Source organism: Cryptomeria japonica, chromosome 7 (assembly GCF_030272615.1).
Source record: "Cryptomeria japonica chromosome 7, Sugi_1.0, whole genome shotgun sequence".
Classification (NCBI taxonomy): domain Eukaryota; kingdom Viridiplantae; phylum Streptophyta; class Pinopsida; order Cupressales; family Cupressaceae; genus Cryptomeria; species Cryptomeria japonica.
In genome coordinates, this window is record NC_081411.1 from 812,528,449 (window position 1) to 812,672,627 (window position 144,179).

A 144,179-nucleotide genomic window follows, 5' to 3' on the forward strand; every position below is an offset into this window, starting at 1 on the left:
AGTCACGGCTGTCCTGTACCACTACCACCTGACTCTATCCTTCTTTGTGGTTGTGGGTGAGAAGATCCTCTAGATGCCTGTCTCCCATGCTCGCCACTCCTTTAAGGAGGTCCCATGACCCCACCACTGCTAGTATCCATCAGCACGATGGTATGATAAATACCTACTCTCTGGCTCTCTGCAACTACCTCCTCATATCATCATCGCCAGTGGGAAGTCTCCTTCCTATCCCAAACTAATGCTCTAATAGTATCTATTGAGAGAGTACTTGATCCAACCTACTGAATATGATCAAGAAGGCCCTAAGTATCCTGTTATCTCCTAATAGCTCTATCTCACTCAGTAATAAGAGTCTGCACCTGTGCTTGAAGCTGATCAATCTATGCTCTCAGAATATCAATGATATCATGCTCTAGTACATCATGCTTTGGTGCAACTTGCTCTGGCATGACATGCTCTGGTGCAACCTACTCTGGCGAAGCCTGTTGTGGTGCATGAACCCCAATCCCCTCACCACCAACCTATCAAACTACTGGAATCTCAGTCCAAGTACTCTCTAAATTTTCCATCTAATCAGAGAAACATGATCCTCTGGATCCTCATCATATCCACCATGAGCTGCAATAACCTTGGGATTTGGCTGAATCTGTCCAAAATCAATGCCTTTCTCACAACCCCCATCCAGTCTAGTCACCCTACCTCCTGTCAATGGTAATCCTCTTGGTGATCTCATGCCTGGCCTGCGATGATCTGTCCCACTCCATCTAACATCCCTCTCACCCATAGGACCTGCTCTCTTAATCCTGCTAGCTAGTCCAAATGGTCCTCCACAAACTCTCAATCGACCTCCTCTCCGTCCAGGTCTCCTACCACCATCCCCACCATCATCCCCACCTCCCCTAGTCTCATGAGCAACTCTAAGCTCTCATCTCCATCTGCGTCTCCTAGAAACTGGATCATCTGAATCATCATCCTCATCTCCTGAGCTAGGAGGAGGATCTGTTGGATCAGTAATGCGAGGAAATGGATGAGCTAATATATACTGGGCATAATCTATAGTAACCGCAAGATCAAGAATGTGTAATCTCATATCATAAGCCACTCTCAGAGTAGCAACAAACTCTGCATGAGCAATCTCAAATGACAATGAAGGTCCTCAATCTTGTCTATCTCTACAACACCAAGCATATATCATCACACTAGTAGGCATAGGCTGGATGATACCAAACTATTTTAAAATCTGACCAATCAACTGTCACTCAACAATGAAAGGTGTCCGACCAATGAGATATCTACTCTGCATGATAAATGGTAAAGTCTGTGCATCATCCATCCATGCCTCACAATCAAGATATGGTCTCCAAGTAATGCTATCCAAATAATCTAACACCCAACACCAATACTCCATCTTACCCAACTTATGCTGAGTAAGAATACCTACATAAAAATACACATATGGCTTCCTCTCTCCACGCACTTTGTGATGGATAGGCCAAGTAATAGCAATGTGCTCCCAACACCAGATCTACAATAAAGTGCATCTAGTAGGCAAACTCACACTCTCATCATACACTACCTAGTGAAGATCATGATATAAATGTGCTAGCATGCAAGCACCACAAGCATATCGAGTATGATGATGCATCATACTCAGGAGAATGTCACCCCATCCAACTGAAAAACCTTGTGATCTCCTATCAAGACATATAAATCCTCCAATCAAACTAGCGAGAATAACAGGCAGAGCCTCATAATACATCACTAAATAAACCCATCTGATCTCTCCTCTACCAATGTTATCATCAGCAAACACAAATCTGCAAGCCTCTATCCCAACCTGATCCTAATAATCATACTACATAAGCTCGCCAGTCACTGGGATATGCAGAATCCTATAGACATCCTCAAGAGTCACACTAATCTCACCCATCAACAGGTGGAAAGTGTTATGCTTGTTGTTCTATCTCTCAGCCAACACCATCAATAATCCTTTGTTATGCGTAATCTCAGGCATATACAATAAATGACATAAACCACAGGCATCTATATGTCTAATCTTAGACTGGGTCAACTCCGGAACTAGATGACACACTGCAGGTAATTTCTCCCGACACTAGAGAACATCAAGTTTCTCCTATTTTGTCAAGAGAAATCAATCAAAACAAATCAATCTATCTATCAAATCAAAACTAAATCATCAAATCTATCTATCTATCAAATCAAACTGAAGCAAACTATGCTATCTATCTATCAAATCAAAACTGAATCATCAAATCTATCTATCTATCAAATCAAATTGAAGCAACTTACACTATCAAAACATTTTAAAACCTATCAATCATGGTTTTTTATCAATCATCAAGTTTACTCAGAAACTTTGCTAAGCTCTTACATTAGAAACTAAATCGATTTCTTAGAGCTACTCTATCAATCAAGCTAATTAGAGCTACTCTATCAATCAAGCTAATCAAAGCTATCTATCAATCAAGCTAATCAAAGCTATCTATCAATCATGCAATCGCTAAAATAAGACCCTATTTCATCATCAATGCATATTAAACATGTTAAATCTAATCATCAAAGTGATTTTTAGCCTTTGCACTTATCAAAAACATCAAATTTGAGAAAAAATGCTATCCTATTGAGCATTTGCGCTAAACTATAGCAACTGCACTAAATCTGAAGGCATTTGTGCTAACCTAGTGCATATGCGCTATCTTTTTGAACAAATGCACTAAAACTACAAGCATACGCGCTAACCCATGCAAAAACACTACCTTTTCTAGCAAAAGCGCTAACAAACGATGCATTTGCGCTATCCCATGCATAAGCGCTAACATTTTTGACATATGCACTAACAAAAAGAGCATATGCGCTAATCTATTCATTTGTGCTAATCCTAATTGCATATGCGTTGAAACAAATTGTATTTGTGCTAACCTAACGCCAAAAAAATTCAAAAAATTTGGAAAATTAAAAAACGAGCATAAAACATGAAAATTTGAATGAAAACTTGAAAACAAAGCTCGAGATAAGATACATATCGGATATCCATACTCGACAAGTTGTTGATATCGCTGAACTCACTCAAATCAATGATTCTCCACCTCAGCAAGAATATTTTTTTCACAAGTTGACAAGGATAACAATGAAATTAAAATTAGCCTTGGTTAATTTTATATTTACTATTTGAAGAGTAATTAATTTCAATGGGGCAATTTAATTTGTTTTTTTTTCCAATGAATTTAATTGACTAAATTTTTATCAATTATCATGAGATCAATCGTTCAAACTAGAATTTTCGATAATTTCACGATCAATCTCCTGAGGGGGCACACAAACATGATTTTTAATCTCTATCAGGCGCACTATTGAGACTTGATTTAATCTTTGAAACAATGTTGTATTCACATCATTTCAAAGAGGGTCAAAATGTATACACAAAATTTTTGACAATTTTTTTCCATTTCACCACCTCAGCAAGAATATTTTTTTCACAAGCTGACAAGGATAACAATGAAATTAAAATTAGCCTTGGTTAATTTTATATTTACTATTTGAAGAGTAATTAATTTCAATGGGGCAATTTAATTTGTTTTTTTTTTCCAATGAATTTAATTGACTAAATTTTTATCAATTATCATGAGATCAATCGTTCAAACCAGAATTTTCGACAATTTCACGATCAATCTCCTGAGGGGGCACACAAACATGATTTTTAATCTCTATCAGGCGCACTATCAAGACTTGATTTAATCTTTGAAACAATGTTGTATTCACATCATTTCAAAGAGGATCAAAATGTATACACATAAAAATTGGCTATGAGAAATTAAATAAATATTTTATATTTATTTAATAATTATTTTTCTATTAAATAGTTAATTTGAAAAGATTAATTTATTTAATTCATTTTCATGTCTTTCTATTAATTAACATTTTATTAATTAATTAATTTATCCTATTCTTCTAATTAATTAAATATTAAATATTTAATTATTCCTCTAACCAAGTTAATTAAATATTTAATATTTAATTATCTCCTCCAAACAATTAAATATCCAATATTTAATAGTTATTCTCCTATCCTATAGTCTCAAAAATTAAATAATTCCTAAATTAATTTAATCTTTCTTATCCAACTCACCCTCCATCTACACTTCATCTTCCCTTTGCCAACTCATCAAACATGTGGCTAAGGAAATTGATATTTCTTAAATATTAATTTATCATTTATCTTCAACTACCAAAATTTAATGAAAATTGTGTACGTACACATATTTCATAACCATTTCCTATATTTTCTCCAACACCCCCTACATCTTAGGAAGGACTTGACTCCACTTGTCCTATCATGCCTAAATCTTCTCCAACCATCCCTAGATTCTCTCAGTCAGCAACCCAGTCAAGGTGAGATGAGTGACACTTGTCTTCTCCTTCCCCTTTTCTCTCAACCTTCACCTTTTCTCACAGCCATTCAAATCTATAGATCTAATCATGACCATTGATCTAAGCCACATCATCTCATCCTCTCAAAGTCTATAAAATCAAGAGCTTCAGTTGAGAGAGAGTTAGACTTCAAGAGACTTCAAGTGAATTTTGTAAGCTAATCATATGTATCCATGACTTTTAGTTTTGAAGCAAATAGCAATTATCATATAATATCATTTAGTATAATCAATTAGTATAGTCACGTAGTATTGCATATCATAGTATCAGTTAACTACAAGTTATCAGCCCATTCTTCATATGTCATCTTGGAAGCCAATAGTGCATTGTCTGAGAGCACACCATCTGCAACCAGGAACAGTGGAGTTAGGACACAATGAGACATAAATCATGAAGGTAAAATAACATTTTATTTTAGTATGTATTTTATGTAGTTTCATTGGTTGAATTTGGATTTCCTGTATGCATTTCCATTTGTATTTTGTGAAACTAACTTATTATAGGTAGCATTCTGAGGATGAAATTCAAGCTCACACAGATACAATGGGGAATGCACATGCATTCATGAATAACACCTAGAGGTCACTAATAAAATACAATGAACCGGAAGGCTACAACCCTCAGGGAAGTCTCACTAACTTACAACAAGATTTAGACTACAATTTAGAAGAAATGAACTAAAAGAATAGCATCTCCAAATGCCTGATTGCAGTTCTCGTTAAGCACAAATGTCTTCCCTGCAACACTAATATCTTCTCAATTACAATACTAGATGATGAATCACTATTCACACATACACCACTCTCTAATAATGCAGACACCTCCACTATAACCAAATTACATGACAATATCACCTATATGTACAAGTAATCAACCTTGATAACAAGGTCGACTCAACCCTTAACTCATAATTATAAAATTACATCACATGATACAAAGATCGACCACTAGACCAATATAATGATTTACATGACATAACATGGACCTAATTGTTGGCATATGATGAAGCGGTGATAATGTATGTTATCATTGATGTCAAGAAGTTCTCAAGTAGGTGAATCGGTATGAAGATCAGAAGTGGTTATGGTCAACCAGGATGCAGCGCACCAGTGTCAGGGTTCACTAAGTGTGACTACCGGTTGGTAGTCTCAACTCAGCTCTACGGTTACCAGTTTGGCTTGTGTGGTGCAACCGATGATGTTGTGTGACCAATTAGTTAAGGAATAAGGATAAGGATCAAGATTCCACATCAGCTGTGTGCATGTGAAGGATTTCTTTGTGGTTCTTGGACGTGAAGATTTAATGCATTGTGTATATGGTGAAAATGGATAACAATAATAATGATATTGAAAGGCTAAATGAATTAAACCACAAAACCCTAGCCTAACAACAACAAAGATCCACCATAGCATACAAAGATTACCTAAGACAATGCAAATCAAATGAAATCACAAAGATTATACCAATCACATGTCCAATAGGGTTTGGATCCCCATTCTTCCTATCTCCATTGATCTTGCTTGATATATTTGCTCTCAGATTTTATGTGCACAAGAGCTCAACAAAGAACAAAATGTGGTTGCAAGTAGGATCACATATGTTCAAAAGTGTAGTGTAGTCAAGTGCATGAATTGATTAGCTAGGGTTTGATAATGAAGGAAGCATCTCCTTATATAGAAGACACTATATGAAATGGAGGGATAAGACTGAGAGGTGTAAAAGGAGGTTGGCTATGATTAGAGGGTAGGTAAAGAAAATAATAAAATAATGAAAGGGGTAGGTAGTGTATGAATTAAAAGATGAATGACATGTGTTATGGGTAGAAAAGGTTAATGAATTAATTAAATAAATAAAGATTTATTTAATTAATAGAAGAAGTGGGATCAATTAAATAAATAAGATATTTATTTAATTTAGGAAAAGGGTAATTTAAATAAATAAATGTATTTATTTAAATGAGAAATAAGGTTAGAAGAGGATAAATAAATTAATTAAATAAATAAAGATTTATTTAATTAATAGAAGATTTAAGCTTAGATAATTAAATAAATAAAATATTTATTTAATTGGACATGACAATTTTAGGTGTCTACATTTTGCCCCTCTTTGAGACAATGTGGCCTATCATGTTGTTTCAAAGAAGATAATATGAACTGATACAAAGTTGCCCCAAGATGGGAATGATATACCCCCTCAAGAGATTGGATGAAAAAATGTCTGAAAAGATCGCACACAATCTCTCGATAAGAAAGACTGGATAGAATGGACTGACCAAATAAAGTGACAAAGTCACGGGATAATGAAGACTGACTTGGGAAATGAGGGCTAGGATAGTCTATAAGATAGACCGCAAGGGAAATACATCCTCATTGTCATCTACACCTCCAAGAGATTAGAGTGCAGAGAGAGAAAAGAGCAGCAGCAGTCAGCAGTGATGGCTTTGGTTCACAGATTCAATAGTGTTCGCCGATTCCAGAGGCCAGCAGATGCAGGAAAGCCAGTGAGTACTACAAAACCTCCTTGTACTTTGTTGCAATAATTGTTGTCATAAATGCATGTTAGGTAGGATAGTATGTCTTCTAGGTCGAATTGACAGTTCTGTGATGAACATACACTGTCGATTGGATAAGCTGCTGAGAGGATACACTCAAGCAGGTCCTCTAGGGAAGACAAGGATAGCAGATAGGGCTAAGACTGGCAATTCTGTGACAGAACATACGTTGCCAATGAAGAAACTACTCAAGAGGATACACTCAAGCAGAGGCCCTAGGATAGGATAGATCAAGGCACTTTGTGATGAACAAGGAATGCCAAAACATAGTGCTTTGTGATGAACAGGGAGTACCAATAGGTGCAACACTTTGTGATGAATAGGGAGTGCAAATATGAACAACACTTTGTGATGAACAAGGAGTACCACTAGGATAGAAGCAACACTTTGTGTTGAATAGTGAGTGTCACTAGGATAGATAGCAACACTTTGTGATGAATAGTGAGTGTCACTAGGATAGAAGCAACACTTTGTGATGAACAGTGAGTGTCACTAAGATAGATAGCAACACTTTGTGATGAATAAGGAGTGTCACTTTGACTAACATGATTGCTTTGCTTGACTGTAGGACTACTTGCCTATGCTAGAGTCACGAGAGAGATTACTGTCAACACAGAGATTATGACCAGAGCTGATATTCGAGGACCAAGCTGCTATTGAGGCTATGGGTCTGAGATACATCCTGTATGTGCCTGAGTTTCAGGCGAACATGGGATTGCTAACTGTGCTTGCTGAGAGATGGCACTCTGAGATGTAGTTTTAATTTGTCGATGGGTGAGATGACAGTCACCCTGAAGGATGTATATAGGATTCTGCGGATACCAATCGATGGGGAGCTGATTTCGTATGATCGAGACAGAGACAGGGATGCCCTTAGATGAGTGTTCTAGGATCTGGGACTAGAGATGAGGGTGGGACATGTGGCATGGGATACCATGACATGGATAGGATTAGCACTACTAGCGGTGTTGGGAGGAGTGATCAGTGGGTTCCTCTATATCAGTTTTGTACCATTTTGTATGATGATGTAGACACCTGCGAGTGATTTTGTAGCCATATGTATTTTGACATCATTGTATCATGACACTTATGATTATATATATATGAGATGATTCATCTTTGTGGCAACTATATGCATGTATACCTATGTGATGAGATGTTTAATGACGTATGTTTTATGTGATGCTTATGATATGGATGCAAATATGTACATGATGAAATGCAATACATATATTTTTTTTGTTCTTTTATGTTTTTATATGTTATGCATATGCAAATGTGGATGTATGAAATGCAGATGTAAATTGTGCTAACAAGTGTTGCATGCAAGATGTGATGCAGTTGTGATATATATATATGTATGTATGAAATGCTTATATGTGGTAATGTAGGTGCAACTACATGAAATGCAAATGTTTTTGGTGTGTCATTATACTCAGTCATGTGATAGCAAGCTATGCGGACTTGAGAAGGATGATGGAAGTCAATCAAGAAAGGGGGATTGAAGACAGAAGATATAAAAGTGAAAGAGCTTCTTGTGAATTATCATCATTGAGCTTTATTATGGCAAAATAGGTTATGACAATCGAGGCATATGTTCGACCCAGAAAGTCATTGTACCCGTTTGCATGGAGATAAGACAATCACAAACAAGGAATGCCCCAGTTCACACTAGACTCATAGTGTCCTCATATCCTTGGACAAGTCATAGCATTACTAAGAGACAATCCACAGACAGCAAATACAAATAGGTGACGATACCCCATCCTCGCCTTTCTAGTCAAAGACATCCTAGAGATAGAATCTCTAGTCAGAGACATCCTAGAAAAGCTAAAAGACATGTCACCAAAAAGATAAAAATCAAAAGAAAACCAAGACTCGACACCAACATCCACTGTAGTCCTCAAGTTTAGTGTCTCTTGTCACTTGTATAAGTCTTATTTGATTGTGGTCACAATGTTTACTTTCACAAAAAGGATAGATAGCACTGAACCATAATGTTGTCTGAGTCTGTTGAAAGATTTGATTTGTTGAAGCCCATTGTTGTTGTTGCGTCTCATCTGAAACTGACTGAATCCATGAAACTGATACTTTATTGCGGAGAAAATGAAACTTTATTGTGGGTCTGTGATGCAAATGCTGCTTTATTGCTGATTGTGCGTGGATAGACTGAAGGAAGCTGGAAGAAACTGTTCTCCTTGAAACATGTGATGTTCTCAGTTCCACACCCATCACTAGACATAGGATTTGCCTTAGCCACAGATAGGATCTAATTTATTATGGATGGAAAGGGAGGTGAAAAGGGAGGTTTATTATGAATGGCTAACCAATCTTGGGTAGATCAATAACAAGCCATGATGGGAATGGGTAAGTTTATTATGAACGAATAGGTTGTGAGTGTGTGCAAAGTGAAGTGATGAAAGAGAATCCTGAAGGAGGGAGGAGCAATGTCTCTACACATGGCATTGGTGACCTAGTTTTCACCATGGTACTTGCCTAGGGCACCACCGAAGTGGTTTTCAATGTTGGACGAAATTATTTCTCTTTACTTTTTTCAATTTTTCAATGTTTTTTTTTTTTTTTGTGTCACAAGGCGCCTATTTGCCAGGTTTTCACCAAGTAACGATTTTTTTGTTTTATAATTTTTTTTTTATTTTTGAAATTTTTTGTATTTTTTGAATTAGGATACTCTGAAGAGCTATGTGTAAAACCTACAAAGGTGCATGATGTTGATAGGATCCTCCAAAGGTTCACCTTCTGTAGTTGAGAGTTGATATGCCCCAGATCCATATGCTGCTGTAATGATGTAAGGACCAAGCCAATTTGGTTCGAACTTTCCCTTCTTCTCTCTATCTTGCTGATTTTTGGGGTTTTCTCTGAGAACCAAATCACCTACCTCAAATGTGTGAGGCTTGACTTTGTGATTGTAGCTGTGACTCATCTATTTTTGGTAAGCCTTGAGATGATTAAAAGCAATTTGTCTTTGTTCATCCAGTAGTTCAAGTTCTTGTAAGCGAGAGACCCTATAGTCTTCATCACTGATAATGTTTTACAAAGAGACTCGTAAAGAGGGTAGCTTGACCTCAATAGGAAAGATGGCTTCAGTGCCATAGACAAGTGAATAGGGTGTAGCTCCTGTAGGTGTGTGGACACTTGTGCGGTATGCCCAAAGTGCAGGATTATGTTGGATATGCCAATTATGGCCAGCATCGTCGACTGTCTTTTTTAAGATTTTAAGGATTGTTTTATTAGATGCCTCAGCTTGACCATTACCTTGGGGGTAATATGGTGTGGAGAAACGATGGGAAATATGGAAGTGGTCACAGAGTTCATGAACATCCTGATTTTTGAAGGGATGCCCGTTATCAGTGATAATGGAAATAGGAATACCGTATCGACAAATGATATAGTTCAGGATGAACGTAGCAATCTATTTTCCAGTAACTTGTGTAAGAGGCACGACTTCAATCCATTTTGTAAAATACTCTATGATAGTGATAATGAATTTATGACCATTGGAAGAAGGAGGGTGAATCTTGCCTATCAGATCAAGTTCCCACTGACAAAAGGGCCAAGGAGATGCAATTGGTTGAAGTTCTTGTGCTGGCGCATGGATGAGGTCTCCATGAATTTGACATTGCTTACATTTCTTGACAAACTGATATGAGTCTTTTTCCATATTGGGCCAGTAATATCCAATCCTGATGAGTTTCTTGGCTAAGGTAGGACCACTAGCATGTGGACCACATATCCCTTCATGTACTTCACGTAACGTAATCTGAGCTTCATCACTTTCTAAACATCTAAGAAGAGTGTCATCTAGACCTCGCTGGTATAGGATATCAGCTAAAATGACATATCGAGAAGATTGGCAAATGAAAGTGCGACGTTGTTTATTGGATAGGTCAGGAGGTAGAGTATTGTCACGAAGGTATGTGAAAATGGGGCCATATAACTAGGACTCAGGACCAACAACACATATTATCTCAGTAGGAGTGATTTCATATGAAGGAACCAAAAGGTTATCCACCAAGAACTCATAGCAGGTCTCATTCAGAGGTAGATCGATCAGTGAAGCAATTGTAGCCATGGCATCTGTGGCTCGATTCTTCTCTCTTGGTATCTGCTCAAAGTCTATCTTTGTGAAACGTTGTTTCAAGTCATCCACCATTTTTTTGTAAGGCATTAATTTTTCATCCTTTGTTTGGTAATCATTAGTGGCTTGACGGATTACAAGTTGGGAGTCCCCAAAAACACGGAGTTCCTGGATCTTCCACTGAACTACAATCTGTAATCCAACTGTTAATGCCTCATATTTTGCTATATTATTAGTGCAAGGAAATGATAAGCGATATGATTTTGGTATAGAATCCCCTTGAGGATTTATAAAGAGGTTGCCAGCTCCTGCCCCATGTTGTGTGTATGAGCCGTCAAAGTACAGTTGCCATGGCTTTGCATGTGACACTGTTAAAATGGATTCATTTGGAAATTCTGAACTTAGAGGAACATCATCAATCATGGGAGCATCTACCAACTAATCTGCGATAGCTTGTCCTTTTATTGCTTTTCTATCCACATACTCGATGTCGAATTCACTTAGGATCATTACCCATTTGGCTAGTCACCCAGTAAGTGTTGCTTTATTGAGAAGGTATTTCAATGGATCGATCCTGGCAGCCAACTTAGTCTTATGAGTTAGCATGTAATGTCATAATTTCTGCGAAGCAAAGACCACAGTGAGACATGCATGCTCAATTTGTGTGTAGTTTAGCTCATATCCCACTAATGTGCGACTGACATAGTATACTGCTTTTTCTTTGCCCTCAACAATTTGTTGTGCTAAGAGTGCCCCTAGTGCTATTGGAGTAGCTGGTATGTATAGTAACAGAGGCTGATCTAGAATTGGTGGCATCAAAACTGGTGGATTCAGAAGATAATCTTTGAGTGTCTGGAAATCCTATTGATAGTTAACATCCCATTTGAATTTGATGTTTTTATGTAGCAAGTGTTGAAAAGGATTACACTTATCTGCAAGTTGCACTATGAATCTTTGTATGGACTGGAGTCTCCCTTGTAAGGACCGAAGTTGACTGATATTTCTTGGTGGTTGCATCTCTAGGATGGCCTTGACTTTTGTTGGATCAGCTTCAATTCCTCTTTTTGATACAATGAATCCTAGGAGCTTCCCGGAGGTTACTCCAAAGACACATTTCTTGGGGTTTAATCCTTCTTTATTATTTTTCCAACCGATCAAAGATGACTGAAAGTATGTCCAAATGTGTATTTCTATCTATTGATTTTCCCAAGAGGTCGTCAACATAATCTTCCATAGTTACATGCATGAGATCGTGAAAGATAGTAGTCATGGCTCTTTGATATGTAGCGCCTGCATTTTTTAGCCCAAAGGGCATGACATTCCAACAGAAAGTTCCCTAAGGATAAGTGAATGATGTTTTGTGTTGATCCTCACACATGATCTTTATTTGATTATAACCAAAGAATCCATCCATCAACGATAACATTTCATGACCTGCTGTGAGATCTACAATCAAATCTATGTTTGGTAATGGGAAGTCACCCTTAGGAAAAGATTTGTTGATGTCTCTAAAATCTATACATATTCTGATGTTGCGATCTATTTTACTGATAGGCACTAAGTTGGAGATCCATTCAGGATAATCAATTGGGTGTATGAATCCGACATCCAATAATTTCTCAAGTTCTACTTTGACTAGTAATGCCATTTGTGGATGCATCTTTCTTAATTTTTGTTTCACTAGTTTTGCCCCCGGTTTAACTGTCAAATGATGCATTACCAAATCTCGATCTAATCCAGGCATATCAGCATATGACCATGCAAAGTTGATTTGTCGTTCTTTGGAATATGTTGTGTGGAACCTCTTCTGTACCAATGTTTGTTTTAATAGTCTCCTCTACCAACATGGATGACTTTTCCTCATATGATGTTGGGAGAATGTCGAGCCTTCCATCTTCAAGTGCCTCAGAGAGGTTTTTGCCCTCAGATACATCCTTTCTTTTTACTTTTTTGGGGTTAGACAGCACCACAGTGTGGTTTTTTCCATAAGACCCTTGGTTTGTTCTTATTTTCACATTTTTGTGACTAGAAGGTCCGACACCCTCACCAAAATATGCCACACTATTGAGTTCTATAGTGTATCTCACTTTATGATCCCCAGGGGGAAGATCATCTCATATGCCAAGATAGTCAATAAAAGCTTCATCATTTTGGAATGTGTCAAACTGTGCAGGTCCTTCATGATCCCAGTCAATGAGTTGGTGGTGAACAAGGGTAAGGCCTTTAATGTCTTCGAAGTTAGCGGGGCTAAGAGTGAAGATGCAATTATATTTGGGTATGTCCAGGTAATTATCGAGGTCATCGATGGCACTCTCCTCATTAGTCTTGATCATGAACGAATCCAAATTATCATCACTAGTAGCGCATTCTGGGATAGGTGTTCTCATCCTATGTGATTTCAACCTAGGACCTTGAGACAAGGACTGTGTGGAATCCTCATGGATTGTTTCTTGACCAACTTTGAATCTTTTATAAAATTCCTCTTCTTCTGTGGGTTCATCTAGCTCTCTGAATGTCTCGATGAGCTCGTAGTCACTGGAGGATTTATCTAAACCCCATTCCCACTCGTTGGAGTCTGTGGAATAGCGATCCTCTTGTTGAATTTTGGCAGCTTTGATTTGTAAGGCTTCTTCTGTCCTTTGAGTGTGGACCTTGGAAGTTAGGAAACCAAGTCCCTTCGAGCATTCCTTTTCGAATGTCAATTTAGGTTGTAAAGGTTCAATGATGCCTTCCTTTCGTAACCCAAGAGGGCTTTTTCCATCATACCCAAATTTTTGTAGGATCTTGAAACCTTTGCCATATTTCTCACATGGTAGACTGATGTGATCTTGTGTATCATCTTCATGGTCTTTGTAAAGCATTTTGTATAAGTCTTCCTCTTCCAATTCGCCCCATCTTTGAAAGGTAGTAGGGTCTCATTTGAGTACAATGATGGATACTTGCTTGTTAGGATGTGGTCTTCCATATTCTTTTGGTGAACTCATGACTTTTTGTAAGTACATGGTTTGATTTAAAGTGTATTCCCCCATGCCCTTGTCCTGAAATTTGCCTTTAAGCTCACCTTGTTTTGATGTTGAAGGTTTTAATGTCTCAGGATCAATGTATGCCAAAGAAGGAATAGCTTCGTGATTACTGGGAATGATGGTCTCAGTTTTTGATCTCAAGTTATTGCAGTATATGAATGGATTAGGATCACCATTAACTATTACCTCCACTCCATTGTGCGGAGACTTAATGCATTGGTGATATGTAGATGGGACTGCCCTCATTTCATGAATCCAAGGACGCCCTAGCAATATGTTGTAAGTGAGATGTAGGTCTAGGACTTGACAAACCACATCCTTCGTAACTGGCCCAACTCTGAGAGGTAAGGTGACTATGCCCTTGGATGAACGCTCTTCATCATCATATGCCTTGATGGTGATTTTGTTTGTAGAATTCACAGCTTTATCAGAATATCCCAATTGTTTAATTTTTCTCAAGGTACAAATGTTTAGACCTGCTCCTCCATCTATCAGGACTCGTTTGATTCTATGTTTGTGTATGAAGGCTTCAATGTGTAATGGTGCATTATGTGGCTGACTTATGGAGGCGTCATTGGCTTCTGTGAATGTAAGGGAATGTGGAATGGAAAGGTACCCCACCATGGCTTGAAACTGGTCCATGTTCAGATCAGTAAGAATGGCAGTGTCTCTCAAGATTTTGTCAAGAATAGCTTTATGTGCGGGGGATATGCGCAAGATTTCAAGTATGGAGATGAGTGCGGGTGTCTTCCCTAACTGTTCTACAAGGTCATACTTAGGTTTTGTTGATGAGGAAGTGGTGTTTTTAGCTAGAGCACCTTGGAAAGTGAATTTATCTTGGTAGGTTGTGACATGACATTTAGAGGTAGGTTTGGAAGAAGATCCAACACCTTTTAGGACAATCTTGGGTCTCTGGGTAGAATTCTCGAGGTTTTTGTCCTTGATGATAATAGTAGAGACATAATTGTCCATCAAAATGTGATTGATAGTTGAATCATAGTTATAGGTTTCTCTGGTATAGTTGGTTTGGTCATCTGTGGCTTTAGCTTTTCCCTTATCATGCTTTGGGAATGGTTCCTTAAACATCTCATGTTCTTAATTGGATGAATGTCCTTCAATTTCAATGTCACCTCTATCAATGAGATCTTGTATGATGTTCTTCAGTTGATGACAATTTCCTATCTTATGACCCTTGCTCTTATGAAATTCACAATATTCATCATCATTCCACCAATTTGGTTTCACCTTTGGCTCATATGGAGGAAAATCTGGAATAGTGATTACCTTGTTTGCCACTAGCTTTTTGAAAACTGAATAAAGTGGTTCTCCCAATGGAGTGTACTTCCTTCATGATCTAGAAGTTGTTTGAGTATTCACTTGATTGTTTGAAGAGCTTGATCCTGAAAAAATGATTTTGGGTCACACTGTATTGGCATCAACAACACCATCATTGACTGTGTTCTTGTTTTTATTCCAAAATCTTGGCTTGTCTTTTCCTTTAAAGTCATCTTTGTTTTCCTTGAATATCTTATTGACTCCTTGTTCAATTAGGACCTTTTCTGTTGCTAAGCCTTTTTCAATAATGTCCTTGAAGGTGGACAAACAAGCTTTCCTTAGATCATAGCCAATGTCTTTGTTAACATTTTGAGTGAACATTTCTACCATTTGTTTTTGTGGAATTTCATAGCAGCATCTGCTAGCTAGATTCCTCCATCTTTCTAAAAATGATGAAAAAGACTCTCCCTCTTTTTCCATGGTGTTGCACAAAGTAGTGACTGATATGTCTATCTCTATATTGTAGGAGAAATGTTGAATAAATGCCTCTGCTAGGTCACCCCATGACTTAATTCCAGGTGGGAGTTGAGAGAACCATTCCATAGCTTGATCACCTTAACTTTGTGGGAATAATCTCATCAAATATGTCTCTTCTACTGCTACCTCAATGCAGGCTATGAAAAACTATCTTATGTGTGCCTTAGGATCCCCTTTTCCTCTATACTTATCAAATTTAGGCATCACAAAGTGTGTAGGAAAAGGAGACATTGGAATGCTCTTGTCAAATGGATAAGGACATATGTCTCTCATTGTGTATGTTGGCTTTGGTGTATTTATGTCATCCATTTTCTTTTGTAAGTCCCTAATTTGTTGCTCCAAATTGTTCTTAGGTGGAGATCGACTTCTTGGACCATACCCCATGCTTGAGGCACCAATTGGAGGAGAAGCATGTTGCATATATGGATGATATTGATCATACACATGTTCATATGGAGGAGGTCTATAGTGATGCTACATATATGGACCACTTGGTATAGATTCATGTTGAGGAATGAAATATCTATTTTGTCCATGTATACCATACTCTACAAGCATGTCATGTTCTAATGTGTTGCCCCCAAATTTGACATGGGGTTTCCTTGTGTCCAAATTTTGAGCATGCCTTTGAATATCCAATTGCTTTGGTGGTTGATCCTTAGCATTGATATGTGATTGAGCATATTTCTCTGCCTAAGACTTCCATAATGGTCTGTGAAGGTGAGTATCATATGCTTGACCATGTGTATGTGGGACCTCTAGTTTTTGAAACAAAGATGATGGTGATTTAGACACCATATGTGGTCCTCTATTGCCTCCACTATTATGCCTCCTTTGATCCATGTTGGAGTGAGGTTGTTGCAAAGGTCGATTTTCCATTATTTGAGACATGTCAAAATCATAAGGTATCTTGGCTCCACTTTGTGCCATCATTTGTAAGAAGTATTGTCTATCCCTCCTCATTATTTCCTCAACCAATCGATTGAAACAAAGGATCCATAATGGATTCTTCCACATCTGCTGAATGTACTGAAAAAGTTGTCCATATCATCATTGTGTGTATCATTGTTGTTTGTAGTGTCCATGTTCTCAATATTTGGAATGTTTCTATAGGCATCCATGTCAGGTAATGTAGTATGATTAGAATTGAAAAAGATATCATTGTCATACTCGTAAGAACTCATGTTTGTGGACTCTTGAGCCTCTTTAGTTTCTCTCCTAGATTTTTGAAGATGGGTTTCAACCATGAACTAGGTATTGACTGAGATGTGTGAGACTAGATGAAAATGGAAAAAGTATGGAAGACCAAGGGTTGGATGGAATGTAAATGAATCTGAGGTGTACTTGCAATGTCCAAAGTGTAAGACCAAGTATGTATGTAGTAGAGTAGGCATGACTTCCAAAGAGAGGATAGTTTCTCTTGATGAGGTAAGTTGACCTTCACTCTAAGTAAGACCAAATAAGACCCAAAGGGGATAGACCTTGATGAGGGATCACTTAGCAAAGTGTTGTTGTATGTAGTGTGTTGACAAAGTATGATGAGGACAAGCAAGTGACCTTTTGACTTAAGTTTAGACAAATGTAAATGTAATGTAAGGTGTAAAGCAATGATGGACTGTGTGAGACCCAAAGACAGATTGAATGCTAGATGAAAACCTAGAGAAATAAACTAGGAAGCTCAAGAATTTTGAAATTGACTGTGTTTGTTTGCTGGACTGTAAAAGTTTTTCAATTCTGAACACAGACATGCCTGTATACTTCACAGACGCAATTTCCTAACATAGATGTGGTTCTGTTTAACACAGACGCATTTCTGAGATTTTTTTTGTAAATTGCAATGTTGATTCTAGAAACACAGACGTGGTTATACAACACAGATGCTATTATGTCAGACACAGATGCATTTCTGCAAAATTTGTGCAATTTTTTCCAATCTGTGAAGTTGTGTTGTTGTGACCAAATCTGAATGTTTGACTATTTTTTCGTGACAAGAGGACATAGTGTTGATGAAGACTCAATGTTTGCAAGTGTCTAGATTCAAAATGACTCCAATAAAAGTGTGTTGTTTGATGTATAAATGTTTTGCATACACTTGAAGACACAAAAGACACAATGTTTTGCTGTTTGGTCTTGAATGTTTTGAATGTTTAAAATAAGTCAAGCACAATTCTTATGGCTAGCCAAGACAATAGTTGTTGATCCCACATGGGGTTTTACCCCCGAGGCTATGCTATTCAGAGTGGATACTTAGATGCTTGACCTCATTGGCTCCACCCTTGGCACTCACTTCTCGGGTCATCCAAGCATCAGTCCCCATGAAAACTCCCCGTGGCAAACTTTGTATCTCTACTAAGAACCGTATGTGTGTGGGCCACTACCAGAGGTCTGACCTCCTACCCCAACAACTAGAAGGATTTGGGCTTCTAAAACAAAAAGGTGCTATTAATGGCATCTGCTCATGTGGCCATACATGCAGCACTTTCAACTCTGTAAATACAGAAGGCTCCTAGCCGGTAGGGGTTACGCCCTACAAATGATCAAATAAATTTGATCAAATGGGTTTATGGGGAGACATAGTGTCATTATGAACTAATCAGCACACGTTATTCATAGTTTTCACCATGAATATAGTTATTTATAGTGGTTTGGAAGAAGATGGCTTTTCTTTTGCTACCACTTGGGTCTTTCTCTTCTCACTAGTAGTCCTAATGACCACATGGGATGACAGACCCTCTAAAGATTAAATAAAAAGAGCCTATTGCTCAAGACACAAAAGACAAAGATTCAATTTTAGTTAACCAATTGAAGTGTTTTTTAGTCTATTGAAAACAAAGTACCCAAAAAAAAATCAAAAACCCTTGCCAAGGACCTGCAACAAAGATTTATTAGTAGTTTGGATTGTTTGAAATAATCACCCCTTCCTGCAAGCACACAAGTTAGGTAGATTTTAAATCCAAAAGAATTTGTGAAAATAGGGGCCTTCAACCAAACGATTTTGCTTTGAAGACAAGCTATACCAATTTCGTTAGATAGATCTGAAGACGTTAGCTCAAAATAAACTGGATCTGAAATATTAAATGACCAAAAACTAAATCAATAAAAATCCAAAAATGAAATCAATGCACATAGATGTGGTTTCCCTAGACACAGACACGGCTCTCTGACGTAGATGCGCTTCTGCAAAACACAGACGCGGTTCCAGAACACAGACATGACTTTTGAACACAGACGTGTCTAAAAACACCTCAGACGCGACTGAGGAACACAGACACAATTTTCAAAATTTGCAAAAAAAATAAAATTAAAATACTATCGAGGATGCAGACGTGGCAGAAAATCAAAAACGTGACCCGAAAGTGCGCAGACGCGAAAATGTCAAAAATGTTGTCAAAAATGCCAGATCTGCAACTTCAAACACAAAATCTGCAACAAAAATGTTAAATGCAAATGAGACAAGAGTCCCACCGGGCGTGCCAAAATGTATATGGTGAAAATGGATAACAATAATAACGATATTGAAAGGCTAAATGAATTCAACCACAAAACCCTAGCCTAACAACAACAAAGATCTACCATAACATATGAATATTACCTAAGACAATGCAAATCAAATGAAATCACAAAGATTATACCAATCACATGTCGAATAGGGTTTGGATCTCCATTCTTCCTATCTCCATTGATCTTGCTTGATATATTTGCTCTCAGAATTTATGTGCACAAGAGCTCAACAAAGAACGGAATGTGGTTGCAAGTAGGATCGCATATGTTCAAAAGTGTAGTGTAGTCAAGTGCATGAATTGATTAGCCAGGGTTTGATAATGAAGGAAGCATCTCCTTATATAGAAGAGACTATATGAAATGGAGGGATAAGATTGAGAGGTGTAAAAGGAGGTCGGCTATGATTAGAGGGTAGGTAAAGAAAATAATAAAATAATGAAAGGGGTAGGTAGTGTATGAATTAAGAGATGAATGACATGTGTCATGGGTAGAAAAGGTTAATGAATTAATTAAATAAATAAAGATTTATTTAATTAATCGAAGAAGTGGGATCAATTAAATAAATAAGATATTTATTTAATTTAGGAAAAGGGTAATTTAAATAAATAAATGTATTTATTGAAATGAGAAATAAGGTTAGAAGAGGATAAATGAATTAATTAAATAAATAAAATATTTATTTAATTGGACATGACAATTTTAGGTGTCTACACATTGAATGCCTACCTCAGCAATGGGCGTTTTTCTTAGTGATGTGTGAAGAGCACATGATGGGTTATTGATTTTGAGATGTGGTGAAGATTGGATGATGCAAAATGTCTTGAGATCTATTTTAGATCATTTCACTCTATGCAATGTGTTTGGATAGTCAGGATTGGACCGCTTGTAATTGTAAACCTAAAATATTTAGGGTTTAGGGTTTATTCTACTAACCTACTTGTTGTTTATAAGGTTGATGAGTTTTGTTATTGTATGAGTTGGCAAAAGTTGTATTTGTGTCTGCATGTTGGAGATTTGATACTTGTCGAACTAGAGTGAGAAATCTGCAAAGTGTGATTATAGAAGAGAGGAACTGAAAAGGATCTGCATTACAAAGAAGTGTTGTTATCAGATCGGTGTTTTTACCTATTTTCTTCTAACCATTTCAACAGAAGGTAAAGCCCTTGACTGGGTAGCTTTAACAAGCTTTGCTGTAAATCCTCTAACCAGGTGGTTTAAGTTCATTGAGTTATTTAAATCGTCTAGCGAGGTAACTCTTAATAGGGTTTCAACCTTTAACAGGGTATATAGCCATCCCTTAACAGGGTGATCCCTAACAGGATCAGTTCCTAATTGAACCTTTATTGTAAAGTCTTTAACCGAACTAGGCTCTTAACAGAGAGGACTTCAAAAGAGTTCACAAACAATCTTGTGGGTATTCATCACCACCATGGTTTTTCCCATTTGGGTTTCCACATGAAAATTTTTTGTGTTATGGGTTGTGAGTTTTTTATGTGATGATTGTGTGATTCTAATTAAGTTAGCTATGCATGCAGTGTTAAATGGTTGTGATATTATTGATACAACTCATGCATGATTATATTGGTGAAGTAGTCATGAAGATTTGAGATCTATTGAATGTTGTCTGAAGTATTTTTGTTTAACCGATATTGCTATGGTTTAGTATAGTGGTGACGACAAGCGGTTAGCTGCATTTTAATATGATAAAGTGTTGAAGCAGTTTTTTGTGTGTACTAATTCACCCCCCGCTCTCAGTACTGATAAGGACCTTAGTAGTTCATCATTATTCATCAATTGGTATCAGAGCACATCCAGGTCCATGGTGATATAAGCTTAACCACTTGAGGCAAAAGATCTTGTTTTAATGATGAAGAAGGAAGGTCCTAAGTTCAACAGGGACAACTTTAAAATATGGAAGGATAGGATGAATATATATATCAAGAGTTTGGGTACACAACACTGGAACTATGTTGAGAATGCCTATGTAATTCCCTCTGGCATTCTAATCGATGATCAGAAAAGAGAGAAACAAGAAAAAGGGAAAGTCATGGAAGCCCTTATTAGCAGCTTGCCCATGTTGGAATTCTACACTCTAGTGAGAAATGATGGTGTTGTCATTGATGGCAACCTACTAGAAACCTTCAGGTAATCTTGTGACATTCATCTGGTAAACCACCGGCAGGCACCGGCACTGACAGACACTTCACCGACACCGGTAACAATGCATACTGACACCCCAGCCGACAGGAATAAACTTTTGTTTATTGTATTTAATTGTAAATATCTTTTTGTAAAGACGACATGGCATATTGTAATAGACTCATATATGTATGAGATCTTGTAAATCATTTTGATATAGAGTAGAGATGGAATAGGAATGAGTGAATAATAAGGAAGATATATGCGAATGCATACGATAGATTTTGTATAAGGTTTATGGTTATAGTATGAGCCTAAACCGGTGCTAAACATAGCATAGTTGATGCTGATTTGAAGTAGTACATTGTATTGGATTTTCATAATCCATTTTCTAAGTCAGTGAGACTTCTATTTTGTAGATTGAGCAATGAGCTCTGGGCAGTTGGCCTCCCTGCATGTGCAGGCCCCTCATTGTAAGTAATATTTATTCATTGGCCAATGAGTGAATATTGTTGGTCACAAATCCCACTGAGGTTTTTCCCACACTGGGTTTCCTTGTTAAACATCTTGTGTTATGGTGTGTTTTCTATGTTGTCTTTATTGTTCCTATTTACTGCATTAATTCTTATTTATCAGTACACTGTTTTGGAATGCAAAATTCTTAATAAGGTTAAATATTCTGTCAACTGATTAGATATTGATTCACCCGCCCCTTACTATCTTTGGGACTATCATTAATCCTAACAATTGCTATCAGAGCCTAGTCCTCTATTTTAAAAAGCCTAATAACTTGAGGAAGATTCTTACACCAGTACAGATGGAGAAATTAAGAAAGCAATTGGAAGGAGCTCTTGTAGACTATGATTCAGAGAAGTTGAAGAATTTCAAACTTGAAGATGATCTGAGGAATGCACGAGAATTTATTCAAGGACTTTAGGAGAATCTTACTATTGCTAGAAATAAGAAAAAGAACTTCATGAGAAGATGCATAATGATAATAATAAAAAGGAAACTCTTGATGAGCTTGTGAGCAAAATGATACAAGAAAACATGACTATGAGGAATAAAATGCAAGATATGACTATGAGATTTTGTAAAGACATTGAAGACAAGAAGAAGAATGAAGATGACTTGACTAGGAGACTCAATGATGCTAGAAATGAAAATCTAAGAATCAGTCATGAAAATGATATGTTAAAGACAGATCTGATTCACATGCAACATGATAAAATTGAACTTATGAGACAAATGGGAATTCTGGAAAATGAGTTGGATACTGCAAATCAACATAAAGAGAAATTCAAGAAAAGTTCAGAAGAACTTGATGATATGCTGAAAAGTTAGAAACCTAATGGAGATACTAATGGACTTGGATTTGAAGTTGGTGAAAGTTTCGGTACTGCAAACAATCATGATCATAGTAAACCGATAAGACAACCTAATGCTTACAAATTTAATGGGAAATACTTTAACTGTAACAAGTTTGGTCATAGAGAAAATCAGTGTAGATCTAGAAACAATTAGATTACTAATGCACCCACCGATCAATGTTCCAAATGCAACAGAGTTGGTCATAATTCAGAAAACTGTAGAAGGAATGTGAGATTTTATGTCTGTGGAAGATTTGGGCACTTATATAATCAATGCAGAACACAAACTAGCATAGGATATGGAAAGGCTATTCAGAAGAATAATGTGACTTGTTATGCTTGTAACAAAATTGGACATATTGTAAAAATTTGTAGAAGCAAGACTTCACCATGTTGGTAAACAAATTTGTCTCCCTTTATTTGTTTAATGTTTAAATATTGTGGACCATGAAAAGAAAGACAAATTTTCTACCAAATAGCTGGAAAATCATTATATTGATTAACCTCTAAATTAAGGTACATCTCCCTCTAATACATATTCAATCAACTCCAAATTACACACAATCAATAGAATGCTTTTCACCAGATAGCACTTAAAGATAATTGCATACACCAGTAAATACAAAATGAATGCAAGCACTAATTCATATGTAACTATTTATATAAAGCCGACAGACTTCATGTGCACTAAAACAAAAAGAAAAGCTTATAAAGATGAAATTTACCAATACTTTTCTGCACATATAGAAAGTATAATAACCTCTTCTCTGAAATAGATTCTCATAGAAATCAAACTTCAAATATCAAACACAGAGACTTGAAACTGAAGATAACTGTCAACAAGATTGTCATTCACTGATCATCATCCACTTTCTACATACACAAAATGTTTTTAGCCAATTTAAAGATAGTCTCTTCAAAAACTTAGTGAACCCTTTCAAAGTCATTACGAAACATATTTATAGGTCACCAGACCAATAGTTCATTTAAACCAAAGTAAAATTAGCTTGCATGAGTTAATAGAAAGCAACCCTAACTGTATAACTGAAACTAAGAAAAATAACTAGACTCGCTCGCGAACAACTGCCAGCAGTGCTAGTCATGTCATCTGCTCAGTTCTGATGTGATCACTCAGGCTAGTGTTTTGGACAGGCACCATCACCACTTTGGTCGCGCTCCACTCTTGATGCACTTTTGAAAACTCCTGGATTACAGTTACGTGTGGCAAACTGACGTGAATTACTCTCTGCTTCCAAAGCTCCTTCTTTCTCTTCACCATTTGCACTTTATCTCTATGGGAATCCAGGTGATCGAGACAAACTATGAGCATTGATTCCACTTTAGAGATCCTCGTAAAGTATTCAACGAACAAGGATTTTTGCACCTTAATCTATTTGATGTGGCTGCTAAACTGGTTAATCATCTCCGTATTATCTTCCAAGGTTTCGCTATCCTCTTTAAGTAGTTGAAGATCCACACAGTGTAAGTCCTTCTGCATGATTGCCCTTAAGGCCATTAATTCACCATGTAGACTGGCCAACTCATTATAACCCTGTTCAATAATCTCGTTGTGCCACTCAATACTCTCCTTGCAAATAAACATCACATCTTCATTTAATCTAGACACTTGATTTTCAGCAAGAAAATTCATCAAACCATAACGCTGAATATCCCGCATCTGTTTCAAAATTACTGCCCATTTGGATTTCTCTTTTTGCCAGGAGACCAAGTCGAAGTCTAATGCTTTGGTGACTTTGTTGGCATCTTTGAAGATCTGGACCAAATCCATTATGTAATTAGTTGCTTGATGCATGATCAAGGTGAGCCATTCTGAGAAAACCTCAGCAATCATCCTGTTTCGTTAAACTTCATCAAAGAATTTTTTATTACCAGTGACTTTTGACTAAAAGGTCCTGAATTTTGTGACAATGGTAACATATTGTTACGCAGAGCATGAATGTACTGGGCCATCTACGTTAAACTTTGTTTTAACTCAACCTTGTCTCTTTCGTCCTTCCAAGTATGAGAGATAATTCTTTTAGTCAAAGTCTCCAGATGTTTCACATCTACCACTTTGGTTCCAACCCCCAAATCAATTCGTTCAACAACATCTTTGTTGGACTTGGGTCTAGCAATGTCTATAGCTCAATGCTTTGTGCTTTCATCAAAATCAATCATGGCCTCCATTTTTAGCTTTTTGGGCTTTGTAGACCTTCCCAGACATTTGCTCATAGCATCCTCCATTGATACCAAAATAGGAACCACATTCCTTTTTCTAGTGATTGAATCACTTAACCATTTTAGTGCTAGAGTAAGTTCCTTAGATGGCATGGGTGGAAATCTTGCTGAGGATGGTGGTGTGGCATGGTCCGTATGAGACTGGATTTCAAGTGTCCCTGGGTCCTGGAGAGTAGTGTCTATGTCAATTAAAACCTTGTCTACTTCAGAAACAAGGGATGTCATCTTGCACAACGTCTCCTTTGCATCCAAATCAAGGATGAGAAGAGGTGTTGGTGGCTGGAAACTCTTCTTGGTCCTTGACCTGGTAATTTGACCAGCAATAGAAAGCTCACCTCTGGTGTCAAGTTTCTCTTCTTTAATCCTTGTCTTCCTTTTTCCTGCATCAAAAATGGGAATGTTAGTTAAAATAAAAGTTTTACTTGCGATACTCTTCTTCCCACTTTTGCTTCTCGAATTGGTTTCTCGTGTCAGATGGAAACGACAACTCCTAAGCCAACTTTTTGTCTTGCAAATTACATTGAAGGTGTGTGTCTGAACACTATCCCCCATCTTTTTTCTCCAATCCACTTCTAGAAGAGGTTCATCATGTACCCGCTTCATGAACTTAGAATCAAATACATCTTTATCATCACAAGTGACATCTGAGTTATCCATTGACAATCTCATGTCATGAATTTGTTTCAAAGTTAATCTGGACCAACTCCATTTCTTTACTTCAAATTCATCCTTGCAACCCTCCCAATAATCCTCTAACTGAGGAACATGCTGGTTAGGCACCATCTTCTTCACATACTAAGCAATGAAACCCTTACTATCAAAATTATCCCTTTTCACAAAGCTCTTCAAATGCAACTTTTTAAATTCTAGCTCAAGATTCCATGCATCAGAGACAGACCTATAGCTGTAATGGCCTAAATCAATGGGAAAAATCCCACTTGTGTCAGAGTCCTCACCATAATCCTTTGTGACATAGGCAAGTTGTCTACAAATTTTGATCAAAATGTAGGAGTCTGAAACATATCTGGGTAGCCTAAAGGGTTCACCTTTAAATCCTCCAACCATTAGGTAAGTGAAGTGACTGAACTATATAAAGAAACTACCATAGATGTTAACAAGTTCAACTGCTTCTGCAGACATTCTTCTATGCAAATTACCTTGTAATTCAAAGGTCAACCTTCCAGTGAAAATATCATTCCAATGGAGATAGTCATCAACATGCCCTTTCAAAGTCAGATTAGGATGATACTCAAATTCTCATGCCTTGAACCCATTTTACATGAGACAATCCAGACCATTCTCTGATACAGGCAAGCATATATAACAGATAGGAAAACATATAAAAGTTATGCATCCCAAGATAATTGCTCAAACCTTCGTGTAATCTTTCCACAATAACAGTTCCCCAGTCGATGAACCAAATTTTATCCTGAGTGACTTAGATGAAGAAATACATCCAGTCCTCCTAGTAAAAAGAGTGGGAATTACCCTTTACCCTACTCAACAATATCACCAAGTCTCGGATTGTAGGAATTAAATGTTCACGGGTTAGAGGTCTTGACAGCCTTGAGCCTCCTTTTTGGAATCTTAGGAGCCAATTCCGTGCAATAATAGTTCTATAATACTGCTTTGTCTTAGAGAAAATCCCATAAGATTTATCAATAGTCTAGTTTTCAAAGGGTTCCCGATGTGGAATACCCATGGCTGCCATTACTGTCTGTCTATCAATGGACAATAAGACTTCACCATCATTTTTCCTTATACATCTATTACCCTTGTCATAATGACTCATACATTCTAAGACTAACTCAGGGCAAGGGGCAGCTATGGGAAAGGTGACCGCTTCTAATAATCCACTCTATGCTACATCTCTCATCATAGGGTCTGTGGTTGAATTCCTTACTCTTTCTAGAAAAACATTTAAATCCAACTAAACTAGCATTGTATTGCTTAATTCCGGTAAAGATCTTACCAGGGAAGACGAGCTCATCAATTTGGGAAAAACAAGCCTCATTTTTAATTTGTGATTTTCCCCAATTAACCCAGGCAAAGAAGGAAAGTGGAAATAGAAGCAAGCAGCTTAACAGAATACCCAGATCTTTAAAACAAACTGCAACAATCTAGAAAGTTGTTAAACATACCTTCTGCTATTCTCTGTAAACCTCTATCGCAGCCTATTTTTCCCGCTTCGAACCTCCTTCTCAAAATTTTTTCAAGAAAATAATAATCCCAATGTGACAACTACTCAGTTTTAAAGTCGAGAAAATCTTACCTATCATTACCAAAAGTTGCCTTCATTACTCTTCGTTCGTGTGACCTTACTTTGAAATGATTGTGCTAAAGCATGCTTTAAATGCTAAGTCACTTCACTTCTGACACAACAAATCCTTACACATACTTGCTATAAATGGTAGATTTCAAATCATTGAAGAAAGAATATTCCTTCCCTTGGTGGTCGTTTATCATGTCCTAAAAATCTGCACCATCATCTCATGGCAAGTCACATGTCCTCCAAGAAGCCTATACATTCAACTCTAAACTCTACAAAACAATCACCACACAACATTAACATGACAATTCTTGAACCTTGAACCCTGAACCAAAAAGGTTCAAGTTCAAAGTTCAAAGAATGCAAAATGTTGACAAGGACTAGCAAAACTTAGAAATTGCGCAGGAGGAAAAAAACATTCAAAGCAACAACCATTGAACTTTGAACCTTGAATGAAAAAGGTTCAAGTTCAACACAGTGAAACTAAACAATGACCAGATTACATGAGGAAAACTTAAGCAAATGACTTGACCGACAAATTAGATAAGCACTACTTCCAACAAGGACACATATGGAATGGAAATTTTATATGGGCCAAACAGTGGCTTTGCATGGGGACTGGAACTTGTAAAGTACCAAGCAATGAATCTCAAAATCTTTGGTTTTGCAAAATAACCAACTAAGGTTCAACTCACAACAAAAACAACACACCTAGGCTAACACAACAAAAAGAAAGTATGTACAAACTAACAGGGGATGCCTGTCTATAATTGATACAATTTTAATTCCTGGCCATTACAAGATAGGGGTAGTTCAAAACCATCATGGTAAGAAAGTTTTAAAAAATTGGGCCCCTTTATCTCATGGATCACTTAAGGCCATTTCCATAGTGACTCAAATTTGCCATGAGCACCTTTCAGTTCTCTCCTTTTATCCCATAATAACACCAGGCCCCCTTTCATAAACTTTCTAGGCCTTGCTTTTTGATCAAAAATCTTTCTAACCCTCATCTGATGTTCTGTAATCTTGTCAACTAGCTTTTCCCTTTCTTCTTCAATCTTGGTTAAGTACATAATTTGCTTTTCAAGAGTGTTCTAAAAAAATGCATCTTCTATCACTATCTGCAGTTTAGAAGCTGCTAACTCTAAAGAGAGAGATAGTTGTGCGCCAATACCATATACCAACTCAAATGGTGACATTCCTATGGCCCGTTTTGATGAAGTTCGATCTGTCCATAGTGCTTCATGCAACTTCTTATGTCAATCCCTGAAATTTTCACTGACCAATTTTCTCGTCATGTTGATCAAGTTCTTGTTACTTGATTCCGCCTGACCATTACCTTGAGGATAATAATTAGAAGCATGTGCCAAAGAAATTCCATGATCATAGCAAAAAAAGATCAATTTAGATGAAGAGAAATTTGATGCATTATCTGTGACTATTTTCTGAGGGACTCCAAACCTGACAAGAATATTCTCCTTACGGAATGTACACACAATTTATGAGGTAGTCTTTTTAACAGGGATAGCTTCCACCCACTTAGTGAAGTAATCTATTGTTGTTAATATGTGAGTGTGCCCCACACTGGAAATGGGGTTCAAAGGACCAATAAAATCTAATCCCCACTGCTTAAATGGTTCTTCAATTACCATGAGCCTCAAAGGCAAGGTGGTCAACTGGGGTTTACCTATAAACAGCTTGCATTTCTCACACTTTGCCACCCAGGCGTATGCATCCCAGAACATCCCTGGCCAATAGTAACAGTTTCTCAAGATTTTCTATGCAGTCATCGTAGAGGAAAAATGACCCTCACATGCTTCATTATGAAAAGTTTTCAACAAAGCTTCTTGGTGTGGTTTATCCACACATCGAAGGAAAGTGCCATCTAAACCTTTCTTGTACAATACGTTATTAGAGATGACATACTTTGCAACTTTCAACCTCAAATTTCTTTTTCCCTAGGAGAAAGATGATCCGGACAATCTCCATATGTAAGATAGTATGCCACATTGGTGAACCAAGAATCCCGGTGATCAATGAACAGGGTTAAAGGTAAACTGTCCTCTTCTTTAGACTCATTCTCTGCTATCAATCTACAGAGGCCTTGTCCTCTGACTAGCTTAGTGGGCTTGATATCCAAATTGAATTATTGTATCTTAGAGACCCAAGATGCTCTATTATTAATGCCAACATCCTATTGAGTCAAAACAATGTTTATTGCAGAATTGGGAACAAAAACAATCGCATGCGAATGAAGTATGTAATACCTGAACTGCTTCATGGCTTTTACCACTGCATAAGCCTACTTCTTTATCTATGAGTATTTTAACTCATGCTTCTTCAGGGGAATACTCATGAAGGAAATTGACACCTCCTCATTATCCTCACCCTTCTATACCAAAATCCTGGACATAGTATGTTCAGATGCATAACAATAAATAATAAAGTCCTTATTAAAGTCTGGGTTTACTAGGGTAGGTGCATGTGCAATTGCCTTCTTAATCTCTTCAAAAGCTTTTCTTCTAGCTTCATTCCACCTAAAGGCTACCTTTTCACTCATCATATTCACAATGTATTTAGTAGTTTCGGCGAAATCAGGAATAAAGTGCCTTAAGAAGTTCACCTATCCAAAGAAAAACCTTACTCCATTTCTATTTGAAGGAAGACTGAGTTGTTGTATTGCCTTTACCCTCTATGGATCAACCTTTACTCCCTCCTGCGAAACGATATGTCCTAGAAGTTTTCCTTCCGTGACACCAAAACAAACTTTTTAGGGTTTAAGGATACCCCATGTTCTCTACATCTCACTAGAACCTTTCTCAAATCCTGCACATGATGCTTCCTTTTTCTAGAGAAAATAGTTAAATCATCTAAAGACACCACAATAATCTTATCCCTCAAATTTCTGAAGGAAAGATCCATCACCCTTTGAAAAGGTGCCCTTGTGTTAATCAACCTGAAAGGCATCCTGTTATATGCAAAGGTACCCCAAGGAGTTATAAAGGCTATCTTGTGTTGATCCTACTTTGCGACACTAATCTGATTATACCAAGAGAAACTGTCCAACATGGACATCATCTTTGACCTAGACACAGTTTGTAAAATATGATCCATTGCAGGCAGGGGATAATTATCTTTCAGACTTGCTTGATTTAAGTTTTTGAAATCAACACAGATTCGTATCTCACTGTTTTTCTTCTAAATAGGAACTATGTTCACAATCCAGGTAGAATGGTGTAGAGGATAAATGATTTGAGCCTTCAACATCTTGTCAACCTCATGAAAAATTTCTTCTGCTACCTTTGGATTAAAATTTCTTAGCTTATGTTGGAAAGGATTAACACCTGGTTTCAAAGGAATCTGATGTTGGAACTTACCATCCCTGAAGTTCTTCAAGTCATCATAACTCCGTGCAAAAACATCTTTAAACTCAACCAACAAATCAATGAACCTCCTTGTTTCCACTTTAGAACAACATTTTCCTAGATTAACAAATTTAGGATCCTCATTGGTACCAATGTTAATTTGTTCATACTCCCTAGAGCTTTGAATTACAGGATCTTCCTTATCTCTTTGCTTAACATATCCATCTTTCCTGTCAAAAAGACATTCAAGAGAAACTAAACCCTTTGGGATTTTTTTTCCTTTTAACTGCAACATCCCATCATGTACTTCTTCTGGTGTATGGGGAGAAAGCTCTTTACAATTCGCATCTGATCCCTCATAAAGCAAGGATATAAAAATGTTAGCACATTGTAAAAAGTTCTGAATCTATTTATTATTTTCGAACACCTGTCAAGATTCAAAATTATCAGGCACACTAGGTCTATGCACTAGTTCAACCCTATAAGTGTTGGTTGTGAAATCTAGATGTGGTACTAGTAAAGCTGCAGATACCACCAAAGAATCAGCCTTCAAATTAAACTCCCTAGGAATGGCTTCAATTGAAAAAGCATCAAAGGCTTCAATCTCATCCCAAACATGATTCCTATAGTGTCTCAATCTCTCATTTTTGACTGCAAATAAGCCCCTCACCTACTTAACAATAAGTTCCGCATCACCTCTCACCTTCAACATTTTGATTTGCAATCTCTTTGCTTCAGCTAGACCTAATAACAAGGCCTCATATTCGGCCGTATTATTCATGTTTTGGAATTCCAATTTGAAAGAATAAGGAATGACCTTTCCATGGGGAGGTATCAATACAACCCCAGCCCCTGATCCAGAAGATGAACAACTCCCATCAAATTCCATAGACCAGAGTTCATTAGACTTACCTGAATCCCTTAACATACTCTCATCCTGAGGGTTAATTGATATCATGTAATTGCCAAAGCCGCAATCTTGATACAAAATTTGAGCTTTCGGATTATCTGAGGGAAAAATTGTGTACTTAGCCTTTGTTTCAGGGTGCAACAAGACTCTGTTTTCCAACCGTAATTATCACTTGAGACCAATCCATCCTAATTTCCCCTCCCATGTCCTTACAAAAAGGGCAACTTAACAACATGCCATAGCTAGCAAGGATGTCGGCCACTAGGATTGTTAACTTGATTCTCTTAGCAGGGTGTGCTACCAAGGCAACCTGCGCATCTTTAATTTGCCCTAATAAAGGAACCTACTTGGAGTCCATGGAGTAACATTTGCCAAAGGTCTTTGTTAGGGTTAAACCTAAAGCTTTTGTTATGGCTTAAGGCATGACATTATCAGATGCTCCCGAATCTATTATGCAATTACTCAACTTATGCCCATTGATATATAAGGACACATAGAAAGGTTCTCATTTATTTTCAAGATTGGGTTCAAGCAGATCATCTTGTAGAGGAACAATCTCTAATGAGCTTTCAGGGATTACTAGAGCAAGACTAAAATTAGTCTGTGCTAGAGAATCAGTACTCATGGGTGTTTGGGTTTGACTTGCTAAGGCATGGGCATCATCCCCTTTGACAAATTCAACCAACTTATCCAATTCTTTTGGGTTTAGTTTCAAATACTCAGCCAGAGAAATCTGAACACAAGATGTCTTGCCAAATTCAATGATATCAAAAGGATTAGTAAAAGAAACTGTAGCGTAAGAAATTAGGAATCATCACAAGATAAGTAGATCAATCAAAACACTAAACAATCAAAGCAATATCATGAGAACACTCATTGAAATGAACCTAATTCTAAAGCACATTCAATAGAGGCACAAAAACAAAGCATTTAAAAGAAAATGTCATGCAAACCATATGCTTCTTCCATGCGGCTCCATTGTTGTTCTTTCCTCTTCAATGGGTTTGTGGATCTCACCTACAAGTGCTCTCACAATTGAAAGCAAAAAGCTCAAGAGTACTAGAAACGAAAGTTCGGTAGTTTGATAGCAATTTGGGGTTCATGAAGATTCAAGGGTAAGGATTTCGAAGGGTTATTAGCTTTGATTCAAGAAAATCATCCAATTTATAGAAGAATTGGATAAGTGACAAGATTGGCATGATGCAATTCAAATAGAAATTGCAAATCGATATGACAAATTATGACAAATTATGCATTTCCATGCACAATTTTATTGATTGATTATGACACATTTCATGTCAAAATTGATTGATTAATCAATTATGACAATTTCATGACAAATTGAAATGCCACTCCCATAGAATTAGGAGATGAATTAGGAGGGAAAAGGAATTAGAAATTTGAAAAATAGGAAATTGAAATTGATGACAAATTAGGAAATTGGAATTAGAAATTGATGAAAAATAGGATTTAAGAATTAGTGAATTAATTAATAATTTTTCATTTATTAATCAATTCACAAAGAAGAATAATTAGCCAATTAAATAAAGATTTAATTGTAATGAGAAGACTTAGGATAAATAAGTAAATTATTTAATCCTAAAGGAAGAAATGACAAATTAGGTTAAATGAATAAATCATAAAACCTTAGAAGGCGAATTAGAAATGCGAGGGTGACAATTAGGTCCTGATTGAAGATAATTAATGTCGATCATGATTTTGAATTGATAAATGACCAATGTGACAAAATGATTGAGAAAATGCGCCAATTGACGAGGAACAATGACAAATTGATCCAAATTGACATAATCGAGACAAACAATGATCGATAGTGAAATGATCGCAAAATGACAAGATTGACAAAAGGACACGAATCGATGACAAAATGGATTGCAAGATGACAAGATAATGACCACGATCGATGACAAATCGATCGCAAAATGATAAAATTGATAACGACCACGATCAATGACAAATTGATCGCAAGATGACAAGATCGAACATGACAACGATCGATGACAAATCGATCGTAAAACGACAAGATTGAAGGATTGATGACAAATCGACAAGATTGATAAGAGGACAAAACCCTAATTAGGGTTGACAATGTCCAAAATGATGACAAATGAATACGCACATTGATGCGGCAGGGTAAAATCGATCAAAATCACGACTGGATAATGTTGTCGACAAGACCAAATTCGAGGATGAGATGATTGAAGAATATAGAAGAATGACTCAATGTTCGCAAATGATAAAGACCAAGTGCGTGACATAGGAGAAATGTTAATGTGACGCAAAAACCTAAAATGAGGCAATGCGCAAATGTTAAAGTATGACCTCGCAAGCGTTGACCATTTTTGGGTGTCTACATTTTGCCCCTCTTTGAGACAATGTGATTCTGAGCGTTGTTTCAAAGAACAATAACTAAATGCCCCAGACAATAATAATGACATATGCATGCCCCCTCGAGGAATTGGCCGGAAACATGTGGAAAAGAGGCCAATTGATCGATAAAAAATGATAGGATCGAACAGACTGACAATCGGAGATCGGATGCCTGACAAACAAGAAATTTAATGTGCACAAGACCGCGACCAACATAAGATGGAGAGGACGCACGTCCATCTATGCAATGACAAAGAGCTATAAATGAGACCAAGAGGGTGAAAATGACTCATTTGCACTAGCTAAAGAGGAGGATTTGTTGCTCTGGACAAGGACAGTTGCAGATAGATGGCGAACATTCCAACGGCGGATCACCTTGGAGAACATGTATGCACATTCAGACGACCGGAGGACGCAGGAGCAGCGGTATGTATCTCGAAAACCCATGTGTTGAATTTCATGAATTTGACGCATTTGCGGGACATTGCGGGGATGAGGAGGACAGAGGGAGCACCCAGTGATAGAGGCACGTACTCCTTATGACAGACAGTGGACATTATGTAGTTTGACATGTTGTAGTCAGCCTGCGGGCCATACTTAGGACAGACGGAAGAAGTGTTAGTAAGAAGAAAATGAGACACAAGATAGTTAGAGATGATGAAAATTTGCTTTCAGCAATGCACTTTGTAGGTGAGAACCTTTATTTTTATTTAGCAAAATGGATGCGTAGCATCATGGCATTGAAGGCCAGAGCTGAAATGCAACCCTTTTTGCAAAAGACAGACACAACATAGACAAGCAACAATCACAATCAAAAAAGAAAAGGATCATGAACCATCCCGGTCACTCTAAATCACTCAGTGACATCATCGAGCGACATAGGAACATGATCGAAGCCAAAGATAAATCAATAAAAAGATAAGACTCACAAATTCAAGCAAATCAAACAAACATCTTGATCTTCATTGTCAAAAGTTGAAAGTGTTGATAGGACGATCATGCTGTCTGGTTTCAGGAAATGCGGTACCCCGTCTAAGACAGGACACAGTCTGGTTTCGAGCATACCACACCCTGTATAAGACCCATGATAATGTGACAAGGACAAATGATTTTGATACTGATATTCGATTGAGATGACAATTTTTGATCAGTTTGAATGTTTGGTTTGATTGAAAAAGTTCATCTGTTAACACATGATTGTATTAAAGCACAGCGTTTGATTGCGAATCATTGGAGGAATGCTCAGTGATCTGTTGATGCATAAAGGGAATACTTTATTGCAAAATGCATGTTTTGGGTTTTTGGAGTTTTACAATTTTTTTGTGTTCATTTTTTTTTTAGGACTTTATTTGATTTTTTTTTTTATGAATTTTTTTCAGGACATTATTTGATTTTTAAGACTTTTTTCAAGACATTTTTTTCGATTTTTATGGATTTTTTTTTTTTTTTAGGACATTATTCGATTCTTTTGGAATTTTTTTCAGGACATTGTTCAATTTTTATGACTTTTTTTGCAGGACATTTTTCAATTTTTAAGACTTTCTTCAGGACATTTTTCAATTTTTATGATTTGTTCAGGACATTTTTCAATTTTTTAGGATTTTTTGTAGGACATTTTTCAATTTTTATGAATTTTTTCAAGACATTTTTCGATTTTTATGAATTTTTTTCAGGACATTTTTCAATTTTTATGAATTTTTTCAGGACATTTTTCGATTTTTAAGACTTTTTTCAAATTTTGCCCCCAGTGTCTAGCAAGGCAAGGAATATGACAGGTGAATAAATAGGCTTGCTGAAATGATGGTGGATAGAGGGAAGACAAAGGCCTTTTATTATGGAGACAACGCAGATGCAATTTCCAAGAGCTATTGCGTGATGGGACAAGAGACTGGATATGATAATGTAAAGCAGGAACATGGCATGAGGGACATGTCAAGAGGTTTTTGAAACCATGTTTAAATTTTACGTCCTTATGTCAGATCAAGATCAAGGAATGAAAATGAGTGTATGGATAGTGATAAGATATGGATAGGATAAGCAAGACCAAGAATGGATAAGGGACATGGACTGAAGGTCGGGATTGGCTAAGGGATAGTGGCAGAAAGTTGCAATAAGATAGGGAATATGGATGAAAGGTTGTAATAAGCAAATGGATAAAAACCAAAAGCTATGATAGACTAAAAGCTGCAAATAAGATACATGATGCTCATGAAGATCCTCAGCCTTGTCAAGATCAAAGGTGGAAAGGGAAATTGGACATGAGGGACAATAGCATATGAAGGGTAATGACAGGGGTTCAATAAGATAATGAAGGACAATATAATATGAAGGAGGAAACCTGCCCCCAAAGTGTGGTGTGCAAGAAGTTCATGGATTACGCATGACGCCTGTTTGCCAGGTTTTCATCACGGTACTTGCCCAAGGCGCCTGTTTGCCAGGTTTTCACTAGTGGACGAATTATTTTTCTGTATTTTTTTCTTTTTCTTTTCTTTTTCTTTTTTGATTTTTTTTGAATTTTTTTGGATTTTGACTTTTTCAGAAGAAGACGGACACATGATAGGGAATGGAAGAAGGACTCAAGCATCTTTTTGTTTGGATAGTAGCCTTGAAAAGAATGGACCATGACCTTTAAAAGTATGCTCAAAGACGTTGGTAGGATAAGGACATGGAAAATAAGATGAAACTAAGGCCAGGATTTATGTAAAGGATCAGACTAGAGGGATGGAAGGATGGAAAATATGCATTGGATAATGGACAGGGTATTGGAAGAACTGGGCTTGAGTGGATGAAAATGAAGGCAAGATCAACATTGGCACACACCTTAATGGATGATGGATGGATGGAGGAAAAATGGATCTCAGATTGTGAGATTTGGATGGAGGAAAGGCTATGGATTTTGGGACATAAGGGCCCAAAATGGATGAAGAAGGTGATGGAGAAATAGACTTGGAAGGTTTCGATGGAGGAATAGCAATTTTGGATGCCAAGTTGGATGTTTCTTTTTGTGCTTCAAGGAGCTTTTTGGGAATCCACATGGTTTTCGATTTTTCATGCTTTTGTGGTTCCTTGGAGTGCATTGCTTGCACAAGGGATTTAGGAACCCATATATATTTTGACTTTGCTTTATTTTGCTCAGTGGGCCTTTGTGGCCTTTTGGATATTTCTTTTTCTTTATAGATCATATTGTTCTTTGTTTTGACATGTCGATTATATTGGACATGTTGATCTTTGAATACATGTGGATTGCTAGACTTATGACTTTTATACTTGGCATCCAAATTGCTTGGAAGGGGGAAAGAATGTCGGTGTGGATGGGAATGATATGGAAGCATGTGGGATGGATGGAAGGTTCTCCAAGATGTGTGCCTTTGCTGATGTTGCATAGGAGATGGAGGGATATAGGGACCTAGAATGGATGGAAGCGATGATGGGGAAGGTGGACATTTGGATTTTGACTTTGAAGGGATACCAACGCCTTGAGTGTGAGCTCTGTAGCCATGACCATTAGTATATTCTTCGATATGGAGGGGTTCTTGCTTGTGAAGGTCTACCCCTTTGCCTTTATCAATATCTTGACTTGTAGGAGACTCTTTTCTTTGGGAAGAAGACGCGAGTCCATTATGAGGTGGATATGATATGAGAGAAATAATGGGATCCTGAAGTGGATCAGATTGCACCAAAGTGGAAGAACCCATTATGCATGTCGAGGATTCATGAACATCTTGCACTGACATGTTAGAATCATGAGGGGTATCAGGATCATGAGGGGGACTAGGAGTGTGTAGTGGACATGGCTCAATGACAGGCTCTTCAAGAGATAGAATGGGGGGAATAACGGGATCATCAAAAGAACTGAGACCTTGGAGTGGATATGCGGGATTAGGACGTGGAGATGGAGGGACAAGTGGATCTTGTGGAGGATCTGAAGGAATGATTTGATCTTGACAAGGAGGAAGATCATTGGAATCTTCTTTAAAGGTGCTTTGCTCTTGACTTTCAATGGGATCATCGGAAAGAATGGAAGGGATATCCGGAATGTCAATGGGATTTGAAAGGACATTATGTTCATGAAATGGAAGGGGATCATTTGGGATTGGATGGACTGGGATATCTTGATCTTGCTCGGGGAATGGAGTGTCTATAGGACTTTGGATATGATGGACAAGAATAGGGGAATCATCATGAGTGTTTGGGAAGATGGGATCTTGGTCAACAATTGGATGGGATGATAAGGTTTCAGGATCTTGATCTTGATTTGCTTTAGGACATGTTTCTTTAGGACACATTTCTTTATGCTCTAAATTACCCTCTTGACATGGAGTTGGCCTTTGAATATGCATGGGGGATTTTGGCAAGGGATTAATGCTTTGGCATGAAGGAAAGGCAATTTGAACATTTGTAAGATCAGACATTCCAATCGTAAAGCTTTCTTGCATCTTAGATTTGGATCCACTTTTTGGTATTCGAGGAATCACTTCTTGTTGAGGGACACCTGTCATCAACATTTGTGTGGCCTTCGTTTGATCTGGTGTTAAAGGTGTTGCATTAAACAATGGATTGTTTATTATTTCGAATGTGGACTTTTGAGGAATAGTCACTGTCAATGCCTTTGAAGCACGTTTACTCATCAAGGTAGGTTGGGTTTCTTGTTGCACATGTTCTTCATTTGGATGCGGAGAGAAACTTAACAACTCACCGCCTTGTCGTTTTTGCACATTAATTTGCTTACTTGAGGAGGTCACATTACTCATCATGTCAAGATATTTTTGTGGGAACCTCTTAAAGAGCTTATTCAAGAATTTATCCATCTTTTTTGTCAACTTTGGATCCTTAAGGTACATAACAACATCATCAGAGACATCGAAATCTGATGAAGAATCTGGTAAAATATTTGGATTTGTTTCTTGCTGAATGCCTTGATCTGAACCAAATCCTTGTGAGAGAGTTTGTTCTTCATACAATGTTTGTATTTCATGTTGCAAGTTTGGTTGATTCCAATCGAAAGGTGCATTTCCTCGTGGAGTTGGTGGGACACTCCCTTGTCCTGGTTTCATCGGTACAAACAGTGGTCCATATAATGGTGGTGGTCCAAGTTGAACCATTCCATATGGTGGTAGAGATGTGTTTGATGAACCTTCAACTTGCATTGTTTGACTAGTTTGAAACTGCGAATTTGCGATGTTATCCATGGATTGATACATTGGTTCACTCATCTTCTTAGATCTTGATCTTGTCTCAACAGGCATGTCACTTATGCAAATGCAATTTTTTTTTTTTTTTTTTAAATTTTTCAAAGACAATATATGATATGTAACTAGATGCAAACTAAATATATGAAAATGCAATCTATGTTTTTGGTTGTTTTTGAAGATTTTGACAAACTTTTGAAATGCAAATCTAAGAGAGGAACCTTGGGAAATTGGAATGATGTCTAGACCTCAAAGGACAAAAGGACTTAACAGACAAAGGACAAGATGACAATGTCTCCCCTATATGCTTGGATACTAAGCTAGGTTTGACGAAATGATATTGATGACAAAAGGACAAAAGATTTGATAAGGTCTAGACCTCCTAACAATGACTTAGGGTTTATCAAAGATTTGGATTACCCAAGTATGACAAGACCTAGGTTTGACACTATATGCTAAGGGACAATCAATATGAAAATGATCTTAATATGATATGACAATGACTTAGGCTTAATGAAGAGACTTGGGATATGCAAATGCAAATGTATGACAATGATATGACTTTAATGCAAGAGGACATATGCAAGTGGATGACTCTTATTGGTATGCAAAAGAAGTATGACTTAGGTGAAACCTAAACTTGATACTTGATAATGACTTTGCAACATGCAACCTAGGATGAACCTAAATGTAAGTGACATAAGAGTTGAGACAAGTTTTTGAACAATGTTGGATAACCATGCTTTAGGAATATGATCTTTGAATCTTGTTGAACTTTTGTTGGATGAATATCTTTGGTGTTTAAATCTTATGTTTGATCAATGTGTTTTGCTTTTGAAATGGGATAACATTCAAATTTTGACAATCAAAGAATACAAGATGTTACAACTTAGACTCAAGACAAATCATGCTCACTTCCACATTTCTTATGGTAGGCAAAGACATTAGGTACTTGAGAGGTAGACTCATTATGAGATTCAAGGAGAATACATAGATGCTTGACCCCACGGGCTCCCCTCCACGGCACTCACTTCTCAGGGAAGCCAAGCATCAGTCCCCATGGAATCTCCCCATGGCGAACTTAGTATCTCTTCCAAGTATCCGAACTTGTCCTTCTCAAGCAACTAGAAGGGTTTTCGGCCTCTAAAAACAAGGTATGTAGTAAGGATTTCTGTTAAGCATTACTCCTTGATGTCATGCAAGCATGATTGAGACATTAAGCCCATCAAGATACCAAACAAATGTAGTCACGCAAGCGCGATTTAGACCAAGAGGCCCTACTTAGATGTTGATATGAGAAAGAGTTCAAGGGGCATCACTTCCCAAGTAACTGCAATTCCCACGTAACACTTCCTTCAAAGCTTTCGCCCATCAGGTATTTTTTTATAGTGAGTTAGAATGCCAAGGAATTCTAGCCGTACTCACTTTGGGTCGTTCCCTTCTCACGATTATCACTTGCTTGCAAAAGCAAAGTGGTCAGGAAGGCAGGCCCTCTAATGGAGACAAACAATCAACAACACAAGCATGGTATCGAAGATCTGGATTTCTGATCACCCTAAGAAGGATGAGAGCATACTCTCCTACTCCAATGTCATACTTAACAATCAAAGCAAACAAAGGTTCATTTCCACCTATTTAAAAATCACTAAGTGCCTAATTAAAAATCTCAAACACACAATTTGGTTGTTTCTCCAAGGCAACCTGCAAAAACACATGTCAAGAGTTTGATTTGTTGTCTTTGACCATCGAATCTGCATAACACATGTTAGTAATTTGATTTTTAGTCTTTGTCATGCGTATGCGAAGATCCTGCACAAATAATTAGTACCAAAATACAAAGCATAGATGATTTGATTTATGAAAACTATCAAAATTTCAGTCCACTTTGAGAAGGCATGACTTTCTCATCCTAGCTCCGAATTACAAACCGTTTGATGCGTTGGAAAGGTATTCAAATAATCTAGAACCAAACACCATATTTGTCCACAAATGCACCGAAGACCCTCAAAATTGCAATTTACTAAAACATATAAAAAATTTCAAGTAAAAACTGCATTTTTCACCTCTGTTCTGGACTTTACACAGGCGCAGAAGTCAGGACACAAGGGCAGGATGTCTAACACAAGTGCAGAATGTTTTAACACAGGCGTAAGATGTCTCAACACAGGCGCAGAATGCTTTACAGAAGCGCAGAAGTGTCCAGAATGCACTGCACGGCTCTGTTTTTGAGTTTTTGACCTGCAAATCAGCTTAGAAGCACTCCAAAACACAGTAAGATGGTTAGAAGGTTAGTATTCATGTTGGGTTCACCATTTAATGTAGCATAAGAAATTAGGAATCATCACAAGATAAGTAGATCAATCAAAACACTAAACAATCAAAGCAATATCATGAGAACACTCGTTGAAATGAACCTAATTCTAAAGCACATTCAATAGAGGCACAAAAACAAAGCATTTAAAAGAAAATGTCATGCAAACCATATGCTTCTTCCATGCGGCTCCATTGTTGTTCTTTCCTCTTCAATGGGTTTGTGGATCTCACCTACAAGTGCTCTCACAATTGAAAGCAAAAAGCTCAAGAGTACTAGAAACGAAAGTTCGGTAGTTTGATAGCAATTCGGGGTTCATGAAGATTCAAGGGTAAGGATTTCGAAGGGTTATTAGCTTTGATTCAAGAAAATCATCCAATTTATAGAAGAATTGGATAAGTGACAAGATTGGCATGATGCAATTCAAATAGAAATTGCAAATCAATATGACAAATTATGACAAATTATGCATTTCCATGCACAATTTTATTGATTGATTATGACACATTTCATGTCAAAATTGATTGATTAATCAATTATGACAATTTCATGACAAATTGAAATGCCACTCCCATAGAATTAGGAGATGAATTAGGAGGGAAAAGGAATTAGAAATTTGAAAAATAGGAAATTGAAATTGATGACAAATTAGGAAATTGGAATTAGAAATTGATGAAAAATAGGATTTAAGAATTAGTGAATTAATTAATAATTTTTCATTTATTAATCAATTCACAAAGAAGAATAATTAGCCAATTAAATAAAGATTTAATTGTAATGAGAAGACTTAGGATAAATAAGTAAATTATTTAATCCTAAAGGAAGAAATGACAAATTAGGTTAAATGAATAAATCATAAAACCTTAGAAGGCGAATTAGAAATGCGAGGGTGACAATTAGGTCCTGATTGAAGATAATTAATGTCGATCATGATTTTGAATTGATAAATGACCAATGTGACAAAATGATTGAGAAAATGCGCCAATTGACGAGGAACAATGACAAATTGATCCAAATTGACATAATCGAGACAAACAATGATCGATAGTGAAATGATCGCAAAATGACAAGATTGACAAAAGGACACGAATCGATGACAAAATGGATTGCAAGATGACAAGATAATGACCACGATCGATGACAAATCGATCGCAAAATGATAAAATTGATAACGACCACGATCAATGACAAATTGATCGCAAGATGACAAGATCGAACATGACAACGATCGATGACAAATCGATCGTAAAATGACAAGATTGAAGGATTGATGACAAATCGACAAGATTGATAAGAGGACAAAACCCTAATTAGGGTTGACAATGTCCAAAATGATGACAAATGAATACGCACATTGATGCGGCAGGGTAAAATCGATCAAAATCACGACTGGATAATGTTGTCGACAAGACCAAATTCGACGATGAGATGATTGAAGAATATAGAAGAATGAATCAATGTTCGCAAATGATAAAGACCAAGTGCGTGATATAGGAGAAATGTTAATGTGACGCAAAAACCTAAAATGAGGCAATGCGCAAATGTTAAAGTATGACCTCGCAAGCGTTGACCATTTTTGGGTGTCTACAGAAACAGAACTTGAAGAAGCAATCCCTGGAACAATTTTTTACATACCTCCATGAGAGGTCAAGATTTCTTTTCCTTTCATAGTACTATGGACAGGCATTACAACATCTTGAGATTTCAAGTTCTATTGAGTTCTTGTAAGAACTGAGTATGAGGAATCTTCCAAAGAGACCAACATGTTTCCTCCCCTTTCTAAGTCGGAAATATTCCATATAATGAATTTTAGAGTCGCCAAGCATACTTTGGGAAACTCCTTCATCAACTTCTAAGATTGTTTCTCCTTTATTGATCATTTGAGAAAAATGAACCATCTCAGGGCATGAAGAACCATCATGCTCGTCAATTAAATGAAACAGACAAGAATTTGCCTTGAGTGGTGCTTCAATAGAAAGTATTTGTTGTACAAGGGGTAGTTGTAATTGTCCTCCTCCACCTCCTCCCTGTTTATTAGGATATCTTCTAGGAATGTCTTGATATGGTTGGGAATAGGAAGTACTTGCTTTAGGAGTTTGCCTCTTTAGAGAAATTACATCATTCATTAACCGTTGGATAATAGGATCTGAGGAAGTAGTGGGTTGGGCATTGGATATTTGTACTTCTCATTTCCATTTGCCTGCAGTGATCAAATCATCCTCTAATTCAACTGCAAGAGTTTTAGTGGCATTCAAATCAGGAACCCTTTGCCTATGAATCAAGAAACTAATCTTAGAGGGCATAGAATTGATAAAAAAAACATTTGAGATTATTATTTGAAGGTTTTTGGTTAACCGGGATCTTGTGTAGGATATTATCAAATCTCGCTACGAAGTCCCTCATGGATTCAAGAAGCTCCTTTTTCAACTAGGATAATTGAGCCAGGAGGGAATGTTCATCTTCAGCTACTTTTTATCTAGCTTCGAATCTTGTCTTCAAATCCTGCCAGGTCGCTATCACACTATTCGGCAAATGATAAAACCAATTAGCCGCCACTCCTGTCAATGTTTGAATAAATAGCCTAATAGCCACATCTTCATGTTTAACTGCTATTAGTCCACAGGATACACTAAAAGCATTCAAGTGTTCATCTACAGTGACCGTCTCGTCCCCACTAAATTTGGGCAAATGATCTCTAGCAGCTTTTGGCAAAGGATTAAGGGTCAAACCTAAATTCAACGGTTCTATAGCTTCCCCCCACGAGTTGTTGGGTGCCATTGGGAGTATGATATTAAGAGGAGTACAATTAAATGAATTTGGTAAGGCAACACCATATAGGATGAATGCTTGACAAAATGGAGATGCAGGTGATGACAGCAAAGGAGATGGAGGTCTACTCCTTGTCCTTCATTGGGACGAGAAGGTGGGTTGAAAATTTAAATTCTGCAATTCTTCAAAGACGGGATCAGAAACCCCCCTCCTTCTTTGGGATCTAGTATACGACCTAGAGTCTAGTGTGGAACAAAGAGGGTAACAATCATCTAGGAATCTGGAATTGATTATAAGGGATGTGGATAAAGAAAACCCTAGGAATGACTACCCTTTCAAAGATTAACACAGGTTGATCCGATTGTCTTTCTATTTCGCTAAGAAGAGCACTTATCCTGTCATATTCTGCTTAACTTCTTCTATGCCTCTAGACTAGAGTATCCAACTCTGTGGTAATGTTACTTTGTTCCTCTTGTACCCAGTTTAAATTTGGTTGCAACATAGGCAAAAAACCTTCAAGAGGAAATACCATTTATGAAGAATAGAGTATACTACTACGACAACATTGTTTTAAATACAATTATTCTTCTTTCTCCAGTAGAGTCACCAAAAATCTGTTGGTAAACAGATTTGACTCCCCTTATTTGTTTAATCTTTAAATATTGCAGACCATGAAAAGAAAGACAAATTTTCTACCAAATAGTTGGAAAATCATTATACTGATTAACCTCTGAATTAAGGTACAACTCCCTCTAATAAATATTCAATCAGCTCCAAATTACGCACAATCAATAGAATGATTTTCACCAGAAAGCACTTAAAGGTAATTGCATACACCAGTCAATACAAAATGAATGCAAGCACTGATTCATATGTAACTCTTTCTATAAAGCCGACAAACTTCATGTGCACTTAAACAAAATGAAAAGCTTATCAAGATGAAATTTGCCAATACTTTTCTGCACATATAGAAAGTATAACAACCTCTTCTTTGAAACATATTCTCACAGAAATCAAACTTCAAATATCAAACACACAAAATTGAAACTGAAGATAATTGTCAATAAGATTGTCATTCGCTGATGATCATCCACTTTCTACATACATAAATTTTTTTTAGCCAATTTAAAGATAGTCTCTTCAAAAACTTAGTGAACCCTTTCAAAGTCATTACGAAACATATTTATAGGTCACCAGACCAATAGTTCATTTAAACCAAAGTAAAATTAACTTGCATGAGTTAATAGAAAGCAACCCTAACTCTATAACTAAAACTAAGGAAAATAACTAGACTCGCTAGCGAACAACTGCCAACAGTGCTAGTCATGTCATCTGCTCAGTTCTAATGTGATCGCTCAGGTTAGTGTTTTGGACAAACACTATCACTGCTTTGGCTGCACTCCACTCTCTATGCACTTTTCGAAAACTCATGGATTACAGCTACATGTGGGAAACTGATGTGAATTACTCTTTGCTTCCAGAGCTCCTTCTTTCTCTTCACCATTTGCACTTTATCTCTGTGGGAATCCAGGTGATCAAGACAAACTGTGAGTATTGATTCCACTTTAGAGATCCTCGTAAAGTATTCAACAAACAAATATTTTTCCACCTTAATCTGTTTGATGTGGCTGCTAAACTGGTTAATCATCTCCGTATTATCTTCCAAGGTTTTGCTATCCTCTTTAAGTAGTTGAAGATCCACACAGTGTAAGACCTTCTGCATGGTGGCCCTTAAGGCTGTTAATTCACCACGTAGACTGGCTGACTCATTATAACCCTGTTCAATAATCTAGTTGCGCCACTCAATACTCTTCTTGCAAATAAACATCACATCTTCATTTAATCCGGACACTTGATTTTCAGCAAGAAAATTCATTAGACCATAACATTGAATATCCCGCATCTGTTTCAAAATTACTACTCATTTGGATTTCTCTTTTTACCACAAGACCAAGTCAGAGTCTAATGCTTTGGTGACTTTGTTGACATCTTTGAAGATCTGGACCAAATCCGTTATGTAATTGGTTTCCTGATGCATGATCGAGGTGAGCCATTCTGAGAAAACCTCAATGATCATCCTATTTCATTGAACTTCATCAAAGAATTTTTGATTACCTGGTGACTTTGGACTAAAAGGTCCTGAATTTTGTGACAATGGTAACAGACTTTTTTTGCAGAGCATGAATGTACTAGGCCATCTGCGTTAAACTTTGTTTTAACTCAGCCTTATCTCTTTCGTCCTTCCAAGTACGAGAGATAATTATTTTAGTCGAAGTCTCCAGATGTTTCACATCTACCGCTCTGGTTCTGACCCCCAAATCAATTCATTAAAAAACATAATTTTCTTCTGAACCCATAGCAACATCTTTATCGGACTTGGGTCTAGTAATGTCTATAGTCCAATGCTTTGTGCTTTCATCAAAATCAATCATGGCCCCCATTTTTAGCTTTTTGGGCTTTGTAGACCTTCCCAGACATTTACTCACAGCATCCTCCATTGATACCAAAATAGGAACCACATTCCTTTTTCTGGTGATTGAATCACTTAACCATTTCAGTGCTAGAGTCAGTTCCTTAGATGGCATGGGTGGAAATCCTGCTGAGGATGCCGGTGTGGCATGATCCGTATGAGACTAGATTTCAAGTGTCCCTAGGTGTTGGAGAGTAGTGTCTATGTCAATTAAAACCTTGTCTACTTCAGAAATAGAGGATGCCATCTTGTACAGTATCTCCTCTACGTCCAAATCAAGGATGAGATGAGGCATTGGTGGCTGGAAACTTTTCTTGGTCCTTGACCTAGTAATTTGACCAGCAATAGAAAGCTCACCTTTGGTGTCCAGTTTCTCTTCTTTAATCCTTGTCTACCTTTTTACTACATCAGAAATGGGAATGTTAGTTAAAATAGAAGTTTTACTTGTGATACTCTTCTTCCCACTTTTGCTTCCCGAATTGGCTGCTCATGTCGGATGGAAACAACAACTCCTAAGCCAACTTTATGTCCTGCGAATTACATTGAAGGTGCGTGTCTGAACACTATCCCCCATCTTTTTGATCCAATCCACTTCTAGAAGAGTTTCAACATGTACCCCCTTCATGAACTCGGAATCAAGTACGTCTTCATCATCAGTGGTGACATCTGAGGTATCCATTCATAATCTCATGTCATGAATTTGTTTCAAAGTTAATCCGGACCAACTGCATTTCCTTACTTCAAATTCATCCTGGAAACCCTCCCAATAATCCTCTAACTGAGGAACATGCTGATCAGGCACCATATTCTTCACATACTGAGCAATGAAAGCCTTTCTATCAAAATTATCCCTTTTCACAAAGGTCTTCAAATGCAACTTTTTAAATTCTAGCTCAAGATTCAGTGCATCAGAGACATACCTATAGTTGTAATGGCCTAAGTCAATGGGAAAAATCCCACTTGTGTCAGAGTCCTCACCATAATCCTTTGTGACATAGGCAAGCTACCTAGAAATTTTGATCAAAATGTAGGAGTTTGAAACATATCTAGGTAGCCTAAAGGGTTCACCTTTAAATCCTCCAAACCTTAGGTAAGTGAAGTGACTGAACTGTATAAAGAAATTGCCATAGATGTTAACGAGTTCAACCACTTCTACAGACATTCTTCTATGCAAATTACCTTGTAATTCAAAGGTCAGCCTTCCAGCGAAAATATCATTCCAGTGGAGATAGTCATCAACATGCCCTTTCAATGTCAGATTAGGATGATACTCATAAATTCTCATGCCTTGAACCCATTTTACATGAGACAATCCAGACCATTCTCTGACACAGGCAAGCATATATAATAGATAGGAAAACATATAAAAAGTAGGCATCCCAAGATAATTGCTCAAACCTTCATGTAATCTTTCCATGATGACAGTTCCCCAGTCAATGAACTGACATTTATCTAGAGTGACCTGGATGAAGAAATACATCCAGTCTGCCGAGTAAAAATAGTGGGAATTACACTTTACCTTGCTCAACTATATCACCAAGTCTTAGATTGAAATAATTAAATGTTCAGAGGTTAGAGGTCTCGGTAGCCTTGAGCCTCCTTTTTGGAATCTTAGGAGCCAATTCTACACAATAACAATTCTATAATACAGCTTTTTCTCAAAGAAAATCCCATAAGATTTACCAATAGTCCAGTCTTCATAGGGTTCCCAATGTGGAATACCCATGGTTGCAATTACTGTCTATCTATCTATGGACAATAAGACTTCACCATCATTTTTCCTTATACATCTATTACCCTTGTCATAATGACTCATACATTCTAAGACTAACTCAGGGCAAGGGGTAGCTATGGGAAAGGCGGTCACTTCTAATAATCCACTTTGTGCTACATCTCTCATCATAGGGTTCACGGCTGAATTCCTTACTCTTTCTAGAAAAACATTTAAATCTAACTGAACTAGCATTGTATGGCCTAATTCTAGTAAAGAGCTTACCAGGGAAGATGAGCTCATCAATTTGGGCAAAACAGGCCTCATTTTTAGTTCATTATTTTCCCCAATTAACCCAGGCAAAGAAGGAAAGTGGAAACGGAAGCAAGCAACTTAACAGAATACCTAGATCTTTAAAACAAACTACAACAATTTAGAAAGTTGTTAAACATACCTTCCTCTGTTCTCTGTAAACCTCTATCATAGCCTATTTTTCATGCTCTAAAACTCCCTCTCAAAACCTTTTCAAGAAAGTAATAATCCCGGTGTGACAACTACTCAATTTTAAAGTCAAGAAAATCTTACCTATCATTACTAAAAGTTGCCTTCATTACTCTTCATTCATGTGACCTTACTTTGAAATGATTGCACTGAAGCATGCTTTAAATGCTAAGTCACTTCACTTTTGACACAACAAATCCTTACACATACTTGCTATAAATGGTAGATTTCAAATCATTGAAGAAAGAATATTCCTTCCCTCGTCGATCGATTATCATGTCCTAAAAATCTGTGTCGTCATCTCGTGGCAAGTCACATGTCCTCCAAGAAGCCTATACATTCAACTCTAAACTCTGCCAAACAATCACTACACAACATTAACATGACAAATCTTGAACCTTGAACCTTGAACCAAAAAGGTTCAAGTTCAAAGAATGCAAAATGCCGACAAGGACTAGCAAAACCTAGAAACCAAGTGGGAGGAAAAAAGCATTCAAAGCAATGCCCGTTGAACTTTGAACATTGAACCAAAAAGGTTTAAGTTCAAGGTTCATGTTCAACACAGTGAAACTAAACAATGACTGAATTACATGAGGAAAACTTAAGTGAATGACTTGACTGATGAATTAGATAAGCACTACTTCCAACAAGGACACATATGGAATGGAAATTTTATATGGGCCCAACACACCGACAAACAATAAAGGACCCAGTTTAAAAGCCAAAGAAAATGTTGATGAGGTAAAGCAAGAATTTTCAAGATAATGGATTAGAAAGATAGATCATAAAGTTGATGAGACTATTTCTTCACCGGTAGAATAGAGTATTACTCCACCAGTAGGAAATTCTTCATCCAACTGAGAAGTAACCCTTTTGGGGGTATTGCAACAAGTTGAATATCATGCAAATTACCCTCAATTGATGGTGAGAAGATAGATTTCTTCTTCATTGGCAGATGTTTTAAATTTTTCACTTAACTGGTGAGTACTTATTGCGGTTGTTGAATGAAATTTCATTATAAATCATTGGTTTTCCTTCATTTTTTAATCACCGAGCATTTAAACTAGTAGAAAGCGTGAAATCTGAGTGAATGCATTCAAGGTGAAGAAGTGAAGCGATTTCTTTCAAGCACTCAAACATTATCAGGAAGCTTAAGGTATTTTTCAAATGGCTTCCTCTTTTGCTCCCAAATTTATTGCAAACCCTACTATTGTGAAAATTGTAAAATGCCCTAGGTCCATTTTCAAAATTATTCCCGAGATAGCTAAGAAAGATGATTCCATAGGCACATTTTCAAAAATTCCTAAAGGTGTAGCTTATGCTAAAGACCCTAGAATTTATATTCACTACAATATTGAAGAATTAGGTTATGTGGAAGTATTAAAGATGTTTAAAACCGTAATTTGTGATCAAAATAGAAATGTCAAACTTGAGCACAAGATTATTGAGACTTTAGGTTTTGTAGAATTCTTGAACATCCCTTAATTTCTGGAGGAGGTGGTGAGAATTGTCCTAAGTAGGACACATGTAGAATTTATTTGGTTAGATTCAGTCTACAAATTCACCTAGCAAGCAATTAGGGCAGTGATAGGATTACCCTCAGCCGGCAGCAGACTAGACAAAACAAAGAAGGTAGCTAACAACATAGTCATGACCTTAACCAAAGCAACATTTGATAGTAGATCTCTGAGAGTAAATGACATCAAGGATATCAATGTGAGATTCATAAGTATGATTTTAGGCTATAAGACCACACATGCAAACAAACTTAACTTAGTTTCTAGTATTTGCATTAAAAGTGCTTATGATATGGTAAATAACAATGCAAAAATAGATGTGTGTGAATGGCTGAAGGATGAACTAGTTGATAATTTTAAAAAGATAAAAGGAGACAAGAAAGGGATTTTTTTTTTTGGTAATCTTTTGGTATGCCTTATGTTGTATTTCTCAAAATAAATTCCTGGTATTGGATAGAAAGATTTTGGATATGACATACCGATAGGCAAACAATTGCAAGAAGCTTTCATCAACATGGGTACTGCTAGGGAAAATAATATAACTGAATGTTTCAAATCTTTCCAAGCCAAAATGAAAACCAGAGAGAGACTACGACAGAGTATAGTAGATAAATATGACAAGGAAATCTGTTTTGTGATTAGGAAAGATGAAATATGGATGGAAGTAGTTCTTCCTAGAAATGTATGGGTAACTGAAATGAGGTATGAGGCTAATGTGAATATTATTGAGATTTATGCTAAAGCCCTGTTAGAAGCACCTAGAGAACCAACCAAAAAAGTGTTTGGTAGTGGTGAAATAATTGAGAGTGATGTACAAACAATGAAATAAAGAAAGAAAAGAGAAAAGTACATAAGGAGTGCATCAAAACATGTAAACAAAATAAAAGAAAATGTTATGAACCTTACTGGAATAAAGGAAAGTGAACTGGAAGGATTACAACCAGAGGCACATATCTCACTAGTTGGCACATCATCTGATAGTGAGATACCTATTGAATTTAAGAGAGTTGATAGGAAGAGAAAACCTTCACCGTGTTAGGTCCCAGAGACAACTGAGAGGGGGGGGTGAATCAGTTGTCTAATAAATTCAAACCAAAACAACTTAACCAAACTTAATGCTTAATACTAGTAAACCAAACTTAATGCTGGTAGATAGTTTATCAGTTAATTGTAGTACTGGTAAAGATTAAGGCATCAAAAGAAAGACAATAACATCCAAAACATAGAACACCAGTATTTCTACGTGGAAACCCTGTAAGGGGAAAAACCATGATGGGAAACCTTACACACAATCAGGTGATACTATTGTAGATAGTATGTGTATACAATAGGGGGTCTGCACATGCAGGAAGGCCAAGCACCTAGAGCTCACTGCTCAAACACAAATAGGAGTCATAATGACTATAATTGGATGGTTAAATCCAATAATGATGTACTTCTCAAAATAGCATCTTCATATGCTAGATTCAATACCAGTTCAGTTATGATATGTCTTCACAAAACCTTCCTTCTACCTTCAAATGATGTTTGCATGTATAGCTCTGCTTATTCTTGCATATGCCTTATTACAATCCTTTTCACATTCACCTCTTACACTTCTACTTCGATCAAATAAGATCTTAGATATATACTGAAGCCTAGGACCAAAATGTAAAGGTCAACTTTAGAAAAGATATTAATAAAACAATTTACAAGTAAAATAATAATCAATGCAATATCTAATTCAACATGTTGGCTTAATGCATTTACAACATTTAATAAATCATCTCCATAGCATGTCATGTTGATCTGGAATAGATAATCCTGCTGGTACTTATCTTGGACCTATTTGCTAGTAACAACAAATATGCAAACATGAATATACCAATGAACAAATAATCAAGACAAAGTGTCCCAATGATGTCTTCGACATAGCCAAGTATTTTCCATGTCATTCTAAGTGTCGGTGAATAATATACCGGTGACTATACATAAGTCACTTGCTTGCCGGTGAACATTCCCAATTCTCCAAGTGTTAGAGTTAATAAGTGTTAACATTAATGACAAAACCATATCAACATATCCAAAATACCAACACACCGGTACCCTCTCCTCCACCCAAGAAAACAAGAACTCCGAGAAAGAAGAAACAAGTAGTAAGACAACTGACAAAGAAGTTAACACCCAAGAAGAAATAGAAACAGGTGATACCACCTTTGGATAATTTACTGAATGAAATCACTAATGACAGTAACTTGGAAAATATGAGCAAGTTGTATAACACATTCATTGATTCAGAAAAGGAAAGTGTTGAGAACGGTATAATTCTACATCTAGACATTTACAAGAAAGTGCTAATTGAAGTGGTAAATGACTTACCAAATGATCTGTATAGAAGGTTAGATGCAAAGAGGATTGCAGTAATGGAGTTGGACAAGAAATTTAAGGTTGAAAAATTTCTAGCTATGCATCCAATTAACTTGAAAGAGGAGATTTCTGAATTAATTTGTGAAGCTAATAGATCATTTTTTGCTAGTGGTCACCGACAAGTGAGCTTAATGGCTGGCAGAGTTAATGAAATTGTAGAGGAAACAACTGACAAATGGGATATCTTTTTTGTAGAAAAGGAAAAATAGGAAGAATTAAACCGACCTAAGAAAACATTTAAAGTTTATCAGAAGGAAAAGGACAAAGGGAAAGGTAAAGTTTTTGGAATACCAAACATCAAAATAATTGACAACTTACCACCACCCTTGGATACTACACTGGTACATATTGGTGATACACCGGCTACTGAAAATATGGACATAACACATGATGACACTAACCCTGAATCAAAAAATTTATTACAATGAATGTTGATACTTAGGAAGTGAATATTATTATGGACAAGGACAATACAGAGGTACAAGATGATATTGCTGGAAGTGGAAACATTTCTGAGCAACTGACAAAAAATGTTGAGGTTGAAATGCATACAAAGCAAACAGAGCATACAGAGGAACCTTTGGACAATGGAATGAATACTAGTAGTATAGATGTTGGCACTATGAAACTGATAGAGATAGAGATACAGACAACTGATAACACAGAGAAACCAACAAAGAAACCGACAGAGGCACAGGTACATGTGGAGATAGTAAAACTAGTAATCACTGAGAATAGTATGTGTATACAATAGGGGGTCTACACACGGAGAAAGGCCAAGTACTTAGAGCTCACTGCTCAAACACAAATAGAAGTCACACTAACTACAATTGGATGATTAAATCCAATAATGATGTACTGCTCAAAATATCATCTTCATATGCTGGATTCAGTACCAGTTCAGTTCTGATATGTCTTCACAAAACCTTCCTTCTACCTTCAAATGATGTCTGCATGTATAGCTCTACTTATTCTCACATATGCCTTATTAAAATCCTTTTCGCATTCACCTCTTACACTTCTACTTCAATCAAATAAGATCTTACATATATACTGAAGCCTAGGACCAAAATGTATAGGTCGGCTTTACAAAAGATATTAATAAAACAATTTACAAGTAAAACAATAACCGATGCAATATCCTATTCAACATGTCAGCTTAATGCATTTACAACATTTAAGAATTCATCTCCATTGTGTGTCCTGTTGTTCTAGAATAGATAATCCTACCAGTGCTTATCCTGGACCTATTTGCTGGTAATAGAAAATATGCAAACATGAATATACCAATGAACAAATCTTCAAGACAAAGTGTCCAAATGATGTCTTCGACATAGCCAAGTATTTTCCATGTCATTCCAAGTATCGGTGAACAATATATCCTATCGGTGAACAAGATACTGGTGACTGTGCATAAGTCACTTGCTTGCCGGTGAACATTGCCAATTCTCCAAGTGCCAAAGTTAATAACTGTTGACATTAATGACAAAACAATATCAACATATCCAAAATACCAACAATCTCCCGCTTTGGCATTAATGGCAACACAAGATGGAAAAACCATCAAAGTGCCAAAATAGAAATGCCAAGTACCAAAAACCAACAATCTCCCAAAAGAGATCATATCCAGAAATCAAAATTCAGGTACAGAGAGTAATCAATCTCTCCCCCTAGGAGTAAAATGTGTTTTTATATATAAATCTCTCCCCCTTTGACATCAAATGCCAAAGAAATAAAAAAACTAGGTTCAAATAGAAAATACCAACTTCTTCAGTATACCAACTACTCCCCCTGAGAAGTAGCTCTCCTCATCAAGCCATAGTAAAACATTTCTCTATTAGTTCTACCAGTTGATGACAAACATCAACTATCTAAGTCTCTACCGGTGGGGGTATGATGCCAAGCTGATCTCTAAGATATTAAAAAGTCTCCTTAGGCAAGGCCTTAGTGAAAATATCTGCAATATGTTCTTTAGTATTCACATAAACTAGTTTTACTTCTTTTGCTTCAACATTCTCTTTCAGAAAATTTAGTTTGATAGAGACATGTTTAGTTTTAGAATGTAGTACCGGATTCTTAGATATATCAATTGTTGTTGTATTATCACAATAGATAGTTATAGGTTCCTTGGATTTTACCTTTATGTCCTTCAACATTTGCTTAAGCCATAATACCTGTGTACAGTTAGTTGTTGTTGCAACATATTCTATTTCAGTTGTTGATAAAGATGTGCAACTTTGTTTCTTGCTCAACCAAGAAATTAAGCTGCTTCCAATAAAAAATGCTCTGTCGGTGGTACTCTTTTTGTCCTCTACATCTCCTTCCCAATTTGCATCTATGTATGCACATAATTCAAAGTTTTCATCTCTAGGATACCATAGGCCAAGATTTGTGGTGCCTTGTAAGTACCAGAAAATCCTATTTACTGCTAATTCATGATTTTCTTTTGGATTACTCTGAAATCTTGAAACAATACATACTGCATTCATAATATCAGGTCTTGTTTATGTCAAATACAATAGACCTCCTATCATAGATTGTACTTAGTCGAACTAACAGGTGTAGATTCATCCCTTAGTGATAATTTGTCGTTTGTAGTCATAGGTGTGCTTACCGGTTTAGAGTTTTCCATGTCAAATTTCTTTAGTAACTCCTTCAAGTACTTATATTGACTCAAGAATATACCTTTATCAGTCTATGAAATCTACAATCCTAAAAATAATTTTATCTCTCCAATCATAGACATTTCAAATTCTTGTTGCATTTCAATAGAAAAGTCTTTACATAATCCATCTTCTCCTCCAAAGATTTTATCATCAACAAAAAATTCTATAAACAAGATGTCATCATTAGTCACTTTATAGTATAAGTTGTTGTCAATATTACCTTTAGAAAAACCAATCTAGCATACCAAGCTTTTGGAGCTTTCTTCAACCCATACGAAGCTTTCCTTAACCTACAAACCATATCTTTGTTATTTGTCAAAGAAAATCCATCACGTTGCTCAATGTAAACTTCTTCTTAAAGATCTCCATTTAGAAATGCACATTTAATATACATTTGATATACTTTGTAGTTCTTGTGTGCTACAAAAGCCAAGAATAATCTGACTGCCTCAATTCTAGCTACCGGTGCAAAGGTTTCATTGTAATCAATTCCTTCTTTTTGTGAATATCCATTACATAGTAGTCTTTCTTTATTTTTGATTACCTTACAATCTTCATTAAGTTTGTTTCTGAATACCCATTTTGTTCCAATTACATTTTTGTCTTTAGGCTAGGGAACTAATGTCCATGTGTTATTCTTTTCAATTTGTTCTAATTGTTCTTCCATATATTTAATCGAGTGTTTATCTTCACATGCCTCATTAATTGATGCTAGTTCAATTTGAGAAATAAGACATACCTCTTCATTTTCCAATCTTGCTCTTGTCATAACTCCTTGATATTTGTTCCCAATTATCTTATCTTCAGAGTGGTTCAATCTTACATACCGGGATGTCTTTGTTTGTTGCTATTCTTCAGTTACAGTGGAATTTTTAGATGATGCTAGTGTAACTGGATCTTCATTTTGTACTGGTGTGTTCAATGTAGGTTCATTTGTTAGTGTCTTTGTTGCTGGTTCAGAGTCTATATACCTTGAAGTTCATCTAAACTATTCATCAATTTTCACATTTGTACTCTCAACAATTTTCTGCAATCTCCTGTTAAAACATCTATATGGCTTGCTCTTAGATGAATAACCAAGAAATATTCCTTCATCACTTCTATGATCAAATTTTCCAATATACTCATCTTTTCTAATACATCATTTACTTCCAAATATTATGAAATATTTAAGAGTAGGAGAAATACCAAACCAAAGTTCATGAGGGGTCTTACTAGTTTCACCTTTGATGTGAACTTTGTTGAATGTGTAGACTATTGTGCTTACTGCCTCTCTCCAATATACATGTGGTATATTTTCTTCTGATAACATACTTCTACCTGCATCCAAGATAGTCCTTTTTTTCCTTTCTACAACTCCATTCTGCTTGGGTGTCCGGGGTGCTAATAACTGTCTTCTAATTCCATTTACTTCACAGTCTATATTAAATTCCTTAGATGTAAATTCACCTCCTTGATCTGATCTTAGACATTTGATTTTGTTACCAGTTTCATTTTCTACCATTGCCTTGAATAGTTTGAATTTCCCAAGTACTTCTGATTTTTCTTTGAGAAAAGTAACCCAACACATTCTAGAATAGTCATCAATGGTTAGCATGAAATATCTATCACCTTGTAAGCTTTGAGTTCTAGCTAGACCACATAAATTAGTATGAATTAAGTCAAGAGAATTATTGGATTTTTCTGAAATACTTTTAAAAGATGCTCTAACTTGTTTTCCAAATTGACATTCCTTACATATCGGATTGTGAGGCTTAATGATGGGATGGGGTTAGGGATAGACTAGCCTAGTCTATGCTCTTGAATCCTTTCCTTGGATCACCTGGTATCCTCTACACACCCTAGGGTCTCTAGGACTTCCTTTGCTTGAGGAATCCCTTGACCTTTCCCAATTCCACCCACCAATGAGTTGCAATGCTTCTCCTAAGGTCTCACCTACTCATGAGACTCAAAACCCCTTACTATGGCTAATGAGGGCTAGGCTTTTTCTACACCTTCCAAGGTCTTAGCAAGGTTATTTAAGGTCTAATTCATGGTCTTTCCACCCATTCATGTTCCCCCAAGAGGTTTCAAGCCTTCAACCCCTTACTGATTTCACTATTTTGTGTTTTGTTTACAAAATAGGGCTACAAGGATTAGGACCAATTAGGCCTCCTACTCGGTCCTTTAGGGCTTCCTCTCACAAACGATGCACAAACTACCCAAACTCCCAAAATGGACTGCCATTCATTTGGCAAGGGCTTAGGGATTTCTTTGGTTTTGGGCCTCCAAGTGGCCATACAGTGCCTAAGGTGAATATTGGGGTTTTTAAGGGTCTTTGTGAGGGTTTTTAAGGTCTGCCTGGGTCACAGTGGGTGTTTTGTCTTCTAGCCACCTTGTCTAGATTGGTGGAGGATCCTTCTTCACACTAGTGGTGCTTCACATGCTCCTCTAAACCTCCTCCAAAGGGTGCACTCTCCTTTGACCAACCTTGCTCTCCAAGACCTCTACAACTTGACCTTTCCTAGCCGGGCACTATTTAGTCTCGCCTAGGATTGGGTCTTTTGATGGCCTCCCTACATTTTCAAGGGCCTTTCTTGCATTGGACTATAATAAAAAGGCTGCACTCTCATTCCCCATGGTTTCATGGTGGTTCCACAATGGGGAATGGAGTTATGCATCCATTTACACAAACTAGTCCAAAACTAGACAGTGACAATGCAATTTACAAACTATTAACAAACACACTCAACAGGAAAATAAAAACCTAATCTAATTTCTCACAATGAAAGTATTTACACCATAGAAAACATTCCACATATCTTTTCACACAAATCAATCCATTAACTTTCTCAGTAGCCTCTTTCAAACTGACTGGTAACCAACAAACAGTCACATTCAAGCTTTTCTTACTTGGCCGTACAAAGTCTGACATCCAACCCATTAACTTAGGGTTTGGAAGTACTTATACCACCTTTTCCTTAGTTGGTGTGCCAAAATTAGGGCTCTCCACACTCAATAAGGGTCTTTTACCTATTGGGTGGAAAAGTTGCTTGACAACTTTTAAAAGTTGTCATGCAACTTTTACATCTTTTGAGCAACTTTGCCATTGTTGCTTTTCATGATTCTTAGGCCTATTTTGGGCTATCCTAAGGACATCAACATGCCAATAAGGCCTAACACACATCTAAGGCACAATCAACCTCTCCTACACAAGAAATCACAACAAAAACACCAAGGACCTAGTGAAGAACAAATGAGCTCATGGCCCTTATTACATGTACAATGGCTTCAAAAGAAGCATAACACCCACACAAAAAAGGAGGAAGAGATTGGAAGGGTGCTCCTACACCATACTCCCCATCTACACACAACTAAGAAATAGTAGAAGAGATGAGAGCTAGGTCTATGCCAAGCTTCTTGAACTTTCTCTCCTCCACCCAAGTAGCTTCAGATACTGGTTGACCTACCCATTTCACTAAGTGCTCCATGTAGACCCGGTGTCTGGTAGACTTCTTCACTCTTGACTCCAAAATATCCTCTGCTATAGGCTACTTCACTTGAGGTAAGGCATTCACATCCAAGTCTTTTAGTACCTTGGCTTGGTTCTCAGTCTGCCCTGTTATCTCACCCTTGTACATGATCAGATCAGCAACATTGAAGACTGGTGAAATGGCTAAGTCTGAAGGAAGATCAACCTTATAGGAATTCTCACCATATTTTGCTAGAATTCTACAAGGTCCTACCCTCTTCATTTGTAGTTTGGTAGGCTTGCCACTTTGCATCCTAGCTTTGCTCAAATGGACCATCACAAAGTCACCCACCTTGAACTAAACTTCTCTGCTTTTCTCATCCACTTTGGCCTTTAGTTTTTGAGTGGATTTAAGGATGGCTTTCTTAACTTGCTCTTGGACTTCCTTGATGGTTTGAGTGAAGTCCTCTGCTTGGCCACTATTCATTTCCAAGGTACCAAGGTCTCTCAACTCACATACTCCTCTTGGATGTCTACCATAGACAACCTCAAAAGGACTTCTACCAGTGGTCCTATTCACATTGTCATTATAGGCATACTTTGCTTGAGGAATGATTAGATCCCATGTCTGCCCATACTCCTTAGTTAAGCACCTCAACAAGTTGCCTAACACCCTATTGATGACTTCAGCCTGACCATCTGTTTGTGGATGGTAAGCTGAGCTAAATGAGAGATTAGTTCCAAGTCTCCTCCATAATGTCTGCCAAAAATGACCCATGAACTTTTTGTCCCTGCCTGATACAATGCTTAAAGCGAGACCATGAATCCTAAAAATCTCCTTAAATAAAAGATGTGCAACAAAGCTAGCATCATGTGTAGTTTTGAATGGAATGAAATGGTTCATCTTGGAAAATATATCTACTACCACATAGATGTTGTCAATACCTATCTTTGTCTTGGGAAGTCCTACTACAAATTCCATGCTTATACATTCCCAAGGTCTATTAGGGACCGACAATGGTTGATAGAGACCAGCATTGCTTGATCCCCCTTTTGCTCGTTGGCATACACCACACTGTTCTACATATCTTTTCATATCCCTTGGCAACTTTGGCTAATAGTAGTACCTCTATACCAAATCCAAGGTTTTGTTGACTCCAAAGTGTCCACTTAAACTACCATTGTGTTTTTCTTGGATGAGGTTTTCCCTCATGGATCCTCTTGGTACACACAATTGATTACCCTTGAACAAGAGACCATTTTGGAGAGTGTAATCTACATACTCACCATGGAAATGGTTCTCAAACTCCTTGCAAACCTTGTAAGCTGATGAGAAGTCTTCATCTCCTTCATAGAGGTTCTTGAAACCTTCTATTCCTATGCTCTACAACTGTAGTTCTTGAACTATCAACAACTTCTTGCTTAATGCATTTGCCACCTTGTTGATTTGCCCCTTCTTATGCTTGATGGTGAAGGTGAAGGATTGGAGGTATTCCATCCATTTCAAATGTCTATTGCTAAGCTTCTCTTGAGTGTTAATATAACTCAATGATTGGTTGTCTATGAATACCACAAATTCTTTTGGGAGTAGGTAATGCCTCCATTTCTTTAGTGACTACACTAATGCATACAACTCTAAGTCATAGGTTGAGTACTTCTTTGCTTCATTAAGCTTCTCACTGAAAAATGCCACAAGTCTTCCCTCTTGACTCAATACACCACCTACTGCAATTCCACTTGCATCACACTCCAAAGTGAATATCTTATCAAAAGTAGGTAGGAGAAGGATAGGTTTTGTGGGTACTTCTTGCTTCAACAATTGAAATGCTTTGTCAGCCTGCTCAATCCATTTAAAATTAGTTTTAAGGCCTCCCTTAATGGTGTCAATGACTGGTGCACATATGCCACTGAAGTTCCTCACAAACTTCCTATAGAATTGAGCTAATCCATGAAAACTCCTAACTTCAGTCCTTGTTCTAGGTGCAGGCCAATTCAAGATTGCCTCCACTTTGCTTGGATCCATCTTCAAGGTTCCTTTAGACACCACAAATCCTAAGTAGACCAGCTCTTGCTTCAAGAAGTCACACTTCTCTAGGTTGATGGATAACTTCTCCTCATGCAACCTTTCTAAAACTAACCTCAAATGCTCAAGGTAATCCTCTTTGGTTCTGCTATAGATGAGTATGTCATCTAGGTACACCACCACAAATCTACCTATGAATTCTTTTAACACCTCATTCATCAACCTCATGAAGGTGCTTGGGGCATTGGTGAGTCCAAATGGCATCACAATCCATTCATACAATCCTTCTGTGGTCTTGAAAGAAATCTTCCACTCATCACCCTCCTTGATTCTAATCTGGTAATAACCACTTTTAAGGTCCAATTTGGTGAATTACATAGCACCTCCTAGATAGTCCATCAAATCCTCTATTCTAGGAATAGGAAACCTATACCTTATGGTGGTCCTATTGATTACTCTTGAGTCAGTGCAAAGTCTCCACTTACCTCCCTTCTTTGATGCTAGCACTACCGGGACTGCACATGGGTTGATGCTCTTCTTGATCAATCCTTGTTCTAATAACTCATGCACTTGCCTTGCTACCTCCTTTTTTTGATCAGGTGTGAGCTTGTATGCAGCTTTGTTAGGTAGGGATGCTCTAGGAACAAAGTCTATTTGATGGCTTATAGACCTTCTAGGTGGGAGTGTTGCAGGTGCTCCATCACTCACTATGTCCTTATACTCTTGCAACATTTGCTTCACCTCCTTGGGTACTTCTGCCTACAACTTGTCTTCTTCCTCCTTTGGTTTCACAAAGATGGCACACTTCACTATCTCCTCCTCATGTAGCAAGCTTAAGAACTCTTTACCAATAGCCAATAAGACACTAGGTGTTTTTGAAGTTCCCTCTTCATCCTTTGTCAAAGACTGAATCTTGAAGGTCTTGCTATCCTTCTTGAATGATATGGAGTTCTCCTCTCCATCATAGATCACCTTCTTATCAAATTGTCAGGGTCTTCCTAGTAGCAGATGACAAGCATCCATAGAAAACACATCACAAAGGATCTTATCCTTATATCCTCCAATACAAAACTCTACCCAAGTCTATTCATTGACTAGCACACTCTATCCTTTGTTCAACCAAGTCACCTTCTAAGGGCTAGTGTGGGATATTCTTGTGAGTTTCAACTTCCTAACTGCCTCTTTTGATATGATGTTGTTAGTTGAGCCTGAATCAACTATCACCATGCACACCTTACCAAGAATTTTGCATCTCACCCTAAACAGTGCTCTCCTATGTTTGGGTTCCTTCTTAACCAGTTGTCTGATCAAAATCCTATTAAACATCATATTCTCACCAATTTCTGATTCAATCTAGTCCACATCCGATGTCTTGCTACTTGAAGAGTCTTTATGAGGATAAGAAACCCTCTTTCCACTATTTGATGAGGTAGGCTTGTTAGGGCATCTATATGCCGGGTGTCCCAATTGACCACAATTATAACACTTCATAGTTGCAAAGTAGGAGTTACTTTTGCCAGTACCTCTACCCTTACTTGGACCACCTTGTGCACCTCTTCCTCTAGAATGGCCTCCTCTAAGATTGGTTTCATTGCCATGTTCAGTCAACTTGGCTTCTCCTTGGTTCCTCTTCTCACTTGACTTGCTTTGGTAACCACCTCGGTGGTTCATTTGGTCTCTACCTCTGCCTCTACCCCTATTATTGGAGTCTCCTTTCCTTTTGTTCCTCTCTTCCACCTTGACTGCAAGCTGATGACATTTTTGAACAGTAGTAGGAGTCCATAGGCTTATCTCTTCTTGCATGTTCCACTTTAGGCCGCTTAGATACCTAGCCACCTTGATAGATTCATCTTCTTGGACTTTGGATCTAAGACAAAGTTTTTGAAATTATTCAGTGTAGGAGGTCACATCAAGGTCTTTTTGTTTCAAACCCTATCTCTTCTTATGAAGTTGGACTTCATAATCCTCTGGTAAGTAGTTCTCTTTGATCTTGCTCACCATGGCCTTCCAATTGGCAATAGGTAGCTTCCCCATGCTAACTCTCTCTTATTGTAGGTACTTCCACCATGTTAAAGCTGCTCCCCTTAATCTTGATTTGGCAACCTTAACCCTTTGAGCCTCTATCACTCCCTCACACTCAAAGTGGTTTTCCATGCCCTCAATCCATTTGATGATAGTGTCAATGTCCATCCTTCCATTGAAATGTGGCAATCCTTCAAAGCTTTGGTGTTCAAAGCCTTAATAGCCTTCACAAAAGGTTCTTCATTAAACAAGGGATCTGGTTCAGGTATAATGTCATCTATGTCAATGGTTTTCTTGTTGTTATCCTTGGTGTCTTCACCCCAAGGTCCTTGTGTCCTCTGATCCACCACTTCTTGCAGTTTATCCCTTATCTCACTCATAGCTTCTTCAAGGAGTCTATTCTTCTCCTTCTACTTTTTTACCTCTCTAGCCAGCTCTGCATTAGTGACCATTCTGCTCTCCCCTACTGATTCACCATTATATAGAGACATACACAATACAACAAATCTTTAACTTGCTCTGATACCAATCTAATGGGATAGGGTTAGGGATAGACTAGCCTAGTCTATGCTCTTGGATCCTTTCCTTGGATCACCTGGTGTTCCCTACACACCCTAAGGTCTCTAGGACTTCCTTTTCTTGAGGAATCCCTTGACCTTGCCCAATTCCACCCACCATTGAGTTGCAATGCTTCTCCTAAGGTCTCACCTACTCATGAGACTCAAAACCCCTTACTATGGCTAATAAGGGCTAGGCTTGTTCTACACCTTCCAAGGTCTTAGCAAGGTTATTTAAGGTCTAATTCATGGTCTTTCCACCCATTCATATGCCCCCAAGAGGTTTCAAGCCTTCAACCCCTTACTGATTTCACTATTTTGTGTTTTGTTTACAAAATAGGGCTACAAGGATTAGGACCAATTAGGCCTCCTACTCGATCCTTTAGGGCTTCCTCTCACAAACGATGCACAAACTACCCAAACTCCCAAAATGGACTACCATTCATTTGGCAAGGGCTCAAGGATTTCTTTGGTTTTGGGCCTCCAAGTGGCCATACAGTGCCTAAGGTGAATATTGGGGTTTTTAAGGGTCTTTGTGAGGGTTTTTAAGGTCTGCTTGGGTCACAGTGGGTGTTTTGTCTTCTAGACACCTTGTCTGGATTGGTCAAGGCTCCTTCTTCACACTAGTGGTGCTTCACATTCTCCTCTACATCTCCTCCAAAGGGTGCACTCTCCTCTGACCAACCTTGCTCTCCAAGACCTCTACAACTTGACCTTTCCTAGCCGGGCACTGTTCAGTCTCGCCTAGGATTGGGTCTTTTGATGGCCTCCCTACATTTTCAAGGGCCTTGCTTGCATTAGACTATAATACAGAGGCTATAGTCTCATTCCCCATGGTTTCATGGTGGTTCCACAATGGGGAGTGGAGTTATGCATCCATTTACACAAACTAGTCCAAAACTAGATAGTGACAATGCAATTTACAAACTATTTACAAACACACTCAATTGGCAAATAAAAACCTAATCTAATTGCTCACAATGCAAGTATTTACATCATAGAAAACATTCCACATAGCTTTGCATGCAAATCAATCCATTAACTTGCTCAGTAGCCTCTTTCAAACTGACTAGTAACCAGCAAACAGTCATAGTCAAGCTTTTCTTACTTGGTCATACAATGTCTGACATCCAACCCATTAACTTAGGGTTTGGAAGTATGTATACCACCTTTGCCTCAGTTGGTGTGCCAAAATTAGGGCTCTCCACGCTCAATAAGGGTCTTTTACCTATTGGGTGGAAAAGTTGCTTGACAACTTTTAAAAGTTGTCATGCAACTTTTGCATCTTTTGAGCAACTTTGCCATTGTTGCTTTTCATGACTTCTAGGCCTATTTTGGGCTATCCTAAGGACATCAACATGCCAATAAGGCCTAACACAAATATAAGGCACACTCAACCTCTCCTGCACAAGAAATCACAACAAAAACACTAAGGACCTAAAACTAGGACCTAGTGAAGAACAAATGAGCTCATGGCCCTTATTACATGTACAATGGCTTCAAAAGAAGCATAACACCCACACAACAAATAAGGAGGAAGAGTTTGGAAGGGTGCTACTGCACCACTTAGCAATCTTAGGTAAGTCTCTAACTGCTTTAGTTGTACTGATTTTCACAATGCAATCAAATTTTACATGACAGAGTCTCTTATGCCATAGACAACTTTCATCAATATGTGCAATCAAGCATGTCTTTTCATTGTTATTCAAATGAAAGATATTACCTCTAGTTTGATTACTGACTGCAATTTTCAAATTAGTTATGTTCATAATTTTGCATTTCCCATTCTTGAATTGTAACTGAAATCCTTTTTCAACTAATTGACCAACACTCAAAAGATTATGCTTTAAACCTTCAACATAGTAAACATTGTTGGTATTATGATTACCATCAAGAGATATAGTACCTTTTCCTTTGATCAAACAAGCTTTATCATCTCCAAATCTTACTAGACCTCCATTATATTCCTAAAAAGTCAATAATTTACTTTTATCACTAGTCATATGATGTGAACATCCCGAATCAATGATCCTTTCATCCTTAACTTCAATTTTAGCTATCAGGGCCTGCTCTACCAATTGAATAGTAGGTGTCAGTTGATCTTTTGTTATAGCAACAAAGACCCATCCATTGTTTGTTGGATCCTTATTAGAATCATCAGTGACTCCTTCATTAGTAAGATAACAAGACTTGTCTTTATTCTTCTTAAATCTGTATCTCTGATATTTAGGGTTAGGCTTGTATGTTCTTCTAGCTTCTTCTTTCAATCTTGCATGTCTATCAGGGCATCTTGAAGCCATATGACCAATCTTATTATAGTTAAAACATTTAAAGGGTTCTTTACCTTCATACTTACTTCCAACTGGACCTTTATGCATTTTCCTTGCAAATAGTGCTTCAAGTTCTTCATTTTCTCTCCTACTTTCTTCAAGTTCTCTTGCATAAAAGGATTTCCAATCAGACTTGTCAAATGATGATGATGCAGATGATGTTGATGCCTTAATAGCTAAATTTGTCTTTATAGTAGTAACATGACCAAATTCCTCAATTTCAAAAGCTGAAAGTTTTCCAATCAATGTGTCTCTAGTTACTAATGTATTAGGCATTGTTCTTAATTCATTTATAGTAGTAAATTTCATTTTGTATGCCGGTGGCAATCCTCTTAAAACTTTTGAAACAATGTCATCTTCACTTAAGGTTCCTGCACAACATTTAATACCCAAAACAATTTCATTTACTCTTTCCATAAAAGCATAAATCCTTTCAAATTCTTCCATTTTTAGATTTTCATACCTTACCTAGAAGCTTTCAAGTTTTGCAATTTTGACTATGGAATCTCTTTCATTCAATGTTTCCAAATGGTCCTAAATAGCTTTAGTAGTAGATCTATTTGATAATCCCATGATTTTCTGATCTGATAATGCGCTCAAAAGTGCTTCTCTTGCTTTGCAATCATTTTCCTCATCTTTTCCTAAGGTTGGTGGATTAGGCTGACCGGGAGTAGGAGCCGTATAGCCATTCTTTCTAACTTCCCATATGTCCTTTCCAATGTAATTCAGATTTGTCTCCATCCTGATCTTCCATATGCCATAGTTGGTTCCATCAAGTTTAGGACTGTCCTTCCTAAAATAGTTAGAAGACATTGGATCTCCTCAAGTTGTTAAACTTCTACAAAAAGAGGACTAGGCTCTGATACCAATAGTTAGGTCTCAGAGACAACTGAGAGGGAGGGGTGAATCAGTTGTCTAATAAATTCAAACCAAAAAAAAATTAACCAAACTTAATGCTTAATACTGGTAAACAAAACTTAATGTTGGTAGATAGTTTATCAGTTAATTGCAGTACCGATAAAGATTAATGCATGGAATAGAAAGACAATAACATCCACAACACATAACACTAGTATTTGTACATGGAAACCCTGTAAGGGGAAAAATCATGGTGGGAAACCTTACCTACAATCAGATGATACTACTACAGATAGTATGTGTATACAATAGGGGGTCTGCACATGGAGAAAGGCCAAGCACCTAGAGCTCACTACTCAAACACAAATAGGAGTCACACTGACTATAATTGGATAGTTAAATCCAATAATGATGTATTGCTCAAAATAGCATCTTCATATGCTGGATTCATTACCGGTTTAGTTCTGATATGTCTTCACAAAACCTTCCTTCTACCTTCAAATGATGTTTTCGTGTATAGCTCTTCTTATTCTTGCATATGCCTTATTACAATCCTTTTCGCATTCACCTCTTACACTTCTACTTCAATCAAATATGATCTTACATATATACCAAAGCCTAGGACCAAAATGTGTAGGTCATCTTTACAAAAGATATTAATAAAACAATTTACAAGTAAAACAATAACCGATACAATATCCGATTCAACATGTCAGCTTAATGCATTTATAACATTTAATAAATCATCTCCGTATCATGTCATGCTGATCTAGAATAGATAATCCTGCTAGTGCTTATCTTGGACCTATTTGCTGGTAACAACAAATATGAAAACACGAATATACCAATGAACAAATCATCAAGACAAAGTGTCCAAATGATGTCTTTCAACATAGCCAAGTATTTTTCATGTCATTCCAAGTGCCGGTGAACAATATATCGGTGACTGTGCATAAGTCACTTGCTTGTCGGTGAACATTGCCAATTCTCCAAGTGCCAGAGTTAATTAGTGTTGACATTATTGACAAAACCATATCAACATATCCAAAATACCAACACACCGGTACCCTCTCCTCCACCCAAGAAAACAAGAACTCTAAGAAAGAAGAAACAAGCGGTAAGACAACCGGCAAAGAAGTTAACACCCAAGAAGAAATAGAAACATGTGATACCACCTTCTAATAATTTACTAAATGAAATCACTAATGACAGTAACTTGGCAAATATGAGCAAGTTGTATAACACATTCACTAATTTAGAAAAGGAAAGTGTTGAGAATAGTATAATTCTACATCTAGACATTTACAAGAAAGTGCTAATTGAAGTGGTAGATGACTTACCAAATGATCTATATAGAAGGTTAGATGCAAAGAGGATTGCAATAATGGAGTTGGACAAGAAACTTAAGGTTGAAAAAATTCTAGCTATGCATCCAATTAACTCGAAAGAGGAGATTGATGAATTAATTTGTGAAGCTAATAGATCAGGTTTTGCTAGTGGTCACCGACAAGTGAGCTTAATGGCTGGCAGAGTTAATGAAATTGCAGAGGAAACAACTGACAAATGGGATATCTTTTTTGTAGAAAAGGAAAAAAAGGAAGAATTAAACTGACCTAAGAAAACATTTAAAGTTTATCAAAAGGACAAGGACAAAGGGAAAGGTAAAGTTTTTGGAATACCAAACATCAAAATAACTGACAACTTACCACCACCCTTGGATACTACACCGGTACATATTGATGATACACTGGCTACTGAAAATGTGGACATAACACATGATGACACTAACCCTAAATCAAAAATTCTATTCACCATGAATGTTGATACTCAGGAAGTAAACATTATTGTGGACAAGGACAACATAGAGGTATAGGATGATATTGTTGGCAGTGGAAACATTGGTGAGCAACCAATAGAAAATGTTGAGGTTGAAATGCATACAAAGCAAACAGAGCATACAGAGTAACCTTGGGACAATGGAATGAATACTAGTAGTATAGATGCTGGCACTGTGAAACCGATAGAGATAGAGATATCAAATGCTGATCACACAAAGAAACCAACAGAGAAACTGACAGAGGCACATATACATGTTGAGATAGTAAAACTGGTAATCACTGAGAAACCCAAACCACTATAGGTTGAAACACAAACTCAGACTGATCCACCAGAGGTTGATACAAGCAAATTGGTTACTAACACTAGAAGCACTAAAATAATAAAGGCAGTTGGTCAAACATTCGAATTCAGACCTACTAATGTGACATAGGTACTTATGGACTCAATTAAGATGATAACTAACTATAATGCATTGGCCTACAAGGAAATTGATGATACAATACCTATTCTTAAGATGATTGTACCAAAATGTAATGTAGATAATGTAAAGGAATCTTTAGGTTAGTTAGACACATTGTCTAAATTTATTGCTAGAAATATAATAACAGTTAATAAGGTAAATGAGGACACATTCAAAGAGAAAATGGAAAAAGAAAAGGAATAATTCTTTGAGGAGACAATAAAGAAGTGCACTGAACATATTAACACACTTTTACCGGCACTGAATACAACAATTTTGGAGTATAAGGAACTGTACAGAGAAACATGCAAGCCACATCTGTTGACCCAGGACATTGAAAAAGAAATAAGCAAAGTACAAAAGGAAATTGATGATATAGCTGATAACACCATTGGTTCATCTGAACCTATATCAGTTATTGAGCAAGAAATAGCAGGATTTGAGGAAAAGTTGGAGAAATTTGAGAAGGAAAAAGCAAGGATCAAGGCAAATGCCAGAGAGCTGAAGTATAAACTTAGTCCTAAACTAGATAACCTTATCTCTATGAGAAATGAGATCTCTAAGGCATTAATTCAAGGGGAAAGATCACCAGAAGAGCATATGCATCATCTCACTAGCACAATCCAATGGACTGAGGAAACCATGAATGATAGCAATAGATTCATGCAGAGTTTAAATTTGGCTTTGGCTGATATATTTCAGATTATAACCAACCGGTTACAAACCTTAAGGTGAAATTTTGCACTTGTTTGACAATTTTTGATAACCTTTGTCATTGATGTCAAAGGGGAAGTAGTGGACAGAGAAAAATGGCTATTCAGAGGAGATCATCTGCTCAGGGGGAGCACATATTTTTGGTAAATTTTTGGAGTTCACTTTTTGTAAACAGTTTTTGGATTTTTCTCATGAGTGTTGCCATCAATGCCAAAGGGAGATATTATTGGCATTCTACACTCTAGTGAGAAATGATGGTGTTGTCATTGATGGCAACCTATTGTCAACCTTCAGGAAATCTTGTGGCATTCATATGGTAAACCACCGGCAGACACCAACACTGGCAGGCACTTCACCGGCAACGGCAACAATGCATACCAGCACCCTAGCCGACAGGAATAAACTTTTGTTTATTGTATTTAATTGTAAATGTCTTTTTGTAAAGCTGACATGGCATATTGTAATAGACTCATATATGTCTGATATCTTGTAAATCATTTTGATATAGAGTAGATATGGAATAGGAATGAGTGAATAATAAGGAAGATATATGTGAATGCATAGGACAGATTTTGTATAAGGTTAATGGTTATAGTATGAGCTTAAACTGGTACTGAACCTGACATAGTTGATGTTGATTTGAAGTAGTAAATTGTATTGGATTTTCATAATCCATTTTGTAAGTCAGTGTGACTTCTATTTTGTAGATTGAACAGTGAGCTATGGGTAGTTGGCCTTCCTGCTTGTGCATGCCCCTCATTGCAAGTAATATTTATTCATTGGCCAGTGAGTGAATATTGTGGGTCACAAATCCCACCGAGGTTTTTCCCACACTGGGTTTCCTCATTAAACATCTTGTGTTATGGTTTGTTTTCTATGTTGTCTTTATTGTTCCTATTTACTACATTAATTCTTATTTATCGGTACACTATTTTGGAATGCAAAATACTTAATAAGGTTAAATATTCTATCAACCAGTTAGATATTGATTCACCCCCCCTCTCAGTATCTTTGGGACTATCATTAATCCTAATAGTCTGATGTAGATTTCATTGATGTACAAGATAAGGACAATTTGAAAGAAGTATGGGACAAATTGGAATCCATTTATGGTGGTGATGAACATGTCAAGAAGGCTAAGGAAGAAATCCTTAGAGGAAAGTTTGAAGATATGAGGATGGTTGAAGGAGAGACCATTCAACAATATGCAATAAGAATCAAGAGAGTGGTTGGTGAAATCAAGAGAACCAGTGGAACAATTGATGATGCCACTATTGTCAGTAAAGTTCTGAGATCACTGTTACCAGTCTATGCAATCAGGGTTGCCGCTATTTAGGAGCTAAGGTCTATTGACAAAACCAAGGTATCTTTAGACTCTATTATTGCAAAGTTGACTGCATATGAATTGAATGGCTATGAAGGTAGTGTTTAGAAGACTGAGTCATCCTTTAGAGCATCTTCTTCCTCTGCACCGACCAAGAAAGGAAAAGAGGTTAGTACCAGTTATGAATCCAAGCCAAGCAAAGATATGGACGATGAGGAGATTCTGATGGAGTTTGAAGGTCTTCTTGCCAAGAGACTTCCAAAAGGCACCGAAAAATATAGAGGTAAGCTTCCTATGAAGTGTTTTTCCTACAATAAGATAGGAAATATAATTATCCTAACAATGACAATAAGGATAAACCCGAGAGGTTCAGGAAGTATAAAGGAGTAGGTAGGAGAAATTGTCTTTTTGCAATGGATGAAGGTGCTACTAATGAGGAATCTAAGGATGAAGAGAATGAGGACATAGTGTTTGTGGCTGTCAAGGAAGAGTTGTCTAACAAGAAATCCCTTATCTCACATATTGAAAACTCTAACAAGTGGATCATTGATAGCAGGTGTTCTCACCATATGACCGATGACTGGAGAAAGTTTCTATCTCTTGAAGAATATGATGGTGGTATTATCTAGTTTGGCAATGACGCACCTTTCATGGTGAAAGGAAAAGGATTCATCTCACTAAATGGAAAGAGAAGTGCGGATGATGTTTACTGGGTGGAAGGCCTTAAGAATAATCTTTTGAGTGTTTCTCAACTGAATGACAAAGGACTCATACTTGAATTCAAAGGTGGAGTCTATAGAATAATTGGAAAGAATGGTGAGATTATTGTCACCGGTAAGCAGACCAGAGAAAATCTATTTCAGCTGAATGCCAAGATTAGTCAGTTCCTAATGGTGAAATTTGATGATAGTTGGATATGGCATAGGAGACTTTGTCATATAAATTTTGATAATATTGTAAAGGCTAGTAAGATCAAGGAAGTAAGAGGATTGCCTTTGCTGAACAAACCAGAGAATGCCTTGTGTAGAGAATGCCAACTTGGGAAGATGTCTTCCTCAACATTAAAAGGTAAGTCTTTTGCCGTGGAGAACTTACTTGATCTAGTGCACACTGATCTATGTGGTCTGATGAAAAATAGAAGCATTCAGGGATATCGGTACGTCATGATTCTTATCGATGATTGCTCAAGAATGATGTGGGTCACATTCCTAAAAGACAAATTTGAGGCATTTAGAAATTTCAAAGCCTTTAGTACATTGGTGGAGAATGAGAGTAGTAGAAGGATAAAATTCCTAAGGACTGATCAGGGAGGTGAATTCACTTCTGATGAATTCAATAAGTACTATGAGGAGAATGAGATTCAGAGGCAATTATCTGCTCCAAGGACACCACAACAGAAAAACATAGCAGAAAGAAGCAACAGGACTATGGTTGAAGTGGCCAGAACTATGTTGATCCAAGGAAATGTAGCTCACACATTTTGGAGAGAAGTGGTGAGCACTGCAGTCTATACCATGAACCAGGTACTCATTAAGAAAGGTAAAGACAAAACCCCCTATGAGTACTGGAATGGGAGAACTCCCAATGTGAGTTATTTCAAAGTGTTTGGGAGTAAATTCTATATCAGGAGAGGTGAGCACTTGAGTAAGTTTGATGCTAAGTATGATGAAGGAATGTTTCTGGGATATTCCACTAAAAGAAAAGCTCTCAAGTGCTATAACAATAGGACTCAGAAGACTGTTGAGAGTATCAATGTCAGGGTTGATGAATCCCCTGAGAAGCCTGAGGAAAATGATAGTGAGCAAATGGAAGATGAACCAGGTTTAGCCTTATGGGAACCGGTTAAGAAAGAAACAAGTGACAAACATTGCAAAGACCTCAGTGTTTCTACACTGGTAGAAGCTTCAGTGGGTGAAGAAGAAGATGAACCAAAAAAAGAAGAGGAAAAGAAAGTGGAACCTACTATGGTCATTCCTAGGTATGTAAGACTGCATCATGATTCGAAGAAAATCATAGGAGACAAAGATGCAGGAATACTTACAAGGAGAAAGGTGAAAGAAAATTCTTGTATGATTTCAGAATTTGAGCCTAAGACCTCTAGAGAGGCACTTACTGATGAAGACTGGATAAAGGCAATGTAAGAGTAGTTGGACCAAATAGAGAAGAATGCAACAGGTCCTTGGTACCCAGACCAGAACACAAGAATGTCATAGGTACCAAATGGGTCTTCAAGAATAAGCTAAATGAAGAAGGTACAGTGGTAAGGAACAAGGAAAGACTTGTATGCAAGGGATATGCTCAGGAAGAAGGAGATGACTGTGGAGAAACCTTTGCCTGAGTGGCTAGACTGGAAGGTGTTTGAATGCTACTTGCATTTGTAGTATTTAAGGGCTTTAAGGTATACCAGATGGATGTGAAGTTTGCCTTCTTGAATGGAATGCTGGAGGAAGAAGTGTATATTGAGTAACTAGGTGGGTTTTCTTTGTTAGAAGATAGTGACATGGTGTGAAGATTACACAAGGCCTTGTATGGATTGAAACAGGCACCAAGGGCATGGTATGAATAGTTACACTCTCATCTTGTGAAGATAGGATTTTAGAGAACAAGTGAGGACAACAACATCTACCTGAAATCTGAAGGTGGTCAGATTCTAAAATGTGAAGTATTTGTAGATGATATAATCTTCAGTGGAGATGATGATATGAGTCATACATTTGCAGATGAGATGAAAAAAGAGTTTGAGATGTCTATGATTGGAGAGATAAAGTTTTTCATTGGTCTACAAATCTAGCAGATGAAAGAGGGTATCTTCATTACCCAGTCCAAGTATATCAAAGAGGTATTGAAGACCTTTGGCATGGAGGAGAGAAAACCAGTTGGAATGTCGATGGTGACTAGCTATAAACTAACACAGGAGGATGATACAATGTTGGTGGATGAGAAGGAGTATCGGTTAATGATTGGTAAGTTGCACTATGTGGTGTGCAACATATTGCTCATCTAGTGAGCATGGTGGCCCATTTTCAAAAGAGTCCAAGAGAATACCACTTGGTTGTGGTCAAGAGGATTCTTAGATACCTAAAAGGGACAGTTGATTATGGATTTTGGTATCCATACAATGACAACTTTGATCTCAAAGTGTTTACCAATGCAGATTGGGTAGGTAATGTGGACGACCAGAAGAGAACAACCGGTGGAGTTCTTCCTTAGTGGAAGACTAGTCTCGTGGATGAGCAAGAAGCAGAGCTGTATTTCCCAATCTATAGCTGAAGCGGAGTATGTGGCAACATTTATGAACTACACTCAAGTAATCTGGATGAAGCAAGTATTGAATGGCTTCAAAGTGACTATTTCTTAACCGGTGAGTATTTTCTGTGATAATACTAGTGCAATAAATATTTCCAAAAATCCAGTATTGCATGTTAGGACCAAGCATATTGAGCTCAAGTATCATTTCTTGAGAGAAAAGGTTCAGAATAAAGAGGTTATTTAGAACAAGTTTCCATTAAGGAGTAGCTAGCAGACATAATCACTAAGTCCTTACTGAAGACTACATTTACCTTTTTAAGAGGTGAATTAGGGGTTCTGCCCCTTCATGAAGTAAATTAAAGTGGTGTGCTCGACCTCGGTCAGGTAATACCATGTCAGATCTTACAAGATTGATGTGTTGAAGGATGCTACTCCATAGGAGGGGCAACATAGTGGAGACCAGAAGCTTGTGCCTCCACTTTGGCATTGTTGTCAAAGGGGGAGAAGATATTTGATGATGAAGATATATGATGGAGAATATATCCGATGATGAAGATATATGGGGGACAAGATATATGTTTGAAGGACAATATGCAAGTGTGAGAAGTGATTGTGCAAAGTGCACACTGACCAATCTAGGTGGTGGTAGTGATCTTTTTAAGTTGAACCAGTATATGTCAATCGGGATATGTTATTGAGCATAGTGCAGGTACTGAGCAATGATACACTGAGTATTGTCATCAATGCCAAAGGGGGATATTTTTAGCATATGATGAAGCGATGATAATGTATGTTATCATTGATGTCAATAAGTGCTCAAGAAAGTGAACTAGTATGAACCAGTATGAAGATTAGAAGTGGTTATGCTCAACTGGGATGGAGTGGACTCGTGTCGGGGTTCACTAAGTCTGACTACTGGTTGGGAGTCTCAGCTCAGCTCTAGGGTTACCGGTTTGGCTTGTGTGGTGGAACCGATGATGTTTTGTGACTAGTTAGTTAAGGAATAAGGATAAGGATCAATATTCAATGTCAGTTATGTGCATGTGAAGGATTTCTTTATGGTTTTTATGCATGAAGATTGAATGCATACCTTGAGAATGAGCGTTTTTCTTAGCAGTGTGTGAAGAGCGTGTGATGGGTTATTGATTTCCAGATGTGGTGAAGATTGGACAATGCTGAATGTCTTGAGATCTATTTTAGATCATTTCACTCTATGTAATGTGTTTGGAGAGTCAGGATTGGACCGCTTGTAATTATAAACCTAAAATATTTAGGGTTTAGGGTTTATGCTACTGACCTAATTGTTGTCTTAAAGGTCGATGAGTTTTGTTATTATAGGAGTTGGAAAAAAGTTGTATTTGTGTCTACATGTTGGAGATTTGATACTTGTCAAACCAAAGTGAGGAATCTATAGAGTGTGATTGCAGAAGAGAGGAACTGAAAAGGATCTATGTTAGAAAGAAGTGCTATTATCATATCGGTGTTTTTACCTGTTGTCTTCTAACCATTTCAACAAATGGTAAATCCCTTGATCGGGTAGCTTTAATAGGCTTTGTTGTAAATCCTCTAACCAGGTGGCTCAAGTTCATTGAGTTATTTAAATCCTCTAGCAAGGTAACTCTTAACAGGGTTTCAACCTTTAACAGGGTATATAGCCATCCCTTAACAGAGTGATCCCTAACAGAACCTTTATTGTAAAGTCGTTAATCAAACTAGGGTCCTAATAGAGAAAACTTTAAAAGAGTTCACAAACAAGCTTGTGGGTATTCATCCCCACCATGGTTTTTCCCATTTGCGTTTCCATGTGAAAAATATTTGTGTTATGGGTTGTGAGTTTTTCATGTGATGATTTTGTGATTCTGATTAAGTTAGATATGCATGCAGTGTTAAATGGTTCTGATATTATTGATACAACTTATGCGTGATTATATCGGTGAAGTAGTCATCAAGATTTGAGATTTGTTGAATGTGGTCTGAAGTATTTTTGTTTAACCATTTTAGTAGTGTGAAGTATTTATGTTTAACCGGTATTGCTATGGTTAAGTGCAGTGGTGAAGCTACGTTTTAAAATGATAAAGTGTTGAAACAGTTTTTTGTGTAAACTGATTAACCCCCCCTCCTCTCAGTACTGGTTAGGACCTTACTAGTTCATCATTATTCATCACTAATTCAAATTCCCCAATGCACCACACCATTGGAAATCATACCAAGATCAACCGAAACAAGCTACACCACCAAAAATACCACATAACATGAAGAATATCACCGGTTCATGAAAACCACCAATAACTCACACAAGAATCAATGCAGATCACCAAAACAAATAAGACATAATTAAGAAACACTAGCAAGCATGTTAAAAGTATCAGTAACTACACCAACACTACCTATCAAATCTTCATCTGTCAATATCTGAAACTTAATAACAACAACCAGCAACTATTACAAAGAAAGATAACTTGCGAAGCACCAAAACATGATCCATATGAAATGAAGATACACAAGACCATCCCAAACAATATCCCAAAATCTCAGCTCAATATTCGATCATACCGGAATATACTGGAGAAAATACCAAACTATGCAAAGCACTAATACAAAAAACAAAACTACAAACCACATCATAAGATCTTTTCAATCTGCAATCACTGGAGAAAATCACAAGAATATGTTGACATCAATGACAACAACATATCCTAGCAGCAGCAATGTCCAAAAATCTCCAACATAAGGAATGTCAATTAGGGAAGCAGACAAGAGTTACTTATACAAGCAAATAGTATAATTGTAATGGATTATTGGATCTTGTGCATATTGATCTCTGTGGTCCTTCTAGAGTAAGAAGCTTGTAGGGTGACATGTATTTCATATTATTGATTGATGACTATTCAAGAATGATGTGGGTCACTTTCTAAAGGGAGAAGTCTAAAGCATTGGAGAAGTTCAATATTTTATAAAGCTAGAGTTTAAACTGAGACTAGAATAAAGTTGAAGTGTTTTAGATCTAATAGAGGTGGAGTATTCACTTCAAGTGAGTTTAATGCATACTATGAAAAGCATGGAGTTAAGAGATAGTTACCTAGTCCTAGGACACTATAGTAGAATGGTATTGTGGAGAGGAATAATAGAACAATTCAAGAATCTACTAGAACCATGATGATTGAAGGAAACATTCCACATATATTTTGGAGAGAAGTTGTGAGTATTGTTGTATACACTCTTAACTTGGTAAATTTTAAAGGTGATACTAGTAAGACTCCTTATGAGTTATGGTTTGGTCATTCTCCTATTGTTAGATATTTTATAATTTTTGGTAGTAAATTCTATATTAAAAGAGATGAAGATCCTAGAAAGTTTGATTCTAGATGTGATGAAGGAATCTTTCTTGGATATTTTACTAAAACTAAGGCCTATTGGTGTTATAATAAAAGATCGAGAAAGATGGTTGAAAGTGCTAATGTGAAGGTTGATGAAGGTAATATAAGACATATTAGATCTTGCGGATATGATTCTAATGATCAGGATGCTACTTCAAATAAAGGGAAGCTAGTGCAAAATCAAGTTCAAGTTGATCTGGAAAAGACAAAGAATGAAGGAGAAATTTTAGATGTTAATGCAGAAGAAAGAGTTCAAGAACCAGAGATTCAAGAAAATCCTAAAACACCAAGGTATGTAAGGTTGAATCATTCAAAAAATCAGATTATTGGTGATAAGAATAAAGGTGTGATGACTAGAAGAAGACTTGTTGAAGAAATTTGTTTAATTTCTAAGATTGAGCCTAAGAATGTTGATGAAGCTTGCAAAGATTAAAACTAGATTAAAGATATGGAAGAAGAATTGAATCAGATTGAGAAAAATAATACATGGATTCTTGTTCCTAGGCCTAAGAATAAAAATGTAATTGGAACTAAATGGGTATTCTGGAATAATTTGAATGCATAGGGTGAAGTTGTTAGAAATAAAACTAGACTTGTTTGTAAAGGTTATTCACAGATGGAAGGAATTGACTATGAGGAGAATTTTGCTTCGGTGGCTAGAATTGAAGTTGTTAGATTATTTATTGTCTATGTTGCTCACAAAGATTTAAAGGTTTATCAGATGGATGTCAAATCAGCCTTTCTTAATGGAGAATTGGAAGAATAAGTCTACATTGAGCAACCACATAGATTTTACGTTAATAGATGAAAAGAACATGGTTTGTCAGTTGAATAACGCATTATATGGATTGAAGCAAGCCCCTAGAGCCTGGTATGTCAGTTTGAATAAGTATTTAATGAAGTTTGGATTCAATAAAGGTACTATTGATAGTAATCTTTATTTCAAGATTGATTAGAATAATATCTTGATTGTTGAAGTTTTTGTTGATGACATTATCTTTGGAGGAAATGATTGTTTATGTAAGAAATTTGTCGAAGAGATGTAGAATGAATTTGAAATATCTATGATTAGTGAAATGAAATTCTTTCTTGGATTGCAAATTACTCAGTTGGATAAAGGTATTTTCATATCTTATTCTAAGTATGTGAAGGAACTATTGAAGAAAATTGGTTTTGAAGATTCTAAACCTGTTGGTACACATATAGTAACTGGATGTAAGCTAACAAATGATGATGACTCTTTGAAAGATAATAGGACTAGATATAGATCTATAATTGGTGGTTTGTTGTATTTGACTCAGACTAGACCTAGTATAATGAATGTTGTATTTCATGTTGCTACATTTCAATTTGATCCTAAGGAATCACATGTTACTACTATAAAAAGGATATTTAGACATTTTAAAGGAACAATTGATTTTGGTTTGTGGTAGTCTAAGAATGATGACTTTAATTTGAGTGCTTTTACAAATGTTGATTGGGTAGGTGATGTTGATGACTAGAAGAGAATTACAGGTGGTGCATTCTTTTTGGGAAAGAAGTTGGTTTCTTGGGCAAGTAAGAAGCGGAATGTTATTTCTTTATCTACTGCATAAGATGAATACATTGTTGCTACTAGAAATTGTACTCGGGTAATTTGGATGAAACAAATTTTGAAAGATATAGGAGTTATTTATCATGAGCCTATTGCTATATATTGTGATAATTCAAGTGCTATCAATATTTTAAATAATTTGGTGTTGCATTCAAAGACAAAGCATTATGAATCAAGTTTCATTTCTTGAGAGAGAAGGTGAATGAGAAAGAAGTCAGATTGGAATATGTATCTACAAAGGAACATATTACAAATATATTTATGAAGCCTTTGCCTAAAGATACTTTTGAGTATCTCAGAGAGAACTTAGGGGTAATTGCCTATCCTAATGAGAACTAAGGTGCATGGATTTGCATCAGTCCGATGAACTTCACCAAGATATCTTTATGCTTGGATTGATGAGTGTGGCTGCTACTCAAGGGGAGTAGTCAGTGTCAGTGTTAGTGGTTCATATGTTCATATTTTTGGAGAGAGAAGCTTGATTCTTGAGCCTTTTTCATTGATGTCAAAGGGAGAGAGAAGCATGTGAAAAACCCTAAAGCATTTTGAGATTTGAGTTGTTTATCAAAGGGGGAGCTGATCCTTGTGATTTTGAGGGAAATTGCTATGAGTTGATTTCTTTCTTTGCATTGATTGTTTTTCACATTTATATGTTGCCATCAATGCCAAAGGGAGAGATTGTTGGATATTGACTGATATGTTGTCATTGATGTGTTTTCACTGATGTCAAAATATATGACACATGTGGAGATTGTTGGATAGTTTTTTGTGTATTCCAGTGTTGCAGTTTGATTAGATGAGTTGGTTTATCCTGTGTATTATAGATGATTTGATGTGGTTTAAAGGGTTTATGGTATGTTATCTATAGATGGTTGTTCCCATTTTTAGAGGTCTACATGATGATTTGATCAAATTATGAGATCCGGTATTGTGGACGTTATGCAGTCCTTTGTGTTATCTGATATTATGGTCTGTGCTCTGTATTGCTTTAGAATTGCTATATCTTTGATTGTGGATGTGTGGAATGTGTTTTGGACATTGATGTGTGTCCTCAGTTAGCTTGATTCATGATTTGGATATCCACAAGTGAATCTTTTAGGTTGGCAGTCAGTTATGTTAATATTCTTGAGCTCCGATAGAGAGATGATGATGATTCTAATGATTCAATTTGTTGCAGTTTTTTTTATGCAATTCATGTTGCTTGTGAATTCCTTTTGATAATGTTCTATGTGTATTGATGGTCTGCATTGATTATTGTGTGCATTATTGAATATTTTCCTTGTTCGAAGATGTTCTTTGTGTTATGCGATATTCTTGGTGGTTGTAGCATGTTGTGGACGATTGAGGCATGATTGTTGGAGGTGTTTCATGTTTGCGGTATTGATTTGGGTCCAAACTATGTCTTAGCTGACATTGTTTTGGTTTGCATATATTGTTGTAGCATGTGAGGATATTATTTTGTAATTCGTATTAAGGGTTTATCCGACCTTGAAATATAGGTTGAAGGGTTTATATAAATATATGTAATAATCATGTAAGATGTATGTCTTTGAGTCTTTGCATTGTATATGTGAGCGAATAATTGATTTGGATTTGTGAACAAGTGATTTGATCTTTTGGAAGTGTGAAGGAGAAGAGAAGTGTTGTAGAGTAGACTGCGTGCTTAACTGGAATTGTACTCAAGCATATGGAGATGTTATTTTCATAGTTCAAATGATCTGGATTGTAGTCTGAATGTTTTTGTAATTCAGTGAGACTTCATGTAAGGTAGTGAGCCTCCCCTTAAGGTTGTAGCCTTTCCAGGTTTCTTATTTTGAGCAGTGAGCTCTAGGCAATGTGCTTGAATGCATGTGCATTCCCATTGTAATATTCACATTTACTCCTAACAGGGTATTATCTCATTGTGGGTAGCTTCCCAATGTTAATTTTCCCTTAACCGGGTTTTCCACACCAAAAATATTGGTGTGGTGTTCTTTCATGCTTTAATTGTTAATCATCAAATTTGTTTTGTGGTTTAAGTTGCTAAAGTTTTGGTTCAAACCGATTCACCCCCCATCTCAGTTTGTTGCATTTTTGTCAACAACCCAAACTCGTATCACCACTTTGGTTTGTCCATCAATTTGTGCATGGTTTGAAAAATTAAACTTCAAACTTGTCTTTAATTTCTCCCACAATGTCCAAGAATAACCAAAAACTTTTTATTTCAATCTAAAGCTATGCTCTTTGATAGACAATGAAGTCTCAACACCTTTTTGGAAAATAACTCTGAAATATGAACATCATTAGTCTTCTTATAGGGAATAAAATGTACCACCTTTGAGAATCTGCCTACTACCACAAAAATGGAATAATATCTTTCTAAGTCCCTCATAAACCAAGACCAAAATATATATTAATATACTCCCATGACCTCTCTAGTATGCCTTGCATTCTTCTTGGTTCCATTTTCCATTTGAAATACTCTACAACTTTGCACAAATTTATTAACATCTTTCTACAATCATAGCTAATAATAATGCTCACTAGTGAGAGAAATGATCTTGTCCCAACCAACCTTCCACTACGCTTCTCCTTAATAAGGTTCTCTCTCATGGAACTTCTTAGAATCCACAACCGGCTTCCTATGAATAGAATAAAATGTTGGATTTTATAATCCAACCAATTTGTTCTATCTAATGTAACTAGTTCCATACAAGTCTTCCAAGTTTCTAAAAAATCAAGATCCTATAGATATAAACAATGGAGTTCATTGAGTCCAACCACTTCAATTTGCATTTTTTGTAAAAAAACAATTCCTCGACATCTACAACTCTATTAGACTTTATGCTTCAAAGAAAATATATAACTTTGCAAAAATTAAACCCATTTAAAATCTCTTTGATTTAACTTTTCTTAACTATTCAAATATTGCAAAGCTTGATAATCAATAAATAAGACAAACTCCTTACGGAAAAAATAAATGTCTTCATTTGTTTAATGCTTGAACTATAGCATAAAACTATTGATCATAAACAAAATACTTCTTCTTTGCATCATTCAAATTTTCACTAAAATAAGAAATGACTCTAATGGTATTGCCACTAGCATCACAATCTACCTAAAATAACAATAAGACTTGGAAGTTCTAAAATAAGTTGTTGTATAACTTTTTACTTCAACATATAAAAACTCTTTGCTACTCTTATAGTGTTAGAATTGTGTAAATAATGTTGTCATTGATGTCAAACTAGTCCTCCAGTTCTTTACATGATAGTGTATGCAGACTCGGTTATTAATCTGGACATCATGGATGTCATGGATCTTATGGATGATATAGTTATGCATGTATGTGATCAATATGTATGTGTAGTTTAAGTGTTGTGGTTTTTGGTTAGAAGTTATTATGCAACATGAACAACTTTGGATGATTACCTTTTTGAGGTCTCATTGAGTTCTCATTGACCCTGGTATCCTGGTGTTAGGAATTCTTGTTGATCACAGTATCTGTTATGTATCCCAGAGTTTGCATTTTTTATAGCTATCGGAAGTATCTTTTTGAGTTTTGTGATTATGATTTCCTTGGTATGTGTGGAGTCTACATTTTATAGATATTGGACTTGATTTGTGATAATAGGTCCGTACTCTTGGGTCTGGATTACCCTTGCCCTTTTTCTGGTAATCTCAATATATGAATTAGTAATCAAAAGTATGCAAAGGGATTGTGTAGAAGAATTGTGGAGGCTGGCATGAGCTTATTGATAACGTGTTGAGCTTGGCCGACACACTATTTTATAATTGTACCCTCTGGTATATATGCATTACATAAGTGGTGAATGATATACATCAATCAAGAGAGAGAGAGTATGATGTGCAAAAGATAGTTAGCAGTGTATGTGAGAGTTTTAGACAACCTATTGAACACTGGTGTAGAGATCTCTAACCAGATCTTCTATTAATTCTGATATGTGAAGTAAGCTTAATCTTGTAACTGATCTCATGCATTTGGAGATTCAAACCTTCTTAGTTCAACCTTTTCAGTTGCAATGATTATTTCAGTAGTTAGCCATTTCTTTTTGTACCTACAGTGAGCAGTCTGACAGTGAGTCATTTTTGTAATCTAGTAGTGAGCCACTTATTTGTAAACACAACTATAACTAGTTATATTTTCTTGAGGGTTAAAACTCTCTATGGTTTTTTCTTGTTTGGTTTTTCCACGTACAAATTCTGGTGTTTACCTTGTGGTTGTGTGCTTCTTGTTTATTCTGCATTAACTATTTACTTCAGTCAAGACTGTTTGATATTTTTTAGGACAACTTCAATTGGTAAAAAGTTTATTGTTTTAAAGATAAGTTGGAATACTGATTCAGCCCCCTCTCAGTATTCTGGTTCTTTCAACCTAATCAACAATTAGTATCAGAGATTCAGTCCCTTAGTTGGAAATCTTAACCGTTTGAGGGAGATCCATGTTGGTTGAGCCATGACACATATATACTTGGATGAAGAATTTTAGATGGATGAAGATTTGAAAACACCCCTTGAATATTTAGAAAGCGTCAAATCAGAGAATGAAGAATTGAAGGAGAATGTGAAGATAGAAAATGAATGTGTATAGAATTTGAGAGAGAAAATAAAAAAATTCAATTTGAGACATAAGGAGGTTAACAATCAGTTGAATTAAGCGAATGAGACCATCAAAGACCTGATGCAAAAGATAGAGAAAAAGGACAAGACAAAACAGTTCCTAAAAGAGACATTAAAGCTTAAATCTGAAGAATGTGAAAATCTTGAACAAGAAATGAAGAATCTGAAGGTAGAGAACAAGATCCTTGACAATAGCAAGATCCTAGAAGATTTCATTAACATGCAACAAGTTAAGTCAGACAAAACCAAACTTGGTTTCCAAACTAGTGTGTGCCCAGATTAGAATAAGGAAGTCAAAGTTTATATAGAGAAGAAATCACAAGATGAGAAGAAATCCTAGAATTAGAATCAAATGCAAAAAGACCACTGATCTAATATTCCAATGCACAAAGGTACCCATATTTTAATGGCTATTATTTTAAATGCAATAAATTTGGACACAAGGCACTGAATTGTAGAATCATTCACTGTTATGGTTGCAAGGTGTTTGGTCATAAAGAAAGCCTTTGTAGGAATCATGTTGTGAATAAAAATTATAATTAGGTTTTTGCAAACAAGAAGAGTTATAACTTTCAAGGACACTGTTACAATTGCAATAAATATGATACAAGACCAGACAATGCAGATACAGATCTCATCCTGTAAGATTTGAGAAGAAAATTGCTAGTTATTTCAAGTGAAATCAGTCCAGAAATTATGCTAACCAATGCAAGAAAGGAAATGAGGAAAAATATATTGAAAAGAGTGCAATGAAGAATGATGAATCAAAGAAGAAAGAAAACTTGGTCTAGAGAAATAAGAATGATAACAAAGGAAGTGAGCATGAAGTACCAGAATCTGATGTAGGCACCCCTTCCTCCAGAAATCAAGTTTAGAGCTTCGGGTCAGGGGGATTTTTGATTTGAAAGAAGAATATTGTAGCCTCCCCATCTAAATGGATCATGTCGCTAATATAGCATGACAATGCTTGATTAGTATCTAGTATTCAGAGGAATCATGATGACATCATCGAAAAGACAGTTCTTGGTGGCAAAACCCTAATGAAGCATCTTTAGTAAGATAAGTATTAGTTCTTGTGTTTATTTCTTTCATATCAGTTATATTTGATTGATATCATTGCAAATAGTAGAGCAACAAAAAAGTGAGCAGTGGAGAGCAATCATGGAAGGAAAAATGATTGTCGAAGGATCTAGCAATGAAGAATTTTAAATTATGGACAAAGTGCTCCTGGATGATTTTAGCCCAGAGAAGATTAGAGTTATTGAAGAAGGTTTGAAGGATGATGAGTTACAGAGGGTCAAAGAATTAGAAGGCAAAGTTCTTAATCTGTAGACCAAATTTCTTTGGTTTGACAATGTAGAGGTAATTAATTAAATTCTTAGCCATGTGTGAGATAATTGCATCATGTTGGATAAACCCTACCCAATTATGAAAGAAATCATTTATATGATCACTGGCTTGTGCAACAATGGAGAATTTTTGGCAAAGAAATTAATTTTGAATGGGGACTAAGTGGAAAGCCCTAACCAGCGTGAAGGGTGATCAACGAGCTCTAATCATCAATATGATCATCAACCCTATAGTGAGGTATATTGCCTATGGCATCTCTTACAAAGTCCATTTAAAAAATAGGGAAGGAGCCACCTTGGAAATTGTAGTGTATATGGCATATATGTTTATGATGGAGAACAAATCATTTGAGTTGTATGAATTATTGAAAGAATTGTTGTTATTAAATATCAAGATGACAAAAGAAGAAAATTATGCTTTCTGGTATGGGTCATTGCATGTGAGTTTAGTCATGTACCTATTTAGAATCCCTTTCGGAAAAAGATAATGTCATTTGGGAATCTAGTGTGTCGAATTCAAGACAAATATTCAGATACCTAAACAACTTGGATAACAAAGAGAAAATTTACAATAATTATTTTAAATCATTTGTGGATATGTTGAGAGTTGGCCTTGTTTCTGTTTCTTTTTGGAAATTCATCTTATGGAAAAAAGAAAAGGAGACAATCTATTCTTGTTGGTGTTTCAAATTCAAAGAGAGACAAGGTAGAAAATGTTGTGATAATTGAGGATCCGGAATCCCCTGCAGCTAGAGGAGTTTTGGAAATGAATGAGCATGAAGCTAGAGACTCTGATGATGAGTCTAATCTGTTAAAGTTGATTGACAATGTATATGGAATTCAAAAGATTGGTGTGAAATGGATGACCTCAGTCGAGTCAGATATAATTGAGAACATTTTGATGAAGTATCTAATCCAGAACAACGTTAGTCCAAAAGATATTAGTAATCTGCTTTTGGAATCCTTGACTTAGATCCTGAAAGAAAGAATGTCTGAGAAGTCAATTGAAGAAAAAAAGCAAAGATATGCAAAGTATGCTAAATCAATGTACTATTTCTCATAAGAACTTGTCAATTTGCATAGAGAAATTGAGAGATTGTACCGCAGTGCTAGTAGAATCTATAGATATTATATCTCTTGGCTGACAACAACTATGAAGAACAAAGGTAAAATTGATGCTATTGAACCTAAACTTACAATTCTACATAAATATTTTGATTTTGTAAATGATAAGGATGGTGAGAAGAGGTAAAGAGTTAATTCTCTTCAGGCTGAGGTCCTTCTGATGAATAGGCAGAAATAAGACTTTGTGAGCATGTTTTGGAAGGTTAAGGAAATTGTTGAAGCTAAGCTAAAACACTTTTCAGTATTGCTTGAGAACGCAATAGAGTATGGGAAGAATCCAACTACCCTGGATAGCTTTTCAAATTAAGTTTATTTGTTGGTTGAGTGCAGAATCCTTTCAATAAGTATCAAATTGGCTATAAATTCTCAGGAAGTTCTTCCAAAACTGAAGGAGAAATGCAAGCTTATATTTTTTAAAAAGAGCAGTTGAAAGTTTCTTTGTGTAAGATTCACATTTTGGGTTGTATATCTATTCTTTCCTTTTTCATCAGAGGCATCCTTTTCTCTTGATGTCAAAAGGGGCAGAATGGAATATGAGTTCAAGGAACGTAGTGTTGAGGAATTGCATGAGTAAGGGGGAGTTGGCACACTCATGTTTTGAATATGTTTTGCCATCAAAGGCAAAGAGGGAGATTGTTATGTTGGCTTGATGATGATTGTAATAGATGACTTCATCTGTTGTCATTGATGGCACATGTATACACACACATATGATCACATTTTCTTAGTCATCTTAGTTAAGACAAACTGGTATTACTCCTAAAGTCCCTTGTATTGCAACTGATATTGGATGTTTAGTTTAAGATGGTTTAGAGGGTGTCTAACCGATATATGTAGACAACCGGTATATGCAGGAATGACTTGACACCAGCTTGGAGATTCAGTGGAGACCATCATGAAGGACAATCAGTTTATGTGTTGAATGTGGTTAACTCTTAACCGGTATCAATGTTCCAACTAGTATTCATTGATTGTGTGATGAGTTATCACCGTTCGTGATGAGTTATCCCTAACTAACTGATTTGGCGACAATCTATGATGAGTTATGTTAGATTGTCCAAATACACTACACTTAGGAAATTATGATATGATTCACGAGACGACATAAAATCTAATGTCTATATAATGATATTATGATGAAATTTTTTTATGATATGAGATAGAAGTGTTAAGTTGTTGGAGGTATTGTAGAGTATGTCAATGATGTAGTTTATGATGCAATTTTGAGTGAGCAGAAGATGATCTATTCAAGAAAGTTGTGCTACTTCTAGATCACACCAACTATTGTTTTCAAATCACTACAACAATCAAATCCTCTAACCGGGTAAGCTCTAACAAGCTTCATTGTACAAATCCTTTAACAAGAAGATCCATTAGTTTGGATTCTAAAATCCTCTACCGAGGTTACTCCTAACAAGGTTCTACCTTTAATAGGGTATATCTCCTAACAAAGCTTTGGGATCTTTAACAGGATTCACTCCTAGCATAGCACTTTTGTAGACCTCAACTAGTCAGTTATCTATTACTGCAGATAGTTAACTTGTGAGTCCCATCTCACTGTGGTTATTCCCATTTGGGTTTTCCACGTATAAACACTTGTGTTATGGTGGATGTTTTACTTATTGTGGATGCTTTAATATCATTTTGGATTTCATGCATAGTATTAAGTAAACTTGTTAAGTAGCTCTATAGGACAGTGTTTAAAGTGGTATTATTTTTGTTGTCACTGATTCACCCTCCCCTCTTAGTGGTTTATAAGTCTATCATGCTAGACTTATGTGAATAATATTGACATTTATGTCAAACTAGTCATCTGGTTCTTTATCGGATAGTGTATGAAAACTCGGATATCAGTTTAAACGTCATGGATGTTATGAATGAATGTGCAATTCAAGTGTTTCATTTTTGGTTAGAAGTTATTATGCAACATGAACAAATTTGGATGATGACCTTTTTGAGGTCTCATTGAGCTCTCACTGACATTGATATCCCGATGTTAGGAATTCTTATTGATCTCGATATATGTTATGCATCTTAGAGTTTGTTTTTGATGGCTATTTGAAGTATCTCTTTAGGTTTTTTGATTTTGGTTTCCTTGGTATGTGTGGAGTTTAGATTTTGGAGATATTGGACTTGATCTTGTGACAATAGTTCTAGATGACCCTTTCCCTTTTTCTAGTAATCTCGGTATATGCATTGGTAATTGGAAATATGTAAAGGAATTATGTAGAAGTATTATGGAGGCCGACATGAGCTTATTGATAACATGTTGGGCTTGTCTGACACACTATTCTATAATTGTACCATCTAGTATATATACATGTACATGAGTGGTGAATGATATACATCGATCAAGAGAGAGAGTGTGTGATGTATGGAAGATATTTAGAAATGAAAGAAGCAATGAAAGAAGTAATGTATGTGAGAGTTGTAGGCAACAAAGGTAACAGTGTCACAGTAGTGCAGTAGTCCTTTACCAGACCTACTGAACAATGGTGAAGAGATCTCTAGTTGGATCTTCTATAAAATATGAGATTTGTAATTTGAGCTTAATCTTGGAACTGATCTCATGCATTTGGAGATGCAAAACTTCTCAGTTCAACCTTTTCAATTGCAGTGAGCATTCCTACTGTTAATTGTTTCGTTTTGTACCTACAATTAGTAGTCCGACAGTGAGCTATTTTTGTAATCTAGTAGTGATCCACCTATTTGTAAACACAACTATAACTAGAAATATTTTCTTGAGAGTTTCTCTTTGTGCTTTTTCCCATTTGGGTTTTCCACATACAAATTCTAGTGTTTAACTTGTGTTTGTGTTATTCTTGTTTATTCTACATTAACTGTTTACTTCAATCAAGAATGTTTGATATTTTTGAGGATAATTGTTGGCAATTGACACTCATCCGGTCAGGTTCATGGCATTATGGGTTTTCATTGATGGCAACTAATCATCTCTGGGCAAATGGTTTCACTATTTGGTTAACCAACATTCATTTCACTTAACTGGTATCAGTATTCACATTGCTTTACACTAGCACCGACACCGTCACTAACACTCACTTCATACCCAGATAAGTCCCAATCCCGGTAACGTGTATATGGAACCTAGTAATGGATAGGACCTGGCTATGGAAATATTTTGGTCCTGATTATGCCTTCATAGATTTTGGTGGTAACGTATGATGGCCAAAATGGTCATTGGGTTTATGTTTGATTTTCATTATGTTCCAACAACTGACTTGTTTATATTTCTTGTTGAAGTCGACATGGTTAAGTTGGAGGGATATTTTAAAAGGTCATTTCAATGATAGATCAGAGGTGTGTTAGATGTGATGCAAAATTTTGGCTGCGAATATTTTAGTGAGTTTTGGTATGCATTTTGGTATGTGATTGGAAGTGACTGTGTGCAGTTTCACATGTACAGCTTAACCGGTAGGAGAACTGAGTATCAAAGAACTGGTATACAGAGGAGGATATATGAGCATTCACCAAAACTTATCCAGCATGGTCAGATGTAATTTATAAGTTCATTTTTATTTGTAAATTCTTTGTAAGTGTTATGTAAGTCAGTGAGACTTCCTATATTTTGTCTTTGGGCGGTGAGCTCTAGGTGGTTGGCCCTTCAACATGTGTAGACCCCCTTATGTAATATTTGTATACCTTGATTAAGTATATAGATATTATGGGTATCAGCCCCACCGTAGTTTTTCCCTTTGCAGGGTTTTCCACATATAAATCTTGGTGTTATGGTGTTGCCTTTCATTGTGTTATTTTGTGTATGCATTCTAATTTTATTTACTGTTAACCGGCTAATAAGGAATAAGTTCAAAACTAACTTTACCAGTAGAACACTAATTAAACCCCCCCCTTAGTATTCTTGGATTCCAACAATTGGTATCAAAGCTTGCTTCCTCAAAAGAAGTTTAACCACTTGAGGAAGATCTAGAATTTGGAATCAATGAAAATCGGTTTGCATCAACAACTTAGACTTTCTCTTGAGGGTCTTGATAATGAATAGATGGAGAACAATAAACTAAAAAAATGAATTGAAACAAGCCCATGAACACATCATTTCATTGCAAGGAAATCTTTCAGTTGTCAAGGATAAGAGAAGAGAACTTTGTGATCAATTGCAAAATCATATCAGTGATGAGGAAGATGCTATGAAGGATCATTGTCAAAAGCTTACTCAAGAGAACACTATCTTGAAGAATGAGATGCAAGCCCTAACTATGAGGATGTGCAAGGAGATCGAGGATAGAAATAAAAATTAGCAAAACCTATCTCAAGAGTTGAAGGATAGATCTAAGGAATGCAACAAATTGACTCATGAGAATGATATGCTGAAACTTGAGTTGACCCAGTCCCAAAACAATGAACAGGAACTTGAAAGATAGATTATAATCAGGAGAGATGATTTGGTTATTGCAAATGAGTACAAGGACAACTTCAAGGATAGCTCTTCCAAACTTGATGAACTGTTGAAGAATTAGAGAGATGCTAATGACAAAAGAGGTCTTGGTTATAGAGTAGGAGAAAGCTCTAGTACTACACAACAATATACATCATCTGGATAGAAGAAGAATCATGTCAATCGAAACCATAAATCACTAGTAAGATATACTAATGTTCACAAATTCAATGGTACATGCTTTATTTGCAATAAATATGGTCATATGGCTAGTAAGTGTAGAAATAGGAATAATTAGAATAATGCATCATTCACCAGTCTTAGAAATGTAAGATGTCATGCATGTAGTAGATTTGGACATATGGCTAGCCAATGCAAATCAAAAGGAAATCAAGTAAATCAAGACAGTACATAAAAACAATATTGTCTGTTATGCATACAACAAGATTGGGCACATTGCTAAATATTGTAGAAGTAAGAATCTCCCGGCAACTAATGGAAACACTGATGAGAAGGGAAAAGAAAAAGTGGAAGACATTAGGAAAAATGAGATGAGTGAGAATATCTAATACACCACCAATAGAACAAATGACAGAGTCATGAGGTCCTACACTGACAGCAAGGCACTCGGTCGTAGGATTAGGAAAATCATTGAAGATCATGCAGATACCCCAAATTAGGTCTATAGTCAAAAGATTCTGATTGTGCATGGATACTAAGGATATTTTAGAGGTTTAATAGAATCCACTTGCAGATCATGTGAACTGGGCAAGCCTAACCGACAACATTTATTACAATGAATAATTAGGGTTAATGGTGATAAAAGAGGAAGTTAAGTTATTTTCTTCACACAAAGATCAAATATTCAAGTGAGCAAATTTCTAGAGCATTTCAGAGTTTAGGAGCGAATTGAGCAAGCACTTTCTTTTGAGAAATTTGATCTCCTGATAGTATTTTTGAGGTATTTTTGTGTTTGGTTGCAATGGCTTCATCTTCATCTAGCATTGATACTCCCTTGGTGGTTGAGATTAATAACCACCCTCATCCCATTTTCAAGAAGCAAATTGAAGAGGCTATTCTTGTATATCTTGATTCATTTAGTAGGGCATTGATATTAGAGAAGGTTTTGCCTAAGGAGTTATTTGATAGATTAGAGGTCAGAAAGCTACACGCTCAGCCTTTGGATAGACAGATTAAGCTGATTGAATTGGTCAATCTTTATCCTTCTATAACTCCTCTGGAAATGGACGATTTAATCAATAAAACTAGATCATTAGAATTCAATCCCAAGTTCAGAGTTAACAGTATCATGTCAGACAGACTTGAAGAAATAAAAAAGGAGACAATTGATATGTGGGTGTGAGTTCTTTTGGGTCTTGGCTATGAATTAAGTTTCAGTTTTGTACAATCACAGAACATTCAGTTACCTAAGGATATGAAATTGACTATTAAACCAACTATAAATACTGAGAAACTAACAAGAACTCAACCAAATATCACTGTACTGGTTACTGAGTCACATTTTGAAATAGAGGATATCCTGACAGATAATGTACAGATAACAAAGGATACAGAGGTAGATGTAAATAAGGATACAAAGTTAGATGTAAATAAGGATATAGGTGCAGAGGATACTCATGTTTTTGGGTGAGGTAGCAAGTGGTGAAGCCATCAGTGCACAAGAGCTAAAGGATACAAAGGTTATCTCTTCGACTGATAAAGGTAAGGAGACTATGGTGGATCTCTCCTCTGGCTTGGCAATTGACACTTTTGCCAAAGCTAAAGGGAATCTACCATAACTTTCCATTAGTTTTGACAAACCATACCACCAGATGTCACTGGCAGAGAATATTTTGGTAGCAGCAGCTCTTTAAGAACAAGCTACTTAGGAATCAGCTCAGGCAAAGTCAAAGGACATGAAACTGATTGAGCACAGTTTTGAGGTTTTGAACTAGTTAGTCCTAGAATTTCAAGCTCCGGATGGTGCAAGCTTTTTGGGTAAATTAGAAGAAATCATTTATTTTATCCCCAAGCATTATGATTCTTTATTGAATATTTCACTAACAAAGGCTAAAGAAAGTTTTGTCGTGGTCTGGAAGTTAACATTTTTGCAAATGATTGAGATGGGCAAGGAGAAACTTCAGACTTTATCGTGGTCAATTGATGCAACTTTGGTTGAAGGAGGTAATGTTTATAAGACTTGTCTAGATTTTGATAAGCTAACTGGTTCCATAGACATGAAAATGTTTGACTGTAGGAAAAACTTAAATAAAATTTCTAACTCCTCCAACCAGACAATCAATTTGACAAATTCTTTGGATGGTCCAAATTTGATGGTTATGGATCAAATTTTTGAATAGGAGAAGGATAGGGATAAAATAACAAGGAATGAAAATGAGCTCCAGAATCTGATAGGTCCCTGGCTTGATAATCTTCTATTTATTAAGACAAAGTATTTCTAACTTGCAGAAGGAGGATACCACTACTTTGAAAGAAATAGAATATCATGCCAGCATCTTGAATGGATTCAACTCCATTCTTGAATCTCTTAAGAATGGTTAGGATACCTACTTTTCTTTTTTGAAGAATATGTATGCAGATATTTTGAAGTTTGTATAGAACTGGCTCATGTTTATAACTGTACATAATTCTTTGTGGGCACCCCACTTTGTCATTGATGCCAACGGAGGAGGAATAAGTGAAAAATGTATATATTTCTTAGGGGACAATTGGATGTATATAGCAAACACATGTATAGATCATCGGATTCATGGATTCAGTGACAATTTTATAGATGGTATCATTTTTCACATGAGTTTTGCCATCAATGCCAAAGGGGGAGATTGTTGGCAATTGAAACTCATCCAATAAGGTACATGGCATTATGGGCTGTCATTGATGGCAACTCATCATCTCAGGGTAAATGGTTTCACTATTTGGTTAACCGACATTCATTGCACTTAACCGGTATTGGTATTCACATTGCTTTACATCAACACTGACACCGACCCTCACTTCATACTTGACTAAGTCCTGATCCCGGTAACATGTCTAGATCCTGGTAACGTGTATATAGAACCCAGTAATTGATAGGACCCAACTAAGGAAATTGTTTGGTCTCGATTATGTATTCATGTATTTTGGTGGTAACGTGTGATGGCCGACATAGTCATTGGATTTATGTTTGATTTTCATTATGTTCTGGCAGTCCACTTGTTTATATTTCTTGTTGAAGTTAACATGGTTAAGTTAGAAGGATATTTAAGATCACTTCAGTGATAGATAAAAGGTGTGTTGGATGTAATGCAAACTTTTGGTTGTGAACATTTCAATGAGTTTTGGTATGCAATTGGAAACGACTGTGTGCAGTTTCACGTTGTCATGCCCGAAATTTAGGGCAAAACCAGAATGATTTTTTTTTTTAAAATACTAATTAATTAACAAAGTTCGCTAACTCGGCATGCATTAACATGTTTTCCATATCAATATTCGAGCTAATTCTGATAAGTAACAAAATTAATTAAAAATTTATTTGCGGAAAAATAAATGATTTAATTTATTTTCTCATCAACATAGTCAATAGTTTAATTAAAACAAACTCATTAAAACTAGAAGATGAAGATAAATTTAGTCTCCATTAAGACTATATTGTCTAAAATCCATTTTTAAATCCATAACTAAAATAATCATTTAAAGTGTCACTTAATTTAGATAATTTAATTTACACGGGCAAAATTAATTACGAGTAGCTATTAATCGACTTGGAAAGCTAATTAAAAATTATTTTTCTAGCATCCATTCTAACCTCAAAATGAAAGGTGTTCAAATTAATCCCTTTTAAATCCAAACTTAAAATTTAATGCTCTAATTAAATTAACTAGGGCATGATTAAGTATCTATCACACTAAATACATTTAAAAATATAAGATTAGGCTTTATTCTAAATTTTTATTTTTTTTTCAACTTCCTATTTGTATATCATATAGGGGTATTTAAATATTTAAAACTCTAAATAAATATATACCCAAATATATATATATATTTAATCTTCAAAAAGATTTTCCAACCCTAATTGGGGATTTTCAATTATAAAATGACCCTAATCTAAATGGGTTACCATTTTATTTGATTTATTTATTACCCTAGCCCTACCCGAGCTAGGGTTTAATATATATTTTTTTTATTAGCATTTTGATGCAGGGCTGAAACCCATTGAGCGGCGGCCATGGTATTTTTTATAGGTTTAAGGGGGTGATGGGGGCGCCACTGTGTGCCCACATAGTGGCGGCGTGGCACCACTGTGTGTCCACACAGTGGGAGCCGCAGTGGCCCACACCACTGTGTGTCCACACAGTGGCGGTCGTGGCCGACACTGTGTGTCCACACAGTGGGAGCCACTCTGGCCCACACTGTTTGACCACATAGTGGAAGCCACGGCCCACACTGTGTGTTCACACAGTGGAAGCCATGAGGCCGACCATTGTGTGTACACACAGTGGGTTCCGCGGCCCAAAAAAAAAACCCCTTTTTTAAAAAAAAAAAAAGTTATAACTATTTTTATTTTTATGCATTTAAAAAAAAATAGATTTATATATATATATATATATATACATCTCTTTTTTTTATATTTAGATATATTTATATATATAAATACAACGCATTTTTTTTTTTTAAACATAGTTAAAATGATATACATGCAAACTGCCTTAATGCTATATTTGTATGAATTTATAAATTCCATGAGGCATCCAATTAAAATAAATAGGCTCTAGTATTTTGATTTAGATGAAGAGGGTATAGATGGGATAATGATTTTCAAAACTTCATTCTACTATAGTGCTTTTACAGGAAACATAAATAATTAATCTATTTTTCGATATACAATATGCATGCAAATCTAACTTATGCCTTTTCTATTTAATTTTGTTTTGAATGCATAAGAATGAAATAAATATCCTGCTAAACTATTCATCATAGCACATCGTATAAACTTTAATTCTGAACTTTAGGGAATACTAATTTAGGAATACATTATTCTTTTCTGCAATAAATACATTTACTGATTTTGCAATTTTCTACAGCAACTGCCTAGATATTTTTATTAAAATCTAACAACAACTACAACTCATATTTTCTGCAATTAAAATGAAGACAAATTCACAGATGAAAGAAAAGCACATAATTTAAATAAAAATGATTTTCATATTTCAAAGACTATTGCATGCAATTCAAAAGTAACTCTTTTCAAATAGAAATAGGAATATATCTAGCTTTTTACAATATTAAAGATATTCTGCAAAGCTTGCAAGATGTTTCTTTATTTAAATACAATCACTAATCTCATGTCTATATTTCGAATTTACATTTAGCCTCTCATTCCAACAAATGAGGGTGTATTTCTCCTATTAAAACTAATAACTACAAATGAAATTAGATTTCTTCAAGCACTAATCTTCTGCAACTTTTCACTTGTTCTATTCTTTTCTCCCAACAATCCTGCATAATAAATCACAAATATGACCATGGAGTGCTCACCTCCCAGCCTAGGCTAACTGGTAGCCACCCCCGAGCTCGAAGAACCAAGCCCTAGACGGGTAACAAACATGCAAACATATAGAAGGCAGGAAACACACAGATTTCAAACACCCTCCCAACTTGGCTACACTATACCACACTTTGGTGATGACCTTTTCAAGGGTGGTAGTGGACCAATACCCTGACGAGAGCTACAAGTATGGAAAACATATAGCCACCTCATGGCACAACAAATAGATCAAGAAATTTCAACCCCTTATTTGTTATTCCCCCCAAGGCATTCTAGCCTTATATCCCTCCTTATGACCCCCATTGTACAAATAGGCCATGCAGCAAGGGTCACACAAAAATCCCTTGTGATCGCTCTCAAAATGAGAGTCTCCAACTCGAGGGTTGTCACTACTACCACCCACAAGATCCTCCTCTCTCCCAAGAGTAAGAGGTCTTGAAAAACTCCCAAAAAAACACAGACACAAACATAATGCAAAATACCAAATGAATTTCCCAAAAAGGGCATACAAGAAAACAAATTTCTTACACCAACATACTTTCAAACACATGCAAAGAAAGAGTCATTTTAAAGAAGAATGTGACCAACCTTAATCTGCCCAAAGGTAGGATAGTATTTGAGGAAGAGCTACCCAATCCATGGATCTTCTTCTTCTACCCTTAGCCAAATTTTCTATTCAAATCTATTCTATTCTTTTCAAAAAAAATTCTCTTGTCTCCAAAAATGGAGAGTGGGTGATTACCCTCAAATTTTCAAATTCTTGCTTAAGAAGCTCACTCTCTCAGTTCTCACAAGTTTCTAAAAACTAAAGAGGAAGGTAAGACAAAATGGGAAAGAGAACTCTCATTCAAATAGGAAAGTTTACAACTAGGTTCAAACTTCTAATTTCAATTTTCGCACAACTCAGAAAAGCCAAATTTCAGAATGTCAAAAAGGTCACTTAGGAGTAGAAACTTGCCTAAAATTACCCCTAACCCTTAGGTATACCTTATGGGCTTTAGGAAACCCTATTAAACTACCCCCAGGTGTTCATTTAACCCATTTTAAACCCCTCCGAAGTTTATTTTCGGGTCAAACATATGTTGACCTCTCCAAAGATTCTTTTCCCAAGGTATTTATGACATCACGTTACATTAATTGAAAAACTATAGTTGAACACTTTCCCACCAAGAGACAAAAATAAAACATTTAAACTTAAATCCACACATGTGTCAAGTGACACAAATAAAACACTTTTAAAATTATAAAACATGAAATCATCTCTTGTGGATTTTACACAATAAATTTAAATAACACTTAACACACATGCAGTATATACTATTACGAATAAAATACAACACAAACGGGGTGTTGTCTCTCCAAATAGACAACCCCTAGCTTACAAACATACATAAGTCTAGGTTTGGTTCTCCGTAAATTTTCCATGGTCACATGGATAACTTCCTGCACATCTCAATTTACACATTAGTACTTTCAAATATCCACATATAATATAATTCAAAGTTATAACAATACACATCATCACTTGCATACAATTTACATCTGCACAAATTAAATATATCTTTTATCAAGCAATTTCACATAAGCAAGTTCATCCTAATTCACATAAACTAAACCATACATCATAATTCTGTTATCATAGTACAGCCCTACAAATTAAATAACGACAACTATCATCGCAATATCATCTTATCTAACAATCATGTAGTGTTCTATCTCATAAAGCATATAAGTAAATCATCAAAATATAGCAATGTTATCCAAATCCTGAAACCATATCAGTACTAAGTTTCAATATGCATCAAAATAAAGTATCCATGACATTTAATATATAAAAATCACTGAAATGTCAGACTAAGTCAAGGTGAGGCCTCACACCCTCCTCCTCTAGGCATGAACTTCCTCCTGGAGTACATCAAAGAGGTGGGTGTACTTTGATCTCATACGTGTTGCGTCCTCCCATGAAGTCGTAACCTCATCATAGCAATCCCACTAGACCCTAACCTGGTCCAGCTCTCGACCTCGAAGGGCCAACGTCCGGCGTGCCAAAATGTGAATGGGCTCCAAAGCTAGCTTCCTGTCCGACTCCACCTGCAAGGAATCCCAATCTAAAATGTGAGACTCATCATAGATATATTTTCTCAAAACTGATACATGAAACACATTGTGGATGTGTGATAGGCTAGGTGGCAATGCTAAATGGTAAGAAACTGGGCCTATCCTCTCAAGAATCTCTAAAGGTCCTACAAAGCGAGGTACAAGCTTAGAACCCTTTCCATAACGGATTGGACTCTTATGCGGTCACACTCTCAAGAAGACTCTGTCTCCAACCAAGTAACTACGATCTATCCTCTTTGCATCAACATATTTCTTCTTTCTATCCTGAGCCTCTCTGAGATGCTGCCTAATACAATCCACCTGCTATTCCATATCCTGAACTATCTCAGGACCAATAGCAACTCTGTCCTCTATGCGATCCCAACTCAAGGGTGTCCTGCAAGGCTTGTTGTATAATGCCTGATAGGGTGGCATCCCCAAAGAAGTGTGATGCCCATTGTTATAGGAAAACTCCACTAAGGGAAGATACTCCTCCCACCAGGTCTGATGATCCATGACGTACATGTGAAGCATATCCTCTAACACCTGATTGACCCTCTCTGTCTGACCATTTGTTTCTGAGTGATAGGCTATACTGAAATTGAGCTTAGTGCCCATAGCTGCCTGTAATGACTTCCAAAAGGAAGAAGTGAAAAGAGAATCCCTATCAGAAATAATCTTGTAGGGCACACCATGAAGTCTAACAATGTCTTGCAAGAACACCTGTGCTACTGCTGGAGCTGTTAAAGTAGTACGGACTGGTGAAAAGTGAGCTACTTTGGTCAACTTGTCAACTGTCACCAAGATAGCATCATGGCGACGAGAAGACATAGGAAGACCAATGATGAAATCCATGGATATAGTATCCCACTTCCACTCTGGTATAGCATGCAACTAGAGCAACCCACCTGGATGGCAATGCTTTGCCTTTACTCTTTGACACTCGAGGCATCGAGCTACTATCTCAGTAATGAGTTGTTGCATTTCCGGCCAATGATATAACTGCCTCAAGTCAGCTTGCAACTTTTTAACCCTAGGATGCGCTGCATAAGGAGCTCTATGAGCCTCTGTGACAATGAACTCTCGCAAACCTCCAGAGGAAGGTACATAAATGCACCCTCTGTGGCATAACACTCCATCGGACTCCAAAGAATAATCCACATATTTCCCTTCTAGAGTAACCTGAGATCGTATTACCTGACCAACCTCTGCATACCATCCATCCTCTGGCAAGTGCTATAGTATACGATCTCTCAAATCCGTGCCCATAGATATGGTGTAAACCTCATGATGTTTCCTACTCAAAGAATCTACAACTATGTTTTCCTTTCCTTTGATGTAGTGAACGTCAAAATCATATTCACACAAGAACTCCATCCATCTCCTCTGACATGCATTAAGGTTCGGCTGAGTGAAAATATACTGAAGACTCTAATGATCTGAATGCAACTCAAAGTGATGACCTAAAAGGAAGTGTCTCCACCTCACAAGTGCATGCACTACTGCTGCGAGCTCAAGGTCATGAGTGGGATAATTAAGTTCATGAGTCTTAAGTTTCCTAGACTCAAAAGCTATGGCCCTACCATCCTACATAAGAACTTCTCCTAAACCCTCTAGTGCAGCATCTATACAAACCATGAAATCAACTGTGGGGTTTGGTACAATAAGGATAGGAGCACTAGTAAGTGCCTTTTTGAGTTCCTGAAAGGCCTTCTTGCACTTCTCTGTACACTCAAATTTCTTCCCTTTATGCTGAAGAGAAGTAATAGGGTGTGTGACTCTGGAGAATCCCTCGACAAAATGTTGGTAATACCCTGCTAAGCCCATGAAACTCCTGACCTCTGTCACACTGGTTGGCGCTGGCCAATACATAATAGCCCTAATCTTTGATGGGTCAACTAAGATCCCATCACTGTAAATAATGTGCCCAAGGTACTTGACCTCTGACCAGAAGAAAGCACACTTCGACAAACTGCCAAACAACTAGTTATCCCGCAAACACTGCAATACCTGTTTCAGGTGCTCCTCATGCTCCTTCTCATTCCAAGAATATATCAGTATATCATCGACAAACACAATAACAAAATGGTCCAGAAATGTACAGAGCACCCCATTCATGAGGCTCATAAAAACTGCTGGGGCATTCGTAAGTCCGAATGGGACTATGGTGAACTCATAGTGACCATATCTAGTGCGAAATGCGGTTTTGTGGATATCACTCTCCACTATTCTCAGCTAATGGTATCCTGACTTCAGATCTATTTTGAAAAAGACTTTGGCACCCTGAAGCTGGTCAAATAAATCATCAATTCTGGGCAAAGGATATTGGTTCTTGATGGTTACTTTATTTAGCTGTTGATAATCCATACATAATCGGAGAGATCTGTCCTTCTTCTTAATGGAGATGACTGGTGCACCCCAAGGGGATACGCTAAGATGAATATGACCCTTCTCAAGGAGTTCCTCAAGTTGTATTTTGAGTTCATTTAGCTCATTTGTGGTCATCCTATAAGGTGCTCTGGAAATTGGCTCGGCTCCTGGTACTAGATCTATATGAAAATCAATCTCTCTACGGGGTGGCATTCCCGATAACTCTGAAGGAAATACATCTGAGTATCCCTTAAGGATAGGATGGTCATCAAGCATTGTTTCTTTTTCTTCCTCTTCTCCTCTGTCACTGATAGTGATAGCAAATAGCTGACATCCCTTTCGCATGCTCCGCTTAAGCTGCATTGCGGAGATCATACGAAGAGACACGGGCCTCTGAATTCGGTGATAACTATGGGTGAACCATGATCATCTTCACACTCGATCTTTTTCAAGCGGAAATCCATCTTGGCTCTGTGGGCATAAAGCCAATCCATTCCAAGTACGATTCTGTAAGCTCCAAGTGGGGTCACTCTAAGGTCTACTAAAGTGGTGGTCTTGCCAATCTGCAACTCACATGCCCTAACCTCTGATTCCACTGACACTCGAGCCCTTGAAGCTAATTCAACTTCCCAACTGACACCCTATCTAGTTGCCACTAGCCCACAATGCTCCACAACCAATGGAGATATAAAGGAGTCAGTAGCTCCTGAATCAAACAAAATAGATACATTGTTACCTTTGATCATACCTATAGATTTGATAATCATGGCTTGATGCTCAGCCTGGTGGTTGTCAACCACTACGAATACTCTATGGGACCTACCCATATCACCAACTGTCAGCTCTGAAGTGGCCATCCACTGATTCCCTACCACCTGACCTTGAGGGCATTCCCTCGCCATATGCCCCATGGCTCCACATGTAAAGCAAGCACCCCGTGCCTGAAATTGGGTGCCTTGAGGCCTAGAGAAAGCCTAACCTCCTATCCTACTAGATCTGTTGTACCCACCCCTGGAGGACTGCTAAGTCCTCGCCGGTTGTGTGTACTACCCCTGTGCTCTCTGATCATGTCTCTGTCCCTGAGTCTGCCACTGTTTGGGCTTGGAGCCCTGTTGATATTGTGGAGGCTTCTTCCTCTGGTTCTGTGGTGTTTGTTTTGGAGGAGGGGGTTTGGAGAACCCCTGAGAGTTTCAGTTGTTTCCTTTCCAATGTGGTTTCTGGAATCCATAAGTCTGAGGTGTGGGATTTCGGTTCTGAAACCGATCCCTATTGTCCTGTGGTCTGACCTGAATTTCCTCGGCAATCAACACCTTCTCCACAGCAACCCGAAGGCTCTCTAGAGCGGACATCCTAACAGGCTCGGCTATACCAACATTTAACCCTCTGATGAAGCAGTTTACAAGAAGTTTCTCATCCTTGAAATAATCTACATTAGGCAATAGCTCAAAGAATTTGCTTTCATATTGGGTTACTGATAAGCCTTTTTGTTGGAGATCATGAAATTCATCTATACGATGCTGTCTGAAGTGTTCTGATAGGTACCTCTCACGGAATCTCTCTATGAATATCTCCCAAGTGAGAGTATTAGGAACTAATCCACATTTGTACTCTTCCTATCTCCATCAAGTGGAGACCGACCCTCTCAGAAGATGAACTGCGACACGTGCTTTTAGGTTGCTCTCATAAGAATGCAACACAAAACACCTCTCAAGACTCAAAAGCCATGCCTCGGCCTCTACCCTGTCGGTAGACCTTCCGAAGGATGGTGGCTGGAGGTGCATGACCTCCCTGATAAGATCCCCTGGATCCCGACGAGCTCTCTCAAAATAAATTGGTTCCACCGCTGGAGGTGGTCCTGGCATATGCACAGACTCTGGCTCATTTCCACCCTAACTCTCTACAGGAATGGGAGCTGGGCTCCTACTTCATTCTCTATCAACAGATCTATGACTCCCAGAGTCATGACTTCTAACCTGAGGGTTCTCTGCTGGGATCCTTTCCTAAACTATGCCAATAAGATTCTGTATTGCTGCTAAGAGGTCTCAGTTAGGTTCATTTGGCTGTTCGGGAGGTGCTCTTGGGTTCTCTTCTAGAACCGATGCCTCCCTCACTACCTCTTCGTGTGCTATGCGCACACGTCTAGGACCCCGTCCACGCTTTTGAGCTTGTCACGTTGTCGGAGGCATCCTAAGAGGAAAATAAGGCAAAATAATTAATTAATTTCTTTTAGAATAATATTAATTCAATTAAATTTAAAAGTCTAATAAAATCAATTTAACAAAATAATTTAAATATTCTAAGGTGAAACGTAAGTGGAGTAAGGTTCCTAGTGCGGAAACCTTGCTCTGATACCAAAATGTCATGCCCGAAATTTAGGGCAAAAACGGAATGATTTTTTTTTTTTTAAATACTAATTAATTAACAAAGTTCGCTAACTTGACATGCATTAACATGTTTGCCATATCAATATTCGAGCTAATTCTGATAAGTAACAAAATTTATTAAAAATTTATTTGCGGAAAACTAAATGATTTAATTTATTTTCTCATCAACATAGTCAATAGTTCAATTAAAACAAACTCATTAAAACTAGAAGATGAAGATAAATTTAGTCTCCATTAAGACTATATTGTCTAAAATCCATTTTTAAATCCATAATTAAAATAATTATTTAAAGTGTCACTTAATTTAGATAGTTTAATTTACATGGGCAAAATTAATTACGGGTAGCTATTAATCGACTTGGAAAGCTAATTAAAAATTATTTTTCTAGCATCCATTCTAACCTCAAAATGAAAGGTGTTCAAATTAATCCCTTTTAAATCCAAACTTAAAATTTAATGCTCTAATTAAATTAACTAGGGCATGATTAAGTATCTATCACACTAAATACATTTAAAAATATAAGATTAGGCTTTATTCTTTAAATTTTTATTTTTTTCAACTTCCTATTTGTATATCATATAGGGGTATTTAAATATTTAAAACTCTAAATAAATACATACCCAAATATATATATATATATATTCTTCTAAAATATTTTCCAACTTAATAGCATTTAAGCTCTTCAAACCCTAATTAGGGATTTTCAATTATAAAATGACCCTAATCTAAATGGGTTACCTTTTTATTTGATTTATTTATTACCCTAGCCCTACCTGAGGTAGGGTTTAATATTTTTTTTTTATTAGCATTTTGATGCAGGGCTGAAACCCATCGAGCAGCGGCCATGGTATTTTTTGCAGGTTTAAGGGGGCGATGGCGGCGCCACTGTGTGCCCACACAGTGGTAGTGTGGCACCACTATGTGTCCACATAGTGGGAGCTACAGCGGACCACACAACTATGTGTCAGTCGCGACCGACACTGTGTGTCCACACAGTGGGAGCCGCAGTGGCCCACATTGTGTGACCACACAGTGGAAGCCACGGCCCACACTGTGTGTTCACACAGTGGAAGCCGTGAGGCCGACCACTGTGTGCACACATAGTGGGGTCCACGGCCCAAAAAAAACCCCCCCTTTTTTTTATTTTAAAGTTATAACTATTTTAATTTTTATGCATTTTTTTTTTTTAAATATATATATATATATATATATATATGTATATGTATATATAAAACACATTTTTTTAAAAAAAATTTTTTAAACATAGTTAAAATGATATACATGCAAACTGCCTTAATGCTATATTTGTATGAATTTATAAATTCCATGAGGCATCCAATTAAAATAAATAGGCTCTAGTATTTTGATTTAGATGAAGAGGGTATAGATGGGATAATGATTTTCAAAACTTCATTCTACTATAGTGCTTTTACAGGAAACATAAATAATTAATCTATTTTTCGATATACAATATGCATGCAAATCTAACTTATGCCTTTTCTATTTAATTTTATTTTGAATGCCTAAGAATGAAATAAATATCCTGCTAAACTATTCATCATAGCACATCGTATAAACTTTAATTCTGAACTTTAGGGAATACTAATTTAGGAATACATTATTCTTTTCTGCAATAAATACATTTACTGATTTTGCAATTTTCTACATCAACTGACTAGATATTTTTATTAAAATCTAACAACAACTACAACTCATATTTTCTGCAATTAAAATGAAGACAAATTCACAGATGAAAGAAAAGCACATAATTTAAATAAAACTGATTTTCATATTTCAAAGACTATTGCATGCAATTCAAAAGTAACTCTTTTCAAATAGAAATAGGAATATATCTAGCTTTTTACAATATTAAAGATATTCTGCAAAGCTTGCAAGATGTTTCTTTATTTAAATACAATCACTAATCTCATGTCTATATTTTCAATTTACATTTAGCCTCTCATTCCAACAAATGAGGGTGTATTTCTCCTATTAAAACTAATAACTACAAATGAAATTAGATTTCTTCAAGCACTAATCTTCTGCAACTTTTCACTTGTTCTATTCTTTTCTCCCAACAATCCTGCATAATAAATCACAAATATGACCATGGAGTGCTCACCTCCCAGCCTAGGCTAACTGGTAGCCACCCCCGAGCTTGAAGAACCAAGCCCTAGACGGGTAACAAACATGCAAACATATAGAAGGCAGGAAACACACAGATTTCAAACACCCTCCCAACTTGGCTACACTGTACCACACTTTGGTTATGACCTTTTCAAGGGTGGTAGTGGACCAATACCCTGAGGAGAACTACAAGTATGGAAAACATGTAGCCACCTCATGCCACAACAAATACATCAAGAAATTTCAACACCTTATTCCTTATGCCACCCAATGCATTCTAGCCTTATATCCCTCCTTATGACCCCCATTGCACAAACAGGCCATGCAACAAGGGTCACACAAAAATCCCTTGTGATTTCTCTGAAAACAAGAGTCTCTCACTCCAGGGTTGTCACTGCTACCACCCACAAGATCCTCCTCTCTCCCAAGAGTAAGAGGTCTTGAAAAACTCCCAAAAAAACACAGATACAAACATAATGCAAAATATCAAATGAATTTCCCAAAAAGGACATACAAGAAAACAGATTTCTTACACCAACATACTTTCAGACACATGCAAAGAAAGAGTCATTTTAAATAAGAATGTGACCAACCTTAATCTGCCCAAAGGTAGGATAGTATTTGAGGAAGAGCTGCCCAATCCACGAATCTTCTTCTTCTACCCTTAGCCAAATTTTCTATTCAAATCTATTCTATTATTTTCAAAAAAAATTCTCGTCTCCAAAAATGGAGAGTGGGTGATTACCCTCAAATTTTCAAATTCTTGCTTAAGAAGCTCACTCTCTCAGTTCTCACAAGTTTCTAAAAACTAAAGAGGAAGGTAAGATAGAATGGGAAAGAGAACTCTCATTCGAATAGGAAAGTTTACAACTAGGTTCAAACTTCTAATTTCAATTTTCGCACAACTCAGAAAAGCCAAATTTTAGAATGTCAAAAAGGTCACTTAGGAGTAGAAACTTGCCTAAAATTACCCCTAACCCTTAGGTATACCTTATGGGCTTTAGGAAACCCTATTAAACTACCCCTAGGTGTTCATTTAACCCATTTTAAACCCCTCTGAAGTTTATTTTCGGGTCAAACATATGTTGACCTCTCCAAAGATTCTTTTCCCAAGGTATTTATGACATCACGTTACATTAATTGAAAAACTATAGTTGAACACTTTCCCACCAAGAGACAAAAATAAAACATTTAAACTTAAATCCACATGTGTCAAGTGACACAAATAAAACACTTTTAAAATTTAAAACATGAAATCTTCTCTTGTGGATTTTACACAATAAATTTAAATAACACTTAACACACATGCAGCATATACTGTTATGAATAAAATACAACACAAACGGGGTGTTGTCTCTCCAAATAGACAACCCCTGGCTTACGAACATACATAAGTCTAGTTTTGATTCTCCATAAATTTTCCATGGTCACATGGATAACTTCCTGTGCATCTCAATTTACACATTAGTACTTTCAAATATCCACATATAATATAATTCAAAGGAATAACAATACACATCATCACTTGCATACAATTTACATCTGCACAGATTAAATACATCTTTTATCAAGCAATTTCATCCTAATTCACATAAACTAAACCATACATCATAATTCTATTATCATAGTACAGTCCTATAAATTCAATAACGACAACTATCATCGCAATATCATCTTATCTAACAATCGTGTAGTGTTCTATCTCATAAAGCATATAAGTAAATCATCAAAATATAGCAATGTTATCCAAATCCTAAAACCATATCAGTACTAAGTTTTAATATGCATCAAAATAAAGTATCCATGATAGTCAATATATAAAAATCACTGAAATGTCAGACTGAGTCGAGGTGAGGCCTCACACACGTGCATAGCTTAACTGGTAGCAAAACAAAGTATTAGAGAATTGATATATAGGGGAGATTATCAGAGCATTCACTAGAACTTATCCAACACGGTTAGATGCAATCTATAAGTTCATTTTCAGTTGTAAACACTTTGTAAGTGTTCTATAAGTCAGTGAGACTTCCTATATTTTGTGTTTGAGCATTGAGCTCTAGGTGGTTGGCCCTTCTGCATGTGCAAACCCCCTTATGTAATATTTGTATACCTTAATCAAGTATATAGATATTGTGGGTATCAACCCTGTCGTGGTTTTTCCCTTTGAAGGGTTTTCCATGTATAAATCTTGGTGTTATGGTGTTGCCTTTCATTGTGTTATTTTGTGTATGCATTCTAATTTTATTTACTGTTAACCGATTAATAAGGAGTAAGTTCAAAACTAACTTTACTGGTAGAACACTGATTCATGCCCCCTCTCAGTGTTCTTGGATTCCAACAACACATTCAATTGGTAATTTTTTTTATTTTTTTAAAGATAAAAGAGAGTATTGTTTCAGGCCCCCCTCTCAATATTCTGGTGCTTTCAACTTGATCAACATGTAGTCCGCATAAACTCTTTTCTATCCCCTCTCATTATTTCCGTTAGGAGGAAACAAATACTACTCAAATTGTTGATAATATTTTGTAAAAGATAGCCAAACCATGAAAATATCTCACCTCAATAGAACTCCTTGTGGTGGGCCATTTAAGGATACCCTTTACATTTTTTGGGTCCATTTTAAGACCATCTGTTGAGACAAATACCAAGTACACTAACTCCATAAAACTACACTTCTTTAGGTTAATGAACTCTTCTCTTAACTTCTCAAAGACCCTATGAATATGCATTATATGATCCTCCAATTTCTTATTGAAAATAAAAATATCATCCAAGTAAATAATAACAAACTTACTAAAAAAATCTTTTTGTACCTCATCCATGAGTTGAATGAATGTGATCGGTGCATTGGTTACCCCAAAAAAAATGATGAACCACTTGTACAAGCCCTCCTTGGTTTAGAAGGTTGTTTTCCATTCACCTCCTTCTCTAATCTATATTTGGTGATTTCCATTCTTCAAATATATCTTTGTGAAGTACTCATCTCAACTCAAAAAATCCATCATGTCATCCATCCTTGACAATGGAAATATATACTTGATAGTAATATTATTTAAAGTGTGAGAGTTTGAAGTAGTCATGATAGGAGATTCCTCAAGGAGAACAACTTGGACTGTGCAGCAATAGTAAACACAGCTGAAGCAACACAATGTGATGGAAACAATACAAAATCAAACATATTATATCATGGAATTCAAATACAAATTGGTCGACAACATGCAGGCTTTCAGATTCGACACACGGGCCTGATTACAAGCATGCTCAAAATATAGTATCTAGGCTCAAGCAAGATTGTGAGCCAAATCTAGATCTCCTAATATTCTGATTATTCTTTCATATTCTATGATCTATCTTCCATATGCTTACTTACATCAATTTATATAATATTCATAACTCTAGGATGATCCCCATCGGTCAAAGATGAAACAAGCACCGATGAAGAAGATGTTGTTGGTATTATGGATGTGTTGCATTAGTTTTTTCATTGATGTCAACACTTATCCTTTTGGAGATCTTTGGCTATGTTGAACTGGCACATTGTGTTCACCAGCAAGTTCAGTGACTTATGCATAGTCACCAGAATATTGTTCATCGACACGTTATATTGTTCACCGACACTGAGGATGACTTGTTATCATCTGGAGATCACTTGTTTCTATTGAAGACATGGTTTGGATATTTGGTTTTGGTATTTTGGTTAATGGTCTAATTGGGTTGACATATTTGTTGTTACCGACAAATTGGTCTAGGTTATGGACCGATATGCATTATCTATTCTAGAACAGCACGACACGTTATGGAGATGATTTATTGATTGGATATTATTGTAAATGTATTGAGCCGACATGATGCATTGCATCTTAACTTGTTTGTAATTGATTTTAATGTAATATTCTTAGTGAGCTGACCTACACATTTGGTCTTAAGTTTTGTATATATGTAAGATCTCAATTGATGAGATATAGGATATGGGAGATGGTATGTAATGTTATGGTATTGTAACATGGTATGTGCGAATATTGAAGATCATATGAGAAGACCATAGAGAAGGTTCAAGGAAGGTTTGAAGGTGATTATCAGAGCTTAACCGGTATTGAATCCAGCATTGGAGATGCTATTTTGAGCAGTACATTATTCTAGGATTCAACTATCATATTGTAGTCATTGTGACTCCCATTTGAGCAGTGTGCTCTAGGCAATTGGCCTTTCTGCATGTCCAGACCCCATTTGTATACACATACTATCTGTAGTAGTATCATTTGATTGTGGGTAAGTTTCCCACCATGGCTTTTCCCCTTACAGGGTTTCCATGTTAAAATCTTTGTGTTATGTGTTGTGGATGTTGTTTCTCTTTTTGTTTCATGCATTAAGTTTCATCGATATTGATATTAACTGTTAATATATTAACCAGCATTAATTTTGGTTTACCAGTATTAAGTATCAAGTTTGATTAAGTTGTATTTGGGTTGAAATTAATAGTCAACTGATTCACCCCCCCTCTCAGATGCCTTCCGGGCCCTAACAATTGGTATCAGAGCATAGTCCTTTTCTTTGCAGAAGCCTAACAGCTTGAGGAGATCCTATGGTGACTAACATTTTTAGGAAGGACAGTTTGAAACTTGATGGAACCAACTATGGTATATGGAAGATCAAAATGGAGATACATTTTCAATGCATTGGAAGAGACATATGGGAAGCTACACAGAATGGCTATGTTGGTCCTACACCAAATCAACCTAATCCACCAACATTGGGTAAAGATCAAGAAAATGATTGCAAAGCAAGAGAAGCACTTTTGAGCGCATTATTAGATCAGAAAATCATGGGATTATCAAACCGATCTACTGCTAAAGCTATTTGGGATAAATTGGAGACACCGAATGAAGGAGATACCACTATCAAAATTGCAAAACTGGAATGTTTTTGGGTCAGCTATGAAAATTTGAAAATGGAAGAAGATGAAATAATTTTTGCATTTATGGAAAGAGTTAATGAAATTATTTTAGGAATATAATGTTGTCGAGGATCCTTAAGTGAAGATGAAATTGTTTCTAAAGTTTTAAGAGCATTGTCACCAACATACAAAATGAAATTAATTGCTATTAATGAGTTGAGAACAATGCCTAATACATCAATATCTAGAGATACCTTGGTTGGAAAACTTTCATCATTTGAGCTTGAGGAATTTGGTCCTGTTGCTACAATTAAAACAGATTTGGCCTTCAAAGCATCATTATCTGCAACAACATCATCATCATCTGACAAAATATGATTGGAAAGCACTTTATGCGAGAGAACTTCAAGATATCAGAAGGGAAAATGAAGAACTAGAAGAACTTGAAGCACTATTTGCAAGGAAAATGCCTAAAGGTCTAGTTTGAAGTAAGTATGAAGGTAAAGCACCATTTAAATGTTTTAATTACAATAAAGTTGGTCATATGGCATCTAGATGTCCTGAAAGACATGAAATATTGAGAGAGGAAGCTAAAAGAACACACAAGCCTAACCTTGAATATCAGAGATACATATTTAAGAAGAACAGAGACAAATCTTGTTACTATGATGATGAAGGAGTTACTCATGATTCTAATGAAGAACCAGTAGACAATGGATGGGATTTTGTTGCAATAAAAGAAGATCAATTGGCACCTACTGTTCCATCAGTAGAGTAGGCGTTGGCATCTAAAATTGAAGAAAAGGATGAATGGATCATAGATTCTGGATGTTCACATCATATGACTGGTGATAAAAGTAAATTCTTATCTTTTTAGGAATATAGTGGAGGTCTAGTAAGATTTGGAGATAATAAATCTTGTTTGATCATAGGAAAAGGCACTATAACTTTGGATGGTAAGCACAATACTGATAATTTTTATTATGTTGAAGGTTTGAAGCATAATCTTTTGAGTGTTGGTCAATTAGTTGAAAAGGGTTTTCAGTTACAGTTCAAGAATGGTAAATGCAAAATCATGATCAAAACTAGATTAGAGATTGAAATCGGTAATCAGACTAAAGGTGATATCTTTCATCTGAACAACAATGATAAGACATGCTTGATTGCACATATTGATGAAATTTGGTTATAGCATAAGAGACTTTGTCATGTAAATTTTGATTGCATTGTAAAGATCAGTTCAATTAAGGTAGTAGGGGATTTACCTAAGATTGTGAAACCTCATAATCCAGTATGTAAGGAATGTCAAATGGGAAAGAAAGTTTGAACAAATTTTAAGAGTATTTATGAGAAATCCAATAATGTTCTTGATTTAATCCATACTGACTTGTGTGGTCTGGCAAGAATAAGAAGTCTACAGGGAGATAGATACTTTATGCTAATCATTGATGATTATTCTAGAATGTGTTGGGTTACTTTTCTCAAGGAGAAATCAGAAGCTTTTGGAAAATTCAAACTGTTCAAGGCAATGGTAGAGAATGAAACTAGTAAGAAAATCAAATGTTTGATATCTAATCAAGGAGGAGTATTTACATCTAAGGAATTTAATACATTCTATAAAATGAATGGAATCAGAAGACAACTATCAGCACCCCAGACACCTCAACAAAATGGAATTGTGGAAAGGAAGAACATAACTATTCTAGAAGTAGCTAGAAGCATGATATTGGAAGAAAATCTACCTCATGTGTATTGGAGAGAATTAGTGAATACAATGGTTTACACTTTTAGTAGAGTTCACATTAAAGGTGAAACCGGTAAGACCCCTTATGAACTATGGTTTGGTAATACTCCTACTCTTAAATACTTTAGAATTTTTGGAAGAAAATGTTACATTAGGAGAGATGAGTATATTGGTAAATTTGATCCTAGAAGTGATGAAGGAATATTTCTTAGTTATTCATCTAAGAGAAAGGCATATAGATGTTTTAATAAAAGATTGTAGAAAATCATTGAGAGTGATAACATGAAGATAGATGAACAATTTAGAGGAAATTCAAAGTCTATCGATTCTGAACCGGTAGTGGAGATGACCATAAATGAACCTATATAGAGTGCACTAGTACAGAGTGGATCTAGTCACACTGACATCATCAGAGAATTCCACAAAGACTGAAGAACAACAACATGTGAATAAACCCATGTATTTAAGACTTAATCACTCAAAAAATTGAATAATTGGAATAACTATCATGGTGTTATGACAAGAGGAAGACTGGAAAATGAAGAGGTATGTTTAATTTCTTGAATTAAACTAACATTTGTTATTGAAGCTTGTCAAGATGAACATTGGATTAAAGAAATGGAAGATGAACTAAAACAAATTGAAAAGAACAATACCTGGACATTAGTTCCCTAGCCTAAAGACAAAAATGTAATTCAAAGTAAATGGGTATTCAAAAATAAACTTAATGAAGATGGTAAGGTAATCAGGAACAAAGCAAGATTAGTGTGTAAAGGATATTCATAGAAGGAAGGAATTGATTATAATGAAACCTTTGCACTGATAGCTAGAATTGAGGCAGTCAGATTATTTCTTACATTTGCAGCTCATAAGAACTATAAAGTATATCAAATGGATGTAAAATGTGTATTTTTGAATGGTGATCTTGAAGAGGAAAGTTACATTGAACAACCTGGTGGATTTTCATTGACAAATGACAATGATATTGTTTGTAGATTAAGGAAAGTTTTGTATGGATTGAAGCAAGCTCCTAGAGCATGGTATGCTAGATTGGACAAATAATTTTTGAAGCTGGATACACTAAAGGTAATGCTGACAACAACTTATATTTCAAAGTGACTAATGATGACATCTTGGTTATTGAAGTTTTTGTTGATGATATCATTTTTGGAGGAGAAGATGGATTGTGTAAAGACTTTGCTAACAAAATGCAGGAAGAATTTGAAATGTCTATGATTGGGGAGATAAAATTCTTTTTAGGATTGCAGATTTCACAAACTGATAAAGGTATATTCATATGTCAAAAAAAATACTTGAAGGAACTATTGAAGAAATTTGGTATGGAAAACTCCAAACCGGTAAGCACTCATATGACTACAACTAACAAATTGACATTGAACAATGATTCAACTCCTGTTAATTCGACAAGATACAAATCTATGATTGGAGGTTTACTATATTTAACACAAACAAGACCTGATATAATGAATGCAGTATGTATTATTTCAAGATTTCAGAGTAATCCTAAAGAAAATCATGAATCAACAATAAAAAGGATTTTCCGGTTTCTACAAGGCACAACAAATCTAGGTTTATGGTATCCTAAAGATGAAAATTTTGATTTATGTGCATACACTGATACAAATTGGGCAAAAGAAGTAGATGACAGAAAGAGTACCACTGGCGGAGCATTCTTTCTTGGTAGCAGATTGATTTCATGGTTGAGTAAGAAGCAGAGTTGTACATCATTATAAATAGTAGAATCAGAATATGTTGTAGCAACAACTAATTGTACTAGGTATTATGGATTAAGAAAATGTTGAAGGACATTAAGGTAAAATGCAAAGAACCTATAATCATTTATTGTGATAATTTAGCAGCAATTGATATATCAAAGTATCTGGTATTTCATTCTAAGACTAAAAATGTTTCTATCAAATATAATTTTCTGAAAGAGAATGTTGAAGCAAAAGAAGTAAGATTGGTTTATGTAAATACTAAAGACTGGATTGCAGATATCTTTACTAAGCCTTTGCCTAAGGAAACTTTGAATATCTCAGACGGAAGATTGGGGTAATACCCTCACCAATAGAAACTTAGACAATTGAAGATTGGCATCAAACCAACAAAAAATAACAGAGAAACCTGTTTCCGGCTTTGATGGAGGAGAGCTACTTCTCAGGGGGAGTAGTTGGTTATATTAATTGGTCATATTAGTTGGTTATGTGTTCTGATATTTGTATTGATTTGGCATTTGATGTCAAAGGGGGAGAGATATCTATGGAAAAACTTTATATTTAGGAAACATTATCCTTGGGGAAGAGATTATTCATTGAGGGAGAGATATATACTCTCTGCATTTTGATTTTGATTTCTAGCATTGATTGTTGGCATTGCACACTTGAATCAAAATTGAAGGTGATTGAAGGTGTTGTCATTGATGGAAATCTTTCAATATTATGGCATCGACAGACTCTACAATGGTAGACAGTTCACTGGCAATGACAATAATATTTACTGGCATCTCAGTCGACAAGATTTTGATTATTGTATTTTGTATTTAATTGTAATATATTTTTGTAAGCTGGCATGGCATATTGTAATAAGACTCATATATAAGTATGAGATCTTGTATATCATTTTGAGATACATGGTAGAGGATATATATGATGGATATGTAGAAGGAATATTAAGGCAAAGTTTGTAGAAGGGTTTATGGTTATTGTATGAGCTTACACCGGTACTGAACTTGGCATAGCAGATGTTGTTTTGTAGCAGTACATTATATTGGATTCTCATTATCCATTTTGTAGGTCAGTGAGACTTGCTTTTGTAATTGAGTAGTGAGTTGTAGGCAGTTGGCCTTCCTACATGTGTAGGCCCCTCTTGTAAGTAATATCCATTCATTGGTCAGTGAGTGAATATTTTGGGTCACAAATCCCACCGAGGTTTTTCCCACACTGGGTTTCCTCATTAAACATCTTGTGTTATGGTGTGCTTTCTATGTTGTCTTTACTGTTCTTATTTACTATATTAATTCTTGTTTACCAATACACTATTTTGGAATGCAAAATACTTAATAAGGTCAAATATTTTGTTAACTGGTTAGATACTGATTCACCCCCCCCTCTCAGTATCTTCAGGACTATCATCAATCCTAACAATTGGTATCAGAGCCTGGTCCTCTATTTTCAAAAGTCTAATAGCTTGAGGAAGATTCTAACACCGATACAAAAGGAAAACTTGAGAAAGCAATTGGAAACAACTCTTGCAGACTTTGATGTAGAAAAGTTGAAGAATATCAAACTTGAAGATGATTTGAAGACTGCATGGGAATTCATTCAAGGACTTCAAGAGAATCTCACTATTGCTAGAAACAAAAGAAGAGAACTTCATGAGAAGATGTAGAATGATGATGATGAAAAGGAAACTCTTAATGAGCTTCTAAGCAAGATGAGGCAAGAAAACATGACCTTGAGGAATGAAATTCAAGACATGACTATGAGAATTTGTAAAGACATTGAAGACAAAAAGAAGAATGAAGATGACTTGACTAGAAGACTCAATGATACTGGAAATGAAAATCTAAGACTCGGACATGAAAATGATATGTTAAACATAGATCTAATTTACATGGAACATGATAAAACTGAACTTATGAGACAGAAGGAAGTTTTGGAAAATGAGTTGGCTGCTGCAAATCAAAAAGTTCAGAAGAAATTGATGGTATGCTGAAAATTCAGAAACCTAATGGAGACACTAATGGACTTGGATTTGAAGTTGGTGAAAGTTTTGGTACTGCAAACAATCATGATCATAGTAAACTGGTAAGACAACCTAATGCCTACAAATTTAATGGGAAATGCTTTAACTGTATTAAGTATGGTCATAGAGAAAATTAGTGTAGGTCTAGAAACAATCAGAACATTAATGCACCCACCGGTCAATGTTCCAAATGCAACAAAATTGGTCATAATTCAGAAAACTACAGAATGAATGTAAGATGTTATGTTTGTGGAAGATTTGGGCACTTATCTAATCAATGCAGAACACAAACCGACATAGGATATGGAAAGGCTATTCAGAAAAACAATGTGACTTGTTATGCTTGTAACGAGATTGGACATATTGCAAAATTTTATAGAAGCAAGACTTCACCAACAAATAATAAAGGACCTAGTTTGAAAGGCAAAGAGAAGGTTGATGAGGTCAAGCTAGAATTTTCAAAACAATGGATTAGAAAGAGAGATCAGAATGTTGATGAGACCATTCCTTCACCGGTAGAATAGAGTATTACTCCACCAGCAGGAGATTCTTCATCCAACTGAAAAGAAACCTTTCTGGGGTATTGCAACAAATTGAAAATCATGCAAGTTTACCCTCAGTTGATGGTGAGAAGATGAACTTCTTCTTTACAGGCAGATGTGTTAAGTTACACTTAACCGATAGGCATTTATTATTGTTGTTGAAAGAAAAGACATTATAAATCAGTATTTTTCCCTCTTTTTCATTCACCGAGCATTCAAAATTTCAAAGAGTGCAAAAAAACCAAGTGAAGGAATCCTTAGCGAAAAGTGAAGAAAGTTCTTTCAAGCATCCAAACCTATCAGGCAGATTAAGGTATTTATCAATGGCTTCCTCCTCTGCTCTGAAATTTATTGCAAATCCTACTGTTATAGAGGTAGTTAAATTCCCTAGGCCCATTTTCAAAATTATCCCCGAGGTAGCGAAACAGGTTGATACCCTAGGTTCTTTTTCAAAAACCCCTAAAGGAGTTGCGTATGTAGAAGACCCTAGGATTTACATACATTGCCATATTGAGGAATTAGGCTTAGAGGAAATCATGAAAATGTATAAAAATGTTATCTATGATGAAAGTGGAGTTGTGAAATCTGAACATAAGGTTATTGAAACTTTAGGTTTTGCAGAAATCCTTGACATCCCAAAATTTACTAAGGAGGTAGTAAGGATTGTGCTCAGCAGATTTCATGGTGAATTATTTTGGCTAGACTCTATTCATAAAATCACTAAAGAAGCAATTAGGGTAGTGACTGGCTTACCCTCCATCGGTAGTAGGCCAGATAAACTAAGAAGGTTTCAAACAACATAGTGATGACTATAATAGGTGCAACCTATGACAGCAGATCCCTGAGAGTTAATGATGTAAAAGACATAAATGTTAGATTCATAAGCATGATCTTAGGATACAAAACCACACATGCAAACTGATTGAACTCAGTTTCAAGTCTATGTATTAAAAGTGCATATGATATGGATAATAGTGATGCTAAGATAGATGTATGTGAGTGGTTAAAAGATGAGTTGATTGACAATTTGAAGAAAATAAAAGGAGATAAGAAAGGTACTTTCCATTTTGGCAATCTTCTTGTATGCTTAATGCTATATCTTATAAAAGAGGTTTCCGGTATTGGCAAGAAAGACTTTGGTTATGATATATCGGTAGGCAGACAACTGTTAGATATCTTCACCAGTATGAGGATAGATAAGGATAACAACACTGCTGAGTATTTTCAAGCATTTAAAGAAAAAATGAAAATAAGGGAAAGGTTACCACAAAGAATTGTAGATAAATATGAGAGGGAAATATGTTTTGTAATTAAGAAAGATGAAATCTAGATGGAGGCAGTTCTTCCTAGAACTATTTGGGTGACAAAAATGGGATATGAGGTTGATGTAAACATAATTGAAACATATGTTGAATCCCTACTTGAAGCCCCTAGAGAACCAAAAGAAAAGGTTTTGGGGCATACACAATCAATAGAAAGTGATGTAAAGACACTTAAACAAAGGAAGAGAAGAGAAAAATATATAAGAAGTGACACCAAGCAGGTCAAAGAAATAAAGGAAAACATAATGAATATCACTGGTATCAAGGAAAGTGACTTAGAAGGACTACAACTGGAGGCTCATCTCTCACCAATTGGTATATCCTTGGAAAGTGAAATCCCTGCAGAATTCAAAAGAGTAGATAGGAAGAGAAAACCCTCACTGGTACCCTCTCCTCCTCCCAAGAAAACTAGAACACCAAGGTAGAAGCAATTGGTAGTGAGGCCACCAGCAAAGAACCTGACACCTAGAAAGAAAAAGGAAAAACAAGTTATACCACCACTGGACAACCTACTAAATGAAATAACAGATGATGGAAACTTATCCAATGTAAGAAAATTGTATGATACATTTACCAATGAGGAGAAAGAAAGTATAGAGAATAGCATCATCTTACACCTTGATATTTATAAGAAAGTTTTAATAGACATTGTAGATGATTTGCCCAGCGATTTATATAGGCGACTAGATGCTAAAAGGCTAACTATTATGGAACTTGACAAGAAAATCAAAATTGAGAAACTACTTGTTATACATCTTGTAAAATCAGTTGAGGAAATTGATGAGTTGATCAGTGAAGCAAACAAAATAGTCTTTACAAGTGGACACCAACATGTATGTCTAATGATCGGCAGAGTAAATGAAATCTCAAAAGAGACAACTGACAAATGGGATATTTTCTTTGTTGAGAAATAAAAACAAGAAGAACTTAAAGGACCTAAAACTTTCAAGGTATATCAAAAAGACAAGGGAAAAGGCAAGGTAGGTGGACTACCAAATATAAAAGTCACTGATAACCTACCACCACCTTCAGCTACTCCACCGGTACAGTTTGACTGTACATTGGCTACTGAGAATGTGGAAACACCACATGAGGACACAATCCCCAAGTCTAAAATTTTGTATACTATGTGATGAATACTAAGAGTGGGGGGGTGGGGGGGGGGGGGTGAATTAGTATTCCAAAAAATACTATAAACAAACTTTTAAATAGTTTAGCAGATAATCGGTACAACAGATTCACTAATAAACCGGTTAAGATAAATGCAAACCAAATAGAAAACAAAGCATTCACACATAAGAGCACAATCACCATAACATAAGATTTTGACGTGGAAACCCAAATGGGAAAAACCATGGTGAGAAGAAACTCACAAGTAACTATCTGTGGAATAGAAACGAGACTAATTAAGGTCATACCGGTTAAGGTCATACCATGTTCTTCACCAGAATAGATCCTATTATGAATCTTGATCTCTGTTAGGAGATAAGTCCTGTTAAAGACTACCTTGTTAAAGGATTTCAAATCCATGGTTGTGAACCACCTTGTTAGAGGATTTACAAAGGCTTTGCTGGGCCTACCCGGTTAAGGGTTTCAGACTTGTCAAAGATATTAGTAATTAACAAGTGAATGATCTAGATAATAGAATAGTATGCTTAGTTAGATCCTTGACAGCTCATTGTTAATGCATTTCAGCATTACTTCAATCTTCAATATCTCCACACTCTGTCTCTTCACACATACCTAATCTTCTCTTCAATGATCACACATAACCTTTTCTATTATATCTCTCATACATGCAAACCCTAGACATGATGTCCTTATAAAGGAATCTGATTTCATGTCGGTCCAATAGATTTAGACTACAAGTTCCTAGGTACAGTGTATCTAGACACATTTGGTAACACGACACAAAATCACCACCAAAGTGTCGGTGGATGATAACTCATCACACATTACAGTAATACTGGTTGGTAACTCATCACAAAGTAATACCGATTAATACAATATACCGATTACTGATTGTCAAGGATGAAGACTGGAAAATCGTAGTGTTCCAATCAAAAGTTAACTGCTGCTTCGGTCCTTCGTACCGCTTGAGATCCTTGAACCGCTTGGGGTCTTCATACCACTTGCGTTCTTCATACAATCTATGACTGGTAAACCATCTTCTACAAAATACCGAGTCTAAAGACTATACATTCAATATTACATAATACCGATTGGAACAATTACTGGTTGAGCATAACTCATACATCAAGAAAGTGTGTGTCCATCAATGAGAATCAAAACATCATCAAAATGCCAAAAATCTCCCCCTTTGGCATTGATGGCAACACTTAGGAAAATTTTGACATCTAAGTGTTTTTACAACAATAACACAAAAGATGCTATAATCAAAATTACCCCCCCCTAAGCATATACACTACCCCTTTTTGCAAAAATTACAATGTACACTACTCCCCAAAATTGTAACATGAAAGTGCATGAAATGGTAACATTCACCAAAATTTTAATGTATGTACACTACTCCCCCTTTGCCAACATTGACAAAGTAATGCAAACTATCCTTTTTATAAAATAACACAGAGTATATGTTCATGACAATAAGGAATGATATTTCTCAAAAATAGATTTAAAGTCCTGCACAAAAGTTTTCATGGCCAATGTCCATGACTCAAGTAATGAGGTAGCAACCTCACTTTCAGTCTTCATCTAGAATGCCAGTTCTTCCATTGCATCAATGGTACTCATCTCTTGAGTTACCATGATAGCTTCCATGTTGAGATAACATTTCTGAAGAATCTGTAGTCTCGGCAATAGGAGCAGTTGAAGCTCTTGCAAATCTTGAGTCTGGTTGCTGATCTCTAAGTCCATCTTGGCAATCTAATGCTAATAATGATTAATGGTTTATCCATAGGTAGTGAATGAATCATATGGCATCTTGAAATTGATGATATATGTCTGTAACTCTAGTTGGATTTTAGCTTGTTGTTTAAGCACATCGTCACAAAATAGATGGGGTTGGCAGATTTTACTCAATAGTAATTTACCTTCACCCACAAAAAAATTGATATCATTCTACTACTTTAGTAGTTGTGTCCTCAGTTCATTCATTTGCTTGACTAAGGCAACATTGAGTACCTTTTCATGGTTCTTCTTTGCAGTTGCTTCAGAAACATCTTCCAAGCATTGTACTTGGTCCTCCACTATGGTACACAAAAGTGTGAGCTTGGATAGAGAGGAATCGGTACTGGGGAGGTTGGTACCAGGAATTAGCCTAGTAAGGGTGTCAACCACAGTTTGTATGACATCCTATTCTTTCTTCCTCTGCAATTCTTCTAGTCTCTCTTGTGCAAGTTTGATGCTTTGTAGTAGCTCAGACTCATCTGCTGATTGAGTCAGACTTGCAAGAGTTAGATCTATAGGACTGGTGGTATCAACCTGTTTGGTTTAATCACTAGTTGCCTTAGAAGTCTGCCCTCCTTTTATTTTGATTTACCACTTGTTTGTTCTTCTCTGCTTCCTTCTCCTCTTCTGCTCTTTTCTTATCCTCTTCTTTCTTCTTTTGCTCCTCTTCTTGTTTTTTTTTCTCTTCCTCCTTCCTTTCTTCTTCCTTCCTCTTCTCTTCTTCTTTTCTCTTATCTTCTTCTCTCTCCTTCTCTTCCTCTTTCTTCTTTTCTTCCTCTTTCTTCTTGTCTACCTCTTTTCTCTTATCTTCCTCTTTCTTTTTCTCTTCCTCTTTTCTCTTGTCTTCCTCTTTCTTTTTCTCTGACTCTTTCCTCTTGATTTCTTCTTGCTTTACTTTCTCCTCTTTCTCTTTCTCTGCTTTCTCTTTGTCTTGTTTCTCTTTCAAAACTTCTTCTTTGTCAAGAGTGACATCCTTAGTATCTAATGCATCAACATCAATAGGATCAATTTGTTCTGTCACTCTTTCTCCTTGACTATCAAATACCTCATCCATTTTTCCTAATGATAGGTCAGGTTCTTGTTCAATCTTCTTAGTGGCTTCAACTACCTTGTGTATTTCGAAAGCAGCTTTAACATGTATATGTGTGTCCTTTTCCACTTCATAAGCTTTACCTTCCTGTAGCTCGAGTCTTCTCCATCTCATGAAGAAGATGCCTTTGTTCTTATCCATTATCTCAAATAATTCAGAATTTGAAGCATTAGGAAAGTATTGTACAAAAATTTTCTCCCTGATCTCCTATTCTCTTTCAATGGCAATGCACCATTTATTATCCAAAAAATTATACAAAGAATTTGAAGTAACAAATTTAATCTTAGAAGGTGACTGATTATAAACACATAAATATTTAATGACCTCCTATTGTACCTCTTCTTTCTCATTATCATTAAAATCATCAAAATGTTCTTTTAAATCATCAAGCAATTTCCTCCTAATATTCTTAATTGTCCTATGATAATGTGTCATTAGCTTATAAGACAAAATGTCTATATTTATTGGTGCAAAAGTTGTTGGTGCATTACCAGTAGACTTCACCTTTTTTCTTGATTGCCTTGTCCTCTTTGTTTGAATCTCTGTTTCAGTGTCTTCTTCCTCTAGTGAGTGATTCTTGGATTTTTCGCTTCCTCTAGAATAATTTAGCCAGAATGATCTCAGGTTTCTTTTTGGCTGGTGACTACTTGGTCACTTTCGAACTGGCAGAGGTAACCGGTGTAGATACCGATGGCACTGCTTTGCCCTTTTTCTGTTTTGGTTCTTCAATTGGTGTGACCCTTTCCACGTAGGTACTAGTTCTCTTTTTCTTTGCATCCAATGGTGAGGCAAGTAGGGTAGAGGCATGCCCGATCAACATGTCATTCACCACTTCATACCCCATAGGTCCAACTACTTCCTTTCTCAGTTCCACCGCTTCCATTATGCAGTCATGTATCCTTATTGTGAAGCAGATGTCATCTTCATACATCTTCACAATATCACTAGATATCCTTATTCTTTGGTTCATCTTTTCTTTGAATTCATCAAAATACTTATTTAGAACCTCAGGATATGTAGTTCCCACTACTTGTAGACTCTCCTTAGTCTACCTAGAAATTGGTAGGTCAGTAGACCATTGAACATTACCTACTTTAGGTAAATAACCTTGAAAATAGAAGAATAGGCCGACTAGAAGTTGGCCAAACTTGAATCTCAGAGAATTGACCTATTTGATGGACTTCAGATTCAACAACAATTGCTTTTGTAGATAGGTACATAGGTCAAATATAGTGTCTTCCTTGATCATCCTGTAAGAAGCATTCACTATAGTAGTAGGGACAAAATTCATTATGCTGGCATAAAATATCCAGTAACCAATCTCCATGCAAGCATATTTTACCAGATCATCAAAGATGGTCTTGACGGTCATCGCTCGTTGGTCACTCATAGAATCGGTGAGCTTTGTCATTTCAATTTTGGTGACCTTCCATAGAGTTGGTTCCTCTCCAATATTGCAGAAACTAATTACAACATAAATTGCTTTCGGTGTGATGTCATGGGTTCACTCGAGATACATCTTGTCACCATGCACTCTGCTAAGGATGATGCGAATATGTTCTTCTGTGAACTCTTCCAGATAATATACCACATTGTGCAGTTTCATCTTCTCATGGACACTATACTCAGGTTTGATCTTCTTGTCATCCCCACAAAACAAACTTAGCTAGGAATGAATCACTAGGGATCCTAGGTCTTCCAATTTACAGTCTATATACCCTAAAATATCTCCCTCAACAATAACTCCCGTGGGTATTTGAGATAGGACATTGTATTTCATTTTCTTTTGAAGAAATTGGCTGAACCTACAGGTGCACTAGAACTAGAGTGCAATGCAGAAGCCATGATCAAATGATAAGTAAGAATTTTGGAAAATACCTTCACAAACTGGAATTTAGGTTTTCCAATGTTGTGCACAAAACACCATTTCGGTTGTAATTTCACCGCTTAGAGTTCTTCACTGATTGAATGAATATGGTTGGAAGATTTCACACAAGATTTTGTCAACTACTAGACAAATCGCTTTGGTTGCTCTGCTCTTGAAAAATTCTTCTTTTGAAAACAGATAAGTGAAAATGATGATGAAAACCCTTTTAAACAAACTCTCACCAACCATAATAAATGCATCACTACTAGGGCACAAACCCTAATTTTTTCTTTTATTGCTTCAAATCTTTTGTCATTGACAAGTACCATATACCGGTTAAGGTCTTTACCAATATAAACTAGGGGTTCGAAATATTTCACCGATATGTTCCCCCTAAGCTTTTCTAAAGCTCAGTTTGTCGGTTCAGAGACTTCCACACTAGGTGCGGAAACAAGCTCATTATGTGACTCTTCTTCTGATTTCTTTTTCCAAGTTTTATTTATTTCCATCTGAACAATTTCAACATCAATCTTCCCTTCTGGGGTGATCAGTATATCATTCGATAGGTTCTTTCTTAGTCTGCAAGTTCTGGCAGGTGTCCTTGTTTGTTGCAATGGTAGCATACCATTCCAGGTGTTCTCCATGGTTCGTTATTCATACTTCCATTCTCCCTTCTGCATGTTGCAGCTGTGTGACTGCTACCATGACAGATCAAACAAGTTTCTCTCCAGCTAGTAGCCGCTTGATAACCAACTAACTAATGGTCATAGGTATTGTACCGATTGGGATAACAGTTCACAGGAAGTTCTGGAATAACTCCTTGAGTCCTTGGAGGATATCTCCCAGTGTTGTGCAAAACTGACTTGCATTCAAATGCTCTATGCCCAAACTTGTTGCATGCATAATAGTTTCCATTGAATCTATTGGATCTAGGCATATTATTTTGAAAATAAGGAAAATTGTTGTAGGTCTTGCTTCTACACACATTGACAGTATGTCCTTCTTTGAGACAATTAAAGTAAACATGTTTAAATTTTTTCTTACCTTTTCCTTTGGATGTCGGTTGCTTCTTTGATGATTCAGCTTTTGTTCTAGAGGTCTCACCTTCCTCATATCTAGAGAAACCAAGTCCAATGGTATTCTTTACTGGCTTTGCTGATTCTAGCTTTTTCTCTAGCTTAGCAGTACTTTGATTGAATTTGGCAAGTATCTCCTTTGACTTGGTAAGTTCCTTGGAAACAGCAGCATTAGATTCCATCAAGGTTACATTCTCAGAAATAGCCATATTTAGTTCACCTTGCATTTCTTCTTTTTCCACTTTACTCTCTTAGAGATGAGCAGTGAGGGTACTGATTTCTTGCTTCGGCTTGGAGATCTCATGATATTTGTCTTTCACTAGATCTTCCGCTTTCCTTCTGTTCTCAAGCTCTTGACACATTCTGATAGTCAGTCCTTCCAACTCTTTTCTCAGATTGGCTTTAGATTCATTCAATTTTCAACTTCTTCAACTAGGGCATCCATGTCAGCTTCATCAGAAGAGCTATTTTCAGTAAGTTCCATCATTTTTTTAGCATGCTCTCTTATTTTGGCCAAAGAGGCTTTATACTTGACTTTGAGTTCATCATAGGCTCTCTCAGTCTGAGTCAGACGATGAGTAAGTTCCCTCACACTGTATTCCCCCATATCTCCTTCCAAGCGGTTAGACTTATAGAAAGGTTGGCTCTTATACCAATTGATGAATACTAAGAGGGGGGGTGAATTAGTATTCCAAAAAATACTGTAAACAAACTTTTAAATAGTTTAGCAAATAACTAGTACAACAGATTCACTAATAAACCAGTTAAGATAAATGCAAACCAAATAGAAAACAAAGCATTCACCCACAAGAGCACAATCATCATAACACAAGATATTTGATGTGGAAACCCAAATGGGAAAAACCATGGTGAACAGAAACTCTCAAGTAACTATCTGTAGAATAGAAACCAGACTGGTTAAGGTCATACAATGTTCTTCACCAGAATAGATCCTGTTAGGAATCTAGATCTCTCTTAGGAGATAAGTCCTATTAAAGACTACCTTGTTAAAGGATTTCAGATCCACAGTTGTGAACCACCTTGTTAGAGGATTTACAAAGGCTTTGCTGGGCCAACCCGGTTAAGGGTTACAAACTTGTCAAAGATATTAGTAATCAACAAGTGAATGATCTAGATAATAGCACAATATGCTTAGTTAGATCCTTGATAGCTCATTGTTAATGTATTTCAACATTACTTCAGTCTTCAATATCTCCACACTCTGTCTCTTCACATAGACCTAATCTTCTCTTTGATGATCGCACATAACCTTTTCTATTCTATCTGTCATACATGCAAACCCTAGACATGATGTCCTTATAAAGGAATCGGATTTCATGTCGGTTGAATAGATTTAGACTACAAGTTCCTAGGTATAGTGCATCTAGACACATTTGGTAGCATGACACAAAATCACCACCAAAGTGTCGGTGGATGATAACTCATCACACTTATAGTAATAACAGTTTGTAACTCATCACAGAGTAATACCAGTTAAAACAATATCTTGATTACCGATTGTCAAGGATGAAGACTGGAAAATCATAGTGTTCCGATCAAAAGCTAACTACCGCTTGGGTCCTTCGTACTGCTTGAGATCCTCGAACTGCTTTGGGTCTTCATACCACTTGCGGTCTTCATACAATATGTGACCGGTAAACCATGTTATGCAAAATACCGAAAGTCTAAAGACTATACATTCAATAATACACAATACCGGTTGGAACAATTACTGGTTGAGCATAACTCATACATCAAGAAAGTGTGTGTCCATCAATGACAATCAAAACATCATCAAAATGCCAACACTATGAACATAGACACTAAGGAGGTTAATATTGTAGTTAACAAAGAAAGCATATAGGAAAAGAAAAATGATGTTGCTATTGAGTAGCCAGTTGATAATATTGAGGTTGGGATTCAGGCAGAACAAACTGAGCATACAATTGATCCCTTGGTTAGTGGCATGGTTACTCACAATACTATTGATGCAAACATTGAGAAACCAATAGAGTCAGAGATACCGGCAATAGAGAATAAAGAGAAACCAACTAAGTCACCGTTAGTGGACAATGCATAAAAAAAGATAGAGAAACTGACAATGGATAACACTAAAAAACAATTAGAAATACCAGCTGACAACACTGTAAAATAGACAAAGACACAAGTAGAGAAACAAGTTGATTCACAGGTACACACAGAGATAGTACCACTGGAAACTACTGAAAAGCCTAAACCTTTGCTAGTATAAATGCAAACACAGACTAACCCTCCATAGGTTGAGACAAGCAACATGATTGCTACACCAGAAGCACAAAGATTGTGAAGGTAATTGGCCAGTCATCCATGTTAGGATTCCCAAAGATACTGAGGGGGGGAGTGAATCAGTATCTGATCGATTAGATAATATTATTAACTTATAATATGAAAAACATATTAAAACTATGTACTGGTAAACCAGAAATAATGCAAAAAATAAGAACAACAACCACAACATGAAAAACACACCATAACACAATATTTTAATGAGGAAATCTGGTGTGGGAAAAACCTCAGTGGGATTTGTGACCCACAATATTCACTTACTGGCCAATAAGAGAATATTACTGTTAACAATAGGGGCCTGTACATACAGGAAGGTCAAGTGCCTAGAGCTCACTGCTTAGTTACAAAAGAAGTGACACTGACTTACAAAAATGGATTACACTAATCCAATGTCTTGTACTACTTCAGAACACCATCTTCTATGCTAGATTCAGTATCGGTTTAAGCTCTGCATTATACATAAACCCTTATCCTAATAGTTCACACATTAGGTCTACTACCTTCTTTTCATACTTTGTATTATTTCATATGTAAATGATCTACAATGATCTCATACATATATGAGTCATATTAAAATCCGCCATGTCGGCTTACAAAAGATTTTACAATTAATTACAAAATACATTTATACAAAATTCTTGTCGGCCATGGTGCCGGTAATCTTTCTTTTGGGTGTCGGTGATCTGTATGTCGGTGTAGAGTTTGTCAGTGCTGGTGCGTGTGCTTGTCTGCCAGTATCACATGGTTGTAAGGTTGCCATCAATGACAATACCTTCAATCACCTACAATTTCTCATTGGAGTGTGCATTTTCCAACAATCTCCCCCTTTAGCATTGATGGCAACACTCATGAGAAAAATAAAAAAGTGTCCAAAAAGATGTCCAGAAAGAATCTACCAAAATTGTCTTGCCAAAACTGTGTGCCCAAAAATGTATGCTCCCCCTGAGTTGATGATGTCCTGTTCTGATCATTTTTCTCATTGCACTACTCCCCCTTTGACATCAATGGAAAAGGTTGTCATTCACTGTCAATGGAGTGTTGTTCATGCCTAGATTTTTGTAATTGAGGGGTTACAATCTGGAAAATATCTGCCAAAACCAAATTTAAACTGTCGTTGAATCTTTTACTATCCTATAATGCCTCTTGTGTTCTTTGAACTATACTAGTGAGTATGTGCATTTTCTCTTCTGGTGTCTTAAGTCTAGGAACTAGAGCCTCAGAAATTTCTTTTCTCAAAGAAATGAGGTAATCTAGTTTAGGACCAAGTTTACATTTTAAGCTCTTTGCCTTATTCTTTATTCTCTCTTTATCCTTTTCTAACTTATCAATTTTCTTTTCTATTTCCAAAAATGAATCTGATGTGCCTATTAGATTGTCAGCAATATTGTTAATATCAGTTTGTGTTTTGTTGATCTTCGAATCTATTTCCCGTGTCAAGATGTTTGTTTTGCAAATATCCCTGTACATTTTTTTAAAATCCAAAATTGTTTCTCCTAATGCCGGTAATAAGGTTTTTGTTTGTTCCTTATTCTTCTTCAGTATTTCCTCAAAGAATTTCTCTTTCTCCTTAATCATCCTCTCTTTGAATGTGTCTTCATTTATTTGATCAACTATCAAAATGTTGTTAGTGATGAATTTAGACAATGTGTCTAGTTGACCTAAAGAATCTTTATTATCCACATTGCATTGGGGTGCTACCAATTTGAGAATAGGAATTGTGTCATCGATAGACTTATAGGCTTGTGCATTACATTCTATGATTTTTTTATTGAGTCCAATAAGACCTCTATCACATTTGTAGGCTGGAATTCTGCTATTGAAGTACCAGATGTCTGCCCAACTATTTTCACAATATCCATGCTATCGGTTGTAGTTATAACCTTGCTTGTTTCAACCTCTAGTAGGTCAGTTTGTGTTTGCATTTCTATTAGCAAAGGTTTAGGCTTTTCAGTTTTAGCTGGTGGCATTGTCTCAGTCTGAACCTGTGTCTCAACCTGTTTCTGTTTTGGTTTCTCCATCTGTGTCTCGGAAGGTTTCTCTGAGCTCTCAACAACCGGTTTCTTAGATGTAGTCTCTGTGTGCACTTTGGGTTTCTCAGTTTTTACCTTTGCACTGTCCATTTCTAGTTCTCCTGATTGTTTTTTAGTTTTATCTACTGATTCTTCTAATGTTTTACCAGTGGTGTCTTTTGTCGGTTGCTCTATTTGAGTAGGTTTTTCTGTGCTTATGTTTATAGTATCATTGACCTCAACCTCAACATTTGCAGCCAGTGGCTCAGTAGCCACATCTTTCCTTTTATCCTCAGTGGTTTCTCTATCAACCACAACATTTACTTCTTGTGTGTCTATATTCATAGTGTACAAGATATCAGATTCTGGATTTGTATCCTCTTGAGGAGTCTCCATACTCTCAATAGTCGGTTGATTGTCTGTAGTTTCTAGCAGTGGAGTATCCGAAGGAGGTGGGGGTAAGTTATCAGTTATCTTTAGGCTTGGAGGTCCACCTACCTTACCTTTCCCCTTATCCTTGTCCTTTTGGTATACCCTGATGGTCTTAAGTCTTAGTAGCTCTTCTTTTTTCTCTTTTTCAACAAAGAATATGTCCCATTGGTCTGCAATTTCTTCTGTTATCTCATTTACTCTCACTGCCATCAGTGCTACATGCCAGTGAGTAGTTGAAAATACTGTTTGGTTAGCCTCACTGATTAATTTGTCTATCTCATCAGGTGAGTTTACTGGATGCACTACAAGTAATTTTTCAATTTTTATCATCTTGTCCAACTCAACAATGGCTACCCTTCTTGCTTCTAGTCTTCTATACAAATCATTGGGTATTTCATCAACAATTTCCATCAAAAATTTCTTGTATATATCCAGGTGTAAAATTACACTATTTTCTATGCTTTCTTTGTCATCACCGGAAAGTGTGTTGTACAGTTTGCTAATGTTTTTCAACTTTCCATCTTCTGTTATTTCACTAGGGAGTTTATCCAGTGGAGCAATATCTTGTTTTACCTTCTTCTTCTTCTTAGGAGTTAACTTCTTAACTGGAGGCCTCACTACCTGTTGCTTTTGTCTTGTTTTTCTAGGAGTGGGTGAGGGTACCGATGAGGTTTTTCTTTTCCTTTATACCCTTTTGAATATCGCTGGCATATCACTCTCAGAGGAAGTTGCAACCAGTGAAAGATGAGTTTCCGGTTGAAGTCCTTCCAACTCACTTTCTTTGATACCAGTTTGCTTCAATACATCTTCCTTAAGTTCTTTTGCTTGTCTAGTGCCTTTCCTTACTACCAAAGACTTTCTCATAGGGTTCTTTTGGTGCTTCAAGGAGGGATTTTGCATAAGTTTCAATAATGTTATCATCTATTTCATATCCCATTTCAGTTACCCAAATTGTCCAAGGGACAATTGCTTCCATCCAGATTTCATCCTTTTTAATTACAAAGCATATTTCCTTCTGATATTTATCTACAATTGCCTATGACAGTCTTATTTTTGTCTTCATTCGATCCTTCAATGCTTGAAAATGTTCATTTATGTTTGTCTCTTTGTTTTCTCCCATGTTGTTTAATAGATCCAATAGTTGCTTTCCTACCGGTATATCAAAGCCAAAATCTTTTCTACCAATACCGGGTACTTGATTAGTAATGTACAACATTAAACAAACAAGTAAATTTCCAAATATAAAGGTTCCTTTCTTATCTCCTTTGATATTTTTCAGATTGTCTATCAATTCATCTTTGAGCCATTCACACACATCTATTCTAGCATTATCATTAACCATGTCATATGCACTTTTAATACATAGACTAGATACTGAGTTTAACCTATTTGCATGTGTAGCTTTGTAGCCTAAAATCATACTAATAAATCTGACATTGATGTCCTTCACATCATTTACCCTTAGAGACCTTTTGTCAAATGTTGTGTTGGTTAGATCCATCACTGTGTCATTTGAGACCCTTTTTGTTCTATCAGGTTAGCTACCGGTGGAAGGTAACCCTGTTACTGCTTTAATGGCTTCTTTGGTGATCTTATGAATTGAATCCAACCAAAATAATTCACCATGGACTCTTCTTAGGACTATTATTATCACATCTTCAGGAAAATCAGGAATGCTAAGAATATCCACAAAACCTAGGGTTTCTACTACCTTATGTTCTAGTTTGATATTGACATTTTCATCACAAATCACAATTCTATACATTTTTTTGATTTCATCATCTCCTAATTCCTCTATATGACAATGTATGTATATTCTAGGATCTTCATCATATACTACTCCTTTAGGAATTTGAGAGAATGCACCTATGTTATCATCTTTCTTAGCTATTTCGGGAACAAGCTTGAATACGGGTCTAGGGCACTTGATAACCTCAATTATAGTAGGGTTTGCTATAAATTCAAGAACAGAGGAGGATGCCATGTTTATAAATACCTCAATCTACCTTAGGGATGAGTGCTTGTATGAACTGCTTCTCTTTTTCGCAAAGGATGCCTTCGCTCGGGAATTTTTGCGCTCTCGAAGATTTGAATGGTTAGTGAATAAAAAGGAGCCAAAACACTTGATTTATACTTTTCTTTTCTCCAACTACTACATTTAATGCTTGTCGGTTAATTCACAACTTAACTCATCTACTAGTAAAGAAGTAATTCAACTTCTCACCATCAACTAAGGGTATAATAGCATGTTTTTCAATTAGTTGCTAAACCCCCAAAGGATTTTACTTCAGTTAGATGAAGAGTCTCTTGCCAGTGGAGTGTTACTTTGTTCTACCAGTGGAGGAGTATTCCCATCAATATTCTGATCTAACTTTCTGATCCATTGTTTTGAGAATTCTTGCTTTACCTCTTCAACCTTTTCTTTACCCTTCAAACTAGGACCTTTGTTATTTGCAGGTGGGGTCTTGCTTCTACAAAATTTTGCAATATGTCCAATCTTGTTACACGCATAACAAGTCACATTGTTTTTCTAAATAGCTTTCCCATATCCTATGCTAGTATGTGTTCTGCATTGATTAGATAGGTGTCCATATCTTCCACAAACATAACTATTGGCATATGTGTAGAGCATGATGACATGATGATATTGTATGTTGTCATTGATGTCAATATGCTGAAGTATAAACCAATATTTTTTAGTAATAAAACTAGCAAGAGAACCAGTATGATGATGTAAACCGGTATTTGTGAAAAAGTGAAGCGGTATGTTTGTTCAAGGTGAACCGGTATGCTGGAATGAGAACTGGTAAATGGAAGTTTTGTATCGAGATTTCATTTGGCATGACTACCAGTTGGTAGTCTCAGCTTTAGGGTTTATGGTTGATGCATTCCAAGATTGTGTGATTCAACCGATGACATCTTGTCATGAGTTAGCATTGTAATGAAGACCAGATAAGTGTTGCCACATCAACCTTGTGTGCATGAAGGATTTCCTTGAGGATCTTGCATGGAGATTGATCCTATCTACCTCGGGAATGTGTGAAGTCTCTATAAATAGTGGAGAACATGTGATGAGTTATCAGCTTCTTGAAGTGGCAAAGAATGAACATTGGAGAATGTCTTGAGATCTGTTCAAGATTGTTGTATTCGATATAGTGTGGTTAATGATTAGGATTGAACCGACTGGATTGTAAAACCTAAATGTTTAGGGTTTAGGGTTTATGCTACCGACCTATCTATTTCCTATAAGGTCGATGATGTTTTTCATTTTGAAGTTGTTGGCAAATGGTATGTGTGTATCCCAGTGAGTGATACTTGATTCTTGCCAGAAAGGAGCTAAAGTGGATCTTCCTTGGCATTGAGTGCTATTATAAAATCAATGTATTACCTGTTCACTTCTAACCATTTCAACAGTTGGAAAATCCCTTAACCAGGTAGCTTTAATATGATTTTATGTAAATCCTTTAACAGGGTGACTCAATTCAATGAGTTCTTTAAATCCTCTTGCGAGGTAACCTTTAACAGGGCTCTAACCTTTAATCGGGTATTTAGCCATCCCTTAACTGGGTGATCCCTAGTAGGATCGGTCCCTAGCAGAACCTATTGTAATAGTCTCTAACCGAATTAGGCTCCTAATAGAGTGGACTTCAAAAGAGTTTAAGAACAGCTTGTGGGTATTCATCCCCACTGTGGTTTTTCCTAGTTGGGTTTCCATGTGAAAAATCAGTGTGTCATGTGTGATGCCTTTCATGTGATGGTTTAGTGTTTTATGTCAAACTGGTAAAATATGTTGAGCTAGCATTTATTATATTTCTGATGATAGATTAATTATTTATGCATAAGGGTGAAGTGGAAATGAGATATTAGACTATATGGAAAGTTAAGGGTTACCGGTTTATGTCTTTCACATTCTCACTATGTTTTACCGGTAGTAATCTGGTATAGACTAGTGTTAGTGCTTGCTAGTCAAAGTGCAGTGTTTGCAGTCAAACCAGTTCAGGAAAAGTGTTTTTTCCCTATACTGATTCACCCCCCCCTCTCAGTACCATTTTGGTACTAACTGTTCATCATTTATTCATCAATTGGTATCAGAGCGTCCTCTAGGTCCTCTATGTTGTAAGCTTAACTGCTTGAGGAAAAGATCATATTCTAATGATGAAGAGGGAAGGTCCAAAGTTCAATAGAGACAAATTTAAAATATGGAAGGACAAAATGAAGATATACATCAAAAGCATGGGTGCTCAACACTAGAGCTATGTTGAGAATGCTTATGTTATCCCTACCGATACTCTCACCGATGATCAAAAGAGAGAGATTCAGAAGAATGGGCAAGTCATGGAAGTCCTAATCAGCAGTCTATCTAACATTGAGTTTACTGATGTTCAGGATAAAGACAATCCCAAAGAAGTATGGGATTCTCTTGAGAATATCTATGGCAGTGATGAGCATGTGAAACAAGCTAAGGAAGAGAGCCTTAGGGGAAAGTTTGAAGACATGCGGATGGTTGAAGGAGTGACCATTCAACAATATGGAATAAGAATCAAAATTGTTGTTGGATACATCAAGAGTGCAGGTGGTATAATAGATTATTCCATTGTTGTTAGAAAAGTCTTGAGATTCTTATTACTGGTCTATGCAATAAGGGTTGCTTCTATTCAGGAGTTGAGGTCTATAGACAAGACAAAGGTATCTCTAGACTCCATCATTGCTAAGTTGATAGCTTATGAGCTAAATAATTATGATGGAAGTATTCAAAAGAGTGAATTAACCTTTAGAGCATCTGTTGCACCATCTAGAAAGGGAAAAGAAGCTAGTACCAGTGGTGAACCAAGACAAAGAAAAGAAATGGATGATGAGGAGGTCCTAATGGAATTTGAAGCTCTTCTTGCTAAGAGACTTCCTAAAGGAACCGGTAAATACAGAGGTAAGATCCCTTTGAAATGATTTTCTTGCAATAGGATAGGACACATTTTTGTAAACTATCCTAATGGTGATAGCAAAGACAAACTAGAGAAGTTCAAGAAGTTCAAAGGAGGAAACAGGAGAAACTATTTTGTAGGAGTTGATGAAGGTGTCACTGATGAGGAATCAAAAGATGAAGATGGTGAAGACATTGTGTTTTTAGCAATTAAGGAAGATGTGTCAGACAAGAAGGCTCTTGTCTCCTGCTTTGATAATTCCAATGAGTGGATTATTGACAGTGGCTTCTCTCACCATATGACTGGTGATCAGAGTAAGTTTCTATCTCTGGAAGAGTACGAAGGTGGTGTGGTTCATTTTGTCAATGATGCACCATGTATGGTAAAAGGAAGAGGATCCATCTCTCTGAATGGAAAAAATAGTACTGATAATGTGTATTGGGTTGAAGGTCTCAGACAAAACCTTTTGAGTGTTGCCCAGCTGAATGATAATGGAATCACTCTAGAATTTAGAGATGGAGTGTGTAAAATAAAAGGTAAGAGTGATGAACTGATGGCCACCGGCATGCAGACCAAAGGTAACCTATTTCAGCTGAATGCAAATATCAGTACATGTCTAATGGCTAAGTTTGATGATAGCTAGATATGGCATAGGAGACTCTGCCATATAAAATTTGATAATATTGTGAAGGCCAGTAAGATCAAGGCAGTTAGAGGATTGCCTATGCTAAGAAAACCAGAGAATCCTTTGTACAAAGAGTGTCAACTGGGGAAAATGTCTTCCTCAACCTTCAAAGGTAAATCTTTCACTGCAGATAATTTACTTGATCTTGTGCATACTGATTTGTGTGGTCCTATGAAAACTAGGAGTTTGCACAGAGATAGGTATTTTATGATTCTTACTGATGATTTCTCAAGAATGATGTGGGTCGCATTCTTGAAGGACAAGTCTGAAGCCTTTGGAAAGTTCAAAGCCTTCAAAGCACTGGTTGAAAAAGAAAGTGGTAAGAGGATTAAGTGTCTGAGAATTGATCAAGGAGGAGAATTCACTTCCAATGAATTCAACAAGTACTGTGAAGAGAATGACATCAAGAGACAAGTGTTTGCCCCCTAGACTCCACAGCAGAATGGCCTAGAAGAGAGAAACAACCACATTGTAGTTGAAGCAGTCAGAACAATGCTTATGCAAGGAAAAGTTGCTCACACTTTTTGGAGAGAAGTGGTGAGCACTGTAGTCTACACAATGAACCGGGTACTCATCAAGAAAGGTAAGTATAAAACTCCTTATGAGTATTGGGCTGATAAGACACCAGTGGTAAGCTACTTTAGAGTGTTTGGTAGCAAATGTTATATCAAGAGGAGTGAACATCAGAGCAAGTTTGATGCAAAATGTGATGAGGGAATAATCCTAGGGTATTCCACAAAAAGCAAAGCTCTCAAATGTTTCAACAATAGGACTCAGAGAATTGTTGAAAGAATCAATGTTAGAGTTAATGAAACCTCTAAGAAACCTGAGGAAACCGGTAGTGAGCAAGTACGAGAGGAACCAGTAGTAACCTTCTGGGAACCGATTGCAAAATAGCCTAGCACCAGTAACAGTGCTCCTACACTAGTAGATGTTGATGCTCATGAAGATGAGGATGAAGAAGAAAAGAAAGAGGAAACACTAGGATCATCCCTAGGTATGTGAAGTTGAATCATGATCCAAAGCAGATCATAGGAGATAAGGATGCAAGAATTCTTACAAGAAGAAAGTTCAAAGAAAATTCTTGCATGATCTTTGAATTTGAGCCTAAAACATTTAAAGAGGCACATAAAGATGAAGACTGGATCAAGGAAATGGAAGAGGAACTTGACTAGATAGAAAGGAATGGTACATGGTATTTGGTCTAGACCTGAGCATAAAAATGTCATAGGCACCAAATGGGTTTTCGGAAATAAGCTGAATGAAGATGGCACAGTGGTAAGAAACAAAGCCAGACTGGTGTGTAAAGGATATGTTCAAGAAGAAGGAGAAGACTATGGAGAAACCTTTGCTCTAGTAGCCAGATTGGAAGGATTTTGTATGCTTCTTGCATATGCAGCCTTTGAGGGATTCAAAGTATATCAAATGGATGTAAAATCTGAATTCATGAATGGAATACTATAAGAGGAGGCGTATATAGAGAAACCACATGGGTTTGCCCTATCAGAAGACAGTGACATGGTGTGTAGGCTACATAAAGCCTTGTATGGACTAAAGCAGGCACCTAGAGCATGGTATGAATGCTTGCACTCCCATCTTGTGAAGATTGGCTTTGAGAGAACAAGTGAAGAAAAAAATATCTATTTGAAGTCAAAAGGAGATCAGATTCTAATCTATGAGGTATTTATTGACATAATTTTTGGAGGAGATGATAAGATGAGTCATGATTTTGCAGATGAGATGGAAAAGGAATTTGAGATGTCACTTATAGGGGAGATTAAGTTCTTCTTTGGACTACAGATTCAACAAATGAAAGATGGAATCTTTATCACTTAGTCCAAGTATGTCAAAGAGGTGTTGAAGACCTTTGGCATAGAAGACAGCAAACCGGTTTGTACATCGATGGTGACCAGTTGTAAACTATCAAAGGGGGATGACTTAGCATTGGTAAATGAGAAGGAATACTGATCAATGATTGGTAAATTGTGTAATACCCTAAAAGTGGTCATCTAAACCATGGGCCCCTAATCTCGACAACATCACCAAGGTCCTAACCAAAGGCAATTAAATCAATATTCAGCACACAATTAATTCTTTAATCATCAATGTCACATGGCAAATTAATCAATCAATATTAATTAAATATTTATTTAATTAATTAAACCATTCCAAGTAAATCATTTTTAAACAATTATCTTATTTATTTTATTAAATATCCTAGCATATTTAATCAAGTAAATCAATTTGCCATGAAATCATCAAAAGAGGAATTTAATTAAATAAATCAATTGAGCACAAATCTTCAAAAAAAGAAATAAATCAAAAAGAGAATTAATTGACCAAGAAAGAATTAAAAATTGAGAAAAGAAATCAATTGGAGATAATCTTGAAAAACAAATTAAAAATTGATGAATAATCTCAAAGAAAGCAATTAAAACAATTAAATATTAAAATTGAATGAAATAGAGAATAAATCAGTTTTTTCTAATTTTATCTTAATTTTAGTTCAATTACCTTTAAAACTGAGAAAAGCATCCAATCACATCAATTCGCCTAGATTGTGCTTCCTCTTGGCAAATCTTGACTACTCATCATTATTTGATCTTAGCCGTTGTTTTCATTCTGAATTTTCTATAAATTTAGGCTCATCTCTCATTCAAAGAAGGCTGGAGAATACATTGTGATTATACTGTTTTTGCTCTAGATGCATTGAATATTGCATATTAATTATTTCATATCGATTAAATCATTTAGCTTAATATTGCAATGATCTTGTTAGATTAATATTGCATCCATCTAGCATTCATCATACTCATATAGATTAAATCCTTCTTCTTGATGTTGTCTAGTCACTGGTATTGCTTATAATTTGAGAGAAATCTTATACTCACATCTTTTAGAAGGCAATGGGTCGATTTGTTGTGGTTCTAATATTCATGTTTATATCTATCTAACCATGCATGTAATGACTTGATTGAAGTGTTGTGTATTGCAAATACAGATACAAGTCCACTTTTCACACACACATTTCTGGCACCCACCATGGGGATGAAAAACTACTTTTTTAGCCTCAAAATCATCTTTTTTTATCATGTAAGTTTCGTTCGTACAGCCTCTATGAAATATTGTACGAGCAATTTCACTGCATCGTACAACATTATATTGACACCTATAGTTTATCGTACAAAACAAGATCATATCCTTTAAATTGTCGTACAAATCAGGATTGTCATTTGTATGACATACTGATTCTTTTATACTCTTTTGTTTTGTGTTAATTCCTAACTCATACGACATACTACTTGTTTTATCTTTTGTCATTCTGTGCTAATTTATAACTCGTACGATAAAAGATTTTTGTCGTTCTGCTTTATGAAGTTTGTCATACGATTTTTTTGATAGATTAAAAATAGACTACCTTTCAGGATTTTTTGGATTAAATTTTGATTATGCTAACACTAACCCTGAACTATTTTATGTCTGCTTGATATTTTCACAGCCTAACCAGTTTCTTGCAGGACGTTTGTCAAAGAATTTATCAACCAAACATACACCTGTCAAAGAAAGAAAAAAAAAAAACATGACTACTGATGTGTTGTTTTTGCAGGTTGCCTAAGGAGAAATCAATCAAACATTGTGTATTCCTTAATTTTTCTAGGCACTTAACTTGCTATCTGGGTAAATGAACAAATCCATCTTTTGTGTCTTTTTGGAAAATTCTGAGAGGTAGGAGAGTATGCTCTTGTCTTTCTAAAACAATCAGAAATCTAGACCCTTGAGGCTTTTTCTTTGTTCGAGATTTGTACATCTTTAGCACACCTGCCCTCCCGAGGAGCTAATAACTCTATAGCCTTTATGGTTGGTAGAGGGAAACAACCTAAGTGGGAATGACTAAACATAGAGTACTCCAACCCACTATAAAATAGTGCTCAGGAATAGCTCTCTTCAGTACATTCGGGTATATTAAACCTTGGTTTTCAAGGCTGGGAGACCTCTTAATTGAGTTTATACCTCGACGAACCGAATGAAACCCTTACTAGATCTGATAAAAATTAAAAGCTACCTGAATCACCCCTGAAAGGTTGATAATCTTTATGCAAGAGAGGTAGTAACTCTCCCAAGACACTTGCCATATCGTGCCCCCATTAGCATTTGGAGTAAGCTAATACGACGTTGAGAATCCATTGTGTGAGACTCAACGATCATATTCTGATTAGCTATTGGGTGTGTACCTAAGTCAACAAGCAAAGGTTTTCTTCTCTAAGCCAACTTCCATAGGGTTTGCATGTTGTAATTGGACTTACTATTCATACTATGTGTTTTTTGTGTTTTCATCCCCCAAACTGAAACTAGAATACTAAAATTGGAGAACACAAATCAACAAGCTCAGTGATCAAAACTCTATCCATGTCACAAACTAGTCTATCCTGGTCAGAAATTAGTCCACCTCAGAATTGGTCATGTTCAGTTGCCTTATCCAATCATTGAAAGACCCAGAATTTTTAGTCTTTGATCTGTGTAAAGTCGTATGAGTCTACTGAATTGTCGTCCTGCACCAAATCTTGTGTCGTATGAATATACTATATTGTCATCCTGAGCCCAATCCCCTATCGTATGAAATCTAGTAGTTTGTCATCCTGAGCCATATCCTGTGTCGTATGAGACAGAACTAAATAGAATCATTTGTCATCCGAGACCTACCCATTTGTCATACGGTACTAGGCAGCAACTCGTACGAAATAGAACTATTGTCGTCCTGAACTTGTTATACTGTGGTACGGTTCCAGAAATACAGTCATACGAGTCTCTGATTCTATTAGTCCAGAACCATCAAAACCTATCCAAAATAGTTTTACAGCGAGCCCAAAACTGGTTATCATCTTCTTGAGCATAAAACAACCTTGATAGTGTACCTCTATCATTGCGTTGCACAATTTTGTCGATCATCTTTAAGCTAGTTCAAACAAACATCTTACCAAACCTAAGATAACTTAGATAACGTCTTACACAGGATAGATCATTCCTAAAACCAAACCAGATCTTAAGTTACTTCCCTCAAATCACTATGTTAAACGAACTACTAGCTACAATTTGATCTTGACTTCTGCAACACATCTTGCTCTCAGTCTTGTCGGTTACAAATGCCTGTTCAAACTAGGCACTCACGTACTAAAATAGACAAAGAGAAAGAAACACCCTTCTCACTTAATGAGAATCCATTCTTCATAGGAAACCTCTTTCAAAGTAAACTATCCTCGTCACAAATACCAGTTTATGACAAACAAATATGTGGCCAGCCCAAATCTCACACCATGTCTGGAGAAAGGCAAGAAAGAGAAGCTAGTAAACGAGATACTCACAATGATTTTAGTAATCATGCCACTAACAATGATTCCTCAACTAAATCAGAGCTCCCTGAACCTCCCAAAGATGAAATACTTAGGTGTCAGAATGATAAAGAGTTCCAGAAAATAGTGAAGGTCATCATGGCTAGGGAAAAAGAAGACTATTTCCTAGAATTGGCAAAGCAAGGTGCCAAACTCCCTACTGGTTATAATGTGGAGACCCTCATTGCTAAAGAAGAAGAAACACCATGGGGAAAAATAAGCAAACAAATGCAAGCATTACAAACTACGGTCACAAGAATAGAAGATAGGGATAAAATGCCAAAACAATACTCTCTAGACACAATATGCCCATTCCCATTTGACAAAAACCTTTACATGTCTCCATTTCCTTCACACGTCGAGATCCCAAAATTTGACAAATATGATGGTACCTCAGACCCTCAATATCATGTCAGAGAGTTTTGTGCCGCCTGTATGGAGTTCATGCACGATCAAACATATCTCATGCATCTTTTCCCAAGAAGTTTAGGGGGTCAAGCAATGGAATGGTTTGCAAGCCTACCCAAAGGGATAAAAACTTTTGAAGAACTAATCCAACTATTTTTGGAACAATACTCGTACAAAATTTGTCACCCAGTCACCATGATAGAGCTTTGCAATACCAGACAAAAGATAGGAGAACCCTTTCCCACTTTCCTCCAATGATGGAGAAAGATGTTCTCTAGATATTCACGGACTATCCCAGATCTTGAGAAAATGGATATCTTTGTCAACAACTTAGTCCCCGAACTGAAGCATAGTGTCCAGATGCAAGTACACCCCTCAATCAACAAAATGGTAGATAACACCCTCAGAATGGAAGACATGCTTATCAAAAAGGGAGATATCTCACTTTGGAAAGAAACACAACAAGGTTATAGCTCTAAAGAAAAGAGCAAATACTGGAAATATGGAAAAGATAGCAATAAGAACATTGTTAATGATGGAATAGTAGATATTGTCCAAACAAAAACAAAATCCACAATATTTAACTTGGCCAGTGGCATGCAAGCACTCAAGGTAGTTGAAACTACAACAGAGAACCCCCAAAGAAAACAAGAGAATGGTTTAAAGACAAACCTTGGGTCTCAAAGCCTAAGCATGATTTTACTCCTCTAGATGAGTCATATGAATCAGCTTTCAAAACCTTATTGACAAATAATCTGATAACATTACCATACAATTCTAGACCATATGACCTAGAAATTAGACCCAAGTGGTAGAGAGAAAACGAATACTGTGACTACCATCAGAACAAAGGGCATAACATAAACAACTGCATGAAACTCTCACATGAAATCCAAGTTCTCATTGATGCAGGCAAGATCATTGTTGGAAATCATGTGACAAATGTTGATCATAAGGCCTTTAAAGATCCCTTACCAATGTATGAACAAGGAGATTCCTCAAAATCCAAACGAGGAGCTAGAGTCAATTATACCTACAGTAGCAACGATAATGTGATCAACATGATTGAATCTGTTCACACTAAATATTGCAATGTGATCATAGTCCAAGATCACCAAAATCAAGCACAAACCGCTAATGTTGTGACTCGCGCTCAAAGGAAAATTACACTCCCAGGAGCTAATTCCTCAAAGTTTGATCAAACAACATCAAATCTACCAAATAGACAAACAGACACAATCATGGCCAAATCAAAACAACTGGCTTCATCATCTTCTCCCGATTATAGTATTGTTGAACAATTGAAGAGAACCAATGCTCAAAACTCCATTTTGGAATTGCTTAAGATCTCTTCTACTCATAGAGAGGTCCTGGACAAGGCTCTACTTACCACCAGTGTCCCTAAAGATTTAAATGTAGATCAGTTTCAATCTATGGTGGGTCACTTGACCTCACCTCATTACCTCACTTTCTCTAAAGAAGATGATAACTCACTGAGTCACCCGCTTAACCAGCCATTACACATAAAAGCCATGATTCATAAGCACCACGTTAAACGTGTTTTGATAGATGGAGGCACTAGGTTGAATATTTGTACCTACAATCTATTGACACAGCTAGGATTCTCTGAAAATGTTATTGATCCAACAAAGAAGATAACAATCAAGGCTTATGATGAAGAAGAAAGAACTTCTAAGGGTCTGGTACTATTACCAATTAGAGGACCTATAGAAAGAGATGTCATTTTTCAGGTCTTGGATCTTCCTCTTTCATACAACATCTTACTAGGTAGGCCATGGATTCATGACATGAAAGAGAGTACCATCTATGTATCATCAATGCTTGAAATTTTCTCATAATGGAGTTGAAGTTAGTATTCCGGCCGATGCAAGCTATACCTATAATGCATTAACGCAGGGTGCTAATGCTTTTGTTCCTAACAATAGAGCAGCTTCTGCAGCTGAAAGTTTGGAATCTTTGCTAAGAGATTCAGAAAAGAAATTAAAAAGCATAAACACTGGCATGGATGGCTACAAGATAGAGACTATACTCTCACTAACGTCTCTTCCTCCATCACCAAGACAGTCAGGAAAAACATCAGAGGTTATGAAGCCAAAAAATTCAGCTCCAAAAGTCATTTATGATGGCACCTTTATACAGTCCTCTACTTCTCTTGTAGGTTAAATAGAAGAGGATGCTATTCTCAAATTGCTCTTCAAAGAAGATAGTGCAAGCAAAGAAATATGATATTGTGAGATTTCTCTGACACAATATGGTCCAGGATACAAGATGCTTCAACACATGAGATATTCAAGCACTGGTCCTCTAGGCAAGCATTAACAAGGTATTGTTGAACCCATTCAGTTACAAACTAAGTCTGTCAATGATAAAGTTGGACTGGGATATGATCCAAGAAGGCAATCAGATCAAAAGCACATGCCTCACCATTAGCGTAAGTGGAAGAAAAAGGTACTACCTTTAATAATACAAGAGATCAGTACTCAACAAACTTAGGAAGAGTGTGACGATGAACATAAATGATTACCCACCCAGAAAGAGGAAACAGATGATAGTCAAGATCCAATTGTATCAGCTATAATACCATAGGAAGTAGAAATCCCAGAGGATATGAGAGACGAAGTATATAGGATCGGAGATTTGTTTGCACCACTAAAAGTTCTAGTCACATATATTGACAGACAACTAACAGAGGATTCAAAAACTGATTCAAATGAGTATGAGTGGGGTCCAGACCATATTTCAGATATATGTACTACAAAAACCCTTGAAGAATCTAATGATATCACATATGATACACAAGAGCTGATATGCCTAAGAATGAAAAAAGGAGATAGAAGAAATCAAACTAAGGAGACAAGAAGACTATGAACAACAACTGGAGAAAGACTAGACACAAGCAATTCCTTCACCTACCAACCCTTCTAATGAAATAAGACAAGTTAGGTACAAAACTACACAAGAAGAACTAGAGGCTATAGCAACAGAACTAGTCATCAGTCTATAAGAAGTTGAATGGAACAGATGATAGGGATTAATAGAACCATCAAAGCTATGTTCACAAGTGTGTCAAATACAAGCAATCAACGAACCAAATCATGAAGGGACTTGCACCATCAAATATGTGGGTGTTGATACTATATATACCTTTACTAAGCCAATTGAAGATGAGTCAGCAACTTCACCCTATGACTCTGATGACTTGGACAAGAGCTCTATTTATAGCAACAACTATTCAACAACACATTATGACTACTCTGTCATGAATGATGAGATACCATCTACTATCACACCATGGTATGTAGTC